Source organism: Dendrobates tinctorius, unplaced genomic scaffold (assembly GCF_039654945.1).
Source record: "Dendrobates tinctorius isolate UK_male_01 unplaced genomic scaffold, ASM3965494v1 ptg000003l, whole genome shotgun sequence".
NCBI classification, from domain to species: domain Eukaryota; kingdom Metazoa; phylum Chordata; class Amphibia; order Anura; family Dendrobatidae; genus Dendrobates; species Dendrobates tinctorius.
The window spans coordinates 1338445-1482623 of record NW_027361671.1 but is presented as its reverse complement, the minus strand read 5'-3'; the positions used below and the strand labels follow the sequence as shown (position 1 = coordinate 1482623).

The following is a 144179-nucleotide window of genomic DNA, read 5'->3' as shown; positions in this document are numbered from 1 at the left end:
GACTGTGGTGGCCCTGCCAATTCGAGCCCCGATACCTTTGGAGGGCGTGGAGGTGCAGGTGGAGCCGTGTCACTCGGAGCGCTTACCTCCTGGCATACTGGTGGCCCGTTCCCTGGCTATGGTGCAAAAAGGAACCATCCTGGTATGCTGCGTTAACCTTGAAGACCGAGACACCGTTCTGAAAGCACGGACTGTACTGGCCAAACTAGTGAGGCCTTTAGAAGAAGTGCTGCCAGCTTCGGCGGTTCAATTGAGAGTACACCCCGAGGATCCTTGGGAAGTAACAATTCAAAACTTACAGGCCCACGAAGTCTCAGCATAGGAAAAGGGTCGCAATATTTTGGAGCAGATGCGAGCCGAGCTTTCTGGGTTAACTGCAGCCCAACTCTCAAAGATAAAAACATTTCTTGGACAGTACCATGAAGTATTTGCTAGTCATGAGGATGATTTTGGGTGTACCACCGCCATCACTCATGAAATCCCGACAGCGGGAGCGGCCCCTATCCGAGAACGATATCAACAGATTCCGCCACAACTCTATCAAGAGGTGAAAACTTTGCTGGCCCAGATGCTGCGAAAAGGGGTGATACGGGAAAGTCAAAGCCCCTGAGCGGCTCCAATCGTGTTGGTCCAGAAGAAAGATGGTACACTATGATTCTGTGTGGATTATCGTAAACTGAATGCTTGCACTATTAAAGACTCATACCCACTGCCCCGCATAGAAGAATCCCTGTCCGCCTTGGGGAAGGCAACATATTTTTCGACCCTGGATTTGGCCAGTGGGTACTGGCAGGCGCCCATGTCAGAAGAAGAGAGAGCCAAGACGGCGTTCATATTGCCCATGGGACTGTTTGAGTTTAATTGAATGCCGTTTGGGCTGGCCAACACTTCCGGGACCTTTCAGCGATTGATGGACCGGTGTCTGGGAGATCTCAGTTTTGAGGCCACGTTGATCTACTTGGACGACATCATCATTTATGCCGCCACCTTCGAGGACCACCTAAAAAGGTTGGGACAGGTACTCAGCCGGTTGCAAAAGTACGGGTTGAAGATGAAACCTCAGAAATGCCACCTATTGCACTCCCAGATTGAGTATCTGGGTCATGTCGTATTGGCAGGGCGTGTGAGGCCATCCCGGGAGAAGGTTGCTGCCATCCAGGAATGGCCTACCCCCGAGACAGTAAAAGATGTGCGGGCTTTTCTTGGGTTAGCCGGATATTACCGTCGTTTCGTAAAGTATTTTGCATGTCGAGCTCGAGCCCTGCACGACCTGCTGAAGGGGGCTCCCGCTGGAGCCAATGGGCGAAGAATCCAGTGGCAACACCCTCAGGAAGAGGCCTTCCGAGACCTCAAGGCTGCGCTCTCGGATGCCCCAGTGTTGGCTTATGCAGATTTCTCACAACCGTTCATCTTGCACACTGACGGGAGTCTTCACGGGCTGGGGGCTGTGTTGTCGCAGGATCAAGATGGCCGGGAGAGGGTGATCGCATATGGAAGCCGCTCACTCCATGACTCCAAGCGTAACCCTGACAATTACAGCTCCTTCAAGCTCGAGTTCCTTGCAGTGGTGTGGGCCATGACGGAGAGATTCGCAGAGTACCTAGCGGGCTCCGAGGTGGTGGTGTGAACTGACAGCAACCCGCTGGCTCATTTGGAAAACGCCCAATTGGGGGCTCTGGAACAGTGATGGGTGGCCTGGATGGCGAAGTACAATTATAAGATTATCTACAAAAGAGGGGCCGATAATGTCCATGCGACGCCCTCTCCAGGATACGACATACAACTCCAGGACTGAACCGAGACGAAGAATTAGAAGGAGAGGAAATACCATTCGCTTTCACTGCTGCCGTGCTCACAACTGACAATAAAAAAATATCTTCCCCCGAGACACCAAGGGGCATGTTAGAACAATCCCGGGATAAGTGGATACAACAAGACGAAGAGGTTGGCCTTCTCAGGGCGTGGGTCGCCGCTGGGCAATTACCCACTGACTCTCAACGACAAAGTTTGACTCAAGACCTGTTGCTGATGTTGCGACAATGGGAGAGATTGGTTTTCTGAAAAGGACTATTGTACCGTAAAATAATATCACAAACAACCTCAATGACGGCTTGGCAGGTGGTTACGTCAGGAGCCCAACTTCACGTACTGGCTCGGGAGGCTCACGAAAAAGGGGCCCACTTCGGAACAAAAAAGACCTTGCAATGGCTGCAACAGAAAGCTTACCACCCGCGCTTGCCAGCTGTTGTGGACGAAATTTGCCGGACCTGCCGCTTGTGCGAATTGGCCAAACCACCCGCTCAGCGAGCCGCAACACAGACTATTGTGACCTCAGCGCCCCTTGAACTCCTGACGGTGGATTACCTGACCATTGGGCCTGCATTTCAGGGATACGAAAACTGCCTCGTTATGGTAGATCATTTCACCAAGTTCGCTGTGATCACCCCCACTCGGGATCAGACCGCAGAGTCAGCTGCCTCCGCAATTTGTAGAAACTTTATACAAGTATGCGGCTGTCCTCAATTGATACATTCTGATCAGGGAGCATGCTTTTTGGGAAAAGTTATGGAAGAACTACATCACCCCTATGGAATTGACCAATCCTGGACCACACCATATCACCCGCAAGGAAATGGGGCTTGTGAACGATTTAATCGGACATTGATTCAGTTGTTGCGTACTCTGGAGAGTGACAAGAAGGCCCGTTGGCTCGAATATGTTTCTGAATTAGTATGGGTCTATAACAATCGGTACATCGAGTTACTGGCTTTACCCCCTACTCCCTGTTGTTTGGACGAGAGGGTAAAGGAATCACAGAGGTGGAGTTGGACCCTGAAGAACCTCAGCCCTGGACCGGAGTGTCGTCTTGGGTCCGAAATCATCGCCATCGGCTGCAGACTTTTCACCGAATTGTACACACCAAGCTCCGAGACTGGGAGCACCCAGGGAAAAATGCAACCCCACCTCCTCACCTCCAAAGCGGGGACCGTGTGCTTGCACTAGATCAACGCCCCCAGAACAAGCTAGAGCCGTGTTGGGAAGAGAGTCCTTATCGGGTCTTACGCCGTATCCACCCGGAAGGACCTGTGTATGAAATATGACCCGAAGAGGATGAAACACTGCCCACTCGTATTGTGCATCGTAATATGTTACGCCGTGTACTTCCACCGACCCGAAGCAACTGGAGCCTGCCCCGTCGACATCTGAACCATCATCAACATGTTAGGGCAGGTTAGGACAGGATATGGGTTGAACTAGATGGACTTAAAGTCTCCCTTCAACCTTAACTACTATTTATATCTATATGATGGGACCCGGACGACGACAAAGATTTTCCCCCAGAACCCAGAGGCCCTCCACTCAGTAATGAACCAACTGACAAAATTAGCCCCCCTGCACCAATCAGCCCACCTGCACCAATCAGCCCACCAATCTCCACCACCCCAGTAGACTCCACCCCAGTTGAACTGAGACGCTCCGAGCGGTCAACAGCCCAGGGGACTGCCATCAGGGTTCCTGAAGGAACAACACTGGGGGGACAACAAAGGGAGAGACACAACTGAAGGTGTCAGGGCAACAGGGGGCGGGGCGAGGACAAAGGGAGAAGGGGGCGTGCACAGGTGGCAGTTGGCAGAGAGTGTGACAGGAAAGAAGCCGAGTGACTTAGAGAGAGACGAGGTGACGAGCGGTGTGTGTAAGGGACACCGTCAGGAGTCTGTGAGGAGAAAGCTACGCACTCACTGACAAGAGAAACCTGAGAGACTTTTACCGGAGGACGCTCCCCGCCCACGGTCGCACACAGCCACGCCCGTGGTCTCCCGGCCTTTTGAAAGAGGTCCGTTACCTCAAGTCGCCGCTGCGACGACATGTAAAACGGCTGCAGCGGCCTGGACACTGCCCCCCTGTCTCCTTCCACAGCTCCGGACCTGCCATCAGCGGCCTCAGTGGACGCCACCTCGCCATAGGCAGCAATAGAGGCCCACGTCCCGTCTACAAGGGGACCCTGAGCAGAGGCCGGCCGAACGTCATTTGGGGAACTGTGTCATCACTGCACTGTGAGACGAGAGCCGGTAAAAGACGTCCTGAAAGCCCCACCAGCACAGATTCTTCAGGGCCTGTTGTGCCCCACCAGCACAGATTCTTCAGGGCCTGTTGTGCCCCACCAGCACAGAGTCTGCAGGGCCTGTTGTGCCCCACCAGCACAGATTCTTCAGGGCCTGTTGTGCCCCACCAGCACAGATTCTTCAGGGCCTGTTGTGCCCCACCAGCACAGAGTCTTCAGGGCCTGTTGTGCCCCATCAGAACAGAACCTTCAGGGCCTGTTGTACCCCACCAGCACAGAACCTTCAGGGCCTGTTGTGCCCCACCAACACAGATCCTTCAGGGCCTGTTGTGCCCATCAGCACAGTTTCTTCAGGGCCTGTCATGCTCAAATCATCCTGGGACAACGAGGTGTCAAGGCAGCCGCATTCAGGGACCTCTAAGCGGCCGCACCTGTGAACCCGAGCGACGTCTGGAAGGATAAGTGAACTATAGGAAATAAGGACCCATAGTTTGTGCCATACATGGCCTTCGAGGCCCGAACTAGCTGGGTTAGTCACATTGAATATAAGAAAAGTATTGTTTATTTTGTTGAGTCCCTGCGAGGACAGATTGTTGTTACCTCTGTTACTTGTTCAGCATAGCCCCAGCGGCTCCAAGTTATAAAAGTTGATTTCACAAGTCATACCTTGTCTCGTGTCTCGTCACTGCATCCTGAGAACCTGCTCAACCCTACATAAATAACTAACTAATGGTATTGGTGACCATTCACGCTGTGACACAGATAAACTTAGATTATGAAGGCAATTGGTACCAGCTGTTATGCATGGAAATAAAAAGGTACACTAAACATTAGTGCTTATTACCTTGTCACCAGTGAAATATGTACATGAATAATATACTAGTACTAAATGGTTGTATACCAATAATAGATGGTTGCAAATGAAATTCACAAATAATTCACAAATAAAGCTCTGTCCTCGGCCCTGTATTGTTCAACATCTTTATCAACGATTTAGATGAAGGAATTGAGGGTAAACTGATTAAATTTGCTGATGACTAGAGTTGAGCGATACCAGCCGATACTTGAAAATATCGGATCGGAATGGATCGGCCGATCTTAAAAAAAAGTATCGGTATCGCCGATTCCGATACCGGGAACCAATGCAAGTCAATGGGGCCAAAATATCGGAATTAAAAAAAACCCTTTCTTTCCTTGTAGGTTAATTCTACATGAAGAAAAACAACTAAGAATAATGTAGAATGTATTGTGGGAGGTGGAGGAGACATTAAAGCCATAGAGGTTTAGCCCAATCAAATGGAATAGCAGGAATTAAACTTTTTTTTTAAAGATGTTAGGAGTTACAAAGATATTGACTATGTTAGCCTCATTTATATTTTGCCAGACATGTATGTCTTCTTCTTCTTTCTTCTTTCTTCTTCTTCTTCTTCTACTTCCTTTTTTTACATTCTTCTTCTTCTTCTTCTACTTCCTTTTTTTACATTCTTCTTCTTCTTCTTCTACTTCCTTTTTTTACATTCTTCTTCTTCTACTTCCTTTTTTTACATTCTTCTTCTTCTTCTTCTACTTCCTTTTTTTACATTCTTCTTCTTCTTCTTCTTCTACTTCCTTTTTTTACATTCTTCTTCTTCTACTTCCTTTTTTTACATTCTTCTTCTTCTTCTTCTACTTCCTTTTTTTACATTCTTCTTCTTCTTCTTCTTCTTCTTCTTCTTCTTCTTCCTTTTCTTACATTCTTCATATTCTTCTTATTCAACAATTATTATTCTACATATTCAGCTTCTTCATCTTCTTCCTATTCTTCTTCATCATATTCTTGTTTGTGTCAGGCATTCCTGTAGTTGTTATCTAGAAAAGTTAGAAGTTTACACCTTCCGTTCTGCCTGTCACAAAAGATTTACAACAGGATTTGTCCGCGTTCAGTTTGGCCTGCAGCAGCAGGCCTTTTCCAGGGGCACCACGAGGAGGAACGGACTCACCCCCATACACTGCTTAGTCTTCTTCTGCTTATAAATAAGATAATATCATTTGCTCAGAGTATTAGTCTTATGCTTAATGTTCTTCTGCTTTGTTTTTTTTATGCTTCTTTGTCTTCTCTCTCTTGTTGTTCTGCATCTTGGTGGTTGTCTTCCTGTTCTTTGTCCTCTTGAACCAGCTGACGGTACTGGCACCCGGAGGGGCAGCAGAAGGAACAAGAGCCAATGGCACTACCGAGGACCAGCTGACGGTGCTGGAACCCGGTTACTAAGCAGGAGGTACCTGTGCTACAAAGCACTACCAAGGACCAGCAGACGTTGCCGGAACTCGGATACCGAGATGGAGGCACCTAGGCCAAAGGCTCTGACGAGAACCAGCTGACGGTGCTGGAACCCGGAGGGGTAGCATAAGCTGCAAGAGCAAATGGAAATAGCGAGGACCAGCTGACAGTGCTGGCACCCGGAGGGGCAGCAGAAGGAATAAGAGCCAATGGCACAACCGAGGACCAGCTGACGGTGCTGGAACCCGGTTACTAAGCAGGAGGTACCTGTGCTACAAAGCACTACCAAGGACCAGCAGACGTTGCCGGAACTCGGATACCGAGATGGAGGCACCTAGGCCAAAGGCTCTGACGAGAACCAGCTGACGGTGCTGGAACCCGGAGGGGTAGCATAAGCTGCAAGAGCAAATGGAAATAGCGAGGACCAGCTGACAGTGCTGGCACCCGGAGGGGCAGCAGAAGGAATAAGAGCCAATGGCACAACCGAGGACCAGCTGACGGTGCTGGAACCCGGTTACTAAGCAGGAGGTACCTGTGCTACAAAGCACTACCAAGGACCAGCAGACGTTGCCGGAACTCGGATACCGAGATGGAGGCACCTAGGCCAAAGGCTCTGATGAGAACCAGCTGACGGTGCTGGAACCCGGAGGGGTATCAGAAGTTACCCCTGAAAAGCAAAGTTGGCATGCCGCAAGCTGGCCGCAGTTACCGAATCACACAGTCCTACAGGGGGTGCTTGTCCTACTGGCACTATGGAACAAACCTTTCTTACCAGAACCCGCAGTCCACATAGGAAGCACCTAAACTGCTGGCACCCTAGCCTCGGCTAACCCAACCGCAACACGACATGGCAACTTGGGGTGGCAAACTGACATTGACACTTCCCGGAAACAGCAGGCAGGGCTGGAACCAAGCTGGGCAGGAGGGAGTACCCGTGCCAAAGTCAGTTATGAGCAGCAACTGGCGATGTTGGAGCTCAGGACAAGCACTTAGCAGGCTGAGGCCTGATGTGCTGTCAATTGGGAGGCAGCAGGACAGATTGCCATCAAAACAGCAGGGTAACAGCTGACGTTACTGAACCCCACAAACACAGGAGCTAGTGTTTTACTCTGTGAAGACGGCACTTCCGAGCAACAACTGGCTGTGTTGAAGCCCAGGGACAAGCACGGAGCAGGCTGAGGCTGCATTGAAGAAATTTTAAGATCGGTTGTAGACTACTAATTTGAACCAAGCTCCACTTAGGCCTGTGGCTTCACTGATTTTCGTATTTCCCCTGTCCTCCAACCCCGCCAGTTACAGCTCCGAAGTGGCGTCTGCACAATCCACACTTGTTCCTGTGTTCCAGGTGTTCAGTCCGGTCAGTTAATCCCCTGATGTGTGTCCGGCAATGTCGCCTGCTCTGTCCACATTCCCATAATGGGAATGTGGACAGAGCAGGCGACATTGCCGGACACACATCAGGGGATTAACTGACCGGACTGAACACCTGTAACACAGGAACAAGTGTGGATTGTGCAGACGCCACTTCGGAGCTGTAACTGGCAGGGTTGGAGGACAGGGGAAATACGAGAGACAGTGGAGCCACAGGCCTAATTGGAGCACGGTTAAAAATCAGTAGTGGTACGACTGTGTAGGCAGCAGGAGACTTTGCCATCCACACAGCAGGGGATCAGCTGACATTACTGAACCCCACTGAGACACGGGAGCAAGTATCTCTTTCCGTGTGGACGGCACTTCCGAACTACAACTGGCTGTGTTGAAGCCCAGGAAATAGGAGGGTGTAGGCAGAGGCCTACTGTATTTTGAATGAGGTGACAGCAGGAGAGACTGCCATCCACACAGCAGGGGATCAGCTGACATTACTGAACCCCACTGAGACACGGGAGCAAGTATCTCTTTCCGTGTGGACGGCACTTCCGAACTACAACTGGCTGTGTTGAAGCCCAGGAAATAGGAGGGTGTAGGCAGAGGCCTACTGTATTTTGAATGAGGTGACAGCAGGAGAGACTGCCATCCACACAGCAGGGGATCAGCTGACATTACTGAACCCCACTGAGACACGGGAGCAAGTATCTCTTTCCGTGTGGACGGCACTTCCGAACTACAACTGGCTGTGTTGAAGCCCAGGAAATAGCAGGGTGTAGGCAGAGGCCTACTGTATTTTGAATGAGGTGACAGCAGAAGAGACTGCCATCCACACAGCAGGGGATCAGCTGACATTACTGAACCCCACTGAGACACGGGAGCAAGTATCTCTTTCCGTGTGGACGGCACTTCCGAACTACAACTGGCTGTGTTGAAGCCCAGGAAATAGGAGGGTGTAGGCAGAGGCCTACTGTATTTTGAATGAGGTGACAGCAGGAGAGACTGCCATCCACACAGCAGGGGATCAGCTGACATTACTGAACCCCACTGAGACACGGGAGCAAGTATCTCTTTCCGTGTGGACGGCACTTCCGAACTACAACTGGCTGTGTTGAAGCCCAGGAAATAGGAGGGTGTAGGCAGAGGCCTACTGTATTTTGAATGAGGTGACAGCAGGAGAGACTGCCATCCACACAGCAGGGGATCAGCTGACATTACTGAACCCCACTGAGACACGGGAGCAAGTATCTCTTTCCGTGTGGACGGCACTTCCGAACTACAACTGGCTGTGTTGAAGCCCAGGAAATAGGAGGGTGTAGGCAGAGGCCTACTGTATTTTGAATGAGGTGACAGCAGGAGAGACTGCCATCCACACAGCAGGGGATCAGCTGACATTACTGAACCCCACTGAGACACGGGAGCAAGTATCTCTTTCCGTGTGGACGGCACTTCCGAACTACAACTGGCTGTGTTGAAGCCCAGGAAATAGGAGGGTGTAGGCAGAGGCCTACTGTATTTTGAATGAGGTGACAGCAGGAGAGACTGCCATCCACACAGCAGGGGATCAGCTGACATTACTGAACCCCACTGAGACACGGGAGCAAGTATCTCTTTCCGTGTGGACGGCACTTCCGAACTACAACTGGCTGTGTTGAAGCCCAGGAAATAGGAGGGTGTAGGCAGAGGCCTACTGTATTTTGAATGAGGTGACAGCAGGAGAGACTGCCATCCACACAGCAGGGGATCAGCTGACATTACTGAACCCCACTGAGACACGGGAGCAAGTATCTCTTTCCGTGTGGACGGCACTTCCGAACTACAACTGGCTGTGTTGAAGCCCAGGAAATAGGAGGGTGTAGGCAGAGGCCTACTGTATTTTGAATGAGGTGACAGCAGGAGAGACTGCCATCCACACAGCAGGGGATCAGCTGACATTACTGAACCCCACTGAGACACGGGAGCAAGTATCTCTTTCCGTGTGGACGGCACTTCCGAACTACAACTGGCTGTGTTGAAGCCCAGGAAATAGGAGGGTGTAGGCAGAGGCCTACTGTATTTTGAATGAGGTGACAGCAGGAGAGACTGCCATCCACACAGCAGGGGATCAGCTGACATTACTGAACCCCACTGAGACACGGGAGCAAGTATCTCTTTCCGTGTGGACGGCACTTCCGAACTACAACTGGCTGTGTTGAAGCCCAGGAAATAGGAGGGTGTAGGCAGAGGCCTACTGTATTTTGAATGAGTTTACAGCAGGAGAGACTGCCATCCACACAGCAGGGGATCAGCTGACGTTACTGAACCCCACTGAGACACGGGAGCAAGTATCTCTTTCCGTGTGGACGGCACTTCCGAACTACAACTGGCTGTGTTGAAGCCCAGGAAATAGGAGGGTGTAGGCAGAGGCCTACTGTATTTTGAATGAGGTGACAGCAGGAGAGACTGCCATCCACACAGCAGGGGATCAGCTGACATTACTGAACCCCACTGAGACACGGGAGCAAGTATCTCTTTCCGTGTGGACGGCACTTCCGAACTACAACTGGCTGTGTTGAAGCCCAGGAAATAGGAGGGTGTAGGCAGAGGCCTACTGTATTTTGAATGAGTTTACAGCAGGAGAGACTGCCATCCACACAGCAGGGGATCAGCTGACGTTACTGAACCCCACTGAGACACGGGAGCAAGTATCTCTTTCCGTGTGGACGGCACTTCCGAACTACAACTGGCTGTGTTGAAGCCCAGGAAATAGGAGGGTGTAGGCAGAGGCCTACTGTATTTTGAATGAGGTGACAGCAGGAGAGACTGCCATCCACACAGCAGGGGATCAGCTGACGTTACTGAACCCCACTGAGACACGGGAGCAAGTATCTCTTTCCGTGTGGACGGCACTTCCGAACTACAACTGGCTGTGTTGAAGCCCAGGAAATAGGAGGGTGTAGGCAGAGGCCTACTGTATTTTGAATGAGGTGACAGCAGGAGAGACTGCCATCCACACAGCAGGGGATCAGCTGACGTTACTGAACCCCACTGAGACACGGGAGCAAGTATCTCTTTCCGTGTGGACGGCACTTCCGAACTACAACTGGCTGTGTTGAAGCCCAGGAAATAGGAGGGTGTAGGCAGAGGCCTACTGTATTTGAATGAGGTGACAGCAGGAGAGACTGCCATCCACACAGCAGGGGATCAGCTGACGTTACTGAACCCCACTGAGACACGGGAGCAAGTATCTCTTTCCGTGTGGACGGCACTTCCGAACTACAACTGGCTGTGTTGAAGCCCAGGAAATAGGAGGTTATAGGCAGAGGCCTACTGTATTTTGAATGAGGTGACAGCAGAAGAGACTGCCATCCACACAGCAGGGGATCAGCTGACATTACTGAACCCCACTGAGACACGGGAGCAAGTATCTCTTTCCGTGTGGACGGCACTTCTGAACTACAACTGGCTGTGTTGAAGCCCAGGAAATAGGAGGGTGTAGGCAGAGGCCTACTGTCTTTGTAATGCGGAGACAGCAGGAGAGACTGCCATCTCCACAGCAGGGGATCAGCTGGCAATGATGAACCCCACTAACACTTGAACGAATGTGTTTGGCTCTGTGGAGACGACACTTCTGAACACCAACTGACGCTGTTGGAGCCCAGGATTAGGCGAGGAGCAGGCTGTGGCCTACTGGATTTTGGCAGGTGAAGGCAGCAGGAGACTTGCCATCTCCACAGCAGGGGAACAGCTGGCAGTGCTGAACCCCACTAACACTCTAACGAATGTGTTTGGCTCTGTGGAGACGACACTTCTGAACACCAACTGACGCTGTTGGAGCCCAGGATTAGGCGAGGAGCAGGCTGGGGCCTACTGGATTTTGGCAGGTGAAGGCAGCAGGAGACTTGCCATCTCCACAGCAGGGGAACAGCTGGCAGTGCTGAACCCCACTAACACTCTAACGAAGGTGTTTGGCTCTGTGGAGACGACACTTCTGAACACCAACTGATGCTGTTGGAGCCCAGGATTAGGCGAGGAGCAGGCTGGGGCCTACTGGATTTTGGCAGGTGAAGGCAGCAGGAGACTTGCCATCTCCACAGCAGGGGAACAGCTGGCAGTGCTGAACCCCACTAACACTCTAACGAAGGTGTTTGGCTCTGTGGAGACGACACTTCTGAACACCAACTGACGCTGTTGGAGCCCAGGATTAGGCGAGGAGCAGGCTGGGGCCTACTGGATTTTGGCAGGTGAAGGCAGCAGGAGACTTGCCATCTCCACAGCAGGGGAACAGCTGGCAGTGCTGAACCCCACTAACACTCTAACGAAGGTGTTTGGCTCTGTGGAGACGACACTTCTGAACACCAACTGACGCTGTTGGAGCCCAGGATTAGGCGAGGAGCAGGCTGGGGCCTACTGGATTTTGGCAGGTGAAGGCAGCAGGAGACTTGCCATCTCCACAGCAGGGGAACAGCTGGCAGTGCTGAACCCCACTAACACTCTAACGAAGGTGTTTGGCTCTGTGGAGACGACACTTCTGAACACCAACTGACGCTGTTGGAGCCCAGGATTAGGCGAGGAGCAGGCTGGGGCCTACTGGATTTTGGCAGGTGAAGGCAGCAGGAGACTTGCCATCTCCACAGCAGGGGAACAGCTGGCAGTGCTGAACCCCACTAACACTCTAACGAATGTGTTTGGCTCTGTGGAGACGACACTTCTGAACACCAACTGACGCTGTTGGAGCCCAGGATTAGGCGAGGAGCAGGCTGGGGCCTACTGGATTTTGGCAGGTGAAGGCAGCAGGAGACTTGCCATCTCCACAGCAGGGGAACAGCTGGCAGTGCTGAACCCCACTAACACTCTAACGAAGGTGTTTGGCTCTGTGGAGACGACACTTCTGAACACCAACTGACGCTGTTGGAGCCCAGGATTAGGCGAGGAGCAGGCTGGGGCCTACTGGATTTTGGCAGGTGAAGGCAGCAGGAGACTTGCCATCTCCACAGCAGGGGAACAGCTGGCAGTGCTTAACCCCACTAACACTCTAACGAAGGTGTTTGGCTCTGTGGAGACGACACTTCTGAACACCAACTGACGCTGTTGGAGCCCAGGATTAGGCGAGGAGCAGGCTGTGGCCTACTGGATTTTGGCAGGTGAAGGCAGCAGGAGACTTGCCATCTCCACAGCAGGGGAACAGCTGGCAGTGCTGAACCCCACTAACACTCTAACGAAGGTGTTTGGCTCTGTGGAGACGACACTTCTGAACACCAACTGACGCTGTTGGAGCCCAGGATTAGGCGAGGAGCAGGCTGGGGCCTACTGGATTTTGGCAGGTGAAGGCAGCAGGAGACTTGCCATCTCCACAGCAGGGGAACAGCTGGCAGTGCTGAACCCCACTAACACTCTAACGAAGGTGTTTGGCTCTGTGGAGACGACACTTCTGAACACCAACTGACGCTGTTGGAGCCCAGGATTAGGCGAGGAGCAGGCTGGGGCCTACTGGATTTTGGCAGGTGAAGGCAGCAGGAGACTTGCCATCTCCACAGCAGGGGAACAGCTGGCAGTGCTGAACCCCACTAACACTCTAACGAATGTGTTTGGCTCTGTGGAGACGACACTTCTGAACACCAACTGAAGCTGTTGGAGCCCAGGATTACGCATGCCGCATGCAGAGGCCAATGGGCAGCGGTTTTTATGGAGGTTGTGGACTACTACTGATTCTAACCATGCTCCACTTAGGCCTCTGGCTCCACTGTCTCTACTATTTACCCTGGCCTCCAACCCCGCCAGCTACATCTCTGAAGTGGCGTCAGCACAATCTACACTTGTTCCTGTGTTACTGGTGCTCAGTCCCGTCAGTTGATCCCCTGATGTTTGTCCGGCAAGTTCGCCAGCTCTGTCCTCATTCCCACTACTGGTTATGGTAATGTGGACAGAGCAGGAGACCTTGCCGGACACACATCAGGGGATAAACTGATGGGACTGAGCCACAGGAACACAGGAACAAGTGTAGATTGTGCTGACGCCACTTCAGAGATGTAGATGGCGGGGTTGGAGGTCAGGGGAAATAGTAGAGACAGTGGAGCCAGAGACCTAAGTTGGGCACGGTTAAAAATCAGTAGTGGTTTGAATGTTGATGGAGCTGGTGACTTTGCCGTCCACACAGCAGGGGATCAGCTGGCATTACTGAACCCCACTAACACAGGAGCTAGTGTGTTTCTCTGTGCAGACGACACATCTGAGCGACAACTGGCTGTGTTGAAGCAAAGGGATTATAGTTCAGGTGGTAGAAAAATGAACACACCAGCAGACCTGGATACAGTTGCCAACCACTAATTTAGTCTGTAAGAGGAATGGCAAAGTCTTTGGAGATCCAGGCCTTGTTCATTTTCAGAAAAGTCAGCCGGTCAACATTATCGGAAGATAGTCGCGTGCGACGGTCTGTTAGTACACCACCTGCGGCACTAAAGACACGTTCCGATAATACACTGGCAGCAGGGCAAGCCAGCACCTCCAATGCATACTGGCTAAGCTCTGGCCATGTATCCAGCTTAGAGACCCAAAACTTGAAGGGGGAAGAGCCATCTGGGAGTACAGCGACAGGGCAAGACATGTAGTCTGACACCATCTGACGGAAGCGTTGCCTCCTGCTGACTCGAGGCGTCGCTGATGGTGTAGACAATTGTGGTGGACACACAAAACTTTGCCACATTTGGGCCATAGTGGTCTTGCCTTGTGCTGCGGCGCTGCCTCTGCTCCCTCTTTGTGCAGACTTTCCTCCACTGCCTCGACGCACAGAGCTGCTTTGTAAAGCACTAGCAACAATGCTGTCGGGTGGAATGGAAAACATTATGGACTGCACCAGTGACTCTTCGTACTCCCGCATTTTACGCTCCCGGTTCAACGTTGGTATGAGCCTTTGTACGCTGTCCCGGTAGCGAGGATCTAGGAGGGTGTACACCCAATAATCAGCCGAGACGAGAATGTGGGCGATGCGGCGGTCGTTTCTCAGGCACTGCAGCATGAAATCAACCATGTGCTGCAGACTCCCAACTGCCAAAGAACCGCTGTCACCTGTTTGAGGCGTGACCTCGGCCTGCTCTGCATCACCCCACCCTCGCTGTACATACTGAGTAGAGGTTTGTGTACCTCCCTCCTCTGGAGAGATGTCTTCCTCCTCCATCGACTCCTCCTCATCCTCCTCCTCACAAAGTGTCCCCTGCCTAGGCCTTTGTGAGGAAACACGTAGCGCAGACTGTCCAGAAGCAGATGGCATTTGGGACTCCTCATCCTCCACCTCTTCTGAAACCTCATCCCTTAGTGCTTGCAGTGTTTGTTGAAGCAGGCAGATAAGGGGGACAGTCATGCTGACTAGTGCATCATCTGCACTCGCCATCCGCGTGGATTCATCGAAGGCACGCAAAACGAGGCAGATGTCCTTCATAGAGGCCCACTCAATGGTGCTGAAGTGTGAACGGCGCACAGTGCGACTTGTTTGCGCCTGATGCAGCTGGTACTCCATGACTGCTGCCTGCTGCTCACACAACCGCTCCAACATATGTAACGTTGAATTCCACCGGGTGGGTAGGTCACATATGATGCAATGTTCCGGAAGGCCAAATCGTCGCTGCAGAGCAGCGAGGCGCGATCTTGCCGTGCTGGAACGTCGCAAGTGAGCGCACTCTATGCGGACCTTGTGCAACAGTGCAGCAAGATCCGGATAGTCCCTCAGAAAGCTCTGCACGACCAAGTTAAGAACATGTGCCAGACATGGGATGTGTGTGAGGTTGCCTAGGCCAAGAGCTGCCACCAGATTTCGGCCATTGTCACACACTACCAAGCCCGGCTGGAGATTCGCTGGCCCAAACCACACATCGCTCTCCAGCTTGATAGCATTCCAGAGCTCCTGCGCTGTGTGGCTTCGATTCCCCAAAGAAATTAATTTGAGTACAGCCTGTTGACGTTTGGCCACGGCTGTGCTCATATCGGTCGTAACAGGCTCCTGCTCTGCTGTTTCTGAGGAACTTGAGTAGGAGGAGGAGTCTATGTGTACAGACTGGAGTCCTGCAATCCGTGGCGTTGGAAGAACACGTACAGCGCCACTCTCCAGATCCGTACCCGGCTCCACAACATTGACCCAGTGGGCAGTGAGGGAAAGGTATCGTCCCTGTCCATGGTTACTGGTCCACGCATCGGTGGTCAGGTGGACCTTGCTACTAACGGCGTTTAGTAGCGCATGTTTTATTTTGCCCTCAACATGTTTCTGCAGGGCAGGGACGGCTCGCCTGCTGAAATAAAAGCGGCTGGGCACGTTGTATTGGGGGACTGCCAATGCCATTAAGTCCCGGAAGGTGTCAGTGTCCACCAGCCTGAATGACAGCATTTCAACTGCCAGAAGTTTGGCAATGCCAGCATTCAGAGACTGTGCTCGGGGATGGTTTGCCGAGTAAGGGCGCCTTTTATCCCATGCCTGTGCTACCGATGGCTGTGATGGATGGGAACGTGCTGCTATGGGTGTAATCTGACAGGGTCTCCGGACAACAGTGGCAGAGGTTCTTCCTTGGCGATCCTGTGAGGAAGCCGAACCAGCAGTGTGTGAGCTGGAGGAAGAGGGCCCAACACGAACTGAAGAGGTGGTAGGTGGTGCTGTACGTTGGCCTACGTCTTCAGGGTGTCTCTGCAACTCCAACTCGTGCTTGGTGCGCACATGTTTCCACATATTTGTGGTATTGAGGTTGCTGACATTTCTCCCTCTTTTGACTCTCTGATGACACAGCTTGCATTTGACAAAGCAAATGTCATCTGCAACTGTGTCAAAAAAGGACCACGCACTGCAACTCTTGTGAGCGCCCGGTTTGCCTTTGGAAGGAGGAATGCTCCTAACGGGTGCCGAAGTGGAGGGTACAGGCAACCAAGTCTTCCCCCTCCCTCTGCCTCCTGTTTTGGCCGGTAGGGGAATCTCTTCCTCCGAGCTGCTCCCACCACCTTCCTGTTGCTCACGCCATGATGGGTCAAGGACCTCATCATCTTCCCTCCCCTCTTCAAACAGCTGCTTCTCCGGGGTTGTCTCGCCAGCACCGTACGCACCAGAAAGTGGCAACTGAGTCTCGTCATCATCTGATGCGTACTGAGGTGTGCTGACCATAGGCACTGGCCCACTCGCCTCTTCAGATTCAGAGGGACAAAGAAGTTGCGCATCACTGCATACTCCCTCTTCTTCACATTCAGGAATGCTGCTTGGCTGGCCCCCTCTTTCCAAGCCAACAGATTCCGAGAACAGAAGTAGAGACTGTGATGGCTCCTGTCCATGTCTCTCTGACTGCCTGGGCACTTTGGCAGGTGGTGAAGAGACAGATGGTTGCTCTTCGGTGCTCTGACCCTGAGAGGATGCGGAAGTAATTGAAGTCGATGCGTTAGCTGCCATCCATCCGACAACGGCTTCAATTTGTTCCTCCCGCAGCAGTGGGGTACGTTGAGGTCCTACAAAGCTGCGCATAAAGGACTGTTGCCTGCTAAAACTGGGGGATGCTGATCCACTGGTGCCCGCAGCAGGCCCAGAATCCCCACGTCCTCTACCTGTAGAATCCCCACGTCCTCTCCCTGCAGAATCCCCACGTCCTCTCCCTGCTGAAACTCCACGCCCACGCCCACGCCCACGCGCCTTACTCCCTGCCTTCTTCATCTTGCAAGACTGCTTAAGATAGGCAAAAAAGTACAAAGGGGGGCCTTAGTGTGCTTATTCCTGAACAGCTGGTTACAGGTACAAGAAACACTAATTTTATGAAGTGTGTGTGTGTGTGGACTAGACTTTAATAGGAGCTGATGTGGCCTACACAAGTTCAAAATGTAGTGTTTGGTGAACTTTTTTTGTGGTTTCTTTGTTGGAAACAAACTCAAAGTATGTGAACAAAGAATTGAAACTGATAGTATCACCAACTTTTTGGAGCTATTACAATGCAGGCAGGTAACCTACAATGCAAAAGATGAGGCTCCAAAAAAATTGGGTAATACTAATCTGGCTGCGCCGGCAGGGCACAAGCCAGAAAAAAAGGCTCCTCTATCTACTCCTATATAGTGTTTGCAACCAACCAATGTTGATGGATACGGATGGATGCACACTAATAGGAGAAGAAAAAATGAGCTGCACTCAAAGACAAATATGTGTGAGGCAGTGACGCACGTTGAGCGTCCTACAACCAGACGTAGCTGCAGGACACTCTACTCAGCGTGAGCTGCACTCACACACAGTCAGAGGCCTCTCAGACAGCCGTCAACAGTGCAGCTAAGTGGGCACTGGCACTGACAGGCTGCAGAAAGGCTCCGCTGTGTACTCCTTTATAGTGTTTGCAACCACCGTAGATGGAGACGGATGGATGCACACTAATAGAAGAAAAAATGAGCTGCACTCAAATAAAAATATGTGTGAGGCACTGACGCACGCTGAGCGTCCTACAGCCAGACGTAGCTGCAGGACACACTACTCAGCGTGAGCTGCACTCACACACAGTCAGAGACCTCTCAGACAGCCGTGAACAGTGCAGCAAAGTGGACACTAGCACTGAAAGGCTGCAGAAAGGCTCCGCTGTCTACTACTAGTGTTTGCAACCAACGTATATGGATACGGATGGAAGCACACTAGATTGAAATTATGTAAAAAATGCAGCTCAAAAAATAAAAGATGTATGAGGCAGCAGTGATCACACTGGGTGGCCTACAGCCTGACGTGGCTGCAGGACCCACTCCACAGCGTGAGCTGCACTCACACAGCCCTTGCAGACAGCTGTGAACACTGCTGCTAGGGCAAAGAAGGCTACAGTGGTGGTTTATGTAGCCTGGGTAAAGCACTAGATGTTTGGTGGAATCGCTATTTCTAACTGTCCCTCACAGTCTTCTACAGCAGCCTGTCCCTAACTGAATTCACAGCAGAGTGACCAGAAATGGCGGCTGCGGTGGCTTTTATAGTGCATCATGACATCATTTCGGCAGCCAATCACAGCCATGCCAATAGTTAACATGCCTACATGCCTAACAGGATGTGCCCACACTTCGGAGGATTCCCATTGGCTTAATCAAAGCAAGCAGGCTCATAGCATGATGGGAACTTCCTATTCCGATTCCGATTCCGGAATCCGATATGACAAAAGTATCGGAACTAAGTATCGGAATTCCGATACCGCTAATATCGGCCGATACCCGATACTTGCGGTATCGGAATGCTCAACACTACTGATGACACAAAGCTAGGAGGGATAGCTAATACTAGAGAAGAGAGAGAGAGGATTCAAAAAGATATAAATAAACTGGAGCAGTGGGCAGCAACTAACAGAATGGTTTTTAACAGGGAAAAATGCAAAGTACTACATCTGGGCAATAAAAATGAAAAAAGCATATACAGAATGGGAGGAATAGGGCTAAGCAACAGCACATGTGAAAAAGACTTGGGTATACTAATAGATCACAGACTGAATATGAGTCAACAGTGTGATGCAGCAGCAAAAAAGGCAAATGCAATTCTAGGATGTATTAACAGAAGCATACAGTCTAGATCACGTGAAGTCATTATTTCCTTCTACTCCTCTTTGGTCAGACCTCATCTGGAATATTGTGTCCAGTTTTGGGCACCACATTTTAAAAAAGACATCAACAAACTGGAGCAAGTTCAGAAAAGAGCGACCAGAATGGTGCCCGGTCTGCAAACCCTGTCTTATGAGGAAAGGTTGCATGATTTGAGAATGTTTAGTTTGCAAAAGAGAAGACTGAGACTTAATAGATGTCTACAAATATCTAAAGGGCCGTCACATTGTAGAAGGATCATCTTTATTCTCATTTGCACAAAGAAAGACTAGAAGCAATGGGATGAAACTGAATGGGAGGAGACACAGATTAGATATTAGAAAAAACAGTTAGAGTGATCAATGAGTGGAACAGGCTGCCACGAGAAGTGGTGAGTTCTCCTTCAATGGAAGTCTTCAAACAGAGGCTGGACAGACATCTGACTGGGATGATTTAGCGAATCCTGCTTTGAGCAGGGGGGTTGGACCAGATGGCCCAGGAGGTCCCTTCCAACTCTACGATACTATGATTCTATGATTAATAAAACACAGCCAGATATAGTCTGTTTGATTTTGAAACCCCTTTACAGGGCTATACTATGATATCTCTGCCTATGGTATCTCTGCCTATGATACCTCTCCATATGTCTGTTTTGCCTATTTGGCAGCAGGAATCATATATAAACAGTATCCAAATATCTGTATATGGTCATTTGTGGTATACATCCAAGATATTTAGTAGGGTCTGCATGGACCAGTCCTTAAATTGCCATTTATCAATAAAGCCAAGATGTTAATATAGTAAATACCTCCAAGTCCAGGTTCTGGTCTGTATTCAAAACCTTCAGCAGACAGCAAAATCCAGGAGTTAGTCGCAGCAAACCTAATTTCAGGGAGTCCTGGCCAGTGACTTATCCGATATAGTGTAAGCCGCGTGTGATGTATATACAGTATATCAGGCTCAGTGTCTCCTATGTGATGTATATACATCAGACTCAGTGTCTCCTATGTAATGGGAGTGGTGGAACCACTATGCTGTGATCCAAAGAGAGCCTGGAGGGGAGTGACTAGGCAAACACCTGACTTTTTGCTAGCGCCCCTGATGGTGGGGTTAGACTTGGCTCCATATGAATGCCAGTTGCTACTCCAGGGCAGACCTCGAATGCATGGCAGCAGACCCCCAAAGGGGTAGGTAGATGGAAAAGCAAAGACTAGATGGACTTGATATGTACAGGCAGGCACACTAGGAATGCTGGGAGACACGGCATGTTTAGACAGATATGACTGGTATACAGACTGGTGTAGCAGGTGCAGGCAGGTATGGCTGGTATATAGACTGTCACAGCAGGTGCAGGCAGGTGCTGGAGGACATGGCTGATATATAGGCAGGCAGGAGCTGGTGGGCATGGCTGATATACAGGAAGGCTGGTACATATGGACATGGCTGATATATAGGCTGGCACGGCTGATATATAGGCTGGCATGGCTGATGTACAGGCAGGTCCTGGCATGCATGGTTGATATACAAGCATGCTGGTGATGGCGGGAATGGCTGGAAAACAGGGATATAAGGCAAGTATGGGCAGACAGGTACAGGACAGGTAAGCTGGCGGGCAATGGGGACCTGACAACCAGAAATTGTGCAGACATCTGACTTTACACGTTGCTCAGGCACCTCCATTCAGGTGGAGGTGCCTTAAACAATAAGTTTCTCCCAGCAATTGGCTGAGTATGATTTAGGACGGCATGTGCTATCTCTTTAAAAAGAAGGGAGCATGCAGATTCTAAGTAGATTGCCTGGGGATCTGCAAGTCATGCGCAGACACCGGGCAGCAGCCGGACGATAAGAAAGAGCAAGACGGGGGCCATGCCGGTGAATGAATCAGCATCAATGAAGCGTGCACGGATGGTGAGTACTCCCTTTTTGCGCCCATCTTCTTTAAGAATGCAAGAAATCTCTCCACACTGGAGTAGGAGTGGTACTTGCATCTTTGAAGAAGGGACTGAGGAGAGACACGTGAAATTAATTGGGGATCTGTAACGAGGCTGGGAGTTTGAACTTGTAGGCTACAGGATTTATCTGTCTGAGAACCTCGAATGGGCCGATGAAGCAAGAACCCAATTTAAGCGATGGTAGCTTGAGATGGACATACTTTGAAGACAGCCACTGTGGTGAGCATTGACAAAGTATTGCAGGAAGTTGGTCAGGATCTGGTTGACTTTCTCTACATGGCCATTGGATTGTGGATGGTAGGCTGAAGATAAACTCAAGGTGACATTTAGTAATTTGCAGGTAGAACTCCAGAAGTGAAATGTAAACTGGACACCTTTATCTGAGACTATATGAAGAGTTAAACCATGGAAGCAGATAATATGTTGGCTGAACCTGTCGGCAAGCACAGGAGCAAACGGGAGGCCGGAAAATGGAGTGAAATGGGCCATCTTAGAGAAGCTATCCACAACTGGTAGGACGGTACACCAAGGTGATATTGGAAGATCAATAAGAAAATCCATTGCAGTCCAGGGAGCAGATGGTGCAGGCAAAGCAAGTAGCCAACCGGTCATAAGCTGTTTCGGAGTCTTGTTCTGGGCAAAAGAGGGAGAGGCAGAGATTAAATCCTCAATATCCTTGAGCAGGTTCAGCCACCAATAATGCCGGGAAATGAGGAGAGGCATTTTCTTCTGTCCACATGACCAGCCAATTTAGACGAGTGACCCCAGTGAAGAACCAGCTTCCTTTCTGGTTCAGCGACAAAAGATTTTCTGGAGGGGACCTGAGACAAATCCAGTGGAGCGAACATATCTTGAAGGGCTCAATGATGTGTTGAGCTCTTCCTACTGGTCTGAAGACAGAAAGGACCTAGAGAGTGTATCCGCCTTGATGTTCTTATCCACTGGCCGGAAATGGACACCTGGCTTGATGTGGATTTAGCCGCAGTGCAGACTGCAAATAGGCCAGATTATTGTGGTCAGTGTAAATAACCACTGGATGCATCGCTCCTTCAAGCAAAAATCGCAACTCTTCCAGAGCCAGTTTTATCACCAACAGCTCTTGATCGCCTATGCGGTAGTTGCATTTAGGAACTCAGAAGATTTTGGAAAAGATGCAGCAGGTCACCATATGGCCGTAACGAGACTTCCGGGTATGAATGCCTCCAGCCCCAGAGGAAGAAGCATCCACTTACACAAAGAATTGGCTATTATTGTCTGGTCGATGCAGCACAGGCGCTGAGGAAAAGGCCCACCTATTTTGCTTCCAGAGTCCATATTTTAGGGTTGGCTCCCTTGTGGGTCAGGGCAGAAATAAGAGCAGTCCGAGTAGATAAGTGCAGAATGAACTGGTGATAATAAATAGCAAATCCGAAAAACCGCTGGATAGCTTTCAGACCGCCAGAACAGGGCTACTTTAAGACGGCGGACACCTTCTTGGGATCCATTCTAAGACCGTTCTCAGAGATGATATACCCAAGAAACGGAAGAGAGGTTTGCTCAAAGACTCACTTCTCATAATTGGCATACAGACGGTTCTTCCTTAATCTCTGCTGAACCTGGCGAACATTCCTCTTGTGTGTAGATTAGGAGAAAACACCAAAAAGTCGTCTAGGTAAACTTCCACACACATGTAGAGGAGTCCCTGAAGATGTCGTTCACCAGTTCTTGGAAGACTGCTGAGGCATTACAGAGTTCAAATGGCATTACACGATAATCATAATGGCCTTCGCGGGTGTTAAAGGCCATCTTCTATTCATCACCCTGGCGTATTCGGATCAGGTTATACACCCCCTGAAGGATGATTTTTGTGAACACTCTGGAACCTTTGAGCTGATCAAACAACTAAGAAATGAGGGGCAAAGGATATTTATTCTTGATCGTTATCTGGTTGAGTTACCTATATAAGATTCAGGGTCAAAGTGAGCCGTCCTTTTTCTTTACAAAGAAGAATCCTGCTCCAGCCAGCAAGATTCTCTTTTACTTGCTTGGACATGGCTCGGGTCTCTGGGGGAGTAGATTCGGCCTCATGGAGGAGAAGAGCCATAAAGAAGGTCGATAGGGCAGTCATATGGCCTATGAGGTGGTAGCTTCTCAACCTCCTTTTTGTCAAAGGCATCAGTGTACATCCAATAAGCAGAAGGCAAGCCAGGTAAATTTGATGGCGTAGCTGGAGGTCAAGCCAGACGAATGGGAACTAGACAACACTTGTGGCACTCCTGACCCCAACAGAGTACTTTTCCAGATATCCAATTCAAGACAGGCTCATGTTTTCACAGCCACGGCATACCTAGAAGCAGAGGATGAGATAAACCTGACAGCACATAGAGAGTAATCCTCTCCGAGTGTAACATTCCTCCCAGAAGTTCCACAGCCCGAACAAGAAAAAGACAGTCTCGGAAAGTGGTTTCTCATCCACGGATGATACCACCAAAGAATTCTGCAGACGTTGGATAGGGATATAATACTGCTCCACTAAGGCCTGTTGAATGATATGTCCTGCAGAACCAGAGTCTAGATAGGTTGATTCAGTGAAATGGATGTCACCACAGGAAATGGATACTCGGAGAGTTAGGGGAGGCACCGAGTGGTCCTTGCTCAGGGAAACCTCCTCATCAAACCCTAGGCTTTGGAGCTTCCCAGTTTTTCAGGACAGAAACGGATTAAATGTTCAAAATTGCCGCAAAAAAAACACCTGCTTTTGGCCAGACGGCCCTCCTGACGGTGTTGGGCCAGCTTCTCCTGATCGATCTGCATGCACTCAGAGGAAGGTGTCAAAGTTGAGGTCTGCAGCTTGATCAGCCTTTGAAATGTAGGAGCTAAGGGCTGAGCTCTTCTCTCTCCTCCTTGGAGCACTCCTGAAGCCTGATGTTGATTCAGGTAGCCAGGGACACCAGGTCATCCAGTAAGGTGGGAATATCACCACCAGCCAACTGATTCTTAATTCTTTTGAAAAGTCCCTCCCAGAAGGCGACCACCAGTGCCTCGTTGTTCCAGGCAAGGTCCGGACGCAGACGGCGTACTGTCCCACTGTGATGTTACCTTGACACAACTTGAGAAGGAAGGATGCTGCAGAGAAAACACAGCCAGGCTCATCAAAAACCTTTCAGAAAGCTTCTAAAAATTCTAAAGGTTAGAGAAAAGAGGGTCCCTTTGCTCCCATAAGGGATTGAGCCATGCCAGAGCCTCAACAGTGAGATGGGACATGATGGGACATGATGAAAGCCACTTTGGCCCGATCTGAAGCAAACTGATGGGCCAAGAGTTCAAAGTGCATCGTGCATTGATTGATAAACCCCCAACACAGGGCAGGGACACTGCCATAACAAGGAGAAGCTAACAGTTGGGGTACAGAACCAGGAAAATAGAACGCTAGAGTCCCTGCTGGTGGGGTCAGACTTGGCTCAAGATGAACACCCGGTGCTACTCCAGGACAGACCTTGGATTACGGCAGCTGACCTTCAAAGGGGCTGGTTGATGGAACAGCCAACACCAGATGGACCTAATAAGTACAGGCAGGCACGGCAGGAATGCTGGGAGACATGGCAGGTGAAGACAAATACGACTGGTATACAGACTGACACGGTAGGTGCAGGCAGGCACAGCTGATATACAGACTGGCATGGCAGGTACAGGCAGGTATGGCTAGAGTACAGACTGTCACGGCAGGTGCAGGCAGGAACGGCTGATGTACAGACTGGCACAGCAGGTTCAGGCAGGTACGGCTGATATACAGATTAGCACGACAGGAACTGGTGGGCACAGCTGGAATGCAGGGACAAAAGGCAAGTACGGGACAGGTAAATTGAATGACGGGTACTAAAGACCTGACAACTAGCAAGTGTGCAGACAACTGAATTTACATGTTCTCAGACACCTCCATTCAGGTGAAGGTGTCTTAAATAAGAATTGTCCCCCAATCATTTAGGGCAGCGTGCGTTGTCCCTTTAGGAAGGAGGGCTTACCCACACCCTAAGCATAGTGCCTGGGGATCTGCCAGCGATGCGCAGACCCTGGGCAGCAGCCAGAGGAGGAGAAATGCGAGACAGGGGCCGCAGCAGTAAGTCAGCGTCCCTGCCTTGGGAGGGGAGAAGCATGCAGGGACACCTGCGCTACAATGTATATATAGTATATCAGGCTCAGTGTACCCTATCTGATGTAAACAACTGTTTCAGTGTCTTCTATGTGTTGTATACAGCAGTTTCAGTGGCTCTTATGTGATGTGTACATCAGTCTGTGTATAATATGTGATGTATATACAGCAGTCTCTGTTTGTCCTCTTGGATGTACTGTATGTAGCAAAGTCTTAGTGTCTACTTTGCTATGTATATTCAGCGGTGTCAGTATATCCTATGTGATGTATACAGCGTCCTCAGTGTCTCCTATGTAATATATACAGTAATCTCAGTGTACACTCTGTGATGCATATGCCAAAGTATCAGTGTATCCTATGTGATATATATACAGTAGTCTCAGTGTATCCTATGTGATGTATATTCAGCAGTGTTAGTGTATCCTATGCAATGTATACAGCGGAATCTCAGTTTATCCTATGTGATGTATACTGCAGACCTCCCAGGTTGTATAAACGTTACATAATTAGTGATGAATTTCCCACTTTGAGAAAACATGCATTGAAATATGCATCTGTGTACGGTACAATTTACTACTGCTCGCAGTAGTCAACCGCGCACCAGATTGACTAGCACAACTACAGTAAACAGCTGTGAGTAGCAATATCATGAATACCACATAAAATCACACGCCTCACCAAAATTAAGCAATTTCAGCTATTACAATAGGGGTTATTAAAATATTTGACCAAACATAGCAGGGTACATTTTTAAGTTGACTATTTTATATGGCGATCAAATTATTTTTAAAATATCCAAATGGCATTTAGCAGAAATAATAAATGTCCCCGACCCATGCTTTTAAAGTATTGTGTGTTTAGGGGTAATTTAATATATTATTTTCCAAATTCTTTTCTACACATTCTTTGCTAATATTTGCCGTCAGACCGTCATAGGTTTGACCCTTCCATATGTATTTTTGCTGAAGGAAGCACAAACATCTTTATTTTCAGCCCGGCTTGAGATCATGATTAGGGAATTCATTGATCACTGAGAACTAATTGCTTGGATCCATCTCACTCTCCAATCGTGTTCAGTTTAGCTAAGTAGCGTTTATCAGGATGTAATTAGATGGCTGTTTAGCTGGCCAGAGACAAAGCACACAATAAAGCAATACTAACTCATAAACTCATAATGATAACAGATACGTGTGTGATACCTAGAGACTTGGATGCAAATGTTTTAATTAATTAGGAACGTACATATTTTTCCTAGTCTGGTGAACTGAGCTAAGAATTTGTAAAAAAAAAAAATTTCTGGCTGATTTTGATTTTTGAATAAATCAGAAACAAAGTCGTCCTCATTCATTGGAAGATGTGTCGTAGAAATAGTTTTGCCTTAAAAAGTTATATTCCCATGTGAAGTATCTGCTGCAGAAATTTTGTGTAGAAAAACACACCACAAATTGTCATGTTGTTGTCAGTTAATCTATGCTGAGAATTTTATTCATAGCAAATGAATGATATTTTATGAGACCTCATCCCTGGAGCTGGTGTAATTCACAGCTGATTTTCCACACAAATAATCTGCTGCGTATAAGGTACATTCCCATCACTGCTTTATGAGAGTTCTTCATTAAGCTCAATCCACAATACTAAAACAATACCTGAAAAACGGTATTTAACATGTCCCAGACTATGAAACTTAGGCTTTGCTGAGAGAGGTGTCCACATTCACCCAGGCATGCAGAGATTAGCCTTAGGTAAGAGGGAGATCAGGGATCCATCCAATTCATGATGGTGGATGGGCTCACATTATTTGTGTGAAGCGTCTCATATGTAGTTTTCCTAAATTTCTAAAGCCATTTTGCTATTCACATTTCACTTATTTCACATTGACAGGCTTTAACACGATTGAGTGCAACCACTTTCCTATTTTGATTTGTATCGAATACAGTATACTCGAGTATAAGCCGATATTTTTAGTACATTTTTTAAGGCTGAAAGTGCCCCTCTCGGCTTATACTCAAGTCATGTACCAGGGGTCAGCAGGGGAAGGGGAGCGCGGGTGTCAGAGATCATACTTACCCCCTCCTGGTGCGGTCTCTGCAGCCTCCCTGCTTCTTCCATGGTCTCGGCCATGGTCCCCAGCTATTCCTTCGTTCAACGGTCACGTGGTACCGCTCATTAAAGTCATGAATATATGCATATTCTTGACTTTAATGAACTGTACCACATGACCGCTGAAACCTGGAAGCGCTGCCGCGCCAAGACCATGGAAGAAGCCGGGGGGGCTGCAGAGATCTGCGCCAGGAGGGGGTGAGTAAGATGGGGGAGGACGGGGAGCAGTGCAATATTCACCAGTCCCCGTTCCACCGCCACACACCTCTCTGTCCTCCACATCCTCTGACTGTGACGTTCAGGTCAGAGGGCGCGATGACGTAGTCAGTGTGCGTCCTCTGCTGAATGTCACTGCAGAGACCCGGGAGACAGAGTAGCATGCGGTGAAGGAACAGGGATAGGTGAATATCGCCAGTGCCGGGGGCCTGAGCCAGCGGCGACACTGGCACCTGGCCCACATAGCGCGTTGGTGTCCCCGCCTGCTCAGGACACCGGCACCTGGCCCCCAGCAACGAGAGGTGAGTATGCCATTTTTTTTTAATTGCAGCAGCAGCAGCAGCAATATATGGGGGGTATTTATCTATGGAGCATCTTCTTGGGCCACCATTAACCCTTGTGCAGCATTTTATGGGGGTATTTATCTATGGAGCATCTTCTTGGTCTACTATTAACCCTTGTGCAGCATTTTATGGGGGGGTATTTATCTATGGAGCATCTTTTTGGGCCACCATTAACCCTTGTGCAGCATTTTATGGGGGGTATTTATCTATGGAGCTTCTTTTTGGACCGCCATTAACCCTTGTGCAGCACCACCCTCGGCTTATACTTGAGTCAATAAGTTTTCCCAGTTTTTGTGGCAAAATGAGGGGTCTTGGCTTATACTCGGGTCGGCTTATACTTGAGTATATACGGTAAGTTGTTTTTTACAGGCACCTGTTCAGACTAGTTCTTGGTGTTTCAGTCATTTTGCTTGTTATTTATACGTGTCCTTATATTGCCACAGGGACTGAGGTGATACACATGTTCCTGCACATGTGGTAGACAGATATTAAAGGGAACCTGTCATCCCAAAACACACCTGCAGATATAGGGATAATCTGCAGCTTAATAACATTACAATGCTGTCTGTTCGCCTTACTAAATGCGCGGATACCAGGAGAAAATCTACTTTATTCCTCATGGGAACGCCCAGCTTTCAATCATAGAGGTGTGCCAGAGTGGCTACAGTCACCGCTCCATACACAGTGAGTGGAGGCTGTAAGTTCGCCCTGGCCAGGGGTGTATGCAAAAATCATTGAGCCCCATAGCAGAAGTCCTAATTGGGCCCCCCTCATAATTCCAGAGCTCTTTCAAAGTAATTTCTCTTCTATTGAAGTATCTTAGTGTTCCCACACATTAAGATATCCCTTTCATGGCCTCCATAAAGCATGATGCCAACAAAAGTGCGTCCTGAACACAGTATGATACCTCCACAGTGAATTCCTACATGGTACCCTGCACACGCACAGTATCATGACCCTACTGCACAACCTCCCCAAAACAAAGTATGATACCCTCACAGTGACCCCAACACAGTATAATGGACCCGACTCAGCCCACCATACAGTATGATAGCCCGAAAACAACCCTTCACATTGTATATTGGCCCCCACTATCCAACCAAAAAGTATAATTGTCTCCACATAGCCCTTCAAACAGTGTAATGGCTCCACAAAACCATTCAAACAGTAAAATTGCCCCCACACAGCCCTGCAAACTGTATAATGGCCCCCACATAGCCCTGCAAACTGATTAATAAAAGAATAAAAACAAAAATACTCACCTCTCTTTGTTCCCCTGCTGCTCTGATTTCTGCAGCATGTGGTCTGAAGCTCTGCACAGTGGGCGCGATGTAATGAAGTCACCGCGCATGCTGCACTGAGATGTCAGATGCACATAAGAGAATGATGGAGGGAGGAGCTGACAGCTCCCTGTTCCATCATTGCTTTCAACTGTATTGGTATTCTGGAGGCTGACATAGCTGGAAGTGTGATGCCGGGCCCCATAGCGTCTGCCCTTATTAGCGGTACGCCACTCGCTCTGGCACTTTCACAGCCAGTTATGCAGAGCATCAATGCAGAGCGGCTGTCAATCAGTCACTGTGTACTGAGCGGTGGCTGAAGCTGCTCCAGAATACCTCTATGACTGATAGCAGACACCTCCCAGGAGGCATAAAGTTCATTTTCTCTTGGTAACCATGCTCTGACTGAGACAACCAGACATCATTGAAATGCTATTACCTTACTGATTATGCCTACATCTGCATGTTAATAATGTTTGGAAACACAACAGGTTGCCTCTAAGAGCCAAATATAAGATCAAATTCTGACTTGTTAGATCAGGAAAGTCTTTCCTACTGTATGCTTGATAAAGAATTTCCTGGTCCCACTGGATGGCATTAGTCCTGTGCTTCACTCTCTCTATATGCCTCTAGTTTTAGAGTTAAAGGGTTATTTTTATTATCCCCTTTTGGGAATGCACAGCTTTTTTGCCTTCTGGCTACCTTTTAGCCCAAACTGTGAGTTCTCCCATGCTGAAATCAGAGGCAGATTGCCTGTTAAACACCTGGGGAGTGCAGGGGCTCTAGCGCTGGCTGGGCATTCTAGAGAACTGGCGCTGCATGAGAAAAGTCTGGGAGTGGAAGTAAAATACATTGATGTTGGGTCGAGGTAGTTTCACTCACAAAGGACTGTTAAAACCAGATAATTCATGCCCAATCATCGGCTCTGGGAAATTTTGCGATTAAGCCTTTTCAGCACACACCAGAAACCCTTGGAAGGGGGGACTGCCATGCAGCAAACTTGTTGCTGCAATTTCTGTTTAGTCTATAACATCAGATCAGTGCTATCATATTTTTTTTATCAGATAGCACTCGGACCAATGTTATTAGATGGTGCAGTGCTGATGACAGAATCTGTTGGCGAAAGAAAACATCTCAGCTTGTTGCAATTTCAATCTGAAATCGGAAGACACTCACCCATTCAAGTCTATGGGTGCGTGGAAACGATCTGACTGCACTCGTATGACTCCCACAATGGAGAAGATGGAGAAATTTTGTTGTCCATCTTCTCCCCACCTGTGCTATGGTTCTCTCTTATGAGAGAATCAGATCACACAAGGCCAACACTGGGATCAGAGTTTGATTGGAGTGTCATTACCATAATCGATCTGATTCTCTCAGATAAGACAATATACGCTTGTGTGACCCTGGTCTTATAGTTACATTCATGAATACTTGCCTTGCCGTCCACATTCACCACCCCATCCCCCCTCCATCAAGACTCATGCGCATCAGCCCCTCTGTACTTCCCTCTCCCATGTACAGCTCCCATGCACTCCTCACCTTCCTGAGAAACCTCAGCCCATCTTGCCCAAACACATCGCAGAAAAAAACTACTTACAATTCCAACAACTATTTGCTCTTTATCTTCCTACTCCTACTGATTTCAGGTGACATCTCCCCCAACCCTGGTCCACCATCCCCCAACCTCAACCCCTACCCTACCTCATATCGAAACCATAATAATCTTATTAATATTACTTGTACTCCCTCATCTCCATCTTTTAATTGTGCCCTCTGGAATCCACGGTCTGCTTGTAACAAGCTTCCTTTCCTGCACATCTACTTTCTGAACAACTCCCTTAATCTGTTGGCCCTCACTGAAACCTGGATTCAGGATTCTGACACTGTCTCACCTGCTGCCATTTCCTATGGTGGCTTACAATTCTCCAATTCCACGAGACCCACAAACAGACTTGGTGGTGGAGTCGGCATACTCCTGTCCCAACAATCCACTTTCCAGGTCAATCCCCCAGTTCCATCACTCTCATTCCCTTCTTTTGAGCTCCACACCATCAGGCTCTTCCGTCCCCTCTCCCTCAGAGTAGCGGTCATTTACCGGCCCCCAGGCTCACCCACCCACTTCCTCGACCACTTTTCAGCCTGGCTGCCGCACTTCATGTCCCCAGAACTACCAACTCTTATCCTGGGAGACTTCAACATCCCCATTAACAGCCCCCTACTTTCACATCTGCATCCCAGCTTCTATCACTAACCACCTCTCTAGGCCTCTCGCAGCTTTCAACCTATGAGACAAAGACGGTAACACCCTTGATCTGGTCTTTGTCTGGCTCTTTTCAATCTCCCACCTTTATAACTCACTGCTTCCACTCTCTGACCACAACATTCTCACCTTCGTGCTCACAAATTCTCATCCACCCCAGCTCACTCTACCTACCACACATTCAGCAATCTACAAGCCATTAACCCTTAGACACTTTCAGACTCCCTACACTCATCACTGTCCCCAATCTCCTCTTTTTCTTGTCCTGATCTGGCTGTTCATCACTACAACGACACTCTTAGAAGCACCCTTGACCAAGTAGCTCCCTTTACCCTCAGAACCTCCAAGCACAGAGTAAAACAGCCCTGGTTCCCATCGCAAACTCAACTTCGCCAGTGATGCTCTAGGAGTGCTATGGAGAAAACCCTGCACACCAGAAGACTTCATCCACTTCAAATTTATGTTAAGAACCTATAACACTGCCCTTCACCTCGCTAAACAGACTTACTTCATCACCCTGATCTCCTCACTAGCCAACAACCCCAAGAAACTTTTTGACACTTTTCACTCCCTCCTCAGGCCAAAAGCACAAGCCCCTAACACAGACATTTGTGCTGATGACCTGGCGTCCCACTTTACAGAAAAAATAGATAATATCCATCAGGAAATCTGCTCCCAACCACCAAGTGCTGCGACTCCCATCCTTTCCTGCATCTCCCCAAGCTCACTTTCCACATTTGATCCCATCACAGAAGAAGTCTCCAGACTCCTCTCTTCCTCTCGTCCGACTACATGCACTACCGACCCCATTCCCTCACATCTCCTCCAGTCTCCCTCTACAGTCACAACTCACCTAACTGCAATCTTTAATCTCTCCCTCTCCTTGGGCATTTTTCCATCCTCCTTCAAACACGCCATCGTTACTCCATTACTAAAGAAACCCGCTCTCAACCCATCCTGCACAAACAACTAGAGACCAGTCTCCAATCTCCCCTTCATCTCTAAACTTTTGGAGCGCTTAGTTTACTCCTGCCTTACCCGTTACCTCTCCACTCACTCCCTTCTAGACCCTTCACAGTCCAGCTTCCGCCCCCTACATTCGACTGAAACTGCACTCATCAAAGTGACCGATGACCTACTGACAGCAAAACGTAACGGTGACCACTCTCTGCTCATTCTTTTTAACATATCTGCAGCTTTCGACACTGTTGACCACCATCTCCTACTCTCTAGGCTCCAGTCACTAGGCATTAAGGACACTGCTCTCTCCTGGTTCTCTTCCTATCTTTCTGACCACTCCTTCAGTGTTTTGTTCTCTGGCTCCACATCATCTCCTCTTCCTCACGCTGTCGGGGTACCTCAGGGCTCAGTCCTTGGACCCTTCTCTTCTCTTTCTACATGGCCCCAATTGGACAGACCATCAGCAGATTTGGCTTTCAGTACCATCTTTATGCTGATGACACTCAACTATATACGTCATCCCACGACCTTACCCCTGCTGTACTACAGAACGCCAGTGACTGTCTGTCCGCAGTCTCCAACATCATGTCCGCTCTCTATCTGAAACTCAACCTCTCCAAAACTGAACTTCTTCTGCTCCCGCCGTCTACTAACCTCCCTAAATCTGACATTTCCCTCTCTGTGGGTGGCACCACAATAACACCCTGGCAGCAGGCACGCTGTCTGGGTGTTATGTTTGACACCAATCTCTCCTTCACATCCCATATACAATCTCTTGCCCGCTCTTGCCACTTACACCTAAAGAACATCTCTAGAATATGCCCTTTTCTCACCATGGAAACAACAAAAACCCTCACTGTAGCATTGATCCACTCCCGCCTGGACTACTGTAATGCTCTATTAATTGGCCTCCCCGTTACTTGACTATCCCCTCTCCAGTCCATGCAGCAGCCAGGGTCATCTATCTGGCTAATTGGTACTTGGAGAGGTCCGCTCTACGCCAGTCCTTACATTGGCTGCCCATTCATTATAGGATCCAATTCAAAGTACTTGTTCTCACCCACAAAGCTCTCCACATGCAGAACCCCCCTACATCTCCTCCATCATTTCTGTCTGTCGGCCTAACCGACCGCTGCGCTCTGCAAACGACTTTTGACTAACCTCTGCACTAATCCGTACCTCCCACTCCCGACTCCAAGACTTCTCCCGCGCTGCGCCAATCCTCTGGAATGCTCTACCCCAAGAAATTAGGACTATCCATAATTTGCATAGTTTCAGGCGCTCCGTCAAAACACATTTGTTCAGAGCGGCCTATCACGTTCACTAATCAAAGTCATTCTATGTGTAAGTGTGCATGTCTAGTGAACGGGTTATCTCCATCCCTCACTCCCTCAAGATGGCTGGACCATCATTGTAAACACAGTACACACCTGTACTTTGTATCTCCCCCACCTCATTGTAGATTGTAAGCTCTCACGAGCATGGTCGTCTTATTTTGCTTTAATTATTGTATTGCTAACGTTGTTACTTATGACTTGTGTTTTGAAACTGTTAAACTGTAAAGTTCTGTGGAATATGTTGGCGCTATATAAATAAAGATTATTATTATTATTATTATTATTAACACCTCAGTTAGATATAAGGAACTCAAATTCAGACACAGAAATTCCTGTAACCTATCTGCAAATATATATATATTTTTTATAAAACTTTGAAGAAAAATCATAAAAGTTACAAAAATGAATGAGTGCCATGTAGTGATTAGCGAGCGTGCTCGGATATCGTGTTATCTGAGCATGCTCGGGTGTTATCCGAATATCTTGGGAGTGCTCAAGTAATGTGATCGAGTCCCCGTGGTTGTTAGACAGCTGCAACATAAGCAGAGATTGCTCATCACTAATGCCATGCAAATCAGCCAGCTTCTATACAGAAGTTGTCAGTCACTGAGTCATGGGCGCAGGAAGGCCTGCAGTTGATCACTGAGTGGTGGGCGCAGGAAGGCCTGCAGTTGATCACTGAGTGGTGGGCGCAGGAAGGCCTGCAGTTGATCACTGAGTGGTGGGCGCAGGAAGGCCTGCAGTTGATCACTGAGTGGTGGGCGCAGGAAGGCCTGCAGTTGATCACTGAGTGGTGGGCGCAGGAAGGCCTGCAGTTGATCACTGAGTGGTGGGCGCAGGAAGGCCTGCAGTTGATCACTGAGTGGTGGGCGCAGGAAGGCCTGCAGTTGATCACTGAGTGGTGGGCACAGGAAGGACTGCAGTTGATCACTTAGTAGGGCTCGAAACGTGGGCTGCTTCATATAGCGGCTGTACTTGTAATATAATATTCATGTCCAGCGCCACCTCTCTCTACCATGCAGACAGAAAAGGGACCCTGTGCATTAACACTATGGGGCCCCAATAGTTCATCATAATGCACAGTTCCACCTGCTTTGGAGGTGGTCGTCGGTCCCCTTACCTCTAGCGCCCCCTGTGTGGCTGCACACGCTACACCAATGGCCACTGATACCATGCTGCCTACATATAGGGGGCCTCATAAGACTGGTGGGTACAGTATGTCACAATTACATGATAATGATGGACCAACGTGAGACATTACCAATATATTTTCCTAATAAATTCCTATTTATCAGCTTTGATTACTTTGGCATCACAGTAATCATAGTATGGGGGATATTGTGTGGCAGCCCACATCTCACCCCTGGCATGCTCACTGGCAATCAGCTCCAGGAATGTGAAGAGCCATATTGGCACACTTCTTGCTCCATGCCCCCTCTGATAAGACTGCAACTTGTCCCTGTGTGAAGGATGGGGGCGAGAGTCTCCCTCCTCTGCCTGTGCCGCCCCCCGATCCCTGTTGCATCCCCAGGAGGAGGAGGACGGGGAGATTTCCCTGGCAGCTTGCTTTGCCACTTGTGAGTTGCTGCAGCAGCGGGTTCCTCAGACTTGCAGAGGCGGAGGTGGAAGCGGAGGCGGCGCTGGGCTGCAGAGAGAAGCGCTCGGGCTCGGAGCCACTCACCACTGCAATGTAGAGGGAGCGGGTAACCCTGTGCCAGGGACCTGCCAGCTGCTGCCACCGCTCCACGTCCTGCAGCCCGGCACTGGCGCTGCCTCTGGCTCCTGCTACTTCTGACATCTGACAGCAGCAGGTAGGGTCGTGGCTCCTTCCATATATCTCCAGCTATAGTGGGCACACTCATGGGCACTGGGCACTTTCTCCATGTCATACTCTGTGTGGGACAGTGGGGATTTGTCATCGGTATAACTTTTACTCTGTCCTCATCTGGTAGAAAATGGGACATATTCAGTCTGTGCCCTGCTCTATATGTCAGGACAGCACCACCCCATGTGCCATCTCCAAAACCCACCCTGCCAACATAGCCTGTGCCCAAAGTTACAAAGCTGCCTTTTCTTCATAGAGATAGTCATAATGATAACATCCACAGGTCAGATCTATAGGTAGTATATGCATCCAAACCCTTGTAAATAAGTAATAAATGTATCTATAAATATATATATATATTTTGGATGGATATATATATATATATACACACAGTATATCCACTATACCACTTTAAATAGCATGCTGCATATGATTGTTTAACATAATATTATTAATAAAGTCATGTATAATTATACTGAGTATCATCACTATGGTGCCATTATTTATTGTTATGTAGTCTATATTGTATGTGGCTACACTGGAGATATGTTTCTACATATGGTAATATATAGTATTCTGTACACGATTATTACCTAGTGATGGTATACTATGGACAATGTATACTTCATTATATATAATAGGAGTTCTGTTACTTTATATCTCATATTTGTGGCAGCTATGTTATTCTATATAGTTGGGTATTCTGTTGTACAATATATTACCACTATGGCCTGCATTATATATATATATATATATATACTATTATCCACATGTTCTGGATTCAGTGGGATGTGCTTCTGTCCTGGCATAAAATCTTGTCTACCAGGCAGAAGTACTCCACAATGCCAATTGGCAGCAGGAAAAGTAAGTGATGTGTGGGCACCTAGTTTGCTCCTCACACGTGCTGTAACTTCCTCCTAGTCATTGATCAGTACCATCAGCGTGGAAGAGGTAAGTGCACTATGCTAACTTTATTATGGGGCCACACTGGCTAATATATGTATGGGGCACTGCTTGGCACAGTGTCCACAAGTCAGTGAGGCAATGTTGCATTTCTCCAAAGAAGATAACGCAGCAGCGAACACATTGGGATCAATGGTAAACAGAGAGCGTTTCCTTTATTTCTAGATTCCGGACTTCTCATCGGGACGTTGCAGCTTTGTTCCCTATTTTGCATTATTCTATCTGGGATCTTGGATTCTCCATGTCCTTAGGTTGCATTTCTGGCTCTTGTTTGCTGCTGTCATTTTATCTTATGTATCTGGGATTCCCCAGAACCTGACATTTGTGATCCTTTCCACTGCCCTGTGATCTCCAGTTCTGATCCCTGACTATAAAGACTGGAAAAATAAAAGATGTCTGGTCCATTTGGATGGGCATTATTTTGGAAATACTATCACTATAATATAATGTAAAGTAATAGGAGTTAATTAATGGTCCCCCGCTATAGGAAGAATATGGACAGTTCTGTGTTGAAGCTGCTGGCGCTGCTATTTGGCCTACACTTGGGCACAACATTTGGGAAATAGATATAAAGTGGCATCAGGGGGTACAGGGGTGGATTATGGTGGGGCATGCAAATAAAATGTTTTTATGTTCATGACTCCATGATAGTGACTTACACACTGCAGAATCCAGGATGAGTTAATGCTGTATTAATATGGGGCCATATGCAGACGGCAGCATTGTCCATTCCCAGTCCGGTCTGTATAATTATTATATAGGGTTGCTTCTGACCACACTGACCTCCTGCAATCTAGATATACTGGATACGTACCATGCTGTGTGCCCTGTATATACACTCACTGGCCACTTTATTAGGTACACCTGTCCAACTGTGTGTTAAGACTTAATTTCTAATCAGCCAATCACATGGCGGCAACTCAGTGCATTTAGGCATGTAGACATGGTCAAGACAATCTCCTGCAGTTCAAACCGAGCATCAGTATGGGGAAGAAAGGTGATTTGAGTGCCTTTGAACGTGGCATGATTGTTGGTGCCAGAAGGGCTGGTCTGAGTATTTCAGAAACTGCTGATCTACTGGGATTTTCACGCACAACCATCTCTAGGGTTTACAGAGAATGGTCCGAAAAAGAAAAAAAATCCAGTGAGCGGCAGTTCTGTGGCCGGAAATGCCATGTTGATGCCAGAGGTCAGAGGAGAATGGGCAGACTGGTTCGAGCTGATAGAAAGGCAACAGTGACTCAAATTGCCACCCGTTACAACCAAGGTAGGCAGAAGAGCATCTCTGAACGCACAGTGCGTCGAACTTTGAGGCAGATGGGCTACAGCAGCAGAAGACCACACTGGGTACCACTCCTCTCAGCTAAGAACAGGAAACTGAGGCTACAATTTGCACAAGCTCATCGAAATTGGACAGTAGAAGATTGGAAAAACGTTGCCTGGTCTGATGAGTCTCGATTTCTGCTGCGACATTCGGATGGTAGGGTCAGAATTTGGCGTAAACAACATGAAAGCACGGATCCATCCTGCCTTGTATCAACGGTTCAGGCTGGTGGTGGTGGTGTCATGGTGTGGGGAATTTTTTCTGGGCACTCTTTGGGCCCCTTGGTACCAATTGAGCATCGTTGCAACGCCACAGCCTACCTGAGTATTGTTGCTGACCATGTCCATCCCTTTATGACCACAATGTACCCAACATCTGATGGCTACTTTCAGCAGGATAATGCGCCATGTCATAAAGCTCGAATCATCTCAGATTGGTTTCTTGAACATGACAATGAGTTTACTGTACTCAAATGGCCTCCTCAGTCACCAGATCTCAATCCAATAGAGCATCTTTGGGATGTGGTGGAACGGGAGATTCGCATCAGGGATGTGCAGCCGACAAATCTGCGCCAACTGTGTGATGCCATCATGTCAATATGGTCCAAAATCTCTGAGGAATGCTTCCAGCACCTTGTTGTATCTCTGCCACGAAGAATTGAGGCAGTTCTGAAGGCAAAAGGGGGTCCAACCCGTTACTAGCATGGTGTACCTAATAAAGTGGCCAGTGAGTGTATATCACGTACTATATGAGCTAATGGCTGTGTGATTTTGTTGGGATAGTTATACCGTCTTGTATAACAACAGAAATACCAGCAATAACTATGAAAATAAAACCCGGCTGGAAGAAAGTCATTTATTTAGTTTTATTAAAAATATGCCAATTCCAACTGAGCCAGAGGGACCCATATCAAAAAAGAACATCGCAGAGCGGAATCTTCTCTTATGCTACATATAGTTACTCTAATAATACAGTATTTAGCAGCCAGTAAATAACAGTAATGTAATTGCTGGAAAAAAGGCATAAAATATTGTATTATTGTAATTACCCAAATTTCAGCATTGTCCATGGAACCTCCTCCTTTTGTGCTGTCACTTTTGGCAATGTTTGATGAATTTAATGCAAATTCAAAGTTTTTTTTGTAATATGCTTCTTTTTTTTTTTTTTTTTTAAATTATCTCTCAACCCTTACATTAGGCTTTAAAATGTTGAAAGTCTCCTACCAGAGTGCAATTGGCAAAAATGCAAAAAGTCTCAAATGATCAATTAGCCCAAAAACATCTGAACAATGAAAACCACGTTCATATTGTCCAGCAAACCTAAATAATGATGAGGAATGAAGTAGGTTGTGTAAAAAAGGAGTAAAAACCATTCTCATTGGGCAGCTACCTATGTATAAGTGTACATGCAGCAATACCTGTCAGTGACGGATAGGACCGAACATCCCAGAAACAGCCCAATCTTTTCAGCTCCTCGGATCTGTAACCTGTTGCCTGCTGATTGGACTGCATTTTCATGGTGACGTGTTCCCTTTAAATAATTCATATTCCTGGCATTTCTATTTTTCTATTTGATAAATGAAGATCCAGATTTTATTAACATTGGGGCAGATTCATTAAACGGAACCTGTCAGGTCCCCTGATGCTTAGAAGCTGCCTCTGGATCGCCCGCCAGGGCAGTGGGGTACTCGGTACCGGGCCGGTATTTCACTGGGAAGTGTCACAGTAGCGATGACCCGGTCTGTGGCCCTGGGCATCCATGTAAGGGAGTGAAGTGATGGAATAAAGTTTATGAATAGATGATTCGTGACGCCACCTGTGGTGTTTGGCAAATGTTAAGCCAACGCTGCAGACAGATCCTCTGGGACAGATGGTGTAGTGCAGAAATGATGTTATAGCCCTCCACAGGCAGGGCTGTAGTCCCAGGGCAGTGTAGGTGGGTGTTGGGAAGGAAGGTGCAGTATCAGGCACAGAGATGTAGCAGTGCCGGGGAGGTTGCAGCAAGAAGGCAAGGACACAATAGGTTGCAGTTTCTTTACCTTTACTTTTCAAATGCAGTCCAGGGTCCTGAGTACAGATGGCACAGGAGCTGGTTAGCCTGGAAGCAAATCAGGAATCACTCTGGCAGATGGGTTGTGCAGTCTCCTTACTAGCGCTCTCAATGAAGAACTCCCAGTACTGAGTTACACTGGAGTTCCTTCTTTATGATGTTATCCACACTCCACTCGCATGGCAGACAGCCGTAGCCTTCTATCTCTCTTGGCTCACCCGTCGCTGTTGTGCCTCCGAGGATTATGTGGGAAAAGAGCATTTACAGCTTCCTATTCCTATGGTTTCTGGTACAGGACCGTTAGTATCCATACACCCTTGGAGACCAGGCTCCATGTCATGCGCTATCACTGGGACTGAGCTCTCCACTTTCCTCAGTCTCCCCAGCTCTTCTCCTCCACGTCTGCACACGACGCCATCCTCACACTAACTAACTAATTTCCCCTCCTGGCCCTCAGAGAGCACTCCTCCCCCAATTCTGGTTCAGAGCTCCCTCTGCTGGCCCGGAGTGGGAACTATGTTGCATGCTATGGTTAACTGCCAGAGAGACCCTTCATTGCTTCCAGGCATGACATCACTCTCCCTAGGAGGAAGGCAATGCCACTGTGGCGACCATACTCCTGGGGGCGCCACACCTCCATGATCTGGTATCCCAGTAATGTGTGTATTGTTTTTGCATTGTTTTATGAAACTGCACAATTGACTGTAAAATCAACGTAGATACAGCACCCCGCTGTATGGTAATGAAACCGGACTAGGCTGGTGAGGCTTTTTCTCACTGAGATGAGACCTGATTCAGAAGCTGAAGTCACGCTCCTTGGACATGACGGATAGATAGTTCTTCCACTGCCAGCATCTTCACAATTTCCACTCCTACCAGCAGAGAAGACCTGGGACAGGGGAGGAGAGATGCCCAGAGTAGCACAAACTATGAAGATGCTGGTTGTCTAATCTTCCTTCTTCCACTGTCTCTCACTGCTTCCTTATCAAAGAGTAGTGTGCTCCTGAAAATTGACACTTCACACCAGCGGCATTGGTCAGGATGATAGTCTGAACTGTGCGCTCTCCTATACTGTAAGCAGAGGCATTGGTCAGGATGCTAGTCTGAACTGTGGGAAACAAACAAACAACCACGTACTCGCGCTAAAGGATCAGACACCATAAAACATTACTGATTAATTAAGCACATGATGAGTACCTGTAATAATCTTTGATGAAATCATAAAATTCTGGGTGAGATAGGATGATTGTCCTCAGACACACTGACCACGCTAAAAAATATAAACAATAATATACACAGTAATGTTTAGGAATATTAATAACCTAAAAGTAATAATTATCGTTCTGAGAAATAATTTATTGTATAAATAGCAATCATGCACCTTAGTACAAGTGAAGAGCTGTGTTATCAATATGAGCGTTGAGTAAAATATCATATAGGTTTAAAATCTGCATAAAAAGCCAGAAAAAAATTTAAAAAATGTTATTATAAAAAATAGTTGTCACATCAGCTTCCATCAAGCTGATACATATAAGTGAAAATCCGCAGTCATTTAGAAAACAATTCATTAACCCGCAGTATGAAAATGCCAAAATGCAACCTCCAAATGAGAGATTTTCTAGACACCGCTTAGTAGCAAGGCATCAAAACTGCCAGTCCTTGCAAGTTCTAACAGTGTTCATAGTAAAAGTACCTTCATTCCAGTGAATCTTGAATGGACCTCCGTAAGTCCGCTTATAGGTACACCTGGTTTGCGGTATAGCTGGACGAGATCCTCCTGGAGTGGCAATATGTCCTGGAGCATTGTCCCGGCCGGCGACAAGCTCCCAGGATTAATAGTATCTGAAGCGCGGATTGCCACGTTAAACGCTGGTGAGGTTTCGATAGACCTGCACAAGCGCAGGACCTGTCTGACGTGCTGACGTGGTTCAGGTTTCGTGACTGACAGAGTCACTTGGTGCTAATTCACGTGGTGCTTGATTTAGCAGTCAGTCACGAAACCTGAACCACGTCAGACAGGTCCTGTGCTTACGCAGGTCTAACGAAACCTCACCAGCGTTTAACGCGGCAATCCGCGCTTCAGATACTATTAATCCGGGGAGCTTGTCGCCAGCCGGGACAACGCTCCAGGACATATTGCCACTCCAGGAGGATCTCGTCCAGCTATACCGCAAACCAGGTGTACCTATAAGCGGACTTACCGAGGTCCATTCAAGATTCACTGGAATGAAGGTACTTTTACTATGAACACCGTTAGAACTTGCAAGGACTGGCAGTTTTGATGCATTGCTACTAAGCGGTGTCTAGAAAATCTCTCATTTGGAGGTTGCATTTTGGCATTTTCATACTGCGGGTTAATGAATTGTTTTCTAAATGACTGCGGATTTTCACTTATATGTATCAGCTTGTTGGAAGCTGATGTGACAACTATTTTTTATAACATTTTTTATAACATTTAAAAAAAAAAATTCTGGCTTTTTATGCAGATTTTAAACCTATATGATATTTTACTCAAAGCTCATATTGATAACACTTCACTTGTACTAAGGTGCATGATTGCTATTTATACAAGAAATTATTTCTCAGAACGATAATTATTACTTTTAGGTTATTAATATTCCTAAACATTACTGTAAATATTATTGTTTATATTTTTTAGCGTGGTCAGTGTGTCTGAGGACAATCATCCTATCTCACCCAGAATTTTATGATTTCATCAAAGATTATTACAGGTACTCATCATGTGTTTAATTAATCAGTAATGTTTTATGGTGTCTGATCCTTTAGCGCGAGTACGTGGTTGTTTGTTTGTTTCCTTCTTTACTGTTACTCCGTTGTTGTAGGGGTTTTTGCAGTACTTGCAGCAGAGGCAGCCCATTTATACTAGCGCCGCTGATAAACCATTCACTAGTCTGAACTGTGCCCTCTCCTATACTGAAAGCAGAGGCATTGGTCAGGATGATAGTCTGAACTGTGCGCTTTCCTATACTGTAAGCAGAGGCAGCTTTGCTTCAGAGCTGTGCTTGCAAAGCATCCAGGGCAGGTTTTTGACAAAGTGGGGCCCTGGGCAAAAGTTTAAAGTGTGGCCCCAAATGCTAACATTTTGCTCCATCACACAGAAACATTTCTGTTCTATTTACATGCACTGAGTTCAGGCGGTTAAACGAGCGCAATCGACAATATTTAAGTCGTTTGACGCTTGTTTCCCGTCCTCTACATCAGCTGAGGAAGAATGATGGGCACAGGACACTCACTAGTAGATCAATCTGTCCCCATACAATATCATGCTATCAGCAGCATACAGTATTTGCAGTTTCCACTGGGTGATGTGCTGCTGAGAATAATGATTTTTGTTCCGGCATAAACAATCCAATCACTTAATGAAAAGGCAACATTTTTCTCATTTAGTATATGTGGCGCCCCTAAGGGTCCAGTTGCCACAGACCTCAGCTAGAGATGTGGTACTCCGCTCTTGGGTAAGTAGGGGGCACTACCCAGGACCCACACACTAGCACCCAACACTAGACCCCGCTGTAAGGAAGACAGCGCGGGGTTGCTGCGGCTCCGGGGGGCACCTGCAGGAAGGAGCGGAGGTTCCAGGGATGTTAAAGGGGAAGCAGAGATAACATAGTCACACAAGCCAAGGTTCAAACACAGAGAGGGCAGCGCAGTACACAGGGGCAGTCAGAAGGATAGTCAGAACGTAGCAAGAGATCAGTTAACCAGGACGGGCAATAAACGGTACAAACACGACAGGCAAAAATCACAACGAGGACGGAACCAGATCAAAACCAGACAAACAGACAATAGCACAGGCACAAAGCACAGCAGGGTCAGACACACTCAGCCAAGGGTCAGAGTATAAAAGACAAAGAATGGTCTCACAGTGAGGCTATAAAAAGCCTCCCTCCCAGGACCCAGAAAGAGGCCATCAGAGTTAACCCTGCAACTACCTAATCTGAGAACCCAGTAAACCATGACAAGTCATCCATATAGTATAATGCACTCCAGATAGTCCTCCATATAGTATAATACACCCCCCTATAGTCCTCAATATAGTTTAATGCAGGGGTTGGGAACCTTTCTTCTGCCAAGGGCCATTTTGAATTTTATAATAGCGTTCAGGGGCTGTATAAAATTATTCACTTAAACGTTAGCCAACTATATTTCTTCAAACATTTAAATAATTTTCAGCTCCCCCACACACAGTATAGTGCAGCTCCCCCACACACAGTATAGTGCAGCTCCCCCCACACACAGTATAGTGCAGCTCCCCCCACACACAGCATAGTGCAGCTCCCACCCTTACACAGCATAGTGCAACTCCCCGCACACACACAGTATAGTGCAGCTCCCCCCACACACAGTATGGTGCAGCTTCCCTCCACACACAGTATAGTGCAGCTCCCCACACACACAGTATAATGCAGCTCCCCCCGAACACAGTACAGTGCAGCTCCCCACCAACACACAATATAGTGCAGGCGCAGCTCCCCCAATACACAGTATAGTGCAGACACACACAGTGTAGTGCAGACACACACAGTGTAGTGCAGCCCCTGCACTCACACACGCACACACACAATAAATCATACACACACACTCACACAATACTCACCCCTTCTCCATGTTCCCCACGCTGCTCCAGGCTCTGCTGCTCCGGCCTCATCGGCTCCTATGTTGGTACAACATGGCGCACAATGAAGTGACGTCATCACGTGCCCACTGAGTCACAAGCAGAGGGGGAGTGATGGGAGAGAGAGAATCTCACGTGCTCTCCTCCATCACTGCTTTCAACTGTATTGGTGTCTATGATGCCAATAAGTTGATTGAGTAATGGCGGCGGTGCTGGGCCACATAGCAGCGGTCCGTGTGCACCTCTGAAGAATTAAAGGGCCCGCGGACAAAAAATGGGCAAAGTGGCTGCGGGCCGCACCAAGTGATATTACGGGCCCTATACCATGGGCCAGACGTTCCCCACCCCTGGTTTACTGCATCCCATAGTCCTCTATATAGAATAATACACTCCTCATAGTCTTCCATTAGTATAATGCACTCCCCATAGTATTTCACATAGTATAATGCACCCCCATAGTCCTTGATAGAGTATAAGAAAAAGTGAACAATTTGTAAAAGTACATTAAAAATGCATGATGTTGGTATATATGTACTAAAGTGAATAGGACTTTTAGTGGGGCCATGCACTACAAAATGCATAAATCATATAACAAAAATTGCACAAAAACCAAATACTTGAATAATAATAAAAAATATATCTTTATTATGTTATGTTAAAAATTTGACAAACAGCTGGACCAAAAAATGTAAAAGGTGCAGCATCCCCAATAATTGGTATATTAATAAATAGTAATAGGTAACTCAAAAGTATGCATAGGTAGAAAAGTTAAATGAACACTCATAATATGGAAGGATCATTCCTTTAAGTTCCATAGAAAGTAGTGCTATAATAAGCCTCCACACTATACACTACAGTATAATGCAAATCCGTATAGTATAATGCAGCCCCCATTTAGTATAATGCAGCACCCATAGAGTATAATGCAGCCCCCATATAGCATAATGCAGCCCCATAGTCCTCCAGTATTATGGTCAGTACGTACACACTAATTTAAAAATAAATAAATACAATACTCACCTCTCCATGTTACCCTGCTGCTCCAGTCTCTGCAGCGCATCTACTCAGCAGCTCCATGGCACAGTCTGGTATGAAGTGACGTCATCGCGCCCACCGCAGCAGAAGCAGAGGGGGGGAATGATAGGAGAGGGAGTGTCACTTGATGCTCTCTCCTCCATTATTGCTTTCAACTTTATCAGCAGCTATGATACTGATACAGTTGAATGCACGATGCGGGGGCAGAGCTGGTGCTGGCATCGGGCCCCTTATTGGTCACTGGCGGGGGGCATGGGGGCCCTAGGAAAATGCCTAGTTTACCTGACCGTAACGCCGGTTCTGCAAACTGCTTGCAAGTTGCTTGTTTTTAGAAGCCCTTTGCAATTTTACCAATTTAAGAGGTTGAAACAATCCCTATAAAGCTTTTCTTGTTTGCTTTGGCCCTAATTTTGTGAAAGAAACTGAGAAACTCTTTAAACATTGTCAATCTCAGGACAAGTACAGCACGCAGATCAATGTTATTTAGTGGAGCAGCGCAGATGTGCATTTTCTTTTCGCTGAGAGACTGCACGGGAAAAAAATGCAGCATTGCAATTCTGCAATTAATACTGTAAGAAAACGGATTTCACATGCATTGCATATGGATTTTTTTCACTCTTATGTGAACTTAGCCTTAGACTCAGACCAACTAACAGAAGATTCATTAAATGTATAAAACTGGCTCATACTTTATGATAAATTTGGAAAATCTTGCTAGCTAAGCTAGGTTTAGTCCATACCAATGTTATGCACCAACATTTTCGTGCAATTTTGCCCATTTTGGTGCGTTTTACTCCACACTCATTTTTCCAATACTATCTTGCCAAACTTGTCTAAAACACATAAATATTGCATGAGGTATGTAGACTTTTGGAACAATTTGTGTCAACATGTTGGTGTATTCAATTTAGGGAATCTCTCCCAATGTCATTAAGCCCACAAATCTAAAATTTTAGATGTTTGTCATAAAGATAAGCTTATCATTTTTTTTTCCAAGGTTACTCCTTCAAGAGTGAACAAGCATGTGTACTCATCATTAAAGTAGATTCTCTTCCTTTTGCTGTTGTTTTTTTTTGCAAATGGATAGGACATGTTCTCTCTCTATGCCTCCTAAGTGGGTGCACTCTGTCTCATCACTTTTGGATTCCCTCTACTCTCTTCAATGAAACAGTGAAAGACAAGTTGCAGCTTCATATCCCTCCTCCCTCTCCTCCTGTTTCTATTTATTGTGGTTTGTGAGGTATTTTGTAAACATTACTAGAGACCCTGCAGGCAGAATAATCACACTTCCTTTAATAAGATCGATTGCATATGTCCATGTATTTAGAGGTACCACTGATGGATAGGTTTAATTTATTAATTATATGGTTTGTCCCATAACAAACCTTTTTTTAAAATATTGCAAAACATTGCATTATTTTTGTGCAGTTATGCAACTCCTTTTGAATGCCCCCAGTATGTTTAATAAAATGAGGAAAAAATCATATTTGCCTCTGGGACCGGCACATCTCCTCTACACTGAGTGCTGTGTTCCCCTATGATCCTGTGTAATTGTTTATGTCATGTGAATGCCATCTCACCCGACTTAAACATTGTCATAAAATCACCAGTGGACACTGAGCTTGGAGGGCAAAAGTGTCGCTGGTTCGGGAGGCAAAAATGCTTTTTTCTAATTTTATTTAGTAGACTGGGGGCAGCCAAAGGCATTGTCCAGTAGTAGACAATCCCTTTAACCAAGATTAGTTGCAGTCTGTAGTAGAGATATGAAACAGGTAACAATGTGCCTTAGTGAACGTAATAAATATAGTGTGCGTATCAGGCCCCATTTCAGGACCCAAAGTAGTATAACATAATACACTAAAATAGACAAGTTGCTATAGAAACAGCTTCCCATTTACAGTGTTCATCTTTAGATATTAAATACTAGTATAAAATCAGTATTAAAATTGTAATACCTGCTCCACATTACAGTAATATCATTCATATCCAGCCTTGTTTAATCCTTTCATGCTTTTGGCTAATGATGACTTTATGGCTAATGATGCTATTCAATTTAACTGTTTAAATCTTTTTTTCATCCCATAAGATGATGATATATGATTAGGATATCCATAACACAATATTCATTGAAGGTATAACCTCTGAGACACCCTTGATCCTAAGATTAGTGAGGATGCATCTCTACATTCCCTTTACTGTTTTACTCTGCCAAAACAGTCACTGGTCACCTAGTAGTTGTAAAGTCTGTCTGAGCGGTCAACTAGTAGTTGTAAAGTCTGTCTGAGACTGTCGGCTCTGACTTGGCGCTAGCCACTCCATTTATCCAAGAGGAACTATGCTTTCACTTTTTAAACCAGAGTATATATGGAGTTCTGGACTTACAATGAGCCTCCTTGGGTTGTGTCCATGGAGTATCTGATGGCTGAAGGAGCGAGTCTGAGGTAAAGGAGTCAAACTAGTCAGGTCAGTAACTGCAGGTACAGAGCCAGGGACAGAATCAGAAAGCAAAACCATAGTCTGGCAAATAGACAGGGACTGACACCTGTATGCCAGAAAAAGTAGAGTCTAAGGTGAGGATCGAGGAGAGTAAAAGAGCAAGTCAAAGTCAGAATATCAAGCTATTATTTTTATTAAACATATCTAGTTGTCCAATTTTTTTTTGTTTTTGTCTTGTTTTTTTCTACAGATTTTTGTGATTTGTGTGCCCTGTTTTTGTGTATGTTTTTGTTTTTTGTTTTTACATTTTTACATATCGTATGTAACGTTTTTACTTTTTCACTTAGTCCCACTGTGGGACATGTATATTTTTTACTTTGATCGTTGGTCTCATGCACTGCAGTACCCTTGTACTGCAGTGTATGTGATCTGTGAGTGGCTTACTGACAGAGCTTATATCCATCACAGGCCACCATACCCTGTGGTCATCAGATGACCTCAGGTTTCCATGGCAAGGATCACCCATGATTACAATATCGGTGGGTCGATTCTGCCATAAGGTTTTTTTTAACCTTAGATTTACAATGGTATTTAAGGTGTTAATTGGCCCCGATCGGTTCCAGTACCAGTTGTTGCGTACAGCTGTCACCAGTGGGAATTGCGCCTGCGGGGCGCTATTCACTTCTTCCTGACTGCCGTTTTAATGCATATTGGCGGTTGATAAGGGGTTAAAATAATCTCTGGAGGCAGATTCTCATGCAGATCAGTGTCAGTCCCATAGCCTGGAGCAGCTCACTTACATATAAGAAAGACGTGGATTTTTCTGGAATAAGACATTGGATCGCAGATATCAAGGTCTTATTTTATTCATCTTTCTTCCTACATGCCAATATAGAGGGCTAAGGAGGGATGATACTACTGACAGATTCCTTTTAAGACCAGATAAGTTTTAAACTATTCAGATATGTATCGACATCCGAAGTGTCCATGTTGGAAGCTGAAAGAGAACAAAACTTAGGATGATAAACCAAAATTAGAGAAAAAAGTTTTGCTGGCTCTTAATAGCAGTTATTTTTAAACTCAACAAATGGAAAATATTCCTGTAAGGGCTCATACTCACTTGTGAGAGACTTGCACGATTCTCGTGCGAGTGTCTCGCGTGAAAACCTGGCACTGCCACCGGCACTCAGACCGGAGCGTGCGGCTACATGTATTTCTATGCAGCCACACGGTCCAGTCGCAGTGCCAGCGGCAGTGCCGGGTTTTCATGCAAGAGACTCGCACAAGAATTGTGCGAGTCTCTCGCAAGTGAGTATGAGTGACTGATGATAATTAATTGCAGTCCAATGTGCACCATTGCAAAACTTGTATATGGGTCCCACCACCACCAGCATGTTGCTCAGCTGTGTGGTCCCAGTCGTGTTGATAGAGTCTGTGTTAGCCCCTAATAAAAAATATACAAATACAATATATAAATCTAACAGAAAAGTACAGCAATATCAATTTTTTAAGTAATACTTCTACCTACCTCTACATACCTCTAAGTAATACCTCTAAAAATATAGTTCCATATAGTTACCGAATAACAAATATCACTATACTGTTTCTGAGCAAATTTCACTATACCAATACCAATATTACCAATAACATCACACTGAAGCGCAAAATAATGTTGTTGTCACATGATGACCATATGCTACCATTATATTGTATATGAATATATCCACCATCCTGTTTATTATCAAGATCTACAACACCAAAAACAATATAACAATAATGGCACATACAAGGGATAAATAACACCACACAATGACCATATACTGTATTATAACTACTCGGTGTCTGAATATACCAAAAACACTATAAAGAGTACGATTCCCGAGAGTAAAATAGAACACAGTAGTGATGCCCCCTGTGTCCCTCTTACGTATAATAGAAATGACAACGTCCTTCTTTGCAGCCCTCATATAGTAGTAATATTCGCCTTTGGGTCCACATAAATTAATGATGTTCCCCTTTGTGGCCCTCATACATTGATAATGTTCCCTTAGGTGGCCCCATACGTTAATAATGTATCATATTTGGCCTCATACATTAATAATGTCCCACTATGTAGCTGAATACATTAATGAAGTTCCCATATGTGCCACCCTAAACTAATAATATCTTCCTTTGCGGCCCCAATAACCTAATATCTTCCTATGTGTCCCCCATAACCTAATAATGTCCCCATATGTGACCACGCAGTGCTCCTCACATTACTATTGATAATACGTTCATCTACCCCTGCTTCCATGCTGAGCTTCTCTATCTTCATCCTTCTTAAGGGCCCGTTACACATAGCGATATCGCAAGCAATATCGCTATAACGTCACTGGTTTTGTAACGTAGCAGCGATATTGCTAGCGACATCGCTGTGTGTGATATTTACCTCCGACCGGCTCCCCCGCTGGTTATCACTGATCGCGCGAGAACGTCCTGGACCATTTCTCGTCGTCTGCTTCCTGCTGTGGCGACGAGCGACAAGTGATGCGGGCGGGAGGACATCATCATCGCCTCGTCTGACAGGTAAGGAGCGACCGCCAACCACTGCTATGTCGCTAGTGAGATCTGCCTGTGTGGCAGCTCACTAGCGACCACTTAGCGATGCACCAGCGATCCTGACCAGGTCATATCGTTGTCGGGATCGCTAGTGCATCACTAAGTGTAACGGTACCCTAAGGCTTATCAGGGGCCCACACGTGCATGGCGACACCTGACATCAATGTGCGTGATGCTCTGGAGCTGCTGGCTGCTGATAGGTCTGCGACTGTAGAGTAATCGAGGGGCAGGGAGCCAGTTGCTCTGTGCTTTGCAACAGATTTCAGCTGCAATCGTTATGCTCTTGGCTATTTTTTGGACAATGATCATTAAGTAAAGGCACATGCTAGTGATATGCCATTCCTTTATGAGAAGGAAAACCCCTGTAATATATTTAATTTTGGCTTGTAGGATGTAGAGTTGTGAAACAGGTACTATGAATTCCCATAAAGACAGAAACTATACTTACATTTTGAATGAATGTGCATTAAATTTTTTTAGTAACTCTGCAAATGCATTACATCAGATATCTTGTAAGATCGCAAATTAAATCCTTTGTTACAGTCTTTATTTTTATTCATAATTATGTAAGATTGAGAGCTGAAATCTTCCACGCTCTTTTCAGTATTTTGCTCTAATAATTTGTATTTCGGGAAGTGTAGTCTTTACTCTAAGAAATATGTAATGATCTGATGTCATAAAAAGGCATGACAGGAGCTGAGCTTTTAAGAATCAGTCAGGGAATCTTGTTGACTGTTCCAATGTCAAACATCAAAAGCCAGCAGGTAATAGTAGGTTTGCTGTTATGCTGTTATCCCACAAGATCATGGCAGTGGGTCCAAGGTCTGCAAATCTTTTTGCCCAAATCTAAGGGTTCAGTGCATGTTGTTCATGCCAGTCTTGATGTGCGTTTGCTCCGGTGCTCCTAGTCTTCTATTCTTATCTTTGCTCCTTGTCCTTGGATTTGCCTTGACCATCCGTTTGCCTAGCCCTTTTGTCATGGAATTCTGAACTCAGACTGTTACCTGACTACATCTTTGACTCACCTCTCTATGAAGTACCCTACTAGCTTTTGACGTTGGGCCTTTTGACTAATCGGCCGCTCTGCTTGTCCATGAGTAGTGACTAGCATCACAGTCTCTTCCTACAGTGGGGAAAGTAAGTATTCGATACACTGACGATTTTACAAGTTTTCCCACATACAAAGAATGGAGAGGTCAGTAATTTTTATAGTAGGTACAGTACATTTCAACTGTGACAGACTGAATCTTTAAAAAAAAATCCAGAAAATCACATTGTATGATTTTTGCATAATCAATTAGCATTTTATTGAATGAAATAAGTATTTAATACAATAGAAAACAGTAATTAATATTTGGTGCAGAAACCTTTGTTTGCAATTACAGAGGTCAGACGTTTCCTGTAGTTCTTGACCAAGTTTGCACACAGTGCAGCAGGGAGTTTTGCCCACTCCTCCATACAGATCTTCTCCAGATCTTTCATGTTTTGGGACTATTGCTGGGCAACATTGAGTTTCAACTCCCTCCAAAGATTTTCTATTGGGTTCAGGTCTGGAGACTGGCTAGGCTACTCCAGGACCTTGAAATGCTTCTTACGGAGCCACTCCTTAGTTGCCCTGGCTGTGTGTTTTGAGTCATTGTCATTCTGGAAGACCCAGCCACGACCCATCTTCGAAATGCTTACTGAGGGAAGGAGGCTCTTGGCCAAAATTTTGCAATACATGACTCCACCCATTCTTTCTTCAATACGGTGGAGTCGTCCTGTTCCCTTTGCAGAAAAACACCCTCAAAGTATGATGTTTTAACCAACATGCTTCACGGTTGAGTTGGTGTTCTTGGAGTTGTACTCATCCTTCTTCTTCCTCCAAACATGGCACTTAAAGTTGACACATACACGGCTGTAATAGTGAAGCCAATGTCCGATTCTTGTTTGTGGTTCGGACAACATGAATTAGATGACAGGTTCCCTTGAATCGTCTTCTGGTCAAGGTTTATCAGCATGGCACTGTACTGCATACAACACATACTATAAACCATCTGATTTTTTGAAAACCGTATCATATTCCTTTTCTCTTTTTTGTGTTTTTCCCAAACATACACACATATATTTATACATCATATCACAAGGTATCATCCTGAAACTATGGAAACAGGAACACCGAATATAAAAGCTGTGTAAAATGGCATAAAAAAACTTTTGATTATCACAAACCATTCTAGTTAATACACATCATTTTTTTCATATATATGGTACCATTCCCACATATTGTGAGTCTAGGTCCTCCAATTTTAATGCCTCTCTGTCATACTGATTTCTTTAGAGATTCCTTGAATGGAGCATGATGGCGCATGCCTCTTAATAAAAGGGAACAACCACGGGAAGGGCAGTCTCCAATGAAGGAAACCACCTATGCCAAAACATGGTATCCATCCACAGACAGCTGTTTCGGGGTATTGCCCCTCATCAGTGTGGAGTAGGAAACTGGGCAGTAGGAGCAATGCCTAGTAGAAGACATATTTACATATTTCCCATAAGGGTGGGGGCATTGCCCTAGAATCACTACGTTGAGAAACATGTGATGGTGTCTCCGCAGTGTTGGATATTGATCTCCATGAGTTCATTCATCCTCATTTTTCACAGTCTTAATAAATGTAGCACATCTTTGGGCTGTCCATGTCAGGCATAGGTTTCATCTACAATGTTTTGGTTTTCTGGTGTACATTATAGTAAATTTGTCATACAGTGATAAAGTACACCCCCTTTTGTCAAGTCCCCCAACACTTTGTTTCAAAAAAGTGCCATGGCCAACACAAAAAGTAAAAAAAAAGTCATGAAATATCTCATGCAATAAATTTAGTATCTTTTTTAACACTTGTTTTCTGGAGTTGAGGAAATGATGAATTACTTTAAAAAACTTTTCATGTTCGGTGACATTTTTGCCTGTTGTTATATAATTATGGTTGGAAATGTCCAAGTTTTCTTACCGATTGTCTTAATGCTTACCGCATTCCATGTTTTTACCATTCAGCTAATGTATGTGTTATAGGTTGTATTAAGTTCATATTTTTATCAGACCTATTAAAAAGCTTTCTTAATCATCGCATGATGGGGAAATAGGGTTTTCTTTGATACCGTACTGCAGAGTGTTGCCTCAGGTGTGCTGGCTCAGCAGCTTACTGTCCCTTGAAATTATTGTAAACTACTGACAAGTATATAATTGCTTTAATCACATAATAGTTATGAATCCTGGAACCACGTCCACTCCAAAACTTTCTTTTGTGACATTTCAGGGCTTTACATCTGAACAACAACCTTGTAAAGCAATTGTATGTAGACATGTTAACTCACCTGGTTTTACAAGGAAGGAGTCACCTTATTTTCAGCCACACTGGTCACACTGTGAGAAATATCTATCACCCTGATTCTGGCAAGGGAAGCATAGGAGGAGCCACAGTTTAAGTAATAATAATAATGATAAAGGTCAAAACATCAATGCATTGTGCTTATAGCCACAGAATAGCTTGCTTGCCAGAAGTGAATAAGGTAGTGAATAAGCCAAAATTAATGAACATGACTCTAATAACAATTTCAACAGTATCTACAACCCAAGAATGCCGGTACAGTTAGATACAATGGTGGAACAGGAAGCCCTCAGGAGGATGGGGGCCAATATACTGTGTGTGGGGGCATCTTACTGTGTGTGTGAGCTGTGGGAACGTCATACTATGTGTGGGGGCTGTGGTGATATAATGTGCTTGGGCTGTGAATACATCATTCTGTGTAAAGAGTTTTGAGACATCATACTGCGTGGAGGGGCTGTGGTGGCTATTATATTGTGTGTGAGGGCCATAAAAATTTCTAGGGGCATAATACCGTGTGTTGGACTATGGGTGTGAGGGGGGCTGTGCAGGTACTGGTGGGAGATCCATAATGTGTTTGGGGCCTTTGTGTACCATCCTACTGTGGGCGGTTTGGGGGGGGGCAATCATACTGTATGGAGGGCTGTGGGGGCCATCATACTGTGTGAGGTGGGGGGCTGTGGAGGCCATCAAATTGTGTGTGTGGAGAGGCCATAATACTGTGCAGTGGTTTGTGGTGGCCATCATTCTGTGTGAGGCGGGGACTGTGGTTGCCATCAATTTGTGGTGGGGCCATCATACTATGTGACGGGGACTGGGGGGACCTCATACTGTGAATGGGGCCTAAGGGGGCAATCATACTGCATGGGGACCATCATACCATGTGAGGGGATAACACTGGGTGGGGAGTTATTATATTGTGAGGTATAGTATTACAGTACTCAATTCAGGATATTGAGCAATACCAGACACATGAGAAATCATTAACTTCATAATGATCTCACAGTTTTTTTTCCAATTTTGCCTCTCTACTTTTCAGCAGTCATAACGTTTTTACTTGTTTACTGATGTGGCTGTATGAGGCTGTGATTTATATGGGATAAATATATTATATTTTAGCGCTGTTTTGGAGTACATGTAAACTACTGTGCTAATATATCACACTCACTTGTAGGCAGAAGACCTCCACTGCTTTCAGGCTTCCATCTTCGGGAAGCCCTCAATTCCAGGGACACCAAGATCTTTACAACTGGCAAATGTTTACTAGTGAGTTCAAGTTTATCAGGTGGTGACTAGTGTTGAGCGAGCATACTCGTTGCTCGGGTTTTTCCGAGCATGCTCGGGTGTCCTCCGAGTATTTTGGCGTGCTTGGAGATTTAGTTTTCGTCGTCTTATCTGCATGATTTGCGACTTGTAGACAGCTTGAATACATGTGTGGAATGCCTGTTTGTTAGGGAATTCCCACATATATTCAGCCTGTCTACAAGTTGCAAATCATGCAGATGAGATGGCGAAAACTAAATCTCCGAGCACGTCAAAATACTCGGACACCCGACCATGCTCGGGAAAACCCGAGCAATGAGCATACTCGCTCATCACTAGTGGTGACATGTGGGATAGGGCACAGCATTTCACATTTCTTCCTTCCTTAATACAGTACCTTTTCAGTCACCACTCGTTCTTCCTGGACTACCCCTAAGTCCGCTGACTCTATCAGCCACAGGGATCTCCTGTCCACTTCAGCAGTGCAGCTGGGACCGGTCCCCCACGTAATTACATGTCCACCGACCTCAAGATGTCACAAGACCAGGTCTATTCCTTGGTATCTTGTAAATCAAGAGCCGCGGAGACACCATCACATGTTTCTCAACGCAAGCAATGACTAGCCAGGTCTTTCACCGGGAAGGAACAACCACGGGAAGGGCAGTCTCCAATGAAGGAAACCACCTATGCCAAAACATGGTATCAATCCACAGACAGCTGTTTCTGGGTATTGCCCCTCATCAGTGTGGAGTAGGAAACAGGCTAGTAGGAGCAATGCCTAGTAAAAGACTGTGAAAAATGAGGATGAATGAATCATAGAATCATAGAAACAGAGTTGGAAGGGACCTCATGGGCCATCTGGTCCAACCCCCTGCTCAATGCAGGATTCGCTAAATCATCCCAGTCAGATGTCTGTCCAGCCACTGTTTGAAGACTTCCATTGAAGGAGAACTCACAACTTCTCTTGGCAGCCTGTTCCACGCATTGATCACTCTAACTGTCAAAAAGTTTTTTCTAATATCTAATCTGTGTCTCCTCCCATTCAGTTTCATCCCATTGCTTCTAGTCTTTCCTTGTACAAATGAGAATAACGATAATCCTTCTACAATGTGACAGCCCTTTAGATATTTGTAGACAGCTATTAAGTCTCCTCTCAGTCTTCTCTTTTGCAAACTAAACATTCCCAAATCCTGAAACCTTTCCTCATAAGACAGGGTTTGCAGACCGGTCACCATTCTGGTCGCTCTTTTCTGAACTCACTCCAGTTTGTCGATGTCTTTTTTAAAATGTGGTGCCCAAAACTGGACACAATATTCCAGATGAGGTCTGACCAAGGAGGAGTAGAGGGCAATAATGACTTCACGTTGTCTAGACTGTATGCTTCTGTTAATACATCCTAGAATTGCATTTGCCTTTTTTGCTGCTGCATCACACTGTTGACTCATATTCAGTCTGTGATCTATTAGTATACCCAAGTCTTTTTCACATGTGCTGTCACTTAGCCCTATTCCTCCCATTCTGTATATGCTTTTTTCATTTTTATTGCCCAGATGTAGTACTTTGCATTTTTCCCTATTAAAAACCATTCTGTTAGTTGCTGCCCACTGCTCCAGTTTATTTATATCTTTTTGAATCCTCTCTCTGTCTTCTCTAGTATTAGCTATCCCACCTAGCTTTGTGTCATCAGCAAATTTAATCAGTTTACCCTCAATTCCTTCATCTAAATCGTTGATAAAGATGTTGAATAATACAGGGCCCAGGACAGAGCCCTGTGGTACCCCTCTTGAGACATTCTTCCAACTGGATGTGCAGCCATTTACGACCACTCTTTGGGTCCGATCACTAAGCCAGTTATGAATCCACCTAACAGTTGCCTTGTCCATTCCATACTTAGTCATTTTTTCAATAAGGATTGTATGAGATACTTTGTCAAATGCTTTGCTGAAGTCAAGATATACTATATCTACAGCATTTCCTTGATCCACCCAATCAGTGATTCCATCATAGAAGGAAATTAAGCTAGTCTGACATGACTTATTAGTTACAAGCCCATGCTGACTCTGTTTAATCACTTCATTCTTATCTAGATACTGACATACATGTTGTTTAATAATTTGTTCAAAGATCTTTCCTGGTATAGAAGTCAGGCTCACCGGGGTTCAAAAATTTCTTCTGCTATCTCCTTCAGTACTCTGGGGTGTAATTCATCTGGACCTGGAGACTTGAATTCATTTAGGTTAGCTAAGTGTTTCCTCACTATCTTTCTGTTTATAGATATCCTGGATTCTTCTATTCCCTTAATAGGACAGTGAAGAACAGTTGAGGTTACATTTCCTTTCTGAGAGAAAACAGATGTAAAATAGGAATTTAAAAGTTCGGCCTTCTCAACATCCTGTCTTACCATTTCATCATTTTCATCCTGTAAAAATCCTATAGCATCTTTGACTTTTCTTTTACTTTTGACATATCCCCAAAATCCTTTATGATTGCTTTTGACATCTCTTGCAAGCCTCAATTCATTGTCAGCTTTAGCTTTATCTGATTTGTGCCCTGCAGGTTCTGCAGACAGCATTATATTCTTCTTTAGATATGCCTCCCTCTTTCCATTTTATAAACATTTCTTTCTTCCTTTTTAGCATGTGCTTAAGTTCTGTGTTCATCCAACCTGGTTTCCTTAAATGCTTCCTATTCTTCCCTCTTTTCGGAATTGTTAACAATTGTGCTTTGAGAATTTCATTTTTCAAAATTTCCCATCCTTCCTGGACATTTTTGTCTTTAAGGATATCCAGCCATTGGATCCCTCCAATTCTCTTTCTGAATCCCTTAAAATCTGCCTTTCTGAAATCTAACCTTGACGTCTGAGTCTTCACAGGTCTTCCTCCTCTAGTTATCCAAAATTCTAAAATAGCATGGTCGCTACCTCCTAGGGTCCCAGCCACTTTTACCTCCTCAACCATTTCCTCCCTGTTTATAAGGATTAGATCCAAGGTAGCAGTTCCCCTTGTTTTCTCCCCTACCTTTTGGAAGATAAAGTTGTCAGCAAGAGAGGATAAGAATTTTCTTGACCTGTTAGTTTTGCCTGAGAGAGATTCCCAACAAATGTCTGGATAGTTGAAATCTCCCATGACAACTATGTCATATTTTTTGGAGAACTTGGCCATTTGATGCATAAAGAGTTCATCCATATCTTCAGCTTGCACAGGCGGCCTGTAGTAAATGCCTACAATGGTGTCCTTTCCATTGTTCTGTCCTTGTATTCTTACCCAAACAGTTTCCACAGAATTCCCAGTCTCAGAAGCTTCAATCTCTGTGCAGATATATGCATTTCTAACATACAATGCGACACCTCCTCCTCGTTTATCAAGTCTGTTTCTTGCAAATAAGTTGTATCCTTCTAGCCTTATATTCCAATCATGTGTATTGTCCCACCAAGTTTCAGTGATTCCAATGACATCATATTTCTTTTCCTGTGTTAGTAGTTCCAATTCTCCTTGCTTGTTGCCCATGCTTTGTGCATTAGTATAGAAACATTTTAGTTTGTGATTGTTTTCTCTTTCTCCAATATTTTTATTATTTAGATTCTTTTGTCTTTGTTCTTCCTTTCCACTTCTAATAGCAGAGTTCTCCATAGCATTTGTCAGGTGTATGGCTTTTTCTGGTCTTTTGCTTCCCTTCCCACGTTGTTCTAGTTTAAAGCTCTCCTTACAAGTGTAGCAAGGCGACTTCCAAATACATGTTTTTCAGTCTTCGTAAGGTGCACCCCATCTCTAGCAAGTAGTCCATCGTATAAGTAGTTCACTCCGTGATCCAGAAATCCAAATCGTTGCTGACGGCACCATCGACGTAGCCAGTTGTTCACCTGCAGAATCTTATTCCACCTCCTTGTTCCATGGCCATCCACTGGGAGGATGGAAGAGAAGACCACCTGCGCTCCCAGTTCTTTCACTTTCTTGCCTAAGTTTTCAAAGTCTCTGCAGATGGTTTCCAGTTCATTTCTTGCGGTGTCGTTTGTCCCCACGTGTAGTAGCAGGAATGGGTATTCATCTGTAGGCCTGAAGAGTCCTGATATCCTGTCAGGCACATCTTTAATTTTTGCACCTGGAAGACAACACATGAACTCATGGAGATCAACATCCAGCACTGCGGAGACACCATCACATGTTTCTCAACGCCGTGATTCTAGGGCAATGCCCCCACCCTTATGGGAAATATGTAAATATAAGTCTTTTACTAAGCATTGCTCCTACTAGCCAGTTTCCTACTCCACACTGATGAGGGGCAATACCCCGAAATAGCTGTCTGTTTTGGCATAGGTGGTTTCCTTCATTGGAGACTGCCCTTCCTGTGGTTGTTCCTTCCCGGTGAAAGACCTGGCTAGTCATTGCTTGCGTTGAGAAACATGTGATGGTGTCTCCGCGGCTCTTGATTTACATGTTTTTGCATATTTCCCATAAGGGATTGGGGCAATGCTCTAGCATCACTGCGTTGAGAAACATGTGATGGTGTCTCCGCAGTGTTGGATTTTGATCTCCATGAGTTCATTCATCCTCATTTTTCACACTCATATTTCTTGGTATCTGGCCTGAGCCCTAAGCTCCAGGCATTACCGGAATATCAGGGATATCAATACGGCCTCCCACTGCCTCGAACGATTGGCCCATGCTGCCCATAGCAGCCTACTGCACCTAAACTTGACCTTAACACTGCTCTTCTTTAACCACCCACTACCAGGAAGTGCACCCCCTTTTATCAACATTAGTTCCCACCTATTGGGCTAGTTATATCATTAACTTTTTTGTATCCTATAGACTAAACCTATTGTTCTTATCCTATATCCTATGCGGCTGCTAAACCACTTGCTACAGTTAGGTCCATATATATTTGGATAGAGACAACAAAGCTGAAAGTCTGAACTTCAACTGCATCTGAATTGTTTTGTTTAAAATTCAATTTGGTAATGTCTAGAACCAAAACTAGAAAAATGTTGTCTCTGTCCAAATATATATGGACCTAACTGTATATGTACAGTACTTATTTTATTTCTAAGCTAATCCTGTACTATGCACCACTCACATTATACATCTTTACTTATATGCTGTACATTACCATAACGCATTACATAAGAAACACATCACTACTACATTTAAAACTGCATGACACTATACATGCATCTCGACTGTTGTATTCAGGGGCAGGATCAGGCTAAGACAGTTGGCATCCCTACACATGCAATGATAGTTTAAATGGAAGCCAGAAGAATGAAATTCAGGAATACAGGGCATGAGATATAACTGCGAAAAGCAGTAAAGCATTCAATTCAGGTATTCCCATTTGTAGACTATTCAATTGTCACTTACCTAACTTTCCTTCTCCTATGGCTGCCTCCACTGACAGAACCCTGTGCCGGGTTTCTGAGGTAACCCAGCAAACTCCTCTGACATAATCAACCCTTCTAAAGCAAATATCACATACATTGGTATTAATCTAGCATTGTCTGCAGTTACCTTAAGTTTGACACCAGTTTGCTTCTACTACACTTGATTCATTCCTGTGATTAACCAGTTACCAGATACCAGTTTCCTACACAATTGCTGTTTCTGTGTGTATTTGCACGTCTGGCTCAGATTCCTTTGTGCTACCTGCTTCATTTGTTTGTCTGCCATACTAAACACCCTACTGTTTTCACCCTACTGTTTTCACCTTACTGTTTTCACTGATGCACGGGCAATCTGTCAAGACCCACTCTACTGCTCCATTGCCTCTGGTCCGTGCCACTCACCCACACCTACAACTTAGAGAAACTACCTCATTCTGTGAGCCATAATATCAACAATTGACAAAGAGGGAAATCCAATAATAATTACCAAAAACACTAACATGAGAGGTAACCAGGGGACAGTGAAGAAATGAAGAAACACTTTGTCTTGCCTATTCCACAATAACACTTCTGGCATCTGTTTTGTAACTATCTCTGCATGATGCATTATTAGGGTAATTATACATGCTCAAAATATTTTATATTATGCCGTCTTGTGGTTGTCCAGTCTAGGGGTTTAAAGAAGCACACCTCCTACAATCAAAGTTTTTATCCTCTAAATATATTGCAATCTGCATATTGTATAGCACTGTGTACTTACAGTTGCTCATTTTACATTTCTTCCCAGTTAATTCTTCTCTTTTCTCTGCTATATGTAGAAATGGGAAGTCTCTTGTCCCTGCATTTATGATTCTCCTGTTCAACTCCTGACCCAGCTGCTTTGCTCTTCCCCTACCAGGGTCTTTTGCAGTGACTTATGACTCATACAGGAGGGAAAATTGACCACCTGTTTCTATATAGAGCTTAGGCCTCTTTCACACATCAGTTTTTTAGAATCAGTCGCAATCCGTCAAAGTGTGCAAAAAACGGATCCTGCACAGATGGTAAAAAACTGATGCATCGGATCCGGTTTTTTGACGGATCCGTCAAAGCAGAAGCTGTAGGAATTTTAAAGGAATAGAATTCTGGAGAGAGAGAGAGAATTTTATATGTATCAGAATGGAAAATGTGTGCATATAACCTTAAAAACGGAATCCGATGCCGGATTCCGTCTTTTGATGGACAGCGACGGATCCTGCCCCATCAGCTTCCATTATAGCCAACGACGGACGGTGTGGATCCGTCACTGTCCGACTTTTCGTCGTACACAAAAAATGTTCCTTTGTCCATCATCTCCGGCTGAAGGACAAAGATTTTCCAACGGATCCGTCGGACGATGGATGAAACATGCTGCCATCCGTCACAATCCGTCACTAACACAAGTCTATGAGAAAAAAAAACGGATCCAGCAGCATCAGTCACTGGATTCGTTTTTTTCAAAAAGTGGATTGTGACTGATGGCAAAAAACTGATGTGTGAAAGAGGCCTTAGAATGATTCAGCCAGTCAGTTTTTAATCATGTGATGTCATAGACCTAATGGAAAACAGAAGAATTAGCTGGGTAAAAAAGGCAAATGAACATTTGTGAGTACACAGTGCTGTATAATATGATGACTGCAATATATTAAGAGGATACAAATTTTGATAGGAGTGCAATTTAAAGTCTGCAGTCAGTCAGTCTATATGACTGTGCACACTCTGATCACAGTAATTTGAATTATCACATTATTTTCATGTCCAGATGTTCCCCACTTTATCAGTCTGAATTTCTCTTTCCTGTGCTGTATTTCCATATATTTATTAATCTTACTATTTACAGTATATTTGCCTGAATTTAATTGTGCATAATATAGATTGTGTCTTAGTATATTTGCTTTGCACTTTTGTGTTCTATGTGTTGATACTTATATGCTGTATGTTGTTTCAAACTGCCTGACCAGTTTTGCCTCCCTGGCTTGTTCATAGGGTTTCCAATTCAGTCCTTGTTTAATAATAATATCTCAGGCCATACAATAAAAACACTTGTCTGTATCTTTCTCTGCTCTATCCTGTACTCAGTTGGTGGAGGCATGGGCTTACAGTTGGCTCCTGTCTGCCATGGCATACTTTTAGCACCACTTTAATGCCCCTTAAATGGGTTGTCCCGTCTTAAACTACAAGTCTGAAGTCACTCAATGCGAGGGTAGGTTTGTGAATCCTCACATCGAGCATACCACGCACTGTGAGGCCTCTCTCGTGCCGGTAGACATGCGGTCACATGCCTTCTAGACTCTAGTTAGCCTCAATCAAGGTAAGTGTATTGAGTGAGGCCGGATACAGTCTAGTCGTAATGTGTCCGGAAGTATGCAAATCGCATACTTGCGGTCACATGACTGCTTGCTACCAATACCGACACTGGAGAATGCTCACAGTGTGTGGTGCACTGGATGTGAGGATTCACAAGTCTACAGTCACATAGAGTAACTTCAGACTTGTAGTTTAAAGGGCCTGTCACACTAAGCGATATCGCTAGCAACATCGCTATAAAGTCACTGGTTTTTGTGACATTATAGCGATATTGCTAGCGATATTGCTATGTCTGATACTTACCTCCGACCGCTCCCCCGCTGGTTATCGCTGATCGCGTGAGAACTTTCTGGACCGTTTCTCGTTGTCAGCTTGCTGCTGGGCTTCCTGCTGTGGAGAGACGAGCGACGCATGGACACAGGCGGGAGGACGTCAGGATCGCCTCCTCTGACAGGTAAGTAACGACCCCCGTCCCCAGGGATGTCGCTGGTGAGATCTGCCTGTGTGGCAGCTCACTAGCGACCACTTAGCGATGCACCAGCGATCCTGACCGCGTCATATCGCTGGTCGGGATCGCTGGTACATCGCTAAGTGTGACAGTACCTTAAGATCAGACAACCCCTTTAACAGCAATCAGATTGACAGTTGCATCTGAGTTATTAAACAAGAGCAATCAGAACTAGCTCCAATTGCTTTTGCCAGTTTGTGTCACATGTAAGAAGAAAAGGACAAGGGTTACTTTTTTGTTGGAACTGCTGTGCATTGCTTCATCCAGCAACAATATTATTTTACGTCTTACGTTTTATTTCTCTCTGTTGTGTTTGAAAGATATTATCACCAAGAACAAATTATAACACACATTGCACTTTGATTTGCGGCTTTATTTTCTGGTAGCTAATTTACAGCTCCGCTTGGGAGTCTAAGCGGGAAATTTATTTGCACCTGTGGAATACAAATGAGTGGTACTTGGGGAGAACACATAGGCGAGATCCAGCAAGATTCTTCTAAAACTAATGGATCCTGAATGTACTTACTTCATTATATGTTACTGGACCTGATTTCTATCTTCATCCAAATATATTTTTCCATCACAACAGGGAATTTATTTTTGTTTCTTTCAAATGCTATTCAGAGGGTTTTAATGAGTTCTGAGAAGTGCAAGAAGGCTTCTGTGATCACTTACTAGATAGTAGAAAGTACAGAGGATAGTAAAAATAGTATTTAAGGTCACAAAATAAATGATCTTTCTTTTAAAAAAAATTGTAACCAGAAAGTTTTTCGTTAAAAGATATGACTACATAATTTTATATTAGACCTCTGCAATAGATAATAATAGATCTTAACTCATTTAGTCATTTCCACATTTTATGACTATTACTGAGAAGGTGATCTTGGTAATCTAGCCCTCCCCGGTAGGAGTATACTTCCTATAGCGGCAGACCATGTGGCTACTATGGGCCAGTGCGCTGGGCCTTCCAACTGGCATTTCAATTTCAACCATATCTGTATTCCCAGGATGCAGATACCATTAAATAAAATGATGGAACATGGAGTGGTCAGCCTTTTGTGCCACCATTTTGCCAGGCAGCAGAGTTCTGAGTGCCAGTACAGCAGGTGCGATGAAGTCACTACATTGTGCCCGCTGCGTGAAGCCTCTGACACAATGCAAACGCTAGAGAAAGGCACCGTGAAACGAGAGCAAGGTAAGTAGTATTTTTTTTTCATTTTGACAGTCATTACTTTGTGAGTTTACTGTGGGGGCATTGTTCTGTTTGGGGAGCTGTGTGTATCATCATATTGAGGGGGCATGATATTGTGTGGAGCCATCTTGCTGTGTGGTGGCTGTGGGACCATAATACTGTGTGGGGGCTGCGGGGACCATAATATTGTTGGAAGACTGTGCAATCAGCATACTGTTTGGGGGCTATGAGACCCTCATAGCATGTGGGACCATCATACTGTTTGGGGGGATGTGTGAGCATTTTGGGGGGCATAATAGTGTATGGTGCTTATGAAAGGGGTATTGTAGAGGGTGAAGAACACTATATGCTCAATACATGTCCCTTTCCCTGTGTTTAAAAGTTGTGGCCTACTCCACAGAATTGTCTTTATTTTTTTGAGGGGGCCCAATAGGGATGTGTATGTAGGCCCCTACTCCCTGGCTAAAGATTCAGATGGATATAGTCATTGGCTTGTGTCATCCTAACTCCTTCCCAGTGTAGGGTGTAATAATACGCCCTCCATTAGATCTGCATGTTTGAAGCTGCTGTATAAGCATTTAAATGCCAATGTAAATCTCTAAGAATGGTATGTGAATGGCCTGGTAGCTGCTGTGCACATGCATCGCTTACCAACGGCTCCCCCTGCAACAAGTGGGGTGCCGATGGGATGTCATGATCATGTCAATTTACTGTTCACTTTTCTATGCACCGCAGCCCCCTCGTTTGCATATGGATTAAAAGTTATTCCCACAAGCCTCTACTAGTAACAGGTACAGTGCTAATATGTTTGTTATAGCGGTGAAGCCCCCAATATAACTTTATAGTTAGTTGAAAAGGCATTTTGGAGGTGACAGACTCACTTTAAAAAACATGCTTAAAAAAAATGATTCCTCCTTTAGGTAATTTTCTGTTGTCAGATTTTCTTTAACGATATTGCTCAGCGTGCCTAGCTGTCCCGTAGCTTACCGGTGAGCTATCAATGCCTAGTCTTTTGCTAGCATTACTCAGTTGCATTATTTCTTTGCTTTGTCCATCAAACTGTTATTCCCAAGATGATATCCTATCCTTGGGACCCCCATTGTACCTGAGAACGGAGCTTTCCGACACGGGAACCTGACTTTTTCGAACACCATCTTGAATGCAACTTTATTATTTGGATTAAGGCTGTGTGCACACGATGCAGATTTGCAGCGGATCCGCAGCGGATTTTACCGCGCAGAAACGTTGCATATCCGCATTGTGATGTACAGTAGCCTTAAAATGAATGGAAAAAAAAACGCTGTGCAGACGCTGCGGATTTTTCCGCGCGGTTTTCCCGCGGTACAAAATCCGCAGCATGTTACTTCTTTTGTGCGGTTTTTCATCTCCCCTGTCACCAAATCTGCAGGGGGAAAACCGCAATGGAAAACCGCACAAAAACCGCAAGAAAACCGCATGAAAAATGGAAGAAATCCGCAGGAAAAATGCAGGTCATTTGACCTGCGGATTTCTTCCATTCTGCACGGAAAAATCCGCAGGGCCAAAAAGTACGTGTGCACTTAGCCTAACAATAACATTACACTGTGGAATTACTATATCGTGTAACCTAGACTGTGGACTGACCGAGGCAGCGTTTGTACTGTTTTCGAGCAGCCTGCAGACTATCCGTCTTGTACCAACCTACAGTCTGCAAGCTGTGAACACCCCTTGTCCTCAGCAGAGCAACTTAGGCTAGGTTCATATTGCGTTAGGGCAGTCCGTTCAATGCATGCGTTAAATGGACTGCGCTAACGCTACTCCTTATTTTTGGATCGCGTTATGCTATCGCTAGCAGTGATGGACCCTCGAATGCTGCAGACCACGTCCAAGGTTCCATCACAGAATGACGGCACATCGCTATCGCATGCCGCTTATGACATGCGCTACGTTATGGCAGTCTGTGGGTGCATTAACGCATCCGTTACATAGCGTTAATGCCGCGCCATAACGCAATATGAACCCAGCCTTAGTGATTTACCACAAACTAAAATATTGTTGGAAACTTATATTAATAAGATTGAAATGCTTTTTGAGAGATCAATAACGTACAGATATTTTGTCTCAGACTTTGTATTCTCTGTCAAAATCTTGTTCTGAATCGCTTTCAATTTTTCATGTATATGCTAATGATAAAATGTTGAAACTGTAATCTGCAGCCATCTCCAGCTCGGAAGTTCATTGTTTCCTAATATTGTTGTGGAAAAACTATAAACTAATGACTTGTTCACAAACCTTTCAAGTTTTTATCACATTTTAAGTATTTTAGAAACAATTCAGCAGATTAATTAATACTAATGAATAAGCAGACACATGCTTTACTTTTAGGCAAATAACCCAAAAAGACAGATGAAGCTTCTTTCTGTTGACTTGCAGTCCAGATGGAAGATTTGTCTGCTGATGCTAAATGTACCAATTAAAGTATATTTCACTGAAAAATGGAAGTGCTCTTATTTCATGAATTAGGATGGATAGATAGATAGTTAGATAGATAGATAGATAGATATGTGATAGATCAATAGACAGATAGATAGATAGATAGATAGGAAAGAGATTGATAATAGATAATAGATAGATAGATGATAGGTGATAGATAGATAGATAGATAGATGATAGATAATAGATAGATAATAGATAATAGATATGAAATAGATAGATGATAGATAATAGATAGATGATAGATAGATAGAAGATAGATAGATAGAAACGAGATTGATAATAGATAGATGATAGATAATAGATAGATAGATGCTAGATAATAGATAGATGATTGATAGATAGATAGATAAGAGATTGATAATAGATAGATAATAGATAGATAATAGATACTGTAGATAGATAGGAAAGAGATTAATAATAGATAGATAGATGATAGATAATAGATAGATAATAGATAGATGATAGATAGATAGATAATAGATGATAGATAGATAGATAGATAGATAGATAGAAGCTTGATAATAGATAGATGATAGATAATAGATGATAGATTGATAGATTGATAGATAGATAGATAGATGATAGATATGAAATAGATGATAGATAATAGATAGATGATAGATAGGAAAGAGATAAATAATAGATAGATAGATGATAGATATATAGATAGATAGAAAATAAATTTTAGTGAGTCACAAAATAAATTAAATTCTCAAATTATTTCAATTCATATAAAAGACCATACCGGTTGGGTATACATCTCACCGCGTTTCTGGCAACAGCCCTTATTCACTGAGATACAGATTCCTTATGATACATGGTATAAAAACAAATGGTAACCAACCGTTGATCAATGAATATATATGTTAACAATCAATCACATTTGAGAATAATTTGCATAATCACCAAGCTAGACCCCCCAAAAAAAACATTAATATAAATAAAAAGTATCATTTCTATAATTCATACCATTGGGGCATTTTGTATCAAGTTTTATGATCCAAAATAGTTCTCTTAAGAGAAGTTTTTTCTTCCAATCACTTCCTCTAATAGGAATATCCACTCTTTCTATCCCATAGAATGAAAACTTATTGAATTCCCCTTTATGTCTCTCTACAAAATATTTGCATGCTCCTGAATAGGATTCGCTCAATTCTTGCTGTCTTAATCTTTGAACTAGAGTATTTGATTTTCACTGATCCTGCCCCAGAATGAAAAGAGGACGCTTTCTGTCCCTGCTTCCTTTGTGTACACAGCACAAGCTGAAAAGTAATCTCAGTAGAAGAGTAAAGATGCCGATACACCTTAGAGAGCTGTCATCCAGATGCTTGTCTGGCCAACAGTTATTTTTCTTGACTTTCCTATATAAATGAGTTTAATGGAGGCAGAGCATTCTTATGTTTTCAGTGGGGAGAGTGGAGAAAGCTGTTACAAGAGGCCTCTGGCAGCAACTAATTTCCAAGGAAAATTAAAGGGTCGGGCGTTTGGATTGAAGCTGTCTGGTTCTTATGTCTCCTGACATGAACTTTTGGTGGAGAATGAGGAGGCCCCCATAAATATTTGGCGGACTTCCGCTCCTGTTTATACTGGCTGGTTTGGCCAACTGTAATCGAATGCATAGTGGGGCTTTTACACTTCGTCTAACATGTGCCGTGTTAAAAAAGAAACTATTGATTAAATACGTTTTTTTTACGTTAAATGTATTTTATTTTGTTTTTTAGCAATTTTTTAAAGCATATCCTATTGTGTATTAAGAAAACAAAACAAAAATACAAATATCGTTTATTTACTCTCATGCTTCCTTTTGTTTCAGGAAACAACACATGCACATAGCCACAATGGTCAGACCTTGGCCCTATCTTATATTTTGAACTGTCTTGTGAACCTGTCCAAAGGTTATTGTGGAAGTGATGGGGGAGCAGGGCAGCTGTGACATCTCCTGCTGTGATTAGTTCATCCTGTATGAAGAGTTGTGTATAGAGGTGACACCTGTCATTGCAATCCTGTCTCTGATGATAATGAGCCTGCTGAAAACACTTTCTGAAAGGAGAGAAAGTGGGAGTCTAAAAAAACCTCAGTGGCTATTGTGAAAATTGCAAGACTAATTTTGTTCTTTGTTAAAGATCGAGATATGAAAAAAAAACCATTGCCACATATTTAAAAAAAACTGCATGTAACACGAAAGCCTAATCTAAACAAGGTCACTTTCTGAGGATAGTTTCCCTTCAAGACGGCAATATGTTTTTTGATAATATCCATATTTTGACTGATTACTATTTAATTGAGTGTATAATCAATTCCTGTAGAGGCGCCATTCCAAAAGTGTGGAAGAAGCTGTCCCTGTGGTCACTCATCAGTTGCTGTCTTTACTATTTCACGAGAATGAACGCAGGCTCAGATGGAATATTGGTGAGCTGCAGCTGACAGGCGACCGTTCAGTAGTTTGGTCTGATTTTCATATAGAAAAGTGGTACAGTTTTTTTCTCACTTGTCATCCATACAAAGTCTGTGTTACAGAATTTCAATGTAGTCGTAAAATCCGATGCGATACTGTGGCATCCGATTTTTTTCTTGCACCCATAGACTTGAATGCTGAGATTTTTTTTCACACACAGATTCTGCTAGTATAAAAAAAACTTCCGTCTGCACTGCCTCATTGACAAACATGGATCAGTGTGCTATGCGAGAAAGAAATCGGATAGCGCTCATCCGAGTTATACGGTTGTGCGCACGAGTCCTAAATTTGGTTCCCTTACATTCCTTTAAAGGGAATTTAAAAGGAGAAGAGTCTTAATATATGGGTCTTTAGAAATGATGTTATCAGTCTTATTACCGAAGGGCTGTGTCTTCATCATTTCAATATTCCCACGATGAGCTTTGATTTTGCAGATTTTCTACACCCATTAACTAAAATAGTTTTTTTTCCGAAAATACGCAGTGTAAAAAACGAATTGTTTGAACGTTCTGTTACAATTGTGCTGGCTCGCTACCGGACCTCCTCATTCCTCCGTTTCATTATTCGCATATAAAAAAAAATGAAATCATTGCATGAAAACATCTGGCATTAGGCCTCTTTCACACATCAGGTTTTCGGCTTCAGGCGCGATCTTTTGACTAAAACCGGATCCGTCGAAATGCAATGCCGGATCCGGTTTCCCCCCCATTGACTTGCATTAGAGCCGGATCGAGCCGGATGGCCATGCGTTTCATCCGATTTTCGCCGGATCCGGCAATGTGACGCGATCCGGCGTCTGGAAAAAACGGAGACTGTAACGTTTTTTGTATCCGTCAAAAAAGCCGGACACGCCGGATCCGGCGTGTCCGGCTTTTTCATACAATGAAAGCCTATGAGCGCCGCAATGCGCTGGATCCGGCAACAGCCGGATCCGGTTTCTTTGGTCTGAGCATGCTCAGTAGCTCTGCCCACAGGACATATATAAAAGCAAGACAATGGGACCCTCAGCCACACCCAACATGCCACCCAAGCCAAGAACCAGGAGCAGGAGAAGGCAGCAGACATCTGCAGCAGCAGCACCATCAGCACCACCCCAAATGGAGCAGCATTCTGAACAACGGGAGGGGAGTCCAGCAGCAGATGAGAGACGGTAATTATCAAATCCACCATTCCTCCAAACTAGGGCTATGGAATATCAAGATATTCATTGGCCCTTTGTTTCTCTTTATTCAACAGCCGCCCAATAGATGCAGCAGCAGCAGCAGCAGCAATGGCAGCAGCAGAAACACCACCCACAGCCATGGAGTCTGGCCATGAGGAAGACAGCACATCTTCTGGGAGCCCTCCCTCGCATCGTCAGCGTTTGACGGTAAGTTTTTATTTCCAAAATCCATCATCTCTGTAATATATGTGTATTCATTGCCTTTTATTTCAAAACAGGAATCACAAGATGAAGAGGAGCTCCCAGAAGAAGAAGGAAGGGGTGGACAGACACTTGGAGTGGGCTCACAATTGGTAAGTTTTTTGCATCAAACGCAGAAACACAACATCACACTACACACAACACATAGAAAACAATGTTCTGCAGACCACACACAGCAAACAAATGCCTACATCCAAACTCATAACATTTTTTGTTTTCTTCTCTATTCTTCCCAATCTGGTGCTCGGCCAAGAGGTCCTCGCAGTGCCTCCCAGGGTCGTCGGCGACAGCAACGCGGCGGTCACCAGCGTGTAAATATAAATATTTTTGCTTTGTTTTTTTTGCACTTTTTATTTCATTTCTTTTGTGGAGGCTAATTATGTTATTTTTGTCTTTTTCTTTAACAGCCTTCACAGCGTGCTCCCGACTCTGACGGTGAGGATGGAGGGATTGATGTGGACCGCCTCATCGATCTCGTCAGAGAAAGGGAGCCGCTCTGGAATATGGCTGACCGACGCCACGCTGACCTGATCGTTACCCGACGACTCTGGGAGGAAATCTGTTCGCTCCTTGTGGACCGCTGGGAGGACCTCGAAGCTCGGGCCCAGATTAAAGAGCGTAAGTATATACAGTACCGGTTGCTTGATTTAAACCAGTGTTTCCCGAACTCCAGTCCTCGTGGTCCCCACGGATCATGTGTTCAGGATTTCTATTTACTTTGGAAATCCTGAAAACATGACCCCTGGGGACCATGAGGACTGGAGTTTGGGAAACACTGATGTTGTATACTAACCACTTTGTCCTTTCTCGTTTCAGGGGAGAGAATTGTGAAGCGGTGGCGGTCTGTGAGGGATCGTTTCAAGAAGGAGTTCAATAAAGAGATGCGGGCCCCGAGTGGATCTGGAGGACGCAGGAGCAAGTACAAGTACGCACGAGCCCTGTCGTTCCTCCGGGAGACAATGCTCACCAGAAGGTAAATATTACACACCACATGTGACAAAAAAATGTTTAGATGTAACTTTTTTTTTTCAGCCAGGGCCATACCATGTCACTATTATAATTGTTTTTTTTTCTCTTTATTCCACAGCACGGTGAGCAGCACTCGGGAGCCTGCACGATTGGACCCTTCTGAGGCGATCCCTGAGGAGACCGGCACCGAGGGACACTTCGACCGCCCCGGTACATCTGCACCTTCCCAGCCTTCCCACACATTCGACCCATCTGTCCCATCCACCAGCACAGGAGCATCGTGGCCGCCTACATTACATGAAGCTGCTGGTGAGGAGATCGCTTTCCCTTTACCCCACCCTTCTGCCCCTGCCACCTCTAGTACACCTGCGGGTACTGGGCGGCAGCGGCAGAGGGGTCAGGAAAAGACTTATGCGCCAGAGTTCTTGCATCTGAATGCATCTTTCCAGAACTGTCTAAAAGTCTTGTCAGAGCAAATCTCCGCAGGCTATCAGCAGATCAACTCCAGCATTCTGTAGGTGAAGACACTTCTGCAAACCATGCATTCAGAAGCAAGATCTTCGCCAAACCACACCTTTTTCAGGTCTGTTGTGGAGCGCATGGAAACGCTCTCTCCTGCCCAGCAGATGCATGTAATGCATTCATGCCACGCTGCTCTCCAGCAAGTTACCTCCCAACCTCCTCCTCCCACCACAGTAGTTCCTCCACCTGCACCCCCTCCAGCCACTTTCCATCCTCCCCCTCCTATTACATCTACACCCCCTCCAGCCACTTTCCATCCTCCCCCTTCTATTACATCTACACCCCCTCCAGCCACTTTCCATCCTCCCCCTCCTATTACATACCATCCACCTCCCCAGCACCATCCACCTCCCCAGCACCAGCAACCTCCCCAGTACCAGCAACCTCCCCAGTACCAGCAACCTCCCCAGTACCAGCAACCTCCCCAGTACCTGCAAACTCCCCAGTACCAGCAACCTCCCCAGTACCAGACATCTCCCCACTTCCAGCAACCTGCCCCGTACCAGACATCTCCCCACTTCCAGCAACCTGCCCCGTACCAGACATCTCCCCACTTCCAGCAACCTGCCCCGTACCAGACATCTCCCCACTTCCAGCAACCTGCCCCGTACCAAACTCCTTCCCCATACAACTTGCAATCAACATCATCTGCTCCTACAGTCCCTGCCCAACCCTCCACTCCACCACCCACCACCTCTTCTGCTTCCCACATGTCCACCCATTCTGTAGTTTTTTCCACACCTTCACCTCTAACTGTTCCTTCCCCACCACGATCCCAGTCCTCTCTCCACACTCCCAGTGTCGAAGTGTCCCGCAGCCCCTCCAGCAGTATTTCCACCACACACTACACAGATTTATAATGTGTGTATTTAAATAAAAATGACCAGTTTTATGGTTTCAAAGCTTTATTAAACAAGTTTATTAAAATTTTAAAAAAGTTTACTAAAAAAAACATTTTTCAATAAAAGTTAAATTATTTTACACTGGTTGTCTGTCATTTCTTTCTGCGGCGAAAAAGGTTAAATACAGGGTATTTAAAAGGTGAAATGGTATTCAAAACTAGGTATATAACTGTGGGTAAATTTTAGCTTTTTGCCACAGTTGTGTTCCTGGTTGTGTTTGAAGCAAAGTATTTCACCTAAAAAGTTGTGTTTATTGTTGGTGATTTCATAACAATGTACACAACTTTTGTTAAAAGGTGAAATACTTTGCATAAAACACAACCAGGTACACACCTGTGGCCTAAAGCTAAAAATAGAGACCATGACAAGATAGCCAACTTTGGTTAGCAAAGGTATATACTGTTGGTACAGAAGGTACACAAGTTTGGTTGGGCACAAATCTTTCACACTCTGTCATCCTGCCAGTGTACTCTGCCTTGAGGTGACATAAACTATGGTGCAAAATTGTCCCTCATTACTGAAACCGTCACAGAACTTCTAGTGGTAATGTCATGGTAATCTTGCAAGGTGGTTTCTTCAGAGGTGTCCTCAATGGAAATGGGTTCCTTGCAGATAACAAAATTGTGGAGTACCACGCACGCTTTGATCACCTCGTCCACAGTTTCTGTCTTGAGGTTGATCGCAGTCAATAGGACCCGCCATTTGGCTGTCAGAATACCAAAGGTACATTCAACCATTCTTCTTGCTCTTGTGAGGCGGTAATTAAAAATGCATTTTGGTCTTGTCAATCCTCTGCTAGAGTACGGTTTCAAAAGGTGTTCTGACAGCTGGAAGGCTTCATCCCCTACACAGACAAATGGCATAGGTGGACCAGATGTTTGCGGCAGCGGTCTAGGTGGTGGGAACTGGAAGGTGTTTCCATACAGTTTACGCCCCATGGCAGACAGTTTGAAAACTTGAGAGTCATTGGAGCGGCCATAGGCCCCAATATCAACCGCAATAAATTTGTATTCCGCGTCAGCGATGGCCATGAGGACAATTGAAAAATATTTCTTGTAATTGAAATATTCCGATCCCGATCCAGCTGGCTTTACAATGCGGATATGTTTCCCGTCCACAGCGCCCAAGCAGTTGGGAAACTGACATATCTGTTGAAACTTGTCAGCAATTTCAATCCACCTCTCTGTTGTGGGCTCTGGTAAAAACTCTTCAGCTAAGGAGTCCCACAGTGCACGGCATGTGTACTTCACAATTCCAGATATGGTGGAAATCCCGAGTCTGTACTGGAAATGCAGTGACGAAAGGGATTCTCCAGTTGCAAGAAATCTGTGGGGAATTAAAAAACAATAAATTAGTTTTAAATCACAGCATTACATACCAAAACTGAGCTATAACACTTGGAGATACAAACTACCACCAACAAGATTGCAGTGAAAGTGTGCTCTGATGCGATCACATCCAATAAATGTGGCTTACCTTAAAGTCACCATCAGACGCTCTGCGGGTGAAACAGAGAAGCGGCAATAGGTGTCCGCTTTTCTTATGAGGTGTGCAATGCGCTCCACCAAGTAATCAAAATTCTCCATTTTCATCCTAACATATCCAAAAAATTTATCCGGGTTTCGTCGAAGGTCCATGCAGAGTGTAGAATAGACCCCACGCGTCATTCTCTTGGCTGTGATGGGGTGGATCCACAAACGTCGTCTACGATGCCTGATGCGCTGCTGTCTCGCTCTCTCCTTCTCCAGAACAATCACCCTCAAACGATTCGCCTCCGCTATAAAATCCGCCAAATTCTTCAAAATATTTCCAATGACAACATCCATCTTTGCCAGTAACTTGCTCTTCTCTCCAACCTGCACTTTCTCCTCTACAACCTGTCAAAGAAGGGCTGTAGGAACATGCTATATATAGTTTTCCAGTAGCCAATCCCGTTCGGAAGGCCACAAGGGTCAATTTTAAAAACCGGATCCGGCGTAATCCGTCGAAAAACGGATAGAAAAACGGATGAACCGGATGAGACGGATCCGGTTTTGTCTGTCAAGAAAAAGACGGATCCGGCAGAAAACCGGATCCGTCACATCCGGTTTTACTAAACATTTGCCGGATCCGGCGTTCCGGCACGACGCCGGATCGCGCCTGACGCCGAAAACCTGAAGTGTGAAAGTAGCCTTACACATATCGTCACTTGCTGGAAGAATAGAAGTCGCGGAATCTGCTTTTTTCAAATTAGTGATTGTGTGTTCTACTCCTGCCAAGGATCTCATAGACAGTGGAAATTACAGACTGCACGTAGCATCAAAGTGTAAAGCATTAGTTTATCTTTCCGTATGATGGGGATGAATGAAATAAATTACCATATTACTTTTATGACTTACCCTTCTCTTGCTGACATGTTGTAAACATGGAATATTATTCTCAGTGCCTTTATAAGTCTGATTACCAAGGAAGAGACATCTCCTAAGTTTACTACTTACATTTTCCCTTCTTTTTAGCTATTCAGTTTTTGAAGAATAACAAATTGTATTATTTTCAACCATTGCTTCAGTTTTAATACTAAGTGATGACTATTCATACAAGTTTCTGTTCAGAAGTGCACGTAAGAGACACCAGAAATAAATTTGGCGCGGGAATGTTAAAGAGTATGTCTAATCTTCCTTCTTCCTGCTTGCAGAAGAGGGTGGAATGCTCATAAACATTGATGGTTCCGACCACCGGTCTGAACTGTACGCTCTCCCATGCTTCGAGCAGAGGCAGTTTTGCCTCTAAAATTGGAGGAAAAATGGGGCACTGAAGCAGGCAAACAGCTTGCAAGCGTGCGCACATTATCTAGAGAAGCGGCCAGCTCTAATAGACTGCAGAGGTGGACAGTAACCTTGGCAATGTGCGGTAAACTGTAAAATTAAAGATCAGTCCATTTTTGAGAACGGAGAGGATCCTTAACAAGAGGTAGAGTGAAATGTTGTTTGTTTTATAAGCATGATGCAATTTTAGCGATTTAAAAAGTTGAAACAGCACCTTTTAAGGAAGTTTTAGATTTATTCAAATTAGGGTGGGCAATGAGGAACAGGAAAAGGGGTCACCACTGTGAATAGGGTTTCAAGCACTGTATGGTTCAAGGGAAGAAGGAAGTGTGAACAAGGCACTTGAGATACCAACTGATCTGTGCCTCAGTGAATGGAAACCCTTAACCCCTTCACCCCCAAGGGTGGTTTGCACGTTCATGACCGGGCCAATTTTTACAATTCTGACCACTGTACCTTTATGAGGTCATAACTCTCGAACGCTTCCATGGATCCCGGTGATTCTGACATTGTTTTCTCGTGACATATTGTACTTCATGTTAGTGGTAAAATTTCATTCAAATAACTTGCGTTTATTTGTGAGAAAAACGGAAATTTGGCGAAAATTTTGAAAATTTCGCAATTTTCCAACTTTGAATTTTTATGCCCTTAAATCACAGAGATAAGGCACACAAAAAACTTGATAACTAACATTTCCCACATGTTTACTTTACATCAGCACAATTTTGGAACCAAAATTTTTTTTTGTTAGGAAGTTATAAGGGTTAAAAGTTGACCAGCGATTTCTCATTTTTACAACACCATTTTATTTTTAGGACCACATCACATTTGAAGCCACTTTGAGGGGTCTATATGATAGAAAATACACAAAAGTGACACCATTCTAAAAACTGCACCCCTTAAGGTGCTCAAAACCACATTCAAGAAGTTTATTAACCCTTTAGGTGCGTCACAGGAATTTTTTTGAATATTTAAAAAAAAATGAACATCTAACTTTTTTTCATAAAAAAAATACTTCAGGTTCAATTTTTTTTATTTTACCAAGGGTAACAGGAGAAATTGAACTGCAAAAGTTATTGTGCAATTTGTCCTGAGTACGCAGATACCTGATATGTGGGGGGGAACGACTGTTTCGGCGCATGGCAGAGCTCAGAATGGAAGGAGCGCCGTTTGACTTTTTCAATGCAAAATTGGCTGGAATTCAGATTGGACGCCATGTCACGTTTGGAGAGTCCCTGATGTACCTAAACAGTGGAAACCCCCTACAAGTGACCCCATTTTGGAAACTAGACCCCCCAAGGAACTTATCTAGATATGTGGTGAGAACTTTGAACCCACAAGGGCTTTACAGAAGTTTATAACGTACAGCGGTACAATTAAAAAATCATATTTTTTCCACAAAAATGATCTTTTCACCCCAATTTTTATTTTCCCAAGGGTAACAGGACCCTAAAAGTTATTGTGCAATTTGTCCTGAGTACGCTGATACCCCACATGTGGGGGTAAACCACTATTTGGGCGCATGGCAGAGCTCGGAAGGGAAGCAGCGCCATTTGACGTTTTTGGCTGGAATTGAGATCGGACACCATGTCGCGTTTGGAAAACCCCTGATGTACCAAAACAGTGGAAACCCCCCACAAATGACACCATTTTGGAAACTAGACCCCCTAAGGAACTTATCTAGATGTGTGGTGAGAACTTTGAACCCCCATGGGCTTCACAGAAGTTTATAACATAAAGCCATACAATTAAAAAATCATATTTTTTAAACAAAAATGATCTTTTCACCCTCAATTCTTATTTTTCCAAGGGTAACAGGACCCTAAAAGTTATTGTGCAATTTGTCCTGAGTACGCTGATACCCCACATGTGGGGGTAAACCACTATTTGGGCGCATGGCAGAGCTCGGAAGGGAAGCAGCGCCATTTGACGTTTTTGGCTGGAATTGAGATCGGACACCATGTCGCGTTTGGAAAACCCCTGATGTACCAAAACAGTGGAAACCCCCCACAAATGACACCATTTTGGAAACTAGACACCCTAAGGAACTTATCTAGATGTGTGGTGAGAACTTTGAACCCCCATGGGCTTCACAGAAGTTTATAACATAAAGCCATACAATTAAAAAATCATATTTTTTCCACAAAAATGATCTTTTCACCCTCAATTCTTATTTTTCCAAGGGTAACAGGACCCTAAAAGTTATTGTGCAATTTGTCCTGAGTACGCTGATACCCCACATGTGGGGGTAAACCACTATTTGGGGGCATGGCAGAGCTCGGAAGGGAAGCAGCGCCATTTGACGTTTTTGGCTGGAATTGAGATCGGACACCATGTCGCGTTTGGAAAACTCCTGATGTACCAAAACAGTGGAACCCCCCACAAATGACACCATTTTGGAAACTAGACCCCCTAAGGAACTTATCTAGATGTGTGGTGAGCACTTTGACCCCCCCAGTGCTTCACAGAAGTTTACAACGCCCGGGCGTGAAAATAAAAAATTCGTATTTTTTCCACAAACATGATCTTTTAGTCACCATTTTTTTATTTTCCCAAGGGTACCAGGAGAAATTGGACCCCAAAAGTTGTTGTCCAATTTGTCCTGAGTATGCTGATACCCCATATGTGGGAGAAAACTACTGTATGGGCACACGTCGGGGCTCGGAAGGGAAGTAGTGACGTTTTGGAATGCAGACTTTGATGGAATGGTCTGCGGGTGTGATATTGCCTTTGGAGAGCCCCTAATGTACCTAAACAGTGGAAACCCCCCACAAATGACACCATTTTGTAAACTAGACCCCCCAAGGAACTTATCTAGATGTGTGGTGAGCACTTTGACCCCCCCAGTGCTTCACAGAAGTTTACAACGCCCGGGCGTGAAAATAAAAAATTCGTATTTTTTCCACAAACATGATCTTTTAGTCACCATTTTTTTATTTTCCCAAGGGTACCAGGAGAAATTGGACCCCAAAAGTTGTTTTCCAATTTGTCCTGAGTACGCTGCTACCCCATATGTGGGAGAAAACTACTGTATGGGCACACGTCAGGGCTCGGAAGGGAAGTAGTGACGTTTTGGAATGCAGACTTTGATGGAATGGTCTGCGGGTGTCATGTTGCCTTTGGAGAGCCCCTAATGTACCTAAACAGTGGAAACCCCCCACAAATGACACCATTTTGTAAACTAGACCCCCCAAGGAACTTATCTAGATGTGTGGTGAGCACTTTGACCCCCCCAGTGCTTCACAGAAGTTTACAACGCCCGGGCGTGAAAATAAAAAATTCGTATTTTTTCCACAAACATGATCTTTTAGTCACCATTTTTTTTATTTTCCCAAGGGTACCAGGAGAAATTGGACCCCAAAAGTTGTTTTCCAATTTGTCCTGAGTACGCTGCTACCCCATATGTGGGAGAAAACTACTGTATGGGCACACGTCAGGGCTCGGAAGGGAAGTAGTGACGTTTTGGAATGCAGACTTTGATGGAATGGTCTGCGGGTGTCATGTTGCCTTTGGAGAGCCCCTAATGTACCTAAACAGTGGAAACCCCCCACAAATGACACCATTTTGTAAACTAGACCCCCCAAGGAACTTATCTAGATGTGTGGTGAGCACTTTGACCCCCCCAGTGCTTCACAGAAGTTTACAACGCCCGGGCGTGAAAATAAAAAATTCGTATTTTTTCCACAAACATGATCTTTTAGTCACCATTTTTTTTATTTTCCCAAGGGTACCAGGAGAAATTGGACCCCAAAAGTTGTTGTCCAATTTGTCCTGAGTACGCTGACACCCCATATGTGGGAGAAAACTACTGTATGGACACACGTCGGGGCTCGGAAGGGAAGCAGTGACGTTTTGGAGCGCAGACTTTGATGGAATGGTCTGCGGTTGTCATGTGCGTTTGGAGAGCCCCTGATGTACCTAAACTATTGAAACTCCCCACAAGTGACCCCATTTTGGACACTAGACCCCCCACGGAACTTATCTAGATGTGTGGTGAGCACTTTGAACCCCCAAGTGCTTCACAGAAGTTTATAACACTCGGACGTGAAAATAAAAAAAATCATTTTTTTTCCACAAAAATGATATTTTTGCCCCCAATTTTTTATTTTCCTAAGGGTAACAGGAGAAATTGGACCCCAAAAATTGTTTTGCAATTTGTCCTGAGTAGGCTGATACCCTACATGAGGGGGTAAAACACTGTTTGGGCGCATAGCAGAGCTTGGAAGGGAAGGAGCACCATTTGACTTTTTCAACTCAGAATTGGCTGGAATTGAGATCAGACGCCATGTTGCATTTGGAGAGCCCCTGATGTGCCCAAACAGTGGAAACCCCCAATTCTAACTCCAACCCGAACCCCAACACGCCCCTAACCCTAGCCCTAACCCTAGCCCTAACCCTAGCCCTAACCCTAGCCCTAGCCCTAGCCCTAACCCTAACCCTAGCCCTAACCCTAACCCTAGCCCTAACCCTAACCTAACCCTACCCCAGCACACCCCTAGCCCTAACCCTAGCCCTAACCCTAATGGAAAAATGGAAATAAATACATTTTTTTTATTTTATTATTTTTCCCTAACTAAAGGGGTGATAACGGGGGGTTTGATTTACTATTTATGGCGGTTTTTATGTTTGGCGGCTGTCGCACGCTAAAAGACGCTTTTTATTGTAAAAATAGTTTTTGCATCACCACATATTGAGAGCTATAATTTTTCCGTATTTTGACCCACCGAGTCATGTGAGGTCTTATTTTTTGCGGGACGAGTTGACGTTTTTATTGGTACCATTTTCGGGCACGTGAAATTTTTTGATCGCTTTTTATTCCGATTTTTGGGACGCAGAATGAACAAAAACCAGCGTTTCATGAATTTCTTTTGGGGGGGGTGCGTTTACACCGTTCCGCGTGCGGTAAAATTGATAAAGCGCTTTTATTCTTCGGGTCAGTACGGTTACAGCGATACCTCATTTAGGTCGTTTTTTTATGTTTTTGTCGGTTTTATGCAATGAAAACTATTTTATATAAAAAATAATTATTTTTGCATCGCTTTATTCTGCGAGTTATAACTTTTTTATTTTTTTGCTGATGATGCTGTGTGGTGGCTTGTTTTTTGCGGGACAAGATGACGTTTTCAGCGGTACCATGGATATTTATATGCGTCTTTTTGATCTCGCGTTATTGCACTTTTTGTTTGGCGGTATGATAATAAATCATTATTTTTTGCTTCGTTTTTTATTTTTATTTTTTAAGGGGTTCGCTAAAGGGGTTAACTAATGGGACAGTTTTATAGGGCAGGTCGTTACGGACGCGGCGATACCTAATATGTGTACATTTATTGTTTTTTTTTTTTATTATTTTAAAAAAATGAATTTATTGGGGAATATTTTTTTTTTTTTTTACTAATTTATTTGGCGATTTTTTTAAATTTATTTTTACACTTTTTTTTAAATTTTTTTTTACTTTATTACATAGTCCCAGGTGGGACATCACTGTCCTGTGACAGATCGCTGATCTGTCACATCACAGATCACTGTGACAGATCAGCAATCTGTCACAGGCAGTGCACAAGGCTTCCTCATGCCTGCGCTTTGCAGGCACTGAGGAAGCCAGCTTCCCCAGGCCCCCGAAGGCCCCCGTCGCCATCTTGGATTCGGGGGCCTGGAGGATAGGAGTCCCCCGCAGCAGCGCTGCACATTGCGCTGCCGTGGGGGGCTCAGGGAAGCACGGAGGGAGCCCCCTCCCTGCCGATGCTTCCCTTTAACTCCCGGTACACCGCGATCGCGTTTGATCGCGGTGTGCAAGGGGTTAATGTGTCGGGGGCGGTCCGTGACCGCCCCTGACACATTGTGCCGGGTGTCAGCTGTGATAATCAGCTGACACCCGGCCGCGATCAGCGGCGCTCACCACGTGGGCGCCGCTGATCGCGGTAGACGTACTATCCCGTCCCCGGTCATACGGGCCCGGGTACCGTGGACGGGATAGTACGTCTCATGTCAGGAAGGGGTTAATACTTCTGTTACAAATTCTGAAAATACATTAAAGGGAACCTGTCACCCCCCAGGCGTTTTTAAGTAAAAGAGCCACCTTGTGCAGCACTAATGCTGCATTCTGTCAAGGTGGCTCTTTTATTTAGCGTCCCTTGCACCGCAGAAATAATCGTTTTTAAAATTGGTCAGACATACCTTATATTTGACAGAGGAGCAGGTCTTTCCCCCCTGGACACAGACGCCTCACATACGTCAGTCATGTCCTGCTTTTGAATTTGGGGCCGCCTCCTCAGCGTATTCTGACGTCACCACAGGACTTGCTGCACCGTTGCCCTGCTGAGCTCCGTCCCTACGGGTCACATGGTGCTGACTTCATCACAGGTCCTGCTGCACCACTGCCCTGCTGAGCTCCGCCCCTACTGGTCACATGGTGCTGACATCATCACAGGTCCTGCTGCACCACTGAAAGAATATTACAGCTCAGGCGCGAGAAAAAGAAATGAACGCTTAGGAGGCGGCGCCAAATTCAAAAGCTGGACATGACTGACATATGTGAGGCGTCTGTGTCCAGGGGGGAAAGACCTGCCCCCCTGTCAAATATCAGGTATGTCTGACCAATTTTAAAAACGATTATTTCGGCGGTGGAAGGGACGCTAAATAAAAGAGCCACCTTGACAGAATGCAGCATTAGTGCTGCACAAGGTGGCTCTTTTACTTAAAAATGCCTGGGGGGGTGACAGGTTCCCTTTAATGTCCACCCTCTAAGAAGAAGGACAAAGGGAAAGGACAGAAGGAAAGATGGGAGGGGGAAAAAAGGGGGTTAATATACTGAGTTAGATATAGGGACAGGATGAATAAATGAGTAGTAAGAGTTGGTCCTTATTGGTTTGAATAATCCTGTAGAACAATTTTTGCTGCAAAAATCTTTTCTTTTGGATGCACAGTCCCGATCTTCTCATCCTTCATGTGTCTTTTTGCTTCCATTGACACTGTATAAATGACACGTCTACTCACTGGTAATTATAGTTATCATATGTTTGTATATCACAGATGTCCTTGACAAAGACCTCTTGCAGGTCGAAACGTTGGACGCTATCTGTTACCTTATCTTTGGTGCCGGATCTGTTAATAAATCTATTTTTTGCAAGCAACAATAACCTTATTCATTTGTGCCGTTGCTGAAGTCCTCTATATTTTTTCTGACAATTACAAGTCATCCCAGAAAAAAATCAAGAAAAAAATCAAGCACTCATACAGCTGCTTTAACAGAAAAAAAAGTCCTGGTTCCTGGAATGTGGCAATGAAGAAATAAACGTGTGGTAATTAAAGAAGTTGTCCTCTTCCGTAGCTCAGTTACTGATTTTGCCATTTATTTATAACAATGTATACCTTTTCTGCCAAGTTTCGTATTTTTTTTATGCCTTTCTGCTTTGCTTCCTGTGCCTTCGCATCAGCTCTTTTATCGCAGCCATTACTTCCTTTTCAGAATCCTCTTCTCACTTTTGACTACATTTCACATCATACTGGGCTGCAAGCAGGTGCGGACTGGGGGTCAAATTCAGTCCTGGTGTCATGATCTGAAGTGATCTGACAGTTTTAAAAGCACAGAGTGAACTTTTTTTCCTTTTGGCAAGTTGCCAAGGTGACTTGACTGTCCCCGGTGGTGGTTAGTGGTATCGCACCTTAGGTTTTCAGTTTAAAGTTCTCTGTAATTATGATTCAGGTGTGGGGCTCTATAAATGAGTCTCAGGGTGTGCAATCACGGCTGGTGATATTCTTTCATTCATGGATTGATTCTGAGTTGGTGAGAGCCTGGTGGAAGGATGGAGCTGAGGAAGAGTCCTGTGCAGCTTAGCCAGGGGGGACGTGTGTCAGCTATGGTGTCTGGACGAAGGGCTGGCATGGCATGGTGGGGTCGCAGTGATGGTGTCAGCAAGAAGTGTCTGCATGGACTGGTGGAGTGGCTACTATGGAGAGTGGCACTCACCATGTGGGACTTGGCTGCTGAGCTGGACTCAAGCATGCTTGACTTCGTGGCAGAAGCTGAACTCATCCTTGGGACTCTGTTACTAAGCAGCAGCAACTGGTGGTGGACTCTGCTCCAAGGCTGCACTATGGTGAAGGATCCTGTTATGGTGATGGATCCGGGTGGAGGAGAAGACGCACGCAGGTGGAGGGCTCTGTTGCAGGAGCATAAGCACAGAGCATAAAGCTAAGTGGTGTCCCCCTGTATTGTCTCTTTCCCTCATGTGTGTTATTAGTGCAGTGGTGGGATTAGTTTCCGCACCGACCAATTCCCTAGTGAGGGTTTAGGGTCAGGGCGAACAAGGGCTTTGAGGTACGCGTGCGGCGCCCGGTGCGGAACCGGCATAGGGAACGTTAGGAGTGCAGGGACTGGCTCAGGGGAGCTCAGGAGGTCTCCACTCCCCTTTTCCCTATCGCAGGGCTCACCATTGTTAATGTTTCTCAGGTCCCCCTTATTATTTAATTTGCCTTACTGGAGGCAAGGTTTCCAGAATGTATGTATAACGTGTAATTCCTAAATTCGCCAGGTGGAGGCGGTGTATCCATCTGCACGTTTTATTATTTAAATTCGCCCCACTGGAGGCGCTGTATCCAGGGTCACGTCTGTTATGGGTCCGCCTTGCGGTATCATCTGCGTCCAGACACACGTGACCATGACACCTGGTATTTGAAATCACACAGGCCCATGTTGTTCCCCTCCCCATGAACCAGATGGGATATATTACTAATATTACCCTGGATGGAGGAAAGGAAGATTTACTACAAGACCAATATTTCTAATGATACTCGTGGCCTGCTGGGGTCAATGACAGAGTCAGCGACTTTGTGCTCCATCACATCTCTTAACAGTATGGGAGTCTTGAGAACACCGATTCTGTTAACAACGTAGCAGACAAGGCGGCCCATTACCAGACAGCCCCTTCTGGCATTTGCCAGAATTGCCAGATGGCCAGTCCAGCCCTGGCTGCAAGCCAGCAGTGAGCACACTACCTGTAATTCTGACTAAACGCCTCCCACTCCTCTCCTAGCATCACACACAGCTACAGCACTATCTCCTGTACTAGACACTTATTGCAAGGAATGAAAGTCATGCACAAAGCACCAGCCCTGGCAATCCAGACTATCTCCTACCCCCCTCACTGACTGGTTAGACAGCCACTCCCGCACACACTATAAGCCATGCCCAGTCATGCGATAAGCCCCATCCACCCATCAGTTTCCAAGACCCAGAACTTAGAGAGATTTTAACACGACATCACTAGAAGCAGGAGATTTTCAGCCAGAGATCAGCTCCGGTTACAGCCGAATTTGCAAAAGCAAAGTATTTAGTAATATGCTCATCTATGACAGTTTACATGAACGGGACTTGCAATGTAGTGGCCAACTCCTTTAAAGTCAAATTAGTCTGGTGTTACTATTTCTCTGATCACTTCCCCTGCCGATTGGTGGAATTAAGTGGCAGGGAAGGCACTTCGACCTACTTGCTCTATTGGCTTTTTATTTGGAGGACATGTTTGGCCAATCGGGTTGGATTCAATCTGAAGCTTATAGTTGCTTTTAAAAAACATATTGAGATGACACCAATAGTTTGAAGAATTTTAATGGTGCTTTTACATGTGATTTACTGGCATTTTTAAATAGTGACACTTTTATGCTAATGTTTTTGAAGTTAGTTATATTAAAAAACGTCACATGGAGGAAAAGGAGGATAGAAGGATATTAAGCATGATCTGTTTTGAAAACAAAAACTCAGTGACTCCCAATTTACTACTAAGGCCGGGATCACACTTGCGATTTAAACGGCCGAGTCTCGCATGGTAATACACGGCGCTGCCGCCGGGACTCAGGAGCGGGGCGTGCGGCCGCATAGCAATACATGGAGCTGCACGCCCCACTCCTGAGTCCCGGCGGCAGCGCCGTGTATTACCATACGAGACTCGGCCGTTTAAATCGCAAGTGTGATCCCGGCCTTAGGCTCTAAACTTCAAAGCACCGTGCATGTAGACACGGCCAGAATGTCTAATGTTTAGGTACTCTAATATAGTGTCTTAACCCAGAGGAAATGCTAAAAATAAAGACAAATGTGACTGAAAAACCTTCAAAGCTTAAAAGAAATTTATCAAAATTGTCTAAGTTTTAGACAGGTCAAAGATTAGATCACTTATTTTGTGCCAGAAATGTACGTCGCAGTTTTAACGCATTTTTTCACGGATGGTTTCACGCATTAGTCCATTCCCCTTTGTGACAAGCCACACCCCTTTTAGCCACGCCCCCGACAAACTGTAAGAAGTATTTCGAACACATGATCAATATCATCCAAATAATGAAACAGAAATTTTTTTAATGAAAATTACCCGAGAATTCTGACATGTAGTTTGGTATAAAAAAAAAAAAGCCCCAATTTGTGCACCCAACCTGTGGATTTGTACTGCAGATGCGGCACTGTAAAACCTCAGTCAACCTCAAAACTCTATACAGATGTATCAGAAAAATGCATACCTTTATTGTACGGAGGTTAAATTTGCTGTGAATTTGCAGAACAATCCTCTTGCAGTATACAGACAGGGGGCTCGTGTAGACAATTGTATTTTCGATCCAATTGAGATCCGACAAAATATCAGAGCGCGCTTGGACAAATGTTATTCATTGGGGCCGGGCACATGTCCAATTTTTCCCTCAAACTGAGCCGCTTTATGCACAGTTTGTATCCGACATTCAGATCACACTTGGTTATGCAAGTCAATGAGTCCATGGAAAACATTGGTCGGCACTCTGATGATATCTGAGTGCAGTCCGATTTTCACAGACTGACACTATGGAGAAGATGGAGAATTTTGTTTTCCTTCTTCTCCTCATCTCAGAAAATCGGATCACCCTGTGCTCACACTCTGATCAGGGTGTGATAAGCATAATCGGACAGATATTCTCAGATAACAGAAAATACGGTTGTGTGACCCTAGCATTACTCACGGAATTTCATGGTGAATTTTGCAGATTTGCTGCAATTTTCTAGTTAAACTTTGGTCTTTCAATCACTAAGTCAGACCCATTAATTGGACCCTGATGTAACATCCTAGTGATATACCATGAATATATTTAAAGAGGCAACCCATGCAATATACTCTTCTGTTAATTTGCTATTTTATGCACTGGCCCTGGTTTTTCCATGCTGCTCCTCTCTGCTAGTCGTTAGCTGAGTTAGCAGCGCTCCTGGCAATGACTGTCAGCAGCCAGGGTTTAATGATGGCATTCATAAGATCTGATGATATAACCAGCACATCCAGCAACCATTATTACTTTTTATCTTTTGTCAAAGTTTCTGGATAAAGATCTTCTAGTTTGTTACGTGTGAATGAAATAATTAGACTTGAACGCATTTTAATTACTATTAAGCCAGTTCCTTAGATGCTATATAATATGACATCCTTCATAAAATAGCTATAAATTCCTGTGTTCTCCCCCCAGTAAAGCCTGATACTAGAAGGTAGAATCTTCATTTTTTTTGCAGAAATGTAGAACATTTGCAGAACAGGTTAAGCGTTAATGAAGCCTCTTACTAGAAGTCAGCTTTCCCCGAGCAGCCAAAGAAAAGGTGTCGGTAGCGGATCTTTCCTCGGCTCTGTGCGTCTAATAGTGTCTCCTGCTGCTTAAACATGTTTGAAGTGAGATAGAAATAGTAGTATAAGCCGGTGTGGTCTGTGCGCTCCTGACCGCGACATCTCTAGCAGAATCGTATAGAATACATGGTTCTTTAGGGTCTCAGCCTTCCATGCAATGAATAGAAAGAGGTAATCGGTAATAAAAATAGACTCTGTATGATGATGAATCTGCGAGTATAGTGGCTCAGAACAAGCTATATAGTACTACTTTCCATTCTATGTAAATGTCATTAAAGGGAATCTGTCACTTTTGTTATGTAATCTGAGAGCAGCATGATGTAGAGACAAATATCTTGATTCCAGCAATGTATGACTTATTGTGCTGCTTGGTGTAGTTTTAATCAAATCACTTTTATCTGCTGCAGATCTAGCAGTTCTCTGAATGCTGAGCCCAGTATAACCCCGCCCACTTCACTCATTGGCAGATTTCAGTGTACAGAAAGGGGACGGGGTTAAGCAAAGCAGGAAGACTATATGTCACATCACAGCCAATCCTCTAATAATCTGCTGATGAAAAACTCATTTTGTGGAAACTACAACAGCAGGCTAGTAAATGACACATCACTGGAATCAGGGTATCTGCCCCTACATCATGCTGCTCTGAGACTGAAAAGCAAAAACCTGCTCACTGATTCTTTTTAACTCTTGTCCTTATATATTATATAGATAGCATGTCTGGAAATATAACATTTGTAGAATGGATTATGGCATTAAGACATTATTGTTGCTGGTGAATATGCAGAGCTGGAGTGAGAGGTCGGTGAAGCAGTAGATATCTAAGGAGGTAATTGAATGGTGTAAGGGTATAATACAATTTATGGCTCAAAATGAAAACAGATTTGCCTTTAAATTTCATTGTATCGTTTAGAGCAGTGTCGGAGATGCCAAAGATATTGTGTGGGTATGATTAGCACTTCCCTTTATATCACAGAAAGGAGGGCACAAAGAGTGAGTGCGTGAGCATTGGCCAAAAGTGAATATATAGCTTAGAAAGAACGTGAGAGATGAACCTAGGAAAGATGCTGCAGGAATCACCTGAACCAGGATTTGTGCTAGGGTGGCAATTTGCTTCATCCATTACCATTACATATATGATAAGAAGATAGGGATTCAGGAAATAGGGAAGAGGCATTCTAACTAAAACTAGGGATTAGTTGGAAAAGAGCCCTAAATGGGGCAATTAAATGACATCCAACAGCCATCCCTCTACAGTTCTGTAACATTCGGCGATGGTATACAGTATGGGGCAGAACCCCCTCTGGTTGATGTTCTCATAAAACCGTACACTACAAGCTCCTGTCTCCGATCTGTCCCCACCTCAACAGCTTCTGTTTGCGCTAGGGACTCTCTGTCCGGCAACCCAGCTTTTCTGAGGCCCACCACCATTTCCTCTTGCTCTTCCCCGATCGGCCTCTTCCTAATAGGAGAGAATGAGACTCCAATGCCTCTTCTTGGCCAATGCCTCTAACCATCTCCCTACCGCCTTCACTGGTTCCACTATTGAACTGCCCTCCTCAAACCCCGGGGACGGCCTTGAGACCGGCCATAAGGATAAAATGCACATTTATATATAAAACATGGAGCCATCAAACACTTCTATAAAGTTCAACTCTCTCTTGTCTTCTTGAGCACTGCTCACCCTCTTACCCATGACAAAGTCTGAAACCCATATTCCAGCATATTTTAAGCCCTTCTTTCAATTTTGCTTAAGAACATCTTCAAAATGTTCTTTGCTAGTACAAAATATCAGGACTGTTAGTAGCTATGTCATTGTGTTATAAAAATCCTTATACTATACTATAATACTATATATATATATGATTTGCTGGGATATGTTGTGGACATTCACTATTGAAGGAAATATGATATTTCCCGGAACCTTTCGATGCGAGCTAATTAGCATTAATAATTCATTTCCATCTACCAATGTACTTAATGATATGTATGTATGTTCTATGGACGTTAATGTGCAACTAATTGTGGAATTAATATACATTAAGTGTTACTAACCTGTTGAGGATTTTACACTAGTCTAATTCCACCATTTTATTTACCGCCTAGGAGGAAATAGCCGTCATATCATCATAAGATATTAATTAAATTCATATCACATTGTATCTAATTTGATAGAATATGTTGTACTAATGACAGCGACTATCCGTGCTGCCTGGTTGTCTGGTTATTCCTCAGTTACTCTTTATTCCTAAATTTTGGAAACCATAGCCTCAGAGTTATTTCACTTGTGCTCTCTGGGTGCTTTGCAATGACAACGTTCAGTATGACATAGTAATTAATGTGTAAAATGAATAGGGATGGATCATACCTGGCACAGCCCATGGAAAAAAGTTCAAAACTGTCGTAGTTTTTCTAACATTTTGATTGACAGTTTAGGCTTCTCCTAGATGTTTTTATGCTATCTACCTATCTTTCTAAGGCAGGTTTCACACTTGCGTTTTTTTGCGCTTGTTTTTTCCCTATACATTACATGGGTGCACATACACATGTGTTTGTAGGCGCATGCGTTTTTTTGTAGTGTGCGCTCGGGCGCACAAAATGCATCTTGCATTTTTTGTGTGTCCGACTTGTCCCAAAAAATGCATGCGCACGCAATGCGGCTTTTTTCACCCAAACACCCATTATAGTCTATGGGTGCGCTGACGTGCGCACGTCAGTGCAAAAAAAATGCTCAAATCCGCAAAAAAACGCACACAAACGCATGATGCGTTTTTATGTGCGTTTGTACTGCACACGGTGCGCAGCGCAAAAAAATGCAAGTGTGAAAGTAGCCTAAGACTGTTATTAAAGGAAATCTGTTAACAGGTTTTTGCTATTTAACCTGAGAGCAGCATATTATAGGGCCAGAAAGGCTGAATACAGCGATGTGTTACTTACTAGGTTGTGTGTTGTGTTTATCATCAGATTTTCACTGCCTGACTAGAGCTAGGTTCAGATTTGCGTATGGAGGAGCTGCGGCTGTCTGCGGACTTCCTCCGTGAAGCTCTGCCCACGGCCGCACCTCCTCCAGTTAGCTCTGCCTATGTCCGCATACTTCTGCATGTGGCCTGCATACCCTATCTTTGACATTGGGTTCGCAGGTCATGCGGATGTATGCCGATGCCTCCGCATGCGTCGTTTTGCTGATGCGGCGCCTGTATAAAATTCCAACATGATGTGTTTGACACGGGTCGCCGCATCGTCAATACGACGCATGTGGAGGCATCCGCATACATCCGCACGACTTGCGTACCCAATGTTAAAGGGTACGCAGGCCGCATGCAGAAGTATGCGGACGTAGGCAGAGCTGACCGGAGGAGGTAAGGCCATGGGCGGAGCTTCACGGAGGAAGTCAGCAGCCCTCCGCAACTCCCCCATACGCAAATGTGAAGCCAGCCTTAGTCTCACATGTACATCAGTCCATCTAATCTGTGTAACCCCGCCTCCACCACTGATTGACAGCTTGCTGACAATATACACTGTACACAGATAGCTGCCAATCAGTGTTAGGGGCGGGGTTACACAGAGCTCAGCATTCAGACCCCGGCTACATCTGCAACAGTGAAAGGAAAGATTCTGTCATTACTACCCAGCAGGTCAGTAAGTGATGCGTCATTGCAATCGGGCTCTCTTGCCCTATATTATGCTGCTCTCGGATTAGATATCAAAACCTGCTGAAAGATTCCCTTTAATTAGAGCAAATTATAACTCGTTGCTATGTTTCCCTAGTTCATACACTCCGGTCCTGGGTCAGAAATTGGCGCTGGGATGATTCATAAGTTTGCAGTCACACAGAGTGACTTCAGATTTATTGATTTGGACCGGACAACCCCTTTAATGGGGTTGTTTGAAATTAAAAATAAGGACTGTTTTATTTCCAGAATGAACATCACTCCAACACTAGAAATAGCCCATAGACAATGAGATGAGCCTTTTATGGAAATAAACCAATTTTTCATTTTTCAACTCTCATAAACTACGGTACTATAAAACAACGCGCAAATAAATGAGGATGAGGGTCAGCTCCTGGCACTCTGCTCAAGCTCTCCAATTCCTGGTAGTTCACAGAATAGCATCATCACACTTTTCTATACCTGTAATTCCGCCTTTTTCTTACTAGTATAGAGATTTGGAGAGTTCCGGGCATACTCCTGCCCCTCACCTCCCTCCATATACACCAGTCATGGTAAATGATTGCCTTATGATTTAACTATGGAACATTTCAAGAAACAAATTTTAATTCGTGACTTTAACAACTGTTGTTTTACTGCAGGTGTCTCACTATTTGCAAGACTTTGTCTTATTAAAACATTCAGGCAGAATTTTATGGAAAGCAGTATTTATTTTTGGCGGCTGATTCAGATGGTGAAAAGCGAGAAGGATCCATGGGCAGAAATCCTGCTTCCTTCATCAGAGGCTGCGTGTGCTAATATATATGTACTATATACTGTAGATGATATCTTGCACATGTGTATTATAGCCTGCTCCCATGTTCATGTGTAATCTAAGAAATAAATGAATATACAGCCAAGATGAAAGCCAATGGAGATATTGATTAGTAAATATTAAGATATATGGGGATTCCTTGACTTAGAGACTATGTTAGACTGTAAGCACTGCAGCGTATTATTTCCTATAAAAAATAAAATGGAGGTGCATTTATAAGTGATCAATTACCAGATGGTAGAGAGGGGCACAGTGGAAACCTCCATCGATCAGCTGTCAACATCGGCTACTGCGCAGTGAACTTGCCCGTGCTGCTCAGCTCCATTGACTGTATACAGCCGACCACTACCAGAGTTGTCTACAGCTAATCAGTTGGGGTGTTTGGTATTGGACTTGCTGATTTGTCCCGAGGATAGGTCTTCAATATCATTAGAGAGGATAACCTGTTTAAAGGGAATCTGTCAGCAGGTTTTTTGCTATGTAATCTGAAGACCGCATGCTGCAGGTGTTGAAACACAGATTTCAGCAATGACTCTCTTATCAAGCTCCAAGGTTTTGTTTGCTTACAATGATTGTTTTAGCACCAGTAGCTTATCAATGTTGTGACTAGCTGAGCCCTGGTCCCACACATCCCTCCTGTGATAGGCAGCTCACTGTTTATGGACTTTGTGCTTGGACAGCCTGTTGCAGGCAGGGTTAGCTTCCTTAGCTCTGCTTCATTGCTAAATCTAAAAATGCTCATTGTGTCAGAGCGGCTGCACCCAGTAATCTAAGTGACACATTGTTGAATTCAGCTTCTCTTTGTCTTCACCAGCCTGCTTTCAGATGAGGCAGCAAAATCCTGCTGACAGATTCCCTTTAAACCTTTCAAGACCGGATGTATTTTAGGTTTTGCGTTTTTGCTTTTTGCTCACCTTCTTCTCAGAGCCATAACTTTTTTTATTTTTCCATCAATATGGCCGTGTTAGGGCTTGTTTTTTGTGGGACGAGTTGTAATTTTGAAGGACACCATTAGTTTTACCATGTGGTGTACTAGAAAACGAGAAAATAATGCCAAGTGGTGCGGCGAAATTGCAAAAGAAGTGCAATCCCACACTTGTTTTTTGTTTAGCTTTTTTACTAGGTTTACTAAGTGCTAAAACTGCCCTGCCATTATGATTCTCCAGGTCATTATGAGTTCACAGACACCCAACATGTCTAGGTTCTTTTTTATCTAAGGGGTGAAAAAATATTCCAAACATTGTTTAAAAAAAAAAACATTGCTCCATGTTCCAATACCCGTAGCGTCTCCATTTTTCGTGATCTCAGGTTGGGTGAGGGCTTATTTTTTGTGCGCCAAGCTGAAGTTTTTCATGATACTAATTTGGTGCAGATACACTATGTTGACCGCCCATTATAGCATTTTAATGCAATGTCACGGCGACCAAAAAAAATAAATTCTGGCGCTTTGACTTTTTCTTTCGCTACCCCGTTTAGTGATCAGGTTAATCCTTTTTTTTATTGATAGTTCGGGCAATTCTGAATGCGTCGATACCAAATATGTGTATGTTTGATTTTTTTCTTTTACTGTTTTGTTTTGAATGGGGTGAAAGGGGGGTGATTTGAACTTTTATAGTTTTTTTATATTTTTAAAAACTTTTTTTTACTTTTGGCATGCTTCAATAGTCGCCATGGGAGAAAAGAAGCTGCTACAACCCGATCGGCTCTGCTACATACCGGCAATGATCAGATCGCCTCTACAGTATGTAGTACTGAATTACTCACTTGCTATGAGCGCCGACCACCAGGTGACACTCACAGCAAACTCGCAGTGACAACCATAGAAGTCTCCAGGAGACCTCTGGTTGTCATGTCAACAAACTGGTGACCCGCGATCACCACGTGACAGGGGTCACTGGTGGGCGGATTTCCGACCCGATGGCCAGAAGCGCAAGTTAAATGCCGCTGTCAGCGTTTGACAGTGGCATTTAACGGGTTAATAGCCGCTGGTATATCTCAATTCCTCCCTCGGCTATTCCGGTCATGTCAGCTGTTCAAAGCAGCTGATGTCCCGGGAAAGATGTGGGCTCACCGCCGGACTCCACATCAAAGGGAGGGAGTCCGACTTCAGCGTACTATTACGCCCGATGTCAGAAAGGGGTTAAAGTAAAGTCATGAAATGTTCTTCAATGTCTCATGTCAACCAGATTGAACATGCTTTTCACATACTGTTGACAAAACTGAAGAAACAGGTAGCAATTTAAAATTTTATGACAGAGTCACTGGTAATGTAATAGAGGGGAGATGTGTTTCTCTACGCCTAATAGTGGTGTCAGTGATATAAAATCCAGAATTTTATTTCCTCCAGCACAGTAAGTGTTGCGAGGGTTAACTTAACGTATGTTATGGGCTGGTTTTTAGGGGGACATTCATAGAGCGGGTGGAAGAGTGTCCCTCTCTATCTCCGCTTACAGAGGCAGCACCACTGTGTGCTGACAGGACCTTGGTGATGTCACAGTCATGTGATCAGTCACGTGGTTGAGGAGTCACATGGTATGGGCTTAAATGGCTGAAGGAAAGAACTTTCAGTGTTCAATGTGTGCGCCTGGAGAAGGAGGACTCCAGGAAAGTGTTGCTTGGATTTGTGAGGCTGAACAGGACTGTGTTTGTTCTGCCACCATTTTGTTTTGTTTTCCTGTTTTGCTCAGAGGGCTGTATTTTCTCTCTGAGCGGTGGGGATGATTTCACACAGCGTGGGAAACACCGGCATTTGTGCTGTGTATGTTCACCTATATTCGGCAATTAAATCGGCGAATATTGCAAATTTGGCGATCGTGAGCCTAACCGAACATTGAAATATTTGCTCATCTCTAGTGGTGACCTCACTAGCACCTGCCTGCTCACACCATTCTTATGTAGTGAACCAAATGAAAAGCCATGGTTGAACAGATACTGGGGAGCATTACTTTTTTTTTCTGTCAACGGTTACATTTGCGGACTTAATTTTTTAAGTTATATTGTAAGGAATTTTATATGCAATGTGACAAGCTGTATATTTTATGTAATGAGATTATACTCAACACAATTATTGTTACCTAGTGTAATAACATCATATTTATGATCTTTCTGCAGTTGTTGGGGACACCGAAGAGGTACTAACAACAATGGATGAAGGCGTTGATGTTACAATTGAAGGCAACTCTCTTATTAAAGCGGTATACCAAAGTAGACTACGTCTTACGCGACTACTCTTAGAAGGTGGAGCATATATCAATGAAAGTAATGACCGTGGAGAAACACCCCTGATGATTGCTTGTAAAACAAAGCATGTTGACCACCAAAGCGTTAGCAAAGTTAAAATGATTAAATATCTTCTAGAAAACAATGCAGATCCGAATATTCAAGATAAATTTGGTAAAACCGCTTTAATGCATGCTTGCTTGGAGAATGCTGGCTCAGAAGTTGTATCTATGCTTTTAGAGAGTGGTGCTGACCCAAGTCTGCAAGACCACACTGGATTTTCTGCCCTTGTGTATGCAGTCAATTCAGAGGACAAGGAAACTCTAAGGATTTTACTGAATGCTTGCAAGGCCAAGGGAAAAGAAGTGATAATCATTACAACTGATAAGTCCCCATCAGGCAGGCAGACTACAAGGCAGTATCTAAATGTCCCACCTTCTCCAGGAATTGATCATAATTCTCCTCCATGTACATCTCCTTCTGAAATTGAGCTAAAGACTTCCCCCACACCAATATCAAATGCTTTTGAAGCAGAAAAGGAACTTTTTAACTTTAAAGAGGCTGATATTTCTAATGATTTAAAAGGTTCTTCTGAGCCAGGCTCTCCCACCAAAAAGACTCATATCATGCATATTGGAGCAAAGTTGCCACTTCTTCAGAGACTGCACTCTGAGCCTTGGCTGAAGATTCCTCCATCCCTGCTCCACCAGCACAAAGTGTCTTCTCTTCAAGAGGAGCTACAAGATATTACCCCTGAGGAAGAGCTCTCCCTTAAAATGAATGGCTTAGTACATTCAAAGCGTTATTTCACTCGACATCAGAGCATTGATGTGAAGGATACTGCTCATCTTCTAAAAACACTCGACTCATCTGGTCCAAGGAAACTCTCATATGATGAAATACATTCACAAACACTTTACCCTGAAGGACCACCAAGCAAATCAGAAATGCCTGTTGACCAAGACCCTGATTCAGTGCACACAATGACTGTTTCGAGCCTAAGGAGTATTGTTCAAAGAAGAAATTTAGGTGCAAACCATTATAGCTCTGACTCACAACTCACAAGAAATCATGGTCTGGCTACAACAGAGGACAGTAAATCTCTTTTGGAAAAAAAGAAGATGTTTTCTCCCCCATCCTTACTGTCGGGTTCAAGAGAGTCTCTAGAAAATGTGTCTGTCACAGCATTAAGTAGAAGAAACCATGCCCTTCTAGAGAGACGTGGATCTGGGGCTTTACTTTTAGATCACATAAGCCAAACTAGACCAGGCTTTCTTCCACCACTGAATGTGAACCCCCATCCACCTATTCCAGACATCAGTTGCCATAACAAAGTATCTAATGTTATTTTCCCAGGGACAAAGCCCTTTGTTCCTTCTGCTCCACTCTTCCCAAAAGAGTCAAAAAGCAAGAAAATGCTTCTCCGGAGACATTCGATGCACACAGAACAGATTAAACAACTTGTAAACTTTGAAGAGATTCTTGGCTAGAGGAAGCCGTTGAAATCCAAGCATTAGAACAATCTTACAAGCGCTCTCTCGCTCCAGACAGCACCTGCTGCACAAAATGCTTCAGACCTTTTCTGCAAAGAAAACAGATCCGTTCAGCTTATGCTGGATAAATTATTCAAGCAGTAAAATGCTTGGTCGTTAGCAGTAATCACAGTTTTCTCTACAATATAAATGAATTGCTGCCCTAAATTTGCAGGCTTTTTTCAATTGGTGTAGCAGGCTGTAAGGAATGCGGAAGTATGGAGAAATAATAGATTCAGGTTACTGAAACCGAGAACGCGAATGGGCAACCAGAGGATGGAGCCTGAGAACATGAAGGTTCAGGTTCATGATCAAGGAGATCATACGTGCTTTCTACATGCTATGTCATCTATAGGTAATCTATGTCTACCTAGGTCTATCCATCGAGCACCTCTACCTCTAGAGTGAATACACACATAGGCTCATTTGTAGAAATATATATTCTATGATTGAACACTCAGAACTGACCTAACAAGATGTCTTGTGTTTATTGATGGGGCAATTAGCAGCCTCGAGAACATTGTCAAAAGGTTGGTGATCATTTACTACTTTGAAAACATGCTGGAGTATGCACTATATACGTTTCACCAGAAGTTATTGCTTAGAAATGTATTAAATACCGTGATGTGTTATGTTCTTATATTGTTACAAAACATGTTTTTGAAAGGCTTAACATTATTGAGGCGCCAACATGGTACAGTCATGCCTTGTATGGATGGAAGAACATACTGCTTTTTTGGAGACAGATATGTTTTTTTTTTTTGCATGGGAATATACAAGAGAATAAAATGTCCTCTGTTAGCAATACAAGGGCAAATTTATAGTTTAGTAATCTGAGTAAGGTCAATAATGTATTAGTTGACACTTGTGTTTGTCATCAACTTGTCACGCTACAAAAATGCAACAAATGGCGCCGTGAAGTTAAAAGAGGACAGTCCTCATAAGCGGCACGCGCAATTGGTACTTCTCTGTCACCACGTTATACATGCAGCAGTGTATTTAAACCAAAGAGAGTAGCAAGGGTCAAAAACGTTCATATATTCTGATTACCAAATATATCATTAACATATCGGCGTCAGAAGATCATTTACTTGTCAAAAGTTACAGCTCGTAGTGAATGTTCACATTTATATAATTTGATGCTCGCTTTTTACAAGTTTGGTCACTTTGTAAATGCATTGTATATTTTGACCTTTACTAAGCCTCATTTACAGCCTGGATTGTGGTCCCCCTGAGCTGCAATCATAATTATGCAGGAGCTGAAATCTTCCAGCATTCGTTGCTGGTTTAATGTATGATCATAGCTTGCTTTTTGAGAAATGTGCACCGGGCATTGTACACTTATTGAAAAATTACTACTCTCCAGAACTCAAACCCATATATTGGGCGATGGAATGTTTTACAAAAACTAATCAACTTATATAAATGTCATGTATATACAAAGTGTCAAATATGAATGAACATTGTATTAAGAAACATTAACTGTATAGGTTTATGATTCTAAGTAAAAACAACTACTATTTATAAGCCTTATGAAATGTAAGTTCTTGTCTGATAAGGCTGTATTGTCAAATCGGGGGTGTAATGGACTTTGCAATTACTTTTGTTGAGGGAAGTAAATCCTTTAAAAAGATCCTTTAAAAGAAAGGGAATTATGGTGAAAGTCTTACATAATGTTACACAAAGGTAGGTCAAAATTTGTAAAATTGACCTTCGTGATCACATATATTATTTATATAATTGATTTCTCTGTTTACATTCTGAAATTACATATGTATTTATTAAATCAAGACATAGTCGTATTGATTAAGTCGCTTCAGGCCAACTTTGATCATCTGCTGTATACAAAGTTGATTGTCAGCTGTAGAGAGGAAGATTTTTGTATTTCTAATAATTAAATGCATATTTATTTATTTATTACTCTACAGTATCTACAATATGTATACTATTTATTGTTCTATTTTTATGTAATATAATATTTATTGATTTATGATACATGTATGATTAGCATTATTCTTCTTCAGATTGAGATCTGACTTGTCAGTTTTCATTTTATTAGTATTACATAGGGTCATTAGGCTTACCACTTTAGAGCTTAGCCATGCACAGTTTCTGTATAGTTCTTTATGTAAAGCATATTAGTGCTTAGACTTAGTGCAATTCCTTAGCTGTGTAGGCTTAATGGAGTATGTGTTTTATGAGCACAATTAATATAACAGATCAGATTGCTGCTATTTTTGGCTATTGTTAGAACGCACATTTTTCGGCTTGGTCATCTGCTAGTCAGCATAACTGGCCAAACAAAACAGGTCACACCAAGTTATGTGATATCGTTCTTTTACAAGATGCTCCACACTGGATGCTGTCCGACATAAGTGGTTCAGATTTTTATTGAACCAAATAGCACAAGATCCAAAGTGATTTGTCTGTAAGTGACTAAAAGCCTATAGATGGATATCACAGTATTATACTAGTGCGAGTATTTATGTTTATGTGTAGGATACAATGGGAATGCACTTAAAAGCTTTTGAATTGACAGAGGTTTATTGAATTAAACGTCTTATGGATAAAAGGTGATGGTGCGATATAAGGAGAAGTTAAAGGGAACCTGTCAGGTCAAAAAAAGTTATGGGGTTAATCCTCAGGTTAATAGCATTCTAAAGTCATGTGACCCGACTGTCAGGAGAAAATTACCATATTATTACTATAAAATACAAATTCCCCCAAGTTTGGAGGGCGCCTTATAGTCTGAATGTAGCTTACCGGCGATGCTGCAGGTCCTTGGCTGGGAAGAGGGGGTGTTCAGAGGTGCGATGCTGCGAGGTGATTCTGTGAGTTTCAGGCTGCTAGGAGTCCCGGAGTCCACCGCATTGAAACCATGGAAGTGGTGGGGGCCTACGGGCTTTCACAAAATGTCGGTGGAGCTCTCACACCACTGAGTACCTTCAAACACCACCAAATACCCCCTTTTTCCAGCTTGGGATGGAACGTCCAGCATCACCTGACAGTGTTGCACCTCCGAACACCTCCTGTGACCCCGACTCGCCACCGCTCCGCCCCGGTAAGCTGAATTTATACTATAAAACGGACCCCCATTTGGCGCATTCAATTTTTTCCCCCTATTTTCCTCCTGAAAATTTGGGGAGCATCTTATGGTCCGGTGTGTCTGATAGTCCGAAAAATATGGTAACGTTATTCCTCCTGGCAGCCTTCGCTTTTCAGTCATAGAAGCACAGCCACCACGGCTACAGTCAACGCTCAGTACACAGTACCTGGCATTGATGTACTGCTGAGCTGGCTGTTAGTCAGTGCCAGGGTGTGCTTACAGTTGCCATTTACTATCTATTGAGCAGCAAGTGAAGTCGGGCCGGCTGCACCCCTGTAACTGAAAGCCAGAGGCTGTCAGGAGGAAAAAGTTGATTTCCTCCCATTAACTAGGCTTTCAGTGTAGAGGCTACATGGCTTTAGAATGTTATTAACCTACAGATTGACCCCGTATTCTGCAAGTTAATACCATTTGGCGACATGACACTGTTAATTCAATAAAGATGCCTCAGCAAATTTTCCTTTAATCCATGCTAATTAATGTAATTTAGGGTAGCTGCCTGTATTAAAATACATAACAATCACCATTTTTCAGTTTACACCACACTCTGGTCCTCTTCTGGGTGGTGCAGCTTTTATTAATTGATAGACTTAGATTTATAAATAAATTAATAAGTTAATCAGACTGAGAACAAAGCTCCATAGATTTACGCAGAGAAAACGACTTCCAGACCGCACAAAAACCATAGACTCTGTAAGTATTTTACTGTACACTATGTTACATACATAACTAGAAGAGATTGAAAAGAAAATTTGCTGAGATGTCTCAGTTAACTGCTTTCTGATGTTCATTAAAGGGATTATCCCAGAACGTAAGTACCAGTCGAGTGAGTTTTTTTGTGATTTGTCTCTTTGTTAGGATTCAGGTGTGTAAGTATCATGAAGGTGGTATCATACTCACTGGTAGCCATCTTCTCACTTTTTCAGCGGCGTGTCAGTCCGTTGCCGCACCATGTGACTGCATTTGTAACCTGCAGGATCACTGTGTGGTGCCGTGGTTTCTCTCTCAATGTAAGTCTATGAGACTCTCAAGCCTCATTTTCACTTATACACTGGAAAGGTGATCACTGGGATCCCCATTAATCACATCACTAGAACAAAGATCTCCTGACCCTCTGTTGACGGAGTGGTAGTGGGCATGTGTGAATAGATATCACCCATGTGCATTCTATCCTGCAATTCACGTGATCAGCTGGGGTTTTTGTGATCAGACCCTCACTGATCATACATGTATAACCTAACATGTAGATAGACAGTAAATGTTATTGGTGGGATAACCGTTAAAAAAAAGCACTCTTGCATAACTGATTGACCATGTTACTCTTAATTCAGGGCAATGTATAGCTTAGTGGGTGCCTATATGGTGTTCTTTAAATTTCAGCATCATGCACTACCCCAACAGGTTTTATACTAAGAATATTACTGGTTGAGTGCTTGATTCACTAAGATTGATGTTTTGCATGCCAGTCTTAAAGGGGCTGTCCACTACTTGGACAATCTGAGTGTTTTCCCCCAATCTGAGTGTTTTCGGACTATAAGATGCACCGGACCATAAGACACACCCCAAATTTTCAGAAGGAAAATAGGGAAAAAAATTAATGTGTCAAATTGGGGTCCGTCTTACAGTCCGAATTCAGCTTATCCGAGGGGGATCAGCCTCGCTGGTGGAGCGGGGTCACAGGAGATGTTTGGTGGTCCAGGGACTTGACTCCCATCCCAGGCTGCCGTGGCAGGTGCGGTGACCTCTGTGAAATCCCATCCCAGACTGGTGCGGCAAATTCAGTGGTGGTGGTCGGTGCTCCGCCTGCATCTTGTGATAATCCGGAGGCCCCGCATATCCATTGCTGTGATGTGGTGGCCTCTAGGAAAATGGCCTCCGGGGGGGGCGCATGCTCAGATTGAGAGCTTGGTTCCTGGAGGCCTCCGCATCGCAGCAGATTGAGATCACGGCAACGAGATCTCAATCTGAGCCACTGATCGGGACTGACATTAAAACACAAAAAGTCTCAAAAATACTTTGCACTATAATTTTTCCGAATTTGAAGGAAAACTGTCAAAAACTCCATGATGAATTGGGCGCCATACTCTTTCATTATTTGGCTTGATCAATGCATTGTCTATATTCACAACTTCTTACTTACTATAGTCATGGGATAACGTGCTGTGTATTTTATTTTATTGGGCCATATAGTTTGTGTAGTTTGGGTTATATGCTAATGAATGAGGGTCCATCCCAAATACAGAAGTCAAGCAAAATATAGGAATAGGAGAAAATATAGGATTAAAATCGCATTGCAAAGACATTGTTCTGTTATGATGTAGAAAGTGTCCTATGTCAGCACTTCCTTTCTAGTCTTTGGACAATGCACTTTTTTAGTAAATATATGAAACTATGAAGAAGATGAACCAAAAATGAGGAATGTGAACCCTTTTGTACTTTAATTTGCATTTGTGATGGCAGTATTCTAGATTGTTAACGACTATTATACCCATCGATCCAATCTATAGCTTTAGCAATTACAGTAGACTAGTCTATATAGCCGCTTTATTTATAGACCTGATGAAAAGACTTTATTATAACTTGAAATGCCTTGGGACTGAAAATACATAACAATGCGTTTATGTCTATAATGACAGTTCTTTTATATGTAGATAGTAAATCGCTTGTAAATTGTTTTCAATATTGTTGAGCTTTGCTCTAGTCATCAGACAAGCAAATACCTGCTTTAAGCCCTCACTGTGTGAGTGACTGATCTACTGTTGTCTAGTAAAAAGTTTAAAGAGAACTTAATTACAAATGTAATATGTGTTACAAATTACATTGCATCAGTTGTTTTTGTAGCTATACGATATATTTTGTGCTTTTACTGACAGACATAGTTTGTAATAAATCACCTTACAGTATTTTGTTGTCCAATGATCACAATGATCAAAATTTCATTTAGTTTGCAAAATTGAGTAAAATTCAGCAGGGAGTACATTTTTCAAATTAAAATATTCAAATTAAGGAACCCCCTTTACGTAGCCATACCCTCTTTTCAACATCAAGGCATTAAGGCCCCTTTTTTGCTTGGGCCCTTTATTCCCATTCACAAAATCTAATTTTCTTAGCTGGAATGTATCAGAGCCAATTTTTTAGTTATAATTTTTACCTAGAAGTTCGTTTTCACCTCCCCAAGTGTGGTGGGAAAACCAGAGTACATAGAGGAAACCCTCACCAACATGATGAAAGCTCCACGCAGATGTTGTGTCTGACCAGATTCATACCTAGAACCCCATACAATGGTATGTGCACACAATGCCTTTTTCCAGTGGTATCATTGCAAAAACCACTTAAAAAGCCCTCAGAATCAATCAAAAGAATGACCATCTCAATGTAAAAACGGCTTGGTGTTCATACTTTCAGTCGTTTAGCCGTCTTTTAATCAATTCAGGTTTTCAAAAATGCGAAGTGGTTAAAAGAAGTGAGCATACCATTCTTCTGGTGTTTTCCGCTCTGCAGATGCCCTATACGTTACAATACAAGTCAATGGGAAGGCTCCAAAGATGCCTAGAAGACACCTATATTTTGCCAGAATTTTAGATTCAAAGACCGCTAGCAGTTTGTGCATTGTTGAAAGGAGTTAAAAAAAAAATCAGAAAATGTCAGTAAAAAAAGACACCCCCCCCCACAAAAAAAAAATGGAAAAATGCTCAGAAATAACACTGATGGTCAAAAACGTTGAAAAAGTGCCCAGGAAATGACCAAGAAAAATGCTAAAAAATGTGTTTTAGGAAAAAAATAAACGCCAGTGATTAGAGTTTCAGCAAAGTGGATGGGATTTCTAGAAATCTCCTGCCCACCGTGTTTCTTATTTACTCTATGTAAACTGACCTGCTGTGCGTTTTTCTAATCTGCAGCATGTCAGTTACTCTTGCTGGTACGCTGAGTTTTCTGTGCAGATTTGCCACATAGACTTGTATTAGATGTGGAAAATTTCTGCGGAAACGCATCAAAACCGCATGTTATCTGCACATACCAATGTCAATAGAGTTCAGTAAAACTGAAATACCAGAAATTTTTTTTTTTTTTAAAAATCCAACTACACCATCAAAAAGCACGTTAAAAAACCACACACAAAAACACAATAAAAAAAAGTAACCAAATTGAAATAGCAGACTCAGAAATGGTGCAGAAATTCTGCAATATCAAAAAGTAGCAAAAGCTCATGGTGGGAACGTAGCATTAGGGTATGTGCACAACACATCCTTTTTAGGAGGATTCTGCCTGGAATACACTGCATAATCGCCACATATATGCACATACATAAGAACGGAATGCACAGTAATGTAAAAATGGCATTACTGTGCACCTGTTCTGTTTTTTTGCCACTTCTTTTAACCACTTAAGGCTTCTGAAATTGTGAAATGGTTAAGACAGAGAATTAATATGGTCATTCTTCAGGTTGCTTTGTTTCTTTCTATGCTGTCTGCACTTTGCAATTGAAAGCATACATATAATTGATTGGATACATATAAGAAAAAATGGATGGCGGCAGCACCAAAATCAATAAAGCAAAAAAAACAACAAAAAGCAAATTGTGGTATATTAGCCCATAGTGGCAGGGGCAACGTTTCGGCTCAGAAGTATGAACCTTTCTCACATCTCAGAACCAAAACGTTTCCACTGCCATCGTGAACTAATAAACCACCTTTTTTTGCCACCACATTGCTTGGTGTGCTGCCTCCATTCATTAGTTCTTATCTAGAAGGCTTGGTCTTTGCCAGGGAGGCTCTGCACCAACCTTGCCCTGGTGCTGCTCCTGCTTTGTTTATATATATTTATAATATGTTTATATATTTATGAATATGTATTTATATATGTATATGTGTGTGTATATATATATATATATATATACAGTACAGACCAAAAGTTTGGACACACCTTCTCATTCAAAGAGTTTTATTTATTTTCATGACTATGAAAATTGTAAATTCACTCTGAAGGCATCAAAACTATGAATTAACACATGTGGAACTATATAATTAACAAAAAAGTGTGAAGCAACTGAAAATGTGTCTTATATTCTAGGTTCTTCAAAGTAGCCACCTTTTGCTTTGATTACTGCTTTGTACACTCTTGGCATTCTCTTGATGAGCTTCAAGAGGTAGTCACCGGAAATGGTCTTCCAACAGTCTTGAAGGAGTTCCCAGAGATGCTTAGCACTTGTTGGCCCTTTTGCCTTCACTCTGCGGTCCAGCTCACCCCAAACCATCTCGATTGGGTTCAGGTCTGGTGACTATGGAGGCCAGGTCATCTGGCGTAGAACCCCATCACTCTCCTTTTTGGTCAAATAGCCCTTACACAGCCTGGAGGTGTGTTTGGAGTCATTGTCCTGTTGAAAAATAAATGATGGTCCAACTAAACGCAAACCGGATGGAATAGCATGCCGCTGCAAGATGCTTTGGTAGCCATGCTGGTTCAGTATGCCTTCAATTTTGAATAAATCCCCAAGAGTGTCACCAGCAACGCACCCCCTCACCATCACACCTCCTCCTCCATGCTTCACGGTGGGAACCAGGCATGTAGAGTCCATCCGTTCACCTTTTCTGTGTCACTCAAAGACACGTTGGTTGGAACCAAAGATCTAAAATTTTGACTCATCAGATCAAAGCACAGATTTCCACTGGTCTAATGTCCATTCCTTGTGTTCTTTAGCCCAAACAAGTCTCCTCTGCTTGTTGCCTGTCCTTAGCAGTGGTTTCCTGGCAGCTATTTTACCATGAAGGCCTGCTGCGCAGTCTCCTCTTAACAGTTGTTGTAGAGATGTGTCTGCTGCTAGAACTCTGTGTGGCATTGACCTGGTCTCTAATCTGAGCTGCTGTTAACCTGCGATTTCTGAGACTGGTGACTCGGATGAACTTATCCTCCGCAGCAGAGGTGACTCTTGGTCCTTTCCTGGGGCGGTCCTCGTGTGAGCCAGTTTCTTTGTAGCGCTTGATGGTTTTTGCCACTGCACGGGGACACTTTCAAAGTTTTCCCAATTTTTCGGACTGAATGACCTTCATTTCTTAAAGTAATGATGGCCACTCGTTTTTCTTTACTTAGCTACTTTTTTCTTGCCATATTACAAATTCTAACAGTCTATTCAGTAGGACTATCAGCTGTGTATCCACCAGACTTCTGCACAACACAACTGATGGTCCCAACCCCATTTATAAGGCAAGAAATCCCACTTATTAAACCTGGCAGGGCACACCTGTGAAGTGAAAATAATTTCCGGTGACTACCTCTTGAAGCTCATCAAGAGAATGCCAAGAGTGTGCAAAGCAGTAATCAAAGCAAAAGGTGGCTACTTTGAAGAACCTAGAATGTAAGTCATATTTTCAGTTGTTTCACACTTTTTTGTTAATTATATAATTCCACATGTGTTAATTCATAGTTTTGATGCCTTCAGAGTGAATCTACAATTTTCATAGTCATAAAATAAAAAAAACTCTTTGAATGAGAAGCTGTGTCCAAACTTTTGGTCTGTACTGTATATATATATATATATATATATATACAATTAAAACTCATATATATAGTGAGAGATCAATAAATTGTAGAAGTGGAGATTGTCAAATGTAGCTTCATTGTGAATCTGAACAGAAGCCTTTTTGCTTTTGTGATATTAATCCTTAATCTTTATAACACAGTACATTGCATTCTTTGAGTTAAAGAACAGCAGTCCGTGTTATAATCAGTATATAATTCAGAAATAGCTCTATGCCTGTACACACAGACGAAACACAAGTCAAGATATGCCACTTTCAATAGGAGTCATAATTAACATGCTGTTACATTCTTTGCACATGTGGATACTTTTTGTTAAATTAACAATATTTATAAAAGATCATAATAAGAAAATTATAAGCTCAAGGCCTCACACATAGCAAATGTGCACAGAGCATGTATGTTGTGATGTGAAAGTTACATTCAAAACAACTTCTTTTTTCTGTGTTGACTTCTGTGTAATAGAATGGGAATGACTAACTCACATATAGTAAAGCACTGTCATTTCCTTTTTCCAATATGGCACACACATATTCCACAGCGCTTTACAGGGATTGTTACCATTCAATCAGTCCATGTCCCCATTGGAAATCACAATATATTCATTTTTTCATTCCCTATTTTACAAACACACCATTGGGTCTATTTGATAGGAGACCAGTTAAACTCCTAATATATTTTTAGTGTGTGCAGTGAAACCAGAGTACTCGATGAAAATCCATGCAACCGCGCGGAGCACATACAAACTCCATGTAGATCTTATTCCTGATTGGATTCAAAGCTGGGAACCAGCCACGGTGCTCACCATGACGGCTTAGTAGTTAGCATTGTGGCCTGGGTTGTACAACAAAATACTGTGCATTCAAATCTATTCTATACTATTGAAGATTGATATTGTATAGCATTAATTTGTATCACATCTGTATATAAGAAACTGATTTAAAATACAATTTTATCTATTGACACACTTGAAATTTAATAGTTATAATTTGGCTACACTTGTTAGAGTACATATATCTGCTGAACTTTTGGTGTAATGATGAAACAGAAACATACATGTCTATCTACTGAACTACTACTGTGTTTCTTTTATATAATTCATAATGTTGTTTTGCTTTAAAGGGCACCTGGCAGCTGATATATGCTGCCCGAAACATCAGACGCAGAATGTACCATGTCATGTTCAGCGTTTTGGAGAAAAACATACCGTAACTGGCGGAAATGACAGAGCCAGTAGATTGGGCAGAATGTAATAAACTGACGGGTTCCCTTTAAGAGACAAGGTGTCTTGATTTTCTTAAAGAATAAATTAAGTTTTGATGAAAATTTGAGAAAACTGTGATGTTTGTGAAATGCTGTTTTAATCATAAAAGCGTTTAACAGAAGTATATACATAAGGATATAGTAAATGTATAAATAAAGTTGCATTTTATGGTAGTACATGTTGTGTTTTTTTTTTTTTCAAACTGCGTATTTGAACCAATGATCATCACTAATTGAGAGAACCTGCAAAACTCCATAATGAATAAAATGCCAAAAAGTTAAATAGTGTCTTATCCAAATATAAAAAGCCAAAAGAGAGGCTTCCAAAAGATAAACCACAGTTAATTTATGTTTTAAGGGGGAAGAGGTCACTTTTTCACACAGTGTCCTGTAGGTTTGGATTTCTTTTTCCCTTAATAAAAATCTTCATTTAAAAACTGCATTTTGTGTTTACTTGTGTTATCTTTGGCTAATATTTAAATTTGTTTTATGATCTAAAACATTTAAGTGTGACAACCGTGCAAAAGAATAGTAAATCAGGAAGGGGCAAACACTTTTTCACCCCACTATATACGCTAGTTACTGAGCTCATGATAGATTGTCTGTCTTATCAGATTTATAAATCCTAGTAATGAATTGAATACCATCCCTAATACAGTATCCTTCCTTGATTGCACAGGGCAGCATTTTGGCAAATATGCCATCCCAAGAGTTTCCTCTGCACACTTCTAGCACGATCTATTAATATTCACTGGAATTAGAACCCAAATGCAATTTTATATTCAGCCAACACCCTGGCTACGTCTTTCATAATACCACTATGTACAATCTTGGTCTGAATACAGATTTGAAGGTTTTCTGGGAAAATTAGACTCTTCAAGATAGTAAATGAACATGACATTAGTTCTACTGTGGCTCAGCTCAGGTGAGTTTTCCACTTTTCAAAGTACCGTATGTACTCGAGTATAAGCCGACCCCCCCCTAATTTTGCCACAAAAAAATGGGAAAACTTATTGACTCGAGTATAAGCCTAGGGTGGAAAATGCAGCAGCTACTGGTAAATTTCAAAAATAAAAATGGATACCAATAAAAGTAAAATTAATTGAGACATCAGTAGGATAAATGTTTTTGAATAGCCATATTGAATCAGGAGCCCCATATAATGCTCCATACAGTTCATGTTAGCCCCATAAGATGCTCCATACAAAATACACCCCATATAATGCTGCACAAAGGTTAATAATGGCACCATAAGATGCTCCCTAGAATAATATCCCCCATATGCTGCTCCATAAAGGTTATGGCCCCATAAGATGCTCCATAGATTATGCCCCATATGCTGCCCCATATGATGCTCCATATATCATGCCCCCATATGTTGTCCCCATATGCTGCTCCACATATCATGCCCCCATATGCTGCTCCATATATCATGCCCCCATATGCTGCTCCCATAAGATGCTCCATACATTATGCCCCCATATGCTGCCGCTGCTGCTGCAAATAAAAATAACAAAATGACATACCTCTCCGTCGCTGGGTGCCAGGTGCCGGTGTTGCTGCTGCCTCAGGACCCGTCACCTGAGACATTCACCGGTCCTGTGCCCATCGCTGCTCACCGGCCGCCGTTGTCTGCCATGTCATCTGTCAGTGACGTTCAGGCAGCAGAGGGCAGGGCGCGTACTAAGAACGTCACCACGCCCTCTGCTGTCTGAAGTTGGGATGTTGGCTGGGTGGTTGGCACCCCATATGTGGTGAAAAGGGAGGTAGACCCTACCATCCCTGTCTATGAGGTAGAGCCAGGAGGGACTGGGGAACCCTCACGGAATCTTCACCATGACATGTTGAGAAGCTGCACCTTTGAAGACTCCATGGCCTTGAGGGAAGTACATACTCTTACCTTGAGAGCAGCAGAACCTCCTGTGGGTAAGGGATGGTGGGTGGTCCCAATATCAACAGAGCCTCCAGACATTGCTGGACTACCATCTGGGGAAGAAGTTGTGTACCCAGCAGCTCCTTCACCAATTTTTGTGCCCACCATGTCTGATCTTATGACTTTGCATAGGACAGCCATATCTAATACTGGTGTACCTCCACAGCACTATGCGCAAGACAAATTAGTATGGGGAAGGTTGCCAAGGACGTCAACTTCTAGTGGGGTGGTCTATGAGATGTGTGTCGGCTCACAAGAGTGGTATAATTGTATATACCTGTGTTAGCCGTGGGCTTCCTGCAACTGCACAGCAGGGATCCAGAGCCTCACATCCTGCGGTCTCCCATTCCCCTCGACCGCTGAGGAGCTTGCTCAGCAGCCCCATAATTCCTGATGCTCTGCTCAGACCAGCTCTGTGGGTCTGGCTGTTGCTGCCGCCTCTGGGCCAGCAATAGCAGCGCAGGCTGATCAGCAGCAAGTCACTCCAGAGGCTAAGTCCTTCCGTCGCTCCACTGAGCAAGCTCACGAGACGATCTCCCATTGGAGATCGGGAGTCACATGCACAGGTCCTTCTCCAGATCTGATTGGTCCATCTCGGGGATCTGGAAGCTTCCGGAAGGTCCCCGCTATAAAAGGTTCACATGGCCGAGCTAGTATAGACTCTAGTTGCTAACGGTGTGAATGATGATGGATGTATGGACTTGCAAATTACTCATTCAGATTCCCCTGCCTCTGATATTACGTGTGTGGATAGGGAACTAGTGTTCCAGTCAGTGGCAAGTCACAGGCCACAATACGCATCCTCCACAGTGCTAGCGTCGGACAGTGCACCTGCTACTGGGCATTGCCGTATAGCAGCAGTGTCTGTCGCCGCGCTGCAGTCAGCAGTACTCCTTGGCGTCCGCGGTTGCGATGTCGCAGGCACGGTAGGTCTAGAAAGATGCGGACCCGGAGTCTTGGCCCCAAGTCCTGTGACCATATACTGTGCATGCATTCCACCGAGTCTTGTGACGTCAACAGGCTCAGCCTTTGTATTTAACGCCTCGGCGTCTCTGTGAAGGAACAGAGACTGCCCAGCGCACTCCGGGTGACGTTCAACCCGCGTGCCTTATACCGCCATATAGTGCGTCTGCCATTACATAGCAGCAGTATAAAATCTTCTGCACAGTAGACCCCGGGCGGCGAACGCACTTATTATTATTTATTATTTAGTGCATTCCACCGTCCCTAACATACCTGTATCCACACCAGTATAAAAGTGTACCTGTTGTAAATAGATTTGCTTCTCTGCAGTAATGTTATTCGGTTACAAGATGTCGCTGTTGCCTAAGCATTGCTGAAAGACTGTGAGATGCTTGTAAAATGTCAGAGGTGGGACTACAATGTGACTGCTGTGAAACACAGGTAGAGGAAGTGCAGTCATCTTAAGGGCAGTCTGCAGCTAAGCTAGTGAGAACAGAGAAAGGATGTTCTGGAGAGGAATCCAACAACATCCTCTTGTGGAAGCACCTCATCTTGACCAGAGTAACGTCAGATTGGGGCTGATCTTGTCCGTGACCAGAACCTCTCCAGGTATGAGATTTCTGCCACGAATGTTGCTAAGAGATGGAAAAGGCCGGTACCCAGCGTGAAATGTATTTGATGCTGCTAAGGAGTTAATGTTTTGTCATCGGGGGCTTCAATAAACCCAAAATAAATTCAAGATGTGCATCAACAAATTTGGGGCATTAAAACATAAACTTTAATAAACTAATTTAAAAACATCAAAAAAGTGCAAAATGTGCAAAAAGTGCTAATGCCAAGAAAAAGTGCAAGTAAAATATCAATGGTACATACCCCCCATATATCACAGTCAGGTCACTAGAGAAATCTCAACTGATTATATAAGATTTTATCTCTTATTATTGTCTAAAAATATCCTCATAACAACAATAATAGTGATCCCTTTTCCAAATAGATCGGGTAAAGATAAATGGTGTTAGATAACTACTGTATATAGTGACTGTTAGTTTATCACTTATACAGCTCCCATGCGGTATTAATAGAAAAGATGCCTTAGTGGCATGTATAATCCATTGCCGCACCAAAATGATACCCCTTCTAGGAATAGTGTCTCCCAACGCGTTTTGTCATCCTTAGACTCATCAGTGGGGCAGTGACATCTATCCTGTTGGATGAGCGTTGCTACCTGTCATAGGCTTTACTTACCTTATGAAATCTCGTCGCGTGCTTACGGATCTCATGTGTTTCTGATACACATGCTAAGGAGTTAAGCAACAAGTAACAATGGTACCGCTCGCCTGTTGGAGGGGGCCAGCATCCATCCATATACACTGATTGCTTGTACAAGCAGACCCAGGTTGATAAGAACACTACGGCCAATTGTCCCACTGCAGTAGTTAAATGGTTCAGCGTGCACACACCACACTACATTTTGGCACCAAAAGACTTAACAACATATTTACCCTGGTGTACAATTATACTTAGGTAGAAAAATGGAAGTGCTACAATGTCCACAATAAAGAAATCTATGTTATTAATATAACAGTAAAAAATATTAAAATCAGAATAGGTACAAGAATTGAAGGAGGGACTGAGACATATATAAATAGTTAGCGTACACGTAAAAAATGATCTCAGGTGGTAAAGCACTAAGCTTTTAACCATACGATATATAAGTCAGTATTGATGGTCAAGCAAGCTTATTCAACAATTAAAGTGCAATAAGGTGTCCAAGAAGTTGGCATATTAAGGTGCAAAGTGCAACCTATATTTATTATTGAAGATTCTTAATAAAAATATTTTATTCCGTTAAATGCATACAAGCACAATTTTCTACCAAATAATTAGTTTTTTGGCTGGTTAATGAGAGGCTGACAAAGTAAATTCTAGTGTATAGTGTGACCACTGCAAGATTGATTAGTAAAAATAAGGTAAGCAACCTTTAAGAAAAATCCATTAGGGAATGTCAATCTCTGTATGTGAAGACAAGAGCAGCTGATCAAACAACGCATGAAAATACTGAACTGAGTGAGCCCAAAAGCCAAAGACTGCCCGTGGTTAAATTGTCAGGGCTCTTCTACAACACTGAGGTAGAAGGATCTGGAGTAAAGTTGGACTCTGATGCAAACAGTAAAGGTTTTTTAAAATTTACATGGATGAATTCAAGACAATAGACTGTAGTGGAGTGTTGTCTGTTGTGAATTCTCTTTCTGGGCTCCCTCTGGAAGTTACTAAAGGTAGTGGAGCTGGTCAGATTGACAGAGGTGTTGCGAGTTCTCTTTCTGTGCTCCCTCTGGTGGTTATTGGAGGTAGTGGAGCTGGTCAGACTGACAGAGGCTTGCCACCTGATAATGATAATGACAATTGGAGATCTGGGGTTTCTGACTGGAGTATTTAAGACAGCTGACTTCCTTCAATCCCTGCTGGTGATTTTCTTCCTGTGCCTTCTGAGGTCTGATATCTCCTGCACTGTTCCTGCATGGTTCAGCTAAGTGATTCATTTGCTAATCTTTTTGCATTTGATATGGTTTTGTCTATCTCTACTTTGTGTGGGTCAGCTTGCTCCTGCTGGGGCTGTGCTGGATCACCGCCCATATGTTACTGCTTGTGTCAGTTTGTTCTGTCCCCTGTTATATTGGTTTCTTTTTGCTTTGCTTTCAGTATATACCAGAGTGCTGATATAGTGGGGGCGAAGTCGTGTGACTTCAGTGTTTTTTTGTGCATCAGACGTGTTGGATTTTTCAGGGTTTTTGCGTGATTGCAGACAGTGTCTTTCCTTTCCTGTCCTGACTAGTCAGTCTGGGCCCCATCATTTGCTTAGTCTATTTTTCTACCTGCGTTTGTGTTTTCATCTTGTCTCACCGACAATATATGTTTGGGGGCTATCTATTCCTTTGGGGTCTGCTCCAGGGCAGTTTAGATTTCACCTTTCTTGCTTTAGGCTGAGTTAGCTCTCCGGCTGTGCCGTGGCGTCTAGGGCATCATAGGTACGCTTCACGGCTACTGCTAGTTGTGTGGATAGGATCAGGGGTCTGCAATCCGCTTAATTACCAACCTCTCTGGTTTTCTGGTGGCTTAGCCTGGTCCTGCTATCCTCCTCGGTGACCCATTCATAACAGTTGTCCCTCTACCCTGATGCACACGTTCGCCCAGCTTCTTCTTGATGCCCCCCAAATAAGCTGGGCAAGAGGGGCACACAGTTTTTGATGATGCTGGACAGGGATGTTGTTCCAAACAGTTCAAAAAACTAACCACAGAAATTTTCTGTAAACATAAGTATGAACAAATCCTTCTATCTTAAATGAACATTTAACTTTTTTTCACAAAAAATTTACTTCAGATCCAATGTTTTATTTTACCAAGGGTAATAGGAGAAATTGGACCCCAAAAGTTGTTTTACAGTTTGTTCTGAGTACCCATATATGCAGGTAAACCACTGCTTGGGTGCACGGCAGAGCTTGGAAGGGAAGGAGCACCGTTTGACTTTTCAATGCAAAATAGGCTGGAATTGAAATCAGACGCCATGTCACGTTTGGAGAGCCCCTGATGTGCCTAAACAGTGGAAACCCCCAAAAGTGACACCATTTTGGAAAGTAGACCCCCTAAGGAACTTATCTAGATGTGTGGTGAGCACTTGAACCCCCAAGTGCTTCACAGAAGTTTATAATGTAGAGATGTAAAAATAAAAAATCATATTTTTTTCACAAAAATTATCTTTTCACCCCCAATTTTTTATTTTCCCAAGGGTAACAGGAGAAATTGGACTCCAAAAGTTGCTGTGCAATTTGTCCTGAGTATGCTGATATGTGGGAGTAAACCACTGTTTGGGCGCATGACAGAGCTCGGAAGGGAAGGAGCATCGTTTGACATTTTCAACGCAGAATTGGCTGGAATTGAGATCAAACGCATGTCGTGTTTGGAAAGCCCCTGATGTGCCTAATCAGTGGAAACTCCCCAATTCTGACTGCAGCCCTAACCCCAACACACCCCTAACCGTAATCCCAATCCTACCCATAACCCTTACCACAAACCTAACCCTAAGAAACTACTAACCCTAATTCCTAACCCTAAGCCCAACACGAACCCTAATCCCAACCCTAACTGTTATGAATGGGTCACCGAGGAGAAAAAGGCAAAACAAGCTAAGCCACAGAAAACCAGAGTGGTTGGTAACTATGCAGATTGCAGATCCCCGATCCTACCACACAACCAGCAGTAGCCGGTGAGCGCGCCCACGATGAGCCTAGATGCCTCATCACGGCCGGAGGACTACATGAGCCTAAAGCAAGAAAAGGGAAAACTAACTGCCCCAGAGCAGACCCCAAAGGAATAGATAGCTCCCACACATGTATTGACGGTGAAACAAGATGAAGGCACAAACACAGGCAGGAAAATAGGCTAAGCAAATGATGGGGCCCAAACGGAAAGGAAAGGGAAGACACTGTCTGCAAACTGCAAAAAACCCTACAAAAATAATGTCCAACACTTCTGATAGCAAAATTAACCCTAGACTTCTCCCACTATATCAGCACTCTGAAATATTTTGAGACAGAGCAAAAAGAGACCGAACTAGTAAGGGACAAAAAGCCAATTGGCAAAATACTGATAAATAAGAGTTGAAATTCAGCGCAGCCTCCAGCCGGGGCTGGCAGACCACACAAAAAACTGAGTAGACCAACAAAATCAAGTGTGAACATTAGCAGAAAAACTTAGCGTTAGATGACTGGAACAGAGCTGAAAACCAAGAGCTGACAATCCAGAAGGAAGCAACTGAACAGGGCGTCGGCTGTCTTAAATCCAATCTGAGAATCCAGAGATCCAATCGTCATCCTCATTCTCAGGTGGCAGATCTCCACCGATCAAACCAGCCACATCACCTCCCGTCCCAGAGGAAGTCCAGAAGGGGAACTCACAACTGGTGAACCAGAGAATGAACTCACACCAGTACCCCCCCCTTGAGGAGGGGTCACCGAACCCTCATCCACACCACCAGGCCGATCAGGATGGGTCCGGTGAAAAGCACGAACCAATCTATTGGCATGAATGTCGAAGGCAGAGACCCAAGAATTATCCTCCTGACCATAACCCTTCCATTTGACCAAATACTGGAGTCTCTGTCTAACCAAACGAGAATCCAATATTTTCTCTACCTCATATTCCACATTGCCTTCGACCAACACAGGGTCAGGAGGTGCTGCCATAGGAACCACTGGCTCAACAAACCTCTTCAACAGAGATTTGTGAAATATGTTATGGATCTTGAACGTAACTGGAAGAGCCAATCGAAACGAAACAGGATTAAGAATTTCCAAAATCTTATAAGGACCAATAAATCTTGTCTTAAATTTAGGAGATGCAACTTTCATAGGAATATTGTTAGACGACAACCAAACCATATCACCCACTTTAAACCGGGGACCAATGGTCCTATGCCGGTTGGAAAATCGCTGGGCCTTTTCCTGAAAGAGTGACAACTTATCCACCACTTGGTCCCATATCTGCTGCATTCTCTTAACCACCGTGTCCACACCTGGGCAGGACGAAGATTACACTTGCCCTGAAGAGAATCGAGGATGAAACCCAAAATTACAGAAAAAGGGTGACATCAAAGTGGCAGAACTAGCTCTATTGTTCAGTGCGAATTCGGCCAAGGGCAAAAATGAGACCCAATCATCCTGATCAGCAGATATAAAACATCTCAAATAAGGCTCCAAGGTCTGGTTTGTTCTCTCAGTCTGTCCATTGGTCTGGGGATGAAACGCGGAGGAGAAGGATAACTGAATTCCCAGATTGGAACAAAAGGCTTTCCAGAATCTGGAAACAAACTGGACTCCTCTGTCGGACACAATGTTCTCAGGAATCCCATGTAACCGAACCACCTGTTGTAAAAACAAGGGCACCAACTCAGCAGAAGATGGCAACTTTGGGAGTGGTACAAGATGGACCATCTTCGAAAATCTATGACAAATCACCCAGATAAGGGTGGTTTCACATTAGCGCTTTTTAAGCGCACGCACGGCCGGGGGTAGCTCCGCCCCCGAGCCGGCTCTCTGCCCGGCGTGCCCGCCCCTTGCTTGTAGCGCCGCCACCTAGCGCACAGCGGTGCCTGCGATCGGCAAACCCTATCTTTAGCATAGGGTGCGCAGATCGTGCGCAGGCCGTACGCTAGTTGCGCTTTGACCTGCGCTGCGCACTTTTGACGGTGCGCCGTGCGCGCCAAAATCCGAAAAGTTTGATTTTGGCGCGCACGGCGCACCGTCAAAAGTGCGCAGCGCAGGTCAAAGCGCAACTAGCGCACGGCCTGCGCATGATCTGCGCACCCTATGCTAAAGATAGGGTGCGCCGATCGCAGGCGCCGCTGTGCGCTAGGAGGCGGCGCTACAAGCAAGGGGCGGGCACGCCGGACAGAGAGCCGGCTCGGGGGCGGAGCTACACCCGGCCGTGCGTGCGCTTAAAAAGCGCTAATGTGAAACCACCCTAACAGTCATTCTCTGAGAGACAGGAAGATCAGAAATAAAATCCATTGAGATATGGGTCCATGGCCTCTTGGGCACTGGCAAGGGCATCAGCAACCCACTAGAATGAGAACAGGGTTTAGACCGAGAACAAGTCCCACAGGACTGTACAAAATTCCTGACGTCACGAGATAAGGCAGGCCACCAAAAGGACCGACTCACCAAATCTCTGGTACCAAAAATACCTGGATGACCAGCCAATGCGGAGCAATGAATTTCAGACATCACTCTCTTTCTCCACTGGTCAGGAACATACAATTTTGCCATAGGGCAACACTCAGGTTTATCCTCCTGAAATTCCTCCAGGGCGCGTCTCAAATCTGGCGAAATGGCAGAAAGAACTACCCCCTCACCTAGGATGGTAGTAGGCTCGGTCACACTAAGATAATCGGCAAAGAAACTCCTAGAAAGGGCGTCTGCCTTAACATTCTTAGTGCCCGGAAGAAAAGAGACCACAAAATTAAAACGCGTGAAAAACAAGGCCCATCCAGCCTGTCTAGGATTCAAGCGTTTGGCCGACTCCAGATAAATCAAATTCTTGTGATCGGTAAGGACCACAACTTGATGTCTAGCTCCCTCCAACCAATGTCTCCACTCAAGTGCCCACTTCATGGCTAACAATTCCCGATTCCCCACATCATAGTTGCGTTCAGATGGGGAGAACTTTAAATAAAAGAAGGCACAGGGATTCATCTTAGAAGTCACAGGGTCTTTTTGGGACAAAACAGCTCCTGCACCATCTCAGAAGCATCTACCTCCACCTGAAATGGAAGTGAGACATCTGGTTGCCGTAAAACTGGAGCTGAAGTAAATCTCTGCTTAATCTCCTAAAATGCTGAGATGGCCTCAGGAGACCAATTCAGCACATCAGCGCCCTTCTTGGTCAGATCAGTCAGTGGTTTGACAATACCAGAAAAATTACCTATAAATTTACGATAGAAATTAGCAAAACCCAAAAACTTCTGAAGGGCCTTCAAAGAAGTAGGCTGAACCCAATCATAAATGGCCTGTACCTTGGCCGGGTCCATTTCAATAGTTGATTGAGATAAGATAAATCCCAAAAATGAAATCCTCTGTACACCAAAGAGGCATTTCGATCCCTTAACAAACAGGGAATTCTCCCTCAAAATCTGGAACACAGTCCGGACGTGTTCCACATGAGAATCCCAATCACTAGAAAAGATCAAAATATCATCCAGATAGATGATCAAAAACTTATCCACAAAGTCACGGAAAATATCATTCATAAAGAACTGGAAGACAGAAGCGGCATTAGTGAGCCCAAAAGGCATCACCAGGTACTCAAAATGTCCCTCCGGAGTATTAAATGCCGTCTTCCATTCATCCCCATGCTTGATGCGAATAAGATTATACGCCCCCCTGAGGTCAATCTTAGTAAACTAGCAGGCACTCTTAAGGCTATGTGCCCACGTTGCGTGTTAAAACGCACACTGAAAACTGGACTCCTTCCGCGCGATTTCACCGCGATTCTGTTCGCGATTTTGTCGCGATTTTCTCAAGCACGTTCCAAGCGATTTGAAGCATCGCTTGGAAAGTGATTGACAGGTTGGTCACACTCGTCAAACATAGTGTTTGACAAGTTTGAGCAGCTTTTTACTATTGAGGCCGCCTATGCGGCCTCAATAGTAAAAGATAAAATGTTAAAAATGATAAAAAAAAAAATAATCGGGGTATATTTACCTTCCGACGTCCCGCGCTGCCATCCTGGGCCTCAGCGTTCCCAGTAATGCCTTGCGAGACCTGTGATGACGTTGGTCTCGCGTTACTATAGAGATCTCGCGAGACCGCTAGAGTCACGCGAGACTACGTCATCACAGGCCCTTGCCGCAAGGCATTACTGGGAACGCTTAGGCCGGGAATGCAGTGCGGGACGTCGGAAGGTAAAGATACCCCGATTTTTTATTTTTTTATTCTTTTTTTTACAGGGGTATGGTACCCAGGGCCTGGAGGACAGTCTCCTCTCCTCCACACCGTGGGTACCAACCGCACATGAGATGCTTAACTTCCCGCATGGTGGGCATAGCCACATGCGGGAAGTAAGCGATTCTCATGCATTCCTATGGGTGCGGAATCGTGGCAATTCTTTGCGATTCCGCACAAAAGAATGACCATGCTGCGACTTTTTCCGTGATGCGATTCCGCCGCGGAAAAAAGCGCAGCATTAGCACAGCATGTGCGGAATGCCATAGGAATGCATGGGGTGCGTTCTGTACACGATTTTTAAACGTTTTTGCAGCTTTTTTGCGCCGAAAATCGCTGCAAAAACGCTTAAAAATCGCATCATGGGCACACAGCCTAACTCTGGAAAATAAATCAGACATCAGAGGTAACAGGTACTGATATTTAACCGTCATCTTGTTAAGGGAATGATCATCAATACACGGTCTTAATGAACCATAGAATCATAGAATCATAGAATTGTAGAGTTGGAAGGGACCTCCTGGGCCATCTGGTCCAACCTCCTGCTCAAAGCAGGATTCGCTAAATCATCCCAGTCAGATGTCTGTCCAGCCTCTGTTTGAAGACTTCCATTGAAGGAGAACTCACCACATCTCGTGGCAGCTTGTTCCACTCATTGATCACTCTAACTGTCAAAAAGTTTTTTCTAATATCTAATCTGTGTCTCCTCCCATCTTTCTTACCATCTTTCTTGGCCACAAAAAAACCCCAGCACCTAAAGGTGACGAGGATGGTCTAATATGACCCTTCTCCAATGACTCCTTAATATAGGATCGCATAGCATCATGTTCGGGTACTGATAAGTTGAAAAGCCGACCCATGGGAAATTTACACCCAGGCATCAACTCAATTGCACAGTCATAACTCCTATGAGGAGGCAAAGACGCAGACTTGCTCTCACTAAATACATCAGAAAAATTGGCTAGATAATCAGGAGTATCATGAGACTGAGGAGAGATGGAGAAAACAGGAGCATCCCTAAGAACACACTGACAACCCCAACTCACCACAGACCCAGATTTCCAATCCAAAACTGGATTATGAGTTTGCAACCAAGGAAACCCCAGAACAATAGTATCATGCAAATTATGCAGCACCAAATACAGCAAAAAATGCCAATATCAATCAGAGAATGACAATTGATTCTCACCAAAATATGTATATATATAGAGCAGCAAGTGAGATAAAATATAACTTTTAATGCATAACTTAAAAGATATCAAAACTACAGTGTCACCAAATCGTGATTAAAATTGGATGCTCATACAATGGGTGATCCCCAAGGGATAATTGAAAACACCCAAAAACATCAAACAGGGATATAGAATGCGGCTAGTATATCCAAACAGCAATCTATATATATTGGATACAGCATAAAAAATAGCAGCAAAATGCCATAGCCAAATGCACTTATATATTTATATAACCAATAGATGAGAATAAAAAACAGGAACAATCTCACCAGTTTTTGCAGATGGTCAGGAGTCCCCAGGGATATTCTGTATGAATACAGGAAGGTAGCGATTGGAGGACAATGCCCTGTCAAATCCCTCACAAACTGACCATTATCTGATCCCCAGGCTCCTGCCCTTACAAGGGCAGTTCATAACTAGCCCTATATTGCACAAGCCCTACACTTTCCCTTAAAGGAGCGTCATAACGCGTTTCATCCAAGTAGCTCTTCAGGGGACTAACTTGTTTAAAAGTGCCATAGTGCTAAAGCTAAGTGACATACATCCTCCTGCTCTCAATGCTATCTGCTGTCTGCAGGGAGCGGAGGAAAAAGGGCTTATTTATATCGTTAGGGTGATCCACACACCCATAGCCACAATTAGTTAATTAAGTCATATGTTACACATGTATACTCACTCATACTTTGCATATCAATCGTCCACCATTAGATGGTATCACTCCCCTAAGACGCGCGCCACAATTCGCGCTAACACCGCCCCCAATGACATCACAGAACAAAGCGTCAGGAGTATAGAGCATTACCTGGTGGAGGAAGCCCCACTTCCGGTGAAATCAAAATGGTGGATGCCCCACTTCCGGTGACATCTATAAACCGAATAGCCACCCTTAGGAATGCCACACTTCCGGTTAGCGGAACCGCACCGTGCCCCACTTCCGGGAAGGATCATACAGCGGTGCCGCCCACAACTACTGCAATGCCAGCAAAACAACGCTGGCAAGTATCAAACAGACGGCCCGCACTTCACTTCCGGTCAAACGGTGAGGCGATAAATTTAAATGATATCCAACTACAGTGACAATTCAGCAGCAGTGACCAATCATATATAGAGGCATACACCAGCACTGGAGCAGAGAATAAAAAACACCACCCCCTATATAGATATCATTTCAAAAGCGCCTTAGGATATATGCAATACAAAAATACACATCACCTATGTGGTGAAATATATGATAAAAGAAGGGGGACAAAAGTCCTCCTAGCATTAGATATCAAGAAAATAGAAATAATGATGGACAATATAAAGTAAATTGCATAAACAATAACAATAAGGAAAGCATATATAAACATAACAATGGAAATCCCAATAATAGGTGTCAAGAATAGTGATTTAGGCTTATAGAACAATCTTATCAGTGAATAAAAATTGGAGGGGAAAAGGGAAAGAAGGAATTCAAATAAAACAATTGAAATTAATTTGCTCATTGAGGCCATTGGGTGTTACCGTATCCAGATAAAAAATCCACTTAGCCTCACATTGTAACAGCAACTGATCCCAGTTGCCTCCTCTCTGTGGTTTAAAGACCCATCCAATGGCGGTGAAAGTAAGGTACGCAATCTGTCCATCATGCATACCATGAATATGCCTTGAGATAGAAGTGTCCCCTTTATGTGTTATATATCCCACATGTTCACCAATCCTCCTCCTAAATTCTTAAATTCTCGAATTGTCTTTCCAATATATTCTGACCCACATTTACAAGTGACTTTATAAATAACGCCCTTGGTGCTACAATTCATAAAGTGTTTGATGGCATAATTCTTACCAGTCACATTGCTTACAAAGGTCTTACTTACACCAATGTGTGAACAAGCCACACAATGACCACATTTAAAGCAACCCGTGACATCACTATGGAGCCATGTTCTATTCACTAAAGGTGAAAAGTGACTCCGCACCAATCTATCCTTCAAAGAGCATGCTTTCCTATATGTAATCATAGGGGAGTCACTTAGATATGGAGAAACATCATTGTCCATCTGTAAGATGGACCAATGCTTTTTAATGATGTTCCTCACAGAAATCGCACCATTATCGTATGTTGTAATGAATCTGAGTGTATCATTATCCAGAGGCTTCCTACTGTTAGTACTCAATAATTCAGAATGTCTGCTGTCCTTAGCTCCTTGATAGGCCTGCTTCAACACATATTTGGGGTAGCCCCTGTTTAAAAATCTATCCCTCAAATCCCTCGCTTGAGATTCAAAACTCAACATATCAGAGCAATTCCTCCAAACTCTGAGATATTGTCCCTTAGGGATGGCTTTTTTCAAATGTTGGGGATGATGGCTACCCCAATGCAATAAAAAATTTGTAGATGTAGGTTTCCTATATGTTGAGGTCCCTATTTCTCCTTTCTCATTTTTCTCAATCAGGATATCAAGAAAGGGCAGTCTCGATGTCTCAATAACTGAAGTGAAAAACAGGCCTATATCATTATGATTAAGAGCGACAACAAATTCATCGAATTCCTCAACAGAGCCTCTCCATACCACGAAAATGTCGTCTATGTACCGTGTCCATAGCTCAGGGACACGGCACATAGACGACACCTCATCCTCATCATCACCAAAGGCCAAAGTCTCCTCCCACCAGCCGAGGAGGAGGTTTGCATAAGCTGGTGCACAGGGGCTCCCCATAGCGGTCCCCCTCAGCTGGTGGTAGACCCTGTGATTGAAGACAAAGAAATTCCTTGTAAGGCAGAACCGAAGGAGCTGCAAGACAAATAGATTATGTTCTCGGTATTGGCACCCTCTCATGTTAAAAAAATATGACACCGCTTCCAAACCATGTACATGCGGAATAGATGAATACAATGCTTCAACATCAATGCTTGCGAGATAAGCCTTAGGGTCGATAGTAAGCCCATCTAATCGACGGAGGAGGTCCGGTGTGTCTTTAACAAAAGACTGTAGTGAGGAAACAAAAGGAGACAAAATCTGATCTAAATAGATTCCTACATTCTGACAGAGACTACCCACTCCTGAGACAATTGGCCTACCCTTAAGAGGGCTAAGTCCCTAGTGAACCTTGTGTAGGCAATAAAAAGTGGCAGTAATTGGATGATTCGGAAGCAAAAATTCAAATTCAGTCTTATTTCTGAGCTTTTTACTCAAAGCCTCTGACAAGATCTGTCGCAATTCTTCTCGATATACATTCATGGGATTGTGTGCCAACACCTCATATGTGTCACCATCAGAAAGGATAGCATCACACATCCGCTGATAATGATCAACTCCCAGGATGACAACATTGCCACCCTTATCTGAGGGTTTAATCACAATGCTGTCGTCCCGTTCCAGACGCGCGATAGCATCCATTTCCTCTTTAGAACATTTATAGTGGCAATATAGTCGATCCTGCGAAAGCTTAATCAAATCATCAGTCACTAAATTAGAAAACACATCAATCGCAGACAAATCACTAGACGGTGGAGGCATTTTCGTACTTCTATTTCTCAATTCAGTGAAAGGACCTTGACCCAGAGTATTAGGATCAGTCTCAGAGAGAGAGTTAAGTAGCCTAACATCAGGTAACATGTCTTCAGGAATGCCTATCTCTAATCTTACACGAGAATCTTGTTTCTGAAAAAACTTTTTCCACCTGACTTTGCGTAAAAACAAATTGAGATCCTTCACTGTCCTGAAAAGATCAAAATCCATATTGGGGACAAATGAAAGGCCTTTACTCAATACAGATCTCTCAGCACCGTCAATTATCCTCTCTGAGAGGTTAATAATTTGAATATCCTGAGAAAGGGACGAATCATTAGGTGTAGAACCAATCACTTCTTGGGTTGTGGTGGTCTGTTCCTTAGTGCATAGACTTGGTCTAAAAAATGTCCACTAGATGTATCAGATCTATCAGAAGGTCCCCGTGAGCCTCGACCCCTGCCCCGCCCTCTGTTTCTCCCTCTATTGGAACGACTTCTACGTTCTGATTCAGAGAAGTCAGTATCCGTTGAAGAGAGTTCAGTATCTCTATCGGGGGCACCTATACGTGGGGTTAAAACTAAATAGGCTTTATTGTCTTTGAAATCTTGAACGTCTCGCAAATACTGCTTGTGCTTTCTCTCCTTAAGGTGTTACTGAAAACGTTCAATATGTGTCTGGAGTTTTGTTTCTTTTAGCCCAAAATCCGTTTCCATAGAAAACTTCTTGGTAACCTCAATATGTTCCTTAAGTTTCTCGTTCAATAAATTCAGGGTAGCCTTCGCTTCATCTAGCAGCAATTGCATAAAGCGTAAAGAGCTCTCAGTGGCCTCTCGTTCCCATTTATGTACAAAAGCTGGATTCTTATGTCTATTACCAGCCAGTAAGTTAATTCTTAAATTCCGAGGGGCGATTTTGGCCTTAAGGTAGCTTTCTAGGCTTTGCACTTCCCACCAGGAAGTAATTTGGTCCCTGTACACCTGCTGCAGTTCTTTAAAGGCAACATTAAATGTAGGAAGATATTTCTTTTGAGTAAAGGTGTTTTCAGAGAAAACCTCCTTAGCCTCGGATAACCAATTTTCAGTGTTTAAACCCACAGATAAGAAACCTGCCATATCACTTCACAAAAAATACCAAATACAGCAAAAATGCCAATATCAGTCAGAGAATGACAATTGATTCTCACCAAAATATGTATATATATAGAGAGAGCAGCAAGTGAGATAAAATATAACTTTTAATGCATAACTTAAAAGATATCAAAACTACAGTGTCACCAAATCGTGATTAAAATTGGATGCCCATACAATGGGTGATCCCCAAGGGATAATTGAAAACACCCAAAAACATCAAACAGGGATATAGAATGTGGCTAGTATATCCAAACAGCAATCTATATATATATTGGATACAGCATAAAAAATAGCAGCAAAATGCCATAGCCAAATGCACTTATATATTTATATAACCAATAGATGAGAATAAAAAACAGGAACAATCTCACCAGTTTTTGCAGACGGTCAGGAGTCCATCGTTGGCAGCGAGATAGGCGGAAATTCCCCGCACTTCAGTAGTGAGCTGCTTCACACGATCAGACAATTGCTTAATCTCCATTAAAAAAAAAAAAATCTCCTCCTACGGCCCCAGAAAAAAAGAGGAAAAAATATACAAAGAAAAAAAAATTCTGACACTTTTTTTTTTCTTTTTACAATTCTTTCCTGCTTTTGAGTACCCTAGAATCTGCGGTATGGCTGGTGATTCTGTTATGAATGGGTCACCGAGGAGAAAAAGGCAAAACAAGCTAAGCCACAGAAAACCAGAGTGGTTGGTAACTATGCAGATTGCAGATCCCCGATCCTACCACACAACCAGCAGAAGCCGTGGAGCGTGCCCACGATGAACCTAGACGCCTCGTCACGGCCGGAGGACTACATAAGCCTAAAGCAAGAAAAGGGAAAACTAACTGCCCCAGAGCAGACCACAAAGGAAAAGATAGCCACCACACATGTATTGACGGTGAAACAAGATGAAGGCACAAACAAAGGCAGGAAAATAGGCTGAGCAGATGATGGGGCCCAAACTAACTAGACAGGAAAGGAAAGGGAAGACACTGTCTGCAACCTGCAAAAAACCCTACAAAAATAATGTCCAACACTTCTGATAGCAAAATTAACCCTGAAGTCACCAGACTTCTCCCACTATATCAGCACTCTGAAATATTCTGAGACAGAGCAAAAAAAGACTGAACTAGTATGGCACAAAAAGCCAATTGGCAAAATAATGATAAATAAGAGTTGAAATTCAGCTCAGCCCCCAGCCGGGGCTGGCAGGCCACACAAAAAACTGAATAGACCAACAAAATCAAGTGTGAACATTAGCAGAAAAACTTAGCTTTAGATGACTTGAACAGAGCTGAAAACCAAGAGCTGACAAGCCAGAAGGAATCACCAGCAACTGAATAGGGCGTTGGCTGTCTTAAATCCAATCTGAGAATCCAGAGATCCAATCGTCATCCTCATTCTCAGGTGGCAGATCTCCACCGATCAAACCAGCCACACCACCTCCTGGCACCACCAGAGGAAGTCCAGAAGGGGAACTCACAACTGGTGAACCAGAGAATGAACTCACAACACCTAACCCCAATTCCAACCCTAACCCTAATCCAAACCCTAACCCTCATCCCAACCCTAACCCTAATCACAACTTTAGCCCCTACCATAACCCTAACTTTAGCGCTAACCCTAACGGAAAAATGGAAATAAATACTTTTTTTAATTTTATTTTTCCCTAGCTAAGGGGGTGATAAAGGGGGTTTGATTTACTATTTAGAGCAGATTTTTATAGAGGGTTTTTATGATTTGCAGCTGTCACACACTAAAAGACGCTTTTTATTGCAAAAAATAGTTTTTGCATTGCCACATTTTGAGAGCTATAATTTTTCCATATTTTGACCCACAGAGTCATGTGAAGTCTCGTACTTTGCGTACGAGTTTACATTTTTATTGGTACCATTTTCGGACACATGACATTTTTTGCTCGCTTCTTATTCCGATTTTGGGATGCAGAATGAACAAAAAACAGCAATGAATTTCTTTGGGGGGGTGTTTACACTATTCCTCGTGTGGTAAAATTGATAAAGCGGTTTTATTTGGCTCAGTACGATTACAGCGATACCTCATTTATTTTTTTTTATGTTTTGGCGCTTTTATACAATAAAAACTATCTTATATAAAAAATAATTGTTTTTGCATCGTTTTATTCTGAGAGCTATAACTTTTTTATTTTTTTGCTGATGATGTTATATGGGGGCTTGTTTTTTGCATGACAAGGTGACGTTTTTAGCTGACGTTTTTATATCTGTTGTTTTGATCGCGTGTTACTCCACTTTTTGTTCAGCGGTATGATGATAAAGCATTGCTTTTTTGTCTTGTTTTTTTAATGGTTTTCACTAAAGGAGTTAACTAGTGGGACAGTTTTATAGGTTAGGTCATTCTGGACATGGAGATACCAAATATGGGTACTTTTATTGTTTAGATTTTTTAAATTCAAAAGTGTATTTATTGCTGGAATAAATATTGATTTTTTATTATTATTTTTTAAAATAGTTTTACAATTATTTAAAAAAAAGTTTTTCATTTAATTCTTCCTTTTACACTGTGTCCCACTATAGGACACTGATTTTGTGCAGGCTGATCGCTTATATGGCATACAGATCTGCATGCCATATAAGCTGTCAGCACTGCAGAGATTTGTCACTAACCACAGAGACTTCCTGACATGCACTGTGTATGACAGGAAGTCTCTGAGCTCTGGTAACCCGGATGTCGTCATGATGACATCGGGTTACCATGGGAGCGATCGGGACCCAGCGACATGCCGCAGGGTCTCCGATCCAAAGGCAGAGGGGCTGTCACAGCTGTCAGCCTTTCTGCTGGCTCCCGAAGCACTGCAATCATGTTTGAACGGCACTAATTGAGGCTGGCTTAGTGCCAGCTGCAATCAGTTGCGCTCCCCCCGTGAGCACGGCTGATCATGATCACCTATGACGTTCTCTCCCGTCCATGGGAAATAAATCCCAGGGCACACTGACGGAATAGTACGTCATCTAGCAGAAAGAGGTTAAATGGCTAACTGAAAAGATGGTAACAAATTGCAAACTTTCGAGACTACTCAGGTCTCTTCATCAGGCATAGACTAATGCAACATCTGAAGAATCACATATTTATACACAAGAGGACAGAGGAATAATGCAATAGATAAGACAAGTGACGTGAAGCAGAACTATCATTATGGGAGAGAGATAAATTGTGATGGCCATAAATATTGGAAGCGTTCATAGATAAGGAGTGTGAAAGTTTTATTGTCCTCTGATTGGGGTCTCGTTCTGTGTTGTGATGCCCCCACAAGGTCTGAGGTGCAAATTCCTTAATTGATGTAGAAATACATAAATCCATGTGACACATTCATTCCTGCTCTGAGTGTGTCAAAGGTTGTCATGAGTTTATACTCCCAGATCCTTCTGTCTCTCTGAGATTTGAAGTTACCCTTTAATTCAAGTAATTTCATGGCCATGTTGCTGTGATCAGGGATACAAAAATGTTTGGTCACAGGTACATCTTTTCTTTTTTCTCTTATTGTGTGGCGATGAGAATTCATCCTTGTTCAAAGTTTTTGCCCTCTCTCCCCTACATGCAGACCCACAGCTTCTGACAATGATGCTTCTTAGATTTGGGGGCTGCCTGAAACACAGCAGTGGGGTGTCTGGAAATATGGATTGTATCAGGCATCTTTTTGTAGTAAAAGATGTAATTTCCATGCATCTCCCCTTAGTACTTCCAGATATGATATGGATTGTAGGGAACTACTAGAGGCACCCGGTTATTTTCTTCTTTAGCTTTGTACTGTTGGAGATGATTATTTGATATTCTGGTGGCTCTTGTAATTTTTATTTCAATTGTTCTTGGATGGTAGCCCTGATTCAAAAAGGTCTTTCGGAGGCGACCATGGTGTTTGTCTCTATCCGCGGGGTTGGAACATATACAATTGTATCTAATGGCTTGGCTGTAGACAGTAGAGTTTTTTATGTGTTTTGTATGGAAACTGTCCCATTTAAGGTATGTAGGACGGTCGATTGTCTTTTGATGCAGGGATGTCTCTAATTGTTCTGTAGCTTAATGATGGTGTCCAAAAAGTTAATTTCAGTACAGGAGTAGTTGATTCTTAAGTTGATGGTGGGATAAAATTGATTAAACTGTTCATGGAACATCTTTAGTTGTGTCTCAGACTCCGTCCAGATGATTAAAATATGAGTGTAACTGTAGTAGGCCTCATGGGACATGAGGACAAAAAGTCGCTTTCAAGCTTATCCATGAAAAGATTGGCATACTGTGGAGCCATTTTACTTCTTGTTATTTTGTTATCAAATTCAAAGTAAATATGTGATTCTTCAGATTTTATATTAGTCTTTGCCTTGGACAATTTGAACAAGTTTCAATGACCTTACTTTCAGGGAGGTTAGCAGATGGATATATATATATTTTATATTAAACTGAATGAAATCATATCAATAATTAGTAAAATAATTAATTGGAGTGTTGAAACAATTAAAAATAACTCGTACTATCCAGTAGTCTCAAAAGCTTGTAATTTGTTACCATCTTTTCAGTTTAGGTACATCAGGGGCTCTCTAAACGCGACATGGCATCCGCTAATTTTTCCAGCAAATTTTACATTCGAAAAAGTCAAATGGTGCTCTTTTCCTTCCATGTCCTGCTGTGTGCCCAAACAGTAGATTTCCCCCACAAATAAGTTACCTGCATGCTCATGGGAAATTGCACAACAAATTTTGGGGTCCATTTTCTCCTGTTACCCCTGTGAAAATAAAAAAAGTTTGGATCTAAAGTAATTTTCGTGAACAAAAATAAATGTTCATTTTTTCCTTACATATTGCTTCAGTTCCTGTGAAGCAACTGAAGGGTTAATAAACTTTTTGAATGTGGTTTTAACTACTTTGAGGTGCAATTTTTAGAATAATGTTACTTTTGGGTACTTTTTGTCATACGGGACCCTCAAAGTCACTACAAGTGCGATGTGGTCCCTAAAAAAATGGTTTTGTAAATTTTGTTGTAAAGATTAGAAATTGCTGGTCAATTTTTTAAACTTCTAGCTTCCTAACAATAAAAAATGTTACAAAAATTGTGCTGATGTAGACATGTGGGAAATGTTATTTATTAACTATTTTCTGTGACATATCTCTATAATTTAAGGGCATGAGAATTAAAAGTTTGAAAATTGCAAATTTTCAATATTTTCGCCAAATTTCCATTTTTTGAGAAATAAACAGAAGTCAAATCAAAGAAATATTACCATTATAATTAAATACAATATGTCATGAGAAAAAGAATCTCAGAATCAGTGGTATACGTTGAAGAGTTCCAGAGTTGTAACCTCATAAAGTGACAGTGGTCAGAATTGTAAAATTTGGCTTGGTCATTCTTTTCAAAATTGGCTGGGTCATTAAGGGGTTAAATTAGCGTTATGTAAACATTGGCCTACGAAGGTGTGAAATTGAACAATGCCTGTGTAAGTAAACAGTGTCCTACAAACTCAATGCTCTGTGTTATGAATGGGTCACCGAGGAGGAAAAAAAAACAACAAGCTAAGTCTCAGAAAACCAGAGAGGTTGGTAACTATGCAGATTGCAGATCCCTGATCTTAACCACACAACTAGCAGCAGTCGTGGAGCGTTCCTACGGTGGTCCTAGACGTCTCGTCACAACCGGAGAGCTACATAAGCCTAAAGCAGGAAAAGAGGAAAACTAACTACCCCAGAGCAGACCCCAAAGGAAAGACAGCCCCCACATGTATTGATGGTGAAAAAAGATGAAAACACAAACAAAGGCAGGAAAATAGGCTGAGCAAATGATGGGGCCCAAATAACTAGAAAGGACAGGAAAGGAAAGCCACTGTCTGCAATCTGCCAAAAAACCCTACCAAAATAATGTCCAACATGTCTGATAGCAAAATTAACCCTGAAGTCACTAGACTTCTCCCACTATATCAGCACTCTAAAATATTCTGAAACAGAGCAAAAAGAGGCCAATCTAATAAGGGACAAAAAAGCAAATTGGCAAATACAGATAAATAGGAGTGGAAGTTCAGCATAGCCCCAGCAGGGGCAGGCTGACCACACAAGAAACTGAATTGACCAACAAGCGCAAGTGTGAACATTAGCAAAAAGCAAACTTAACTTGAGAAGACTGGAAGAGAGCTGAAGTCCAAGACCTGAGAAGCAGACTGAATCACCAGCACCAGGATAGGGCGTCAGCTGTCTTATATCCAGTCTGATACTCCAGAGAGCCAATCGTTATCCTCCTCATCAGGTGGCAGATCACTACCACTTAAACCAACCTCACTACCTCCTGTCACCACCAGAGGGAGAACGGAAGGAGAGCTCTCAACTGGTGGAGCAGAAAATGAGCTCATAACAGCTCTGTCCATGTCTTTGGTAAACTATTCCTAACCAATTCATGTCCCCCAACTATTACATTTGCAATTGTGTATTTTTTCATGAACTTTTTTGTTCAGAATAGTCACTATTTTTTTCAGACATAAAAATTATTTTCAACAAATAATTTGATCAAATTGCCCTTTTTCCAAAAATGGATTTATGGTTTCACATTTGTCTTAGGCTGGTTTCACATTAGTGTTCTTGTGCGCAGCGTTTGCAGCGCATCCATGCGCATGCGCCCTATCTTTAACATGGGGACGCATGGTCTTGCGTTTGCACGCGTTCGTATGCATTTTCGTGTGAATGCGTCGTCTGGACGTTTGCGACGGGGCGGGGCTAACACAACATATTGCATTTTTCTGGCGTCGAATTTCTGTAAAAAAAATGCATGCGCACACTTGCGCACGGAATGCGCCAAAAGAAAGCATTACAGTCTATGGTGAGCGCATATGTGCGCAGAGACATGCGCATGACATGCGCATGACTGTGCTAGCATGCGCATGCGTTTTTTGTAAACAAGTCTAGACCAGTTCCTAAGACCACCCCTAAAACCAAGATACATAAAAATAGGGGGTGGGCATTGTAATTCACTTCTTTACAGTCTCTGGAGAGGAAAGCTGCAGGAGAGACGCCTGAATTGGAAATGTAATTATACCTGCTAATGGATGTCTGTCTGTTTTTTATCCCTGCAGTGTGTAATTTTTTTATTTTGTATTTCTTCTTGCAGAATTCATTAGGGCGGATGAGCATGCCATCCAACAGTGACAGTTCCCACAGTGGACAACCAAGTGAAGTGAGTACATTACCTACTGTTGGTAAGTATTCACTGTCATGTCTAGACATGTGTCCAATTTTTTGTTGTTCTTCACAGAGCTCTTCAAGTGGCGAGGAACACCAGCAGGAGTAGGCAACTCAGGGCCAAGCTGCGGTGGTAACATGGCGTGTAAGTATATATCTCTTTTTTTGTTTTGGGTTAAAACTGTTTTATCTTGCAAACATTAATGTCTTTTTTCTATTATAGGTTCCACAATGGTACGAGGAGGAGGTCGATAACGACCTCCTCATCACATCTGTACAGGAGCGAGTTCCGTTGTGGGACACCCGTGATCCCCAGCATTCCAATGCACTGGTGATCCGGCGGCTGTGGGATGAGGTGGCCAAAGCGCTGTAGGATGGATGGGACAATGACTCAGCTAGGGTCCAAAAGGACTTTCGTAAGTATTGCAACTAAGCGGCAGTGAAACAGTAGGCCGGGATCACATAACAGTGTGTGATGTGATGAACTCCTGCGAGTTTCTTGCATCACACACGGTTGTGTAATCCCGGCCGAAAGTACAATTTTTAACATTGTTTTTTTTCCTTTAACAGTGAAGAAAGTCAAAACTAGATGGCGTTCCATGAAGGACCGATTCAATAAGGCTGGAGGGCCAGGTTCGAAGCGGGGCTGGGGCAAGGACCAGGAAGTATAAGTACCATCATCTTCCTGAGACCAGTCCTTGCTCGCCGAGTGTAAGTATTTTCTTGCTGGATTCCATTGTGTTGTGTTACCTAATCTGAATTTTTATAATCCACAGGAGTTGGCGAATTTAAAGATAAAATTTTTGGGTAGTAATGTTTCCTTTTCTTTTCACAGAACCCATAGCAGCACCTTAGAACCTGGACCGGCATCAGGAGCGGTCCTTCATGAAACGCCATCGGACCCATCCCAGACATCCCACAGCAAAGGGGTAAGTGGGCCTGCAGCACAGTCTGGAGAATCATCAGCCAGTCCATCCGATCTTCCCCTGTCCGAGTCCTTTGCTGCTCCTTTTTTTGGCTCTTCCTGCCAGCGGCAGCGGGGCTCAGACAGTCCAGTCATTCCCGAGTTTTTACATTTGGGCAAGGTATTTCAGAATTGCTTAAATGCGCTGGGTGACACAATAGAAGCTGGTTTGTCACAGGTCACCCGACGCCTTGACCTACTGTAAGCCGAGCTCCAGAGACCGGCAAGACTTTTTTTAGTGTCATAGAGAAGGGCATGATGGACAACCTAACACCGGAACTCCAGCTTTCTGTGATGCAGGCCTGCAATGCTGCATATGTCAGTGCTATGCAGCAGACTCGGTTCATGCAGCCACCACCAGCGGCTGCATTTCTATCAGTCACACCGCTGACAAGACTAACGTTACCGAGTTCTGCTGCATATCATTGTGCAGCCGCCACCATGACCACAGCCGCCCAACAACACTACACCATGCCGGGTGCTGAGGAGCGCCACTACACTGCGTCGTCGAGTACTGCTCCTGTGAGTACACCCACCATGATGCTGGGGCAAAGCAGCCATGGAGATCGAAGTCCAAGAAGCCATGGACAGGGGCCATGAAGGCATGGAGAGCATAGGTCAAGCAGCCATGGACGGGCAAAGCAGCCATGGAGAGCGTAGGCTATGCAGCAATGGACAGGGGCCAAGCAGCCATGGAGAGCGGAGGAGCCAGCGCACTAAAATAATTACAAAAAATAAAAGACAAACAGTCCATGTGCCGCCGCCCTCATCGCAAACTTTGGCTTTGCCGGACCATGTGTCCAACCCAAATGTCTCAATCTCCAGCATCCCTGACCTTCCATCCAGTCTACTTGCCTCTTCCCCTGTCACCACCTCTTCACCCACCCCAACCCAATCACAAGTCCAGTTCCCCCTTGTTCATAATTTTTCTCCTTTTTAATGTCCCAAAATTTATTTTTTAACAATAAATGTTATTTTTTTTTCATCACCATGTGCCGTCTACACACAAAGGTTTTGACAGCTCATATCTCCATCTCAGACACAATCTGATCATCCTTATCTTTGTTTGCTCTGCAGCTTTCTGTGTGTTTCATGGAGCTATGAGGTGTCACAAACAAACATAGGAGTAAAAATCCTCTTAAGAAAACCTGGTGATCAGCTTTTTTTTTTTTAGGGTTTATACATTTACATAGTTGATCAACATTTCACATATGTAGGGCATTTTCAACAGGTGGTAGGAAACATAACATGGACATTTTCATAGTCAAAAAAGGTGTTTTTATTGTCTGCAGCATTACAACAATACAGGTACTGCATAATCTTTACCATTTCATCTTGCCATGACAACCGGCCAATATCTGAAACAAAATAGGCCGCAAATCTATCCCTCATTTGTGCAATTTCCACTGTTGACCTCAGAGGGTGTTGTTGGTAATCTGGCAATGGGTTACAAACTGGTTCATCTAGTTCAACGTTGGGTCGCTCTTTAGCCATAATATAATTATGGAGAACCACACACGCCTTGACCACCTCATCAACTGTCTCAATTTTAAGATTAATTGCTGTCCCTAAAATGCGTCATTTTGAGACAAAGATACCAAAGGCGCACTCCACAGTTCTTCGTGCCCTGGTAAGTCAGTAGTTAAAAATTCTTTTAGTATGGTCCAAGTCCCGACTGAAGTATGGTTTTAGCAGGTTGCCACACATCTGAAACGCCTCATCCCCAACCACAACAAACGGCATTGCAGGTCCTTCAGTGTTGGGAAGAGGTCGTGGCTGTGGGAAATTGAAATTATTACAATATAAGCGTTGGCCCATGTTGGAGTCTTTAAATGTACTGGAATCATTAGCACGTCTGAAAGATCCGATGTCCACGGCGACAAAGCTGCAGTACGCACTGGCAATCGCCATGAGCACTGTTGAAAAATATTTTTTATAATTGAAGTACTCAGATCCAGTTGTTGCCGGTTTGGTAATACGGATATGTTTCCCCGTCCACCGCTCCAATACAGTTGGGAAAATCACAAAGTTCCTGGAATTTTGCAGCTTTGGCCATCCATAATTCTGTGGTGGGTAGGGGTAAAAATTCCTCCCGAAGAACATCCCACAAAGCCCGGCAGGTGTCTGCAACAATTCCGGAAAGTGTAGAAATTCCAATCCGGAACTGAAAATGGAGCGATGTTAAGGTCTCTCCGGTAGCCATGAATCTTATAAACAGAGAAATAAAATAAATAAATAAATAGATAAGTAAATTGCAGAACAATAATAATTATAAGAGGCGTTTAGTTTGAAATATTACATACCGTAGTCTCACCAGCAGGCGTTCCTCAGCAGGAATTGCTCTCTGGAGCTGGGTGTCCTGCCTGCTGATGTATCCTTCAATGCATCGAAGCAAATACCGGAAACTGTCTTGAGACATCCGCGTTGTAATATTTGTCTGGGTTGTCATTTAGCTCATTGAATAAAGAGTGGTAAGCTCCAAAGCTCTCCCGGAGTTCAACAATAGGGTGTCGCCAATATCGCCGACGCCGTCTTCTCCATCTTTCTCTCTTCCGTTCTTCATTACACGCAACAGCAAAAGCAAGAGACAAGCCGAGATCCAAATCCATATTGCGGTACAAACTCTTCATTTGAAGATCCATCTTGACGCACGATACAGGAGCAAAATGGGAGGATTTCATCTGTGCAAGGGTATATAAACAGAAATTCCAGTAGACCAGCCCACTTTTGTCCCATTGGTGGTGTTGTTATCATGTTATTTAATCTGAAATCTTTTTTCCTTTTTGAACGCATGCGCTTAAAAACGCAAACACATGCAAAAACGCATACAAACTCATGTAAACGCAGCGCTTTTAAGCGCATGCGTTATAAAAAGGGCGCGTTATCATCCGTTTTTGCATGCATTTTCATCACTGTCCCCGATGAGGCTCACAATCTAAGTTCCCTATCAGTATGTCTTTGGAGTGTGGGAGGAAAACGGAGTGCCCAGAGGAAACCCACACAAACACGGGGAGAACATACAAACTCCTTGCAGATGTTGTCCTTGATGGGATTTGAACCCAGGACTCCAGCTCTGCAAGGCTGCAGCGCTAACCACTGAGCCACCGTGCTGCCCAAGAGGGCAAGTTTTGCCTGCAGAGAGAAACCGCAGTAACGTGTGAACAAATCCTCAGCATTTCAATATCATCTCTTATGATTGTGTGCAGAGCATGGACAGGGGTTACCTAAGTTGACCCCTGGCAAAAGGGGAAGACCCTTCTGCAGTCCCCAAAAGCTCCCAGCAAGATTCACTGCGTGGTACTAAGGGGAGAGCTACTGGATACCCTTCCCCCAGAGGTGGCTTAAAGTGGTGTTATACAAGTAAGTGATGAGTAATTGTATGTTTTTCACTCCTCATTTAGTTATTTCATTTCTAAAGCCCCCATCACACTAAGCGACGCATCAGCGATCCAGACAACGATATGACCTGGTCAGGATCGCTGGTGTGTCACTACATGATCGCTGGTGAGCTTTCAAACAGACCTCACCAGCGATCAGGACCAGCGACAAGGCGGGTAACAAGTGCGCGCGTCACTTAGTTACCCGCTGTGTACCCTGGATACCAGCGTGATCGTGCTGGGAGCTGGTATCCAAGGTAAACAGCGGGTAACTAAGCATGTGCAGTGCTTAGTTACCCGCTGTTTACCTTGGATACCAGCTACAAGCGCGAGCACGCTGGTACCCAGGGTACACAGCGGGTAACTAAGCGACGCGCGCGCTTAGTTACCTGCTGTTTACCTTGGATACCAGCTCCCAGCGTCTGCTTACAGCTCTGGGAGCTCGCTGATCGATGGTCTCCCACTGCCACACGCAGCGATGCATGCTGGCCAGTGGGAGACCAACGATCAAAATATGGCCCAGGACATTAGAGCACGATCAGCGATACCCGGTGGGGTACGTGTCACACACAGCAAGATCGCTGTTGCGTCACAAAACTTGTGACTCAGCAGCGATCTCGCTAGCGATCTCGCTTAGTGTGAAGTACCCCTTAAGGGGGTTTTACACATAGCGGTATCGCTAGCGATATCGCTATAACGTCACCGATTTTGTGACGTTATAGCGATATCGCTAGTGATATCGCTATGTGTGATACTTACCTCCGACCGGCTCCCCCGCTGTCCATCGCTGATCGCGCGAGAACGTCCGGCTCCATTTCTCGTCGTCAGCTTCCTGCTGTGACGACAAGCGACGCGTGGAGGCGGACGGGAGGACGTCAGGATCGCTGTGTGTGAAAGGTGAGTATCGTGCGCTGTGTCGCTGCTGCATCGCTGTGAGATCTTTCTATGTGAAAGCTCACTAGCGATCATTTAGCGATGCACCAGCGATCCTGACCGGGTCGGATCGCTGGTCGGATCGCTGGTGCATCGCTAAATGTAAAAGGGCCTTTAGTCTTTAGCAAAGATTACTGTGCAGATACAAGTTGCCCTTCATTACTGTGAATCTATGACAGTTGTAGGTGATCAGCAATGTGTAAATGCAACAGAAGCAGGGACAAACAACAGATTTGATACATCTGCATGAAAATAAAGCCTGAAGCCTGAATTCCTGCATTTCTAAGTGCAGCCCTAAAGTCACTTCATTCTATGCTTTGTTTTGCAGGTGTTGAGATAATGTTAAGTAGTTCCATTGAACAGTAAGTACAGAGAGACTCATCTATCTTAACTACACAAAGAATTTGAGACAGCTGGTTGGGGAGTTTTTAATAGTTGGAGGATAATTGCTTTTTAAGATAAGTCTCTATGCAAAAAAAAATTCCTTATAACTAAAATCTGCATTTTAATGAAAACTGTAAGAAAAGCAGGAACATTTATTCAGTATTTTATAATTACAGTTCATTTTTTTGCTTTAGTCCTGCCTGACTGTTTCTGATGTGTCAGAAAATAGAAGAGCGAGAGCTCCAGATACTGGCATACGCTTGACCAAAGTTAATGAAAACTGCAGGAAAGACAAGAACATTTATTTTATATTTATAATTACAGTTCAGTTTTTTGCTTCAGCCCTGACTGTTTATGATGTGTTAAAAGATAGAAGATTGAGAGCGCCAGAGAACGGCATTACTGAATGTCATGGCCTACATTGTCATCATAATTTTGAAATAATCTTCTACATGGGCAAATAATGGAAGTTTTCTGATCTAGACAATACCTCATGTGAAAGTGTAATATACACTGCTCAAAAAAATAAAGGGAACATTTAAACAACAGAATATAACTCCAAGTACATCAAATTTCTGTGAAATCAAACTGTTCACTTAGGAAGCAACACTGTTTGACAATCAATTTCACATGCTGTTGTGCAAATAGAATAGGCAAACGATGGAAATTATTGGCAATTTGTCACAACTGCGATCGCGGACGCGGCCCAGCCGACCGACCACAACGACGTGGGGGGGAGTGTCCCAGTTGGGGACGGAATGTGGACCCACTGTACCACATAGGGTAATCTGTTGATGAGGTGGCAGAACTACATGACACTGCACAACTTCAGGTATGAAGAAACAAAGTTTACTCAAACAGAAACACAGTACATGAACGAAACATAATTATGCCAGGCTCCCGATTCCTCATATCAGGGAAAGGTACACGTCTCAGGATAACAGACGAAGGCATGAGGACATCACGGGTTGATGCAGTCCCGGATCATCTGGCACGGGCATATCAGGATGGCCTCTCTCTCAGGCCTCAGGCGTAGCACAGACTCAGCAGAAGAACATCAGACACCGATCCAGGACAGACGTTATCACAGGGTGGACCCCAGGGATCCGGCGCAACATCGGGACATAGGACAGGGACAGGAACTCCTGCATGGCAACACAGGTCATCGGCTGGTTGGATCCAGGCAGAGCCGTCACCGGGAAACAAGGCTGGGGACTCCCCCAGGAACACAAGGGGATCGACTCTGGAACACAGGTTGGACAACCAGGACCACGGATCAGACATGTGGACATGAGCTGGACAACTAGGACGATGGACAGGACATCGAGACACCTCAGGACTCAGACAGGACATCAGGACACAGGCTGGACATCAGGACATCAGGACACAGGCTGGGCATCAGGACAAAGGCTGGACATCAGGACACAGGCTGGACATCAGGACACGGGCTGGACATCAGGACATGGGCTGGACATCAGGACATGGGCTGGACATCAGAACATGGGCTGGACATCAGGACACAGGCTAGACATCAGAACATCAGGGAACAGTCAGGACATCGGGACATCACTACATTGGACACAGGACATCAAGGCACCAGGTGGACATCAGGTCATCAGGAAGGACATCTAAACGTCAGGAGGACATCAAAGCACCAGGTGGACATCAGGTCTCAGACAGGACATCAGGACATCAGGTCTCAGGCAGGACATCAGGACTCGGATCTCATATAGAGCAACAGAACACTGGCATCAGATTCTGGACATCTGGCAGCGATCGACAGGCTCCGGACTTCAGGCTGCGGACATCAGGCTCCGGACCTCTGACAATGATCGGCAGGCTCCAGACATCGGGCAGGGAAGCATAGGATCCGGACATCTGGCGGAGGACATCAGGCACAACACCTCTGGAAGTGGTCATCAGACACTGGACATTGGACCGCGGTCATCAGGCTCCAGATGAGAGGCCACGGGCTCCGGACATTTCGCAGCAACCTAAAAAGGAACCTAAGCGGTCTGGTGCTAGCCCTGCCGAGTTGGACTGGAACCGGCCAGGGATTGCACTGAATAACCAGCTGTGCACAGAGTAGCAGAAACTTTGCGGACACACCGGACTCCTACTTCAAAGATGAACCCAGGTTAGATCACGGAAAGTCAGTTAGCAAAGAGTCACAGTCAAGACACAGAGGACACAGTTCAGACAGGGTCAGGTACAGGAAGAGATCCAGGGTCAAGGATTCAGGAAACAAGACACAACAGGAACAGGCCTGGTTATGCAGCCTCCACGAAAGGCAATCTGGGTATTCTTCCCCCAGAGCAGGCAGCTGAACACAGAAACATACATGGCTAGGTTCAGGAACTCAATGTGAAGCTCTGGCAATGCCCCACAGGGCAGGGAAACTTTATATAGGAGCTGCTTCACAGCGATAGGCTGGAACAGCAATTCTAGCACACACCCATTCCTCATAAAAGCAGGGGAGGTGTGGCCGTGCGTGCCCTAAGCACAGCCAGACACAAATCAGCATTCCAAAGGACACCTGGCAGGAGCTGGATGCCTGAACACATGTGGTAAGTCATGTACAGTGCAGAGGACCTAAAAACCTGCGGATAGCTATCTACAGCGACAGCCAGGGACCGCCCAAGCGGGTGCTCATGCAGTGCAGCGGAACCACACACGCATATACGGCTATGCAGCGAAACCCGGAACTGAGCAGCATCCATATAGGTAACAGACAACAATATCCCAGCTAATTAGGGGGAAAGGAGCATAGGGTTAATGCAGAGACATGCAGAGTAATGCCAGGGAAACAAGGTACAAACACACCGGCGTTACACAATTATCAAGACACACTCAATAAAAGAGTGGCTCTGCAGGTGGGGACCACAGACCACATTTCAGTATCAATGCTTTCTGGCTGATGTTTTGGTCACTTTTGAATGTTGGTTGTGCTTTCACACTCGTGGTAGCATAAGACGGTCTCTACAACCCACACAAGAGGCTCAGGTAGTGCAGCTCATTCAGGATGGCACATCAATGTGAGCTGTGGCAAGAAGGTTTGCTGTTTCTGTCAGCGTAGTGTCCAGAGCCTGGAGGCGCTACCAGGAGACAGGCCAGTACACCAGGTGACATGGAGGGGGCCGTAGGAGGGCAACAACCCAGCATCAGTACTGCTACCTCCATCTTTGTGCAAGGAGGAACAGGAGGAGCACTGCCAGAACCCGGCAAAATGACATCCAGCAGGCCACAAATTTGCATGTGTCTGCACAAACGGTTAGAAACCGACTCCATGAGGATGGTCTGAGTGCTCGACGTCCACAGATGAGGGTTGTGCTCACAGCCCAACACTGTGCAGGACGCTTGGTATTTGCCAGAGAACACCAGGATTGGCAAATTCGCCACTGGCGCCCTGTGCTTTTCACAGATGAAAGCAAGTTCACACTGAGCACATGTGACAGACGGGACAGAGTCTTGATACGCCGTAGAGAGCGATTTGCTGCCTGCAACATCCTTCAGCATGACCGGTTTGGCAGTGGGTCAGTAATGGTGTGGGGTGGCATTTCTTTGGAGGGCCGCACAGCCCTCCATGTGCTCGCCAGAGGTAGGCTGACTGCCATAAGGTACCGAGATGAGATCCTCAGACCCCTTGTGAAACCATATGCTGGTACGGTTGGCCATGGGTTCCTCCTAATGCAGGACAATGCCAGACCTTATGTGGCTGGTGTGTGTCAGCAGTTCCTGCAAGATGAAGGCATTGAAGCTATGGACTGGCCCGCCCGTTCCCCAGACCTGAATCTAATTGAACACATCTGGAACATCATGTCTTGCACCATCCACCAATGTCACGTTGCACCACAGACTGTCCAAGAGTTGGCGGATGCTTTAGTCCAGGTCTGGGAGGAGATCCCTCAGGAGACCATCAGGAGCATGCCTAGGCATTGTAGGGAGATCATACAGACACATGGATGCCACACACACTACTGAGAATCATTTCCTTCTTGAGGCATTTCCACTGAAGTTGGATCAGTCTGTAATTTGATTTTCCACTTTGATTTTGAGTATCATACCACATACGGATCTCCATGGTATATTAATTTTGACTTACCGTAATTTTCGCTTTGTAAGATGCACTTTCCCCCCAAATTTGAGGGGAAAATAGGGGTGCGTCTTACAATGCAAAGATACCTTTTTTGGTGCTGCCGCTGCGGGTGTCCGTTAATTGCCGCCGCCGCGCTGGGTGCCCCGGGTGCTGCCGCCGCCACGCTGGGTCCCCCAGGTGCTGCCGCTGCCGCACTGGGTCCCCCGGTGCTTGCCGCCGCCGGGCTCTGTCCCTTGCTGCGTCGGGGGCTCTGATGTTCCTTCTATGCCTGTGTGGTGGATTGCTTCCTGGAAAATGGCCGCCGTGCAAGCGCAGATGGAGATCTCGGCATTGAAATGTCGGGAGATGAGATTTCAGCGCTGAAATCTCATCTCCCGAGATTTCAATGCCGAGATCTCCATCTGCGCTTGCGCGGCGGCCATTTTCCAGGAAGCAATCCACCGCACAGGCATGGAAGGAATGTCAGAACCCCGACGCAGCAAGGGACAGAGCCCGGTGGCGGCGGCAAGCACCGGGGGACCCAGCGCGGCGGCAGCACCCGGGGATCCAGCGTGGCGGCGGAATCACCCGGCAGCACCAGGTAAAGAGTGGGCGACAGCACCCCGGGGACAGAGCGGGCGACAGCACCCCGGGGACAGAGCGGGCGATAGCACCCCGGGGACAGAGCGGTAAGCAGTAAGACGCCTGGATTATAAGAAGCATCACCATTTTATTAAAAAAACTTTTTTTTCCTATTTTTCTCCTCAAAATTTAGGGTGCATCTTATAATGCGAAAAATACGGTACATTGATCATTTTTATGTTTTATTGTTCTCAATTAATTCCACTATGTAATGAACAAAGATGTGGTGCAAAAAATTCTGTTTGTAAATAATAACTTTTTTTTCTTTGCAATGTGAAGAAGTGATAGCCATCCAAAAATTATACTTTTATTTAAGGAGCAAAAACAGATATTCTGTTTTTCAAGTGAGGAAGTAATGGCTTCACAAGTAGGAATGTAAACATTATCATTTTTGGGCTACGCAACAGGTTTTCTATTTTCAAAATGACAAAGCAATGGTTTAAAAATGTATTCTTTTTTTTAGGGAGAGCGAACAGGCTAGTTGTTTTCAAATGGACTAGTACTGTTTAGCACTATAAATTACAGTGGGCAGCCAGAATGTGTATGTAGCATGGCTGTGCAGTGGCAATGGCAGAAGCCACATGGCAGAGAATGAAGACAGGGCAGGCAATATCAGATCTGCCAGGTATAGGGCTAGCCATGGCAGCCCTGACAGCAACAGTACAGTCTAGCACTATAAAACACAGGAGAGAAGATTTATGGCTGTATAGTAGAAAAAGCAGTAGCTGAAGCTGTTGCTGCCTTGGCTACTTGTGGTTGTTCTAATGCAGACACAGGCAAGAGAACATTGTACTTGTGGGGATGGCAGAGAGGTCTGCTGTTCAGTTGTGCGGGCAGCAGGTGTTCTAGTCCACAGCTTATTTTCCTATTGCAGAGCCTGCAGACTGTCAAATAATCATCTGGTGACAATGTACAAAATAACTCTCACATACGAGATACCCACACGTTTGACTTGCCACTACCACGACAAGACTTTCCAGGCACTGTTGAACCTTCTCCACCAACAACATGTGCATCATCACTTGCTACAGAGCTGACCACAGAACAATCAGATTTTGCCTCAGAGGATCTTTTACCCACATGTCACCTGCGCTTATATTGTTGTAATCAACACCCTCCTCCCCTGATGTTATGACCTCCTTGACACTCGTGTCTGTTACTCAGGTCTTTTTTACTAAATCATCATCATTATCCTTGATTCGGTTGCCTTATGGTGTAAAATGTCCTGAGCTTCTTGACCTGCTGCCTAAATCGTCACCTCGAGATTTGCCCTGGCTTAGAGGGGACTCAGCTACATGAGAAAGAAGATGTCTTGTCAGTTGAGACCAAAGTAGAACTTTTTGAGCTGAATGCAAAACGCCCTGAAAACACCATCCCTACTGTCAAACATGGT

The 144179-nt window shown here is 44.2% G+C and overlaps 1 protein-coding gene across 1 annotated transcript; it reads left to right on the top strand.

Moving 5' to 3' along the window:
• The first annotated feature begins 35356 nt into the window (after positions 1-35356).
• Positions 35357-99011, top strand: ANKRD34B (ankyrin repeat domain 34B). Its single transcript, XM_073581056.1, has 2 exons — positions 35357-35600; positions 95447-99011. Exon 2 carries the CDS (start codon positions 95479-95481, stop codon positions 97042-97044), a length of 1566 nt encoding a protein of 521 aa, XP_073437157.1. The 5' UTR covers positions 35357-35600; positions 95447-95478; the 3' UTR covers positions 97045-99011.
• The last annotated feature ends 45168 nt before the right edge of the window (positions 99012-144179 follow it).

What these genes read in the sequence shown, in the direction of transcription:
- ANKRD34B (XM_073581056.1), top strand. Translation starts at nt 95,479, where the DNA reads ATGGATGAAGGCGTTGATGTTACAATTGAAGGCAACTCTCTTATTAAA.